At 46.4% G+C, this 143,720-nt stretch overlaps 3 protein-coding genes across 4 annotated transcripts; 2 read left to right on the forward strand and 1 right to left on the reverse strand.

Moving 5' to 3' along the window:
* Window positions 1-21,913: 21,913 nt before the first annotated feature.
* LOC309522547 (lysozyme C-like) lies at window positions 21,914-68,007 on the forward strand. The gene is made up of 4 exons (XM_082205919.1): window positions 21,914-22,968; window positions 23,914-24,069; window positions 66,586-66,661; window positions 67,791-68,007. The coding sequence occupies exons 1-4, from the start codon at window positions 22,833-22,835 to the stop codon at window positions 67,930-67,932; spliced, it is 510 nt and encodes a 169-aa protein (XP_082062045.1). The 5' UTR covers window positions 21,914-22,832; the 3' UTR covers window positions 67,933-68,007.
* A 9,833-nt stretch (window positions 68,008-77,840) lies between these two features.
* Window positions 77,841-91,206, forward strand: LOC309522546 (lysozyme C, milk isozyme-like). Of its 2 annotated transcripts, XM_082205918.1 has the most exons (5): window positions 77,841-78,737; window positions 81,899-81,991; window positions 82,723-82,878; window positions 87,835-87,928; window positions 90,770-91,206. In XM_082205918.1, exons 2-5 carry the CDS (start codon window positions 81,958-81,960, stop codon window positions 90,912-90,914), a joined length of 429 nt encoding a protein of 142 aa, XP_082062044.1. In that variant the 5' UTR covers window positions 77,841-78,737; window positions 81,899-81,957; the 3' UTR covers window positions 90,915-91,206. The 2 variants fall into 2 exon arrangements, with proteins under 2 accessions (XP_082062044.1, XP_082062043.1); XM_082205917.1 differs by lacking the exon at window positions 77,841-78,737 and having other exon boundaries at window positions 78,784-81,991.
* Window positions 91,207-125,200: 33,994 nt separating this feature from the next.
* LOC309522474 (lysozyme C, milk isozyme-like) lies at window positions 125,201-138,473 on the reverse strand. The gene is made up of 4 exons (XM_082205758.1): window positions 138,217-138,473; window positions 136,377-136,532; window positions 134,929-135,007; window positions 125,201-125,676 (listed from the first exon to the last, which is right to left on the reverse strand). The coding sequence occupies exons 1-4, from the start codon at window positions 138,350-138,352 to the stop codon at window positions 125,607-125,609; spliced, it is 441 nt and encodes a 146-aa protein (XP_082061884.1). The 5' UTR covers window positions 138,353-138,473; the 3' UTR covers window positions 125,201-125,606.
* Between the last annotated feature and the right edge of the window lie 5,247 nt (window positions 138,474-143,720).

Here is a 143,720-nt window from a genome sequence, read left to right on the forward strand (position 1 = left end):
TAGTATTCTACTAGAATGGGAAACAAAAGATGAGGAGGTAAAATCGGTCATGATCAAACAGGCACAGGATATAGGACATAACATACAATTTGAGGATTGGGAAAAATTGTGGAAAACAGATTTAAAAGTTACAGACTGTTCTCTTTTGAAAGAAAATTATATGAAAATGATGTATAGATGGTACATAACACACAGATAGCAAAATTGTATAAAACCAAAATACATGTTGGAAATGTAAAGAAAAAGAACGGACTTTTTATCATATGCCGTGGGAATGTAGAGAAGTTTTAAAAAAATTGGGAAATGATATATAATGAATTGAAAATGTTTAAAATGACATTTGTAAAAAAACCCAGAAGCATTTTTGTTAGGGATTGTAGGAAGAAGAGGAGGAGTTTGGATTTGATATCCCACCTTATCACTACCCGAAAGAGTCTCAAAGCGGCAAACATTCTCCTTTTCCTTTCCACAACAAAGACTCTGTGAGGTGAGTGAGGCTGAGAGACTTCAAAGAAGTTTGACTAGCCCAAGGTCAGCCAGCAGCTGCATGTGGAGGAACGGAGACGCGGATCCCCAGATTACACGTCTACCGCTCTTAACCACTACACCACACTGGCTCTCAAGACCTGCCAAGGAAAACAAGGAATTTATGTATGCTACAACAGCAGCAAGAGTCTTGATAGCACAAGGATGGAAGAATGAGGAAACCCAGACAAAAGAACAGTGGCAAGAGAAATTGATGAACTATGTGGAACTGGCTAAACTGACACACAAATGGCAAGAGAAGGACAACTGCGATTTCAAAGAAGAATGGGAACTTTTTACAAATTACTTAAAAAGACAACAAAAAGAACTGAACTCCTTGGCAGGTTTTGAATAAACATACACAAATTTATTGATTGTTAACATAGTAGACAGATAATATAAAGATTTATACAATTTTACAATATGCTGAAAATAATATGTGTGGAGAAATCAGAGAGAGTTGCTGAGGGAAGTCTCTGGGGGGGGTTTGATGGGGAGGTGGGAGGAAAGGGGGCGAAAGAAAGGGGAAATGAATAGGATATGTTCTGATACTTTGATATGTTGAAATTGCTACTAAATTTTTTTTTTAGAAAAAGAAAAACTTGGAAAAGCGATATATTATTTGGAAAGCAACAGTTAAGGTATTACAGGGCAGGTGGTGATTTGTTAGAAATGCATGGGGTGATTTGATTGATACATAATGTACTGTAAAAGGTATTTCAGCCCTGTGTTCTGGGCTCAGACTTTGGAAATAATTCCTTTGAGACATTCTGCTAGCTAGCACAAAATAAACACCTTTCCTTTTCCATTGCTGTGTGGAGTTTTCCCTTCAGCCTATAGGTTTGCAACAGCAGGGGGAGGGGGATCCTATCCATGCAAGAGAGACTGGCAGGGGGGTGGCGGAGGAAGGGGGATCCTACCTTCATGCAAGGGGCTGGGGACAGAGGGGCTGCTCCTCCCAGCACCACACGCGGGCAAGGGGATTTGATGAAAATAGATCAAAGTTTGAATTAGAGATATTAAGCAACGACTGTAAAATTTTGTCTAAAATGTATAAATTGCTGCTTGAATGGCATTTGAAGGATGAGGAGGTAAAGTCGGTTATGATTCATTGGGCTAAAGATTTTGGGTATAACATAAAGCTGAGTGATTGGGTAAAATTATGGAAAGAAGGTTTAAAATTTACTGCATGCAATGCCTTAAAAGAAAATGTAATGAAAATGATGTATAAATGGTATATTACACCCGTTAAATTAGCCAAATGTATAGTTAGCAACAAATGTTGGAAATGTAAAGAAAAAGAAGGAACATTTTATCACATGTGGTGGGAATGTAAAAAGGTGAAAAACTTCTGGGAGATGATATATAATGAGATGAAAAAAATGTTGAAATATACATTTATAAAGAAACCAGAAGCATTTTTACCTGGCATTGTAAGAAGTGATATAAATAGAAAGGAATGTAAGTTGTTTTTATATGCAACAACAGCAGCAATAATTTTTTTTTATAATTTTTTTTATTGGTTTTTCACAATTTATATAAACACAGACAATACACAATACAAACATACAAACACATAAACAAACATGTATAATTTCAAATCCTTTTTTCTTAAACCTTACTTCGCCGACTTCGCCGTACCTTCCCTTTCTGCATCCCAATTCCCAAATTCATTTCAGCAAATGCTCCCCCTTAATTTTATCTAATTTTCCCTTGTTCTTTTCTTTTACTTAATCTTTCACAGCTGTAATCCCCTGTTTTCTATAACTTCGACATTTTAGCACTCATTAATTTTACAGTATTTCTTAAGATAAATTTTAAATTTCTTCCAATCTTCTTCCGCCGTCTCTTTCCCCTGGTCTCGGATTCTGCCAGTCATTTCAGCCAGTCCCATATAATCTATCACCTTCATCTGCCATTCTTCCAGAGTGGGTAGATCCTGTGTCTTCCAATACTTTGCAATGAGAATTCTTGCTGCTGTGGTAGCATACATAAAAAAAGTCTTGTCTTTCTTTGGCACCAATTGGCCGACAATGCCCAAGAGAAAGGCTTCTGGTTTCTTAGGAAAAGTACTTTTAAGTACCTTTTTCATTTCGTTATATATTATTTCCCAGAAAGCCTTGATCTTCGGGCACATCCACCAAAGGTGAAAAAAGGTACCTTCAGTTTCTTGTAAACCTCCATTATTTGATAATAATGGAGCCAATCTCGTACTTTAACCTTCAATTTCTCATAACTCTGTAGCTTCAGTTTATCTCCCTCTTGTTCCAAAATTTCCCAATATTTTGGCCATTTGGCCTCCATGTTCAGCTTTTTCACGGCTTTTGCCTCCATTGGCGATTAACCACCTTGGGGTTTTGTTTTCCAACAAATCTGTATATCTAATCCAAACATTGTATAGTGCTTTCCTTACAATGTGATTTTTAAAAGCTTTATGAGCTTTCACCTTGTCATACCATATGCCACCCGAAAACATTGTTAAACCCTTCCAAATCTAAAATGTCTGTATTCTCCAGAAGTAGCCAATCTTTCAACCAGCAGAAAGCTGCTGATTCATAGTACAGTTTTAAGTCCGGCAGGGCAAATCCCCCTCTTTCCTTTGCATCAGTTAAAATCTTAAATTTTATTCTGGGTTTTTTGCCCTGCCAGACAAACTTCGAAATATCTTTCTGCCACCTCTTGAAGCAATCCATCTTATCCACAATTTGCAATGTTTGGAATAAAAACAACATTCTAGGCAAAACATTCATCTTAATAACAGCAATTCTGCCTAACAAGGAAAGCTTCAAATTTGACCATATTTCAAGATCTTTTTTTTACTTCTGTCCAACATTTCTCATAATTATCTTTAAATAGATTCACATTCTTAGATGTCATATTAATCCCCAAGTATTTCACCTTCTTAACCACAGTTAATCATGTTTCATTCTGGAACCTCTCCCTTTCAGTAACTGTTAAGTTTTTCTCCAATACCTTGGTTTTTTGTTTGTTCAACTTAAATCCTGCAACTTGACCAAATTCTTGAATTAATTCTAAAACCCTTTTCGTACTTGTCAGGGGTTCAGGAGCAGAGGCGAGGGCGAGGGAGGAAACAGAGAGTGAAGGGGAGGAGTCCGAAGGAAAGATGAGCGATGACGACGACCCGAGATCTCAGAGTCTTTCCAGTGAATCGGAAGATTCACAGAAAGGAGCGCCAGTGACCAGAGCAAGGGGGGAGCTTAGGGGGACACCCCAGGAAGAAAGGACAAAAGGGGGTTCAGAGAGCAGCAGGTGGAAATCGGGGCCAACATCCCCAACAGAGCGCAGTGGGGAGGAAGGGCGCCAGGCATCGGGATCAGGCGGCTCGCCGCAGGGGGGAGGACATGAGTCAGGAGTGGCCACACCTCCATCGGCGAGAGAAGAAACGGTCAAACGGAAAGTGGGAGGTTGGGCGCGCGCGCCAAGTGCACAGGAAGGCGGCACAGTAAGCAGCCCGGAAAGGGAGCCAGGTCCTAAAGCCCGCCGCAAGGAGACAGAAGGGTCCGGGGGGTCAGCGTCAGAAGAGTCCCGGAAGGAAGAGACCACGGGGGGCAGAGGGACCCAGAGAAGAACGGTCAGGAGGAAAAGGTGGAGTAAGGCTAGGGTATTAAGTTGGTGTACAGGAGGCGGAGACTCAGACGGAGCTTCGCCGGTCTAGCTTATAAGACGTAGAGTTGCGCGCTACAGCTTGAGAGTGGAAACTGTAAATCAATAAAGACTTTTATACAGTGAATGCTGGCTAGCGTGATCCTCTGTGAGCTCGGATCTGGAAGCAGCTCTGACAGTAAGCTCCGTCTCCAAAAGAAAATCTGGGCACCTAAAACCTAGCAGAACGGGGTGAAGACTGGTGCCTACTCACGAGCTCACGAACGGCAGACAAGATGACTGCCGAACAGCAGATAGCGGATCTGCAAGAAGCAGTGAGGCAACTGAATGCCGAGGTACTCGCATCCAGGAAGAGAGAGGGGGAAGCAGCCGCCGCCTACAAGGATCTCCAGGTCAGGTTGGAAATGCTTATGAAGCAAGGGCAACTGACACCCAAACCGGAGGGAATTGGGTTGGGGAGAAGAGCAGGCGGTCTAGTATCTCACTTCGAGGGGAATTTACAACAGTACCCCAACTTCCGAGCAGATGTACAGTGTGCGCTGCAACTGCTGGACAAGGACTTTAGAGATGAGCAAGAGAAGGTGGGGTTTATCATGTCCCATTTGCATGGAGATGCTAAAGCATGGCTGCGCAATTTGTGGAGAGATAAGGATCCGGCGCTCCAAAGTGCGGATGCCTTCCTTAAAGCGATGGATGCGTGCTTTTTATCAAGCATAGACGTGGATCTGGCCCGGAAAGAGGTGCACGGACTGAAGCAGGGGAGGGCCAGTGTAAGGCAGTATCATGCCCGCTTTTTTGCACTGGTCAGTGCCCTGGAATGGGACAGAGATTCGGCTCCAGTCAGAGACCTGTTTTGGGAAGGCTTGAGCGGAGCGGTTAAAGACGAAATTGCGAGGGGGGAGAGACCCCGGACCACGCAGGAGGTCGTTCAGAGGGCGCTGACGGTTGGGGTGCGGCTGGAGGAACGTCCATGGAGCAGGGACGAAGGGCGTGGAGGGCGCGAACCAGCGAGAGGGTTCTCCTTCGTTCCCAGAGAAGCAGCGTGTGCACAATCCACGCCTCCACCAGGAGGGGGAGCGGAACCAATGGAGGTTGGCGGTGCTAGGGCTCAGTCAGCAACCAGAGCCCTAGCGCCGGGAGCAGTCAAAGCGAAGCCTCCTAGAGGGAACCGGAAATGTTACATCTGCGAAAGTCCTCAACACATGGCGAAAGAGTGTCCCCAGAGGATCCACAAGCTCAATGCAGCCTCTGCAACGGTGACTGCAGCTACTCAGCATGGAGACTCACAGCAGGGAAACGACGGAGTCTGGCTGGAGACAGAGGCACTGGGGCCCAGCCAGACGAGTCAGTGAAGCAGTCCCCAGAGATTTTGCAGCCCATGGACCCCCTCCCGCCCAAACCAGTAGTGCAGCTCACTGCATCGCTTCAGCTACCCAATGGCCTCACTCTGGACGTGCCAATCACCGTTGACTCAGGAAGCAATGCGGACTTTATAGGGCAGGACTTTGTCGATAAACACGCTATACAGCTGCTGCCTGCCACGCTGCCCCTGCAGGTCGTCACAGTGGATGGCAGGGAGCTGCTAGGGGGGCAGGTGGTGAAGCAAACACCACCAATGGTGATGCCACTTGGAAATCACAGGGAAGTCATCAGTTTTAATGTCACCAGACTGTCGGACACGCCTATTGTCTTGGGCATGAGTTGGCTGGACAGACACAGTCCGACGTTGGCTTGGTACCAGCGGCAGCTGGTCTTCAGCTCATCATGTTGCGCTGAACACTGCATTCTGCCCCGGCAGGATGGAGAGGAGGAGGAGGCACAGCTGCAGCTGGGGACGCTGCAAGCAATCCCCCACAAATACGCAGGATTTTTAGAGGTTTTCTGCGAGAAGGAGGCGGACAGGCTACCCCCCCACAGACCATTTGACTGCAAAATTGACCTACTGCCAGGGGCAGCGCTACCAAAAGGGAAGCTGTATTCCATGTCTGAGGACGAACTACAGGAACTCAAAGAGTTCATAGATCATAATTTGGAGCGCGGTTTCATCCGGGAGTCCAAGGCAGCGGGGGGCAGTCCTGTATTCTTTGTTAAGAAGAAGGACACGCCCCAAAAAAGACTCGTAGTGGACTATCGGACCTTGAACAAGATGACCAAGCCATCGGACTTCCCCATGCCCAGGATCGACGACCTCCTCGCGACGGTGCGCAAAGGCCGCGTGTTCACCAAGTTGGACCTGCGAGGGGCGTACAACCTCATTCGCATGCGGGAAGGAGATGAGTGGAAGACAGCCATGTTCACGCCCCTAGGCACCTACAAATACAGAGTTATGCCTTTTGGACTACAAAATGGCTCCCACTGTTTTCAAGCTTTCATGCATCACGTGCTAGCGGGGCTCCTCTACAAGACGTGTGTCTGCTTCTTGGATGACACCCTGATATTTTCTGAATCACAACAGGATCACGACAGAGACGTCAAGGAAGTGCTGAGCAGGTTACAGCAGCATAGGCTGTACGCCAAGCTGGAAAAGTGCCAGTTCGACGTGACGGAGGTGGATTTCCTGGGCTACAAGTTGTCAGACAAGGGGCTCGCCATGGACAGCGCCAAGGTTTGCGCGGTGTTGGATTGGAAAAGCCCGCGCAACCGGAAGGAGGTCCAGCGGTTTGTCGGCTTTGCGAACTTCTATCGCAAGTTTATCAGGGGGTTTGCGATGCAAGCGGCGGCCATCACAGACACGCTCAGCTCCAAGAAGAAGAAGTTCATCTGGATGGAACAGGCGGAGCAGTCCTTTCAGGCACTCAAGCGTCTCTTCGCGTCGGAAGAGCAGCTGCTGCATGTCAACCCCAGCAGGCCGATGAGGGTGGAGACGGACGCTTCAGACAGAGCCGTGGGAGCAGTCCTGTTGCAGCGAGACCCGCAGGGGGCTTGGAGGCCGGGAGCGTTTTACTCCAGGAAGCTCAGCAAATCTGAACAGAACTACACCATCTGGGACAGGGAGTTGCTTGCCATTCATGCAGCATTCAAGGCGTGGAGGCACTTCCTGATCGGCGCCAAGCACAGGGTGCAGGTCTGCACGGACCACAAGAATCTGGAGCACTGGCGCACGGCGCAGTTCCTGAACCAGAGGCAGATACGTTGGGCTGAGTTCTTTGCGAACTTCGACTTCCGCATAGAGTATGTCCCGGGAGACACCAACGTCATGGCGGATGCCCTATCCCGTAAACCGCAGTATCTGGAGGAGGCGACGCCAGCGGCGGCCATGCACATCTTTGCACCGACAGTGTGGGCGTGCGCTTCGGCAACAGTTGACCTGGATGCGGTACGGCGAGCGTTGCAGGATGACTCCTTTGCGCAAGCAAAGATGGCAGAGGTGCACAGGGGCACGGCGGCGACCGAGTTCCAGGTGCGCGATGGATTGCTCATCCGTAAAGGGGCCATCTACGTACCGGGAGACGAACTTTGCGCCAAGGTACTGCAGCAGCTGCACGACGCGCCCACTCCCGGGCACTTTGGCAAGAAGACGATGGAATTAGTCGCTAGAGACTTCTGGTGGCCCAGAATGCGAGGGGAAGTCGCGGACTACGTGGCGAGGTGCGACACCTGCCAGAGGGCCAAACCAGTGCACAGACCGCCGGCCGGACTGCTGGAACCGCTGCAAACCCCGTTCGAACCGTGGGAAAGAGTGGCCCTGGACTTTGTCACGGATCTACCCAGCTCGAGGGGCAAGACAGCGGTGCTCGTGGTGGTGGACTTGTTCACCAAGATGGCGCATTTCATTCCGTGTGCGAAGGTGGCCACGGCGGAACAAACCGCTAAACTGTTCATAGATCACGTGTTCAAGGTTCACGGTCTGCCGCGGTCTATACTGTCCGACCGGGGGCGACAGTTCATCTCGAACTTCTGGCAGAAGCTGATGGGCTTCCTGAACGTCAAGATCAACCTGGCATCGGCGAGACACCCGCAGACCAACGGCCAAGCGGAGCGAGTCAATGCCATCATGCAGCAGTACCTGAGATGTTATGCAAACCAACAACCTGCAACGTGGGTGGATTACCTGCCACTCGCCGAGTTCGCCTACAACAACACGAAGCACGTGTCCACAGGGGTGACGCCGTTCTTCGCCAACAATGGAAGGCACCCCAGAACCTTCCCGGGACTGGAAAGAATGGAGGAGGGGGAGCCGCAGGCAGCAGACGCGTTCGCGTCGGAGTTGCAGGAGGTCCACGATCAGCTCAGGCGGCAGCTGGAGCTAGCTAAGCATGCATACAAGGTGCAAGCGGACAAACACAGGTGAGTCGGCGAAGAGATCCAAGTGGGAGACTGGGTCTGGTTGGCAGCCCACGCAGTGCCGGCCAGATCGTTGGCAAAGAAGAAGCTGGGGCATAAGCAACTGGGGCCCTACCAAGTCGCGGCACAGGTCAACCCGGTGGCCTTCCGGCTGACACTTCCGGAGGGATCCAGGATGCATCCGGTGTTTCACAGATCGGTGCTCACTCCCTACAAGGCTCCTCACAGATTTCAGGAGCCAGGAACGGCACCGAGTCCGCTCCGGAGGGGGACCGAGCAGAGGGGAGTACCACAGGAGCCCCTCAACGAGGTCACAGAGATTTTGGACTCTAGATGGGGGGAAGAGGGGGTAGAATACCTTATCGCCAGAGAGGGCACCCCAGCCAGTGCCAACAGCTGAGTGCCAGGCTACGCTTTGGAGGAACCTCTGCTCAAAGAAGAGTTTCATGCCCTTTTCCCGCACAGGCCCATGCCAGCCGAGTTTTTCGACGACTGGCTTTTCACACCCACGCTTTCAGCCAGCACGTTCCGGGGGTTCGACTTGGACGAGGAACCGACACTGGAGACGCGTTCCCCGGAGGGGTCACCCTCGGGATCTGCCTCAGAACCCTCGTATTGGTGGGATGATCGACCAGAGGAGCAGTGGCGCAGGAAGTGGCTGGAGGGTCCAGTTCGAGCGACGGACCCAGGAGCGACCGACGCAGAGACGGATGTGGATGTGTTCGGGGAGGATCTTGGGTTCGAGCACGGCGGCACAGAGATGGAAGAGGTGACCGTCGTCGACGAACGCAGGAAGGAAGAACCGGAAGTCTTCAGCTGGATGCCCGCCACAGGAAGCGAACTGTATCTGGCATTCGTCCCCATGACGATGGAGCGCCCAGCACCCACACCTGCAGGAGGGGAGGGGGAAAGGGGGGGCTTCGAGGGGGGATGGATGTCAGGGGTTCAGGAGCAGAGGCGAGGGCAAGGGAGAAAACAGAGAGTGAAGGGGAGGAGTCCAAAGGAAAGATGAGCGATGACGACGACCCGAGATCTCCGAGTCTTTCCAGTGAATCGGAAGATTCACAGAAAGGAGCGCCAGTGACCAGAGCAAGGGGGGAGCTTAGGGGGACACCCCAGGAAGAAGGGACAAAAGGGGGTTCAGAGAGCAGCAGGTGGAAATCGGGGCCAACATCCCCAACAGAGCGCAGTGGGGAGGAAGGGCGCCAGGCATCGGGATCAGGCGGCTCGCCGCAGGGGGGAGGACATGAGTCAGGAGTGGCCACACCTCCATCGGAGAGAGAAGAAACGGTCAAACGGAAAGTGGGAGGTTGGGCGCGCGCGCCAAGTTCAAATGCACAGGAAGGCGGCACAGTAAGCAGCCCGGAAAGGGAGCCAGGTCCTAAAGCCCGCCGCAAGGAGACAGAAGGGTGGAGTAAGGCTAGAGTATTAAGTTGGTGTACAGGAGGCGGAGACTCAGACGGAGCTTCGCTGGTCTAGCTTATAAGACGTAGAGTTGCGCGCTACAGCTTGAAAGTGGAAAATGTAAATCAATAAAGACTTTTATACAGTGAATGCTGGCTAGCGTGATCCTCTGTGAGCTCGGATCTGGAAGCAGCTCTGACAGTACTAGTGTCTGGCTCTTGTAAAGTAAGTACCAAGTCATCTGCAAAGGCCCTCAATTTGTACTGTTTAGCTCCAACCTGTACCCCTTTAACCAGCTGGTCCCTTCTAATCATATTTAGCAAAACCTCCAGGACTGATATAAAAAGTAATGGGGAAATTGGGCACCCCTGTCGTGTCCCTTTTTCTATCTTAAGTTCTTCCGTAACCACATTATTTACAATTAACTTTGCCTTTTGTTCAGAGTATATTGCACCCATACCATTCTCAAATCCTTGGCCTACCCCCATCCCATGTAGATTCTTCTTCATAAAACTCCAAGAAATGTTGTCAAAAGCTTTCTCTGCATCCACAAATATCAATACTGCTTTAGTGTTTATGTTCACTTCTAATAATTCCATGTTGTTGTTGTTGTTTAGTCGTTTAGTCGTGTCCGACTCTTCGTGACCCCATGGACCAGAGCACGCCAGGCACTTCTGTCCTCCACTGCCTCCCGCAGTTTGATCAAACTCATGCTAGTAGCTTCAAGGACACCATCCAACCATCTCATTCTCTGTCGTCCCCTTCTCCTTGTGCCCTCCATCTTTCCCAACATCAGGGTCTTTTCCAGGGAGTCTTCTCTTCTCATGAGGTGGCCAAAGTATTGGAGTCTCAGCTTCACGATCTGTCCTTCCAGTGAGCGCTCAGGGCTGATTTCCTTCAGAATGGAGAGGTTTGATCTTCTTGCAGTCCATGGGACTCTCAAGATAATTCCATAATGTCTATTATATTCCTCACATTATCTGACAAGTGTCTTCCTGGGAGAAAGCCTGCTTGGTCCTCTTCCATCAGTACTTTTTTCAGTCTTTTTGCCAAAATGTCTGCAAAAATTTTGTAATCCACATTGAGTAATGATATAGGGCGGTAGTTCTTGAGCTGAGTCTTTTCGGTCTCTGTTTTCGGTATGAGTGTAATATAAGCTTCTTTCCACGATCCTGGTGCCTTTCCCCCCTCTAAAATTTCATTACAGACTTCCTTCAGAGGTTGTAACAGCCACTCCTTCAAAGCTTTATAATATCTGGAAGTCAACCCATCTGGTCCTGGAGATTTGCCCAGTTGCATGTTTTGAATGGCACCTTCTATCTCTTGTTCAGTTATTTTCTGATTCAGATCTATTTTACTTTGATGAGAGATTTTTTGTAATCCATATTTCTTAAGAAACTCATCTATGTCCCCTTCATTCTGCGGCCCTTGTGAGTATAATTTTTTGAAATAACTCTGAAAGCAGTTTCTAATCTCATTTGGCTTATAAATGTTCTTTCCTTCAACCTCTAGGCTTGTAACCGTATTTAGTTTTTGTCTTTTCTTCAATTGCCAAGCCAGAAGTTTACCACATTTATCTGCAGATTCAAATGTCCTTTGTCTCATTTGTTTAATCTTCCATTCTATTTCTTGATTCATCAATTCCATGTATTGCGTCTGATATAACTTAATTTCTCTCAAGATCTCTTGGGACTTTGGTTTAGATCTTAATTTCTTTTCTCCTTCTTTTATCTTTTCCAAAATCTTATCCTTTTTCTCATTTTGACTTCTCTTCTTTATTGTATTTTGTTGTATCAAAAATCCTCGCATAACAGCTTTACTTGCGTCCCAAATTACTCTTTTTTCAACATCTGTTTTTAGATTTATTTCAAAATAGTCTCTTAATGTTTTTTGGGCCTTTTTGTAAACCTCTTCATCTCTAAATAAGGTGTCATTCATCCTCCATCTGAAAGAGCCAGCTGTTGTTAACTTCATCTCCATCTTTACAGCATTATGGTCGGAGCAGGTTTTAGGGCAGATTTCCACTTTCTTTATCTTTGGTGCCATCCCACTAGTAACCCATATTTGGTCAATTCTAGTCCATGTCATCATAGCTTCCGAAAAGAAAGTTCCCTCCCTCTCGAGAGGGTTCTTTGTTCTCCAAATGTCAATCAGGTCCATATTCTCAGTCATTTCAAAAAAGGTCTTTGGTAGTCTTCCATCTTTAGAGACAACCTGTCTTTGTGCCTTGTCCATATTCGTAGATACTACTCCATTCATGTCTCCCATCAAAATTAAATTGTAATCCAAATAGTCCAGTAAGATCTCATGCAACTTCTTAAAAAATTCCGACTTCCCTTCATTTGGTGCGTAGATTCCTAATATCAAAAAAAAAAAATTCTCCTTGAACTTGAATTTCAATTGTCAAAAATCTTCCTTGTTCATCTTTAAACATCAATTTCGGAGATAATTTTTCCTTTGCATAGATTACCACTCCTCTTTTCTTAACTTTGTCAGATGAAATAAATTCTTGTCCTAATCTTTTATTGATGAGTACTTTCCTATGCAACCTTGTCACATGTTGTCAGGGCTGCCTCAGGTCCCAGCTCACAAAGGACCAACGCCGGCTACTCTTTATATACAGAAACGTTTATTGAAGTTCATTGTCCGTTTCACATCGGCGGCGCGCAGCTCTACGTCTGTAACACTAGACCATTGAAGTCCCCTCTGAGTCAGACCCTCCCCTGCACCAGTTTAAGAGCCTTGCTCTGCTCCACCTCCTTCTTTCCTCCCTTTTCCGCAGGGTCTTCCTGCCCGCTGGGGTTTCGCCCCTCCTGGATTCCTCTGACGCCGAATCCCCAGATTGCTCCCCCTCCCTCCTGTGGGCTTTAGGACCTGGCTCCCCATCCGGGCTCTCTGCTTTCCCGCGCGCCTGTATATTTGAAGCTGGTGCGCGCGCCCAACTCCCAACCTTCCTTCTGATCGTCACATTACTCCCTTCACTGCTCCCCTCCCCTTCCGGGAGGATGGCTTGTTCTGACCTTCCCTCCGCTCCTGCTGACGGAACTGCCTCCCCTGCTTCACTGGAACTTCCCCCCCTCGCCCCGCTCTGGTGGGGAAGCTGGTCCTGATTTCCAGCTGCCGCTTTGGGATTTCCTGCCGGCCCCTTGTCCCTGATGCGTCCCCCCTGGGACCCCCCTTGTCCTGACCACAGGTGCCCCCTTCTGTGAATCCTCTGATTCACTGGAGAGGCTCATGGAGTCCCTCGGACCCCTCTCATCTTCCTCCTCGCTGTCCTGGGATTCTTCCCAATCGCTCTCCATCTCCTGCCTCCCCTGTGCCTTTGTCCCTGAACCCCTGACACATGTGTTTCTTGTAAACAAGTCCAATTGCTCCTTTTTCAATATATGAAAAACATTTCTCCTTTTTCAGGGAAGGTTCAAACCATTACAAATCCAGCTTAGAAGTTGCAGAGCCATCCTGCTGTTATTTACTTTCCCCTCCAACTGCTCCAAGTAGTTGTTCGTCTTCCATTGGTGATTTCAGTCCAAATGTTAAATTTAGAATGTCTGTTATTTCCTTTGCTGCTGGGGTTGGTTCCACTTCGACCACCTCTTTCAGGAGATCTTCCTCGTTATCTCGTAAGAATTGCTCTTTATCTTGCACAGATCTTATTTTTATTTTCCTTCCCTTATATTTGAAAGATAAGCCTTGAGGAAATTCCCACCTGAAGAATATTCTGTTCTTTCTCAGTAGATCGACCAGGTCTTTGTAGTGAGTTCTTGCATCCAAGATATGCTTAGGTATGTCCTTAAAAATCTCCACAAAGGAATTTTCAATTTCCAAAGTTCTTTGAAAGTGCAAATTCAATATTTTGTCTCTTCTTTAGATCTTAAAGTTATCAAACAGTCCCTTGGCTTTTTTCTATTTTGTCTTCTGCCCAGTCTAAAAGCAGCCACTATCTTAAATTCTTCCTTCTCTAACCCCTGCTGCCAAAAATCCAGAAATTCTTTTGTAAGGAAGTCCACCAAGTTATCTTTCTCACTTTCAGGCACTGCTCTTATTCTCAAATTTCTCTCCTTTCTTTGCAATTCGAGCATAGACAAAGCCAACTCATGATCTTCTAACTTTTTGCAGACTGGTATTATCTTTTCCTGAGTAGCATCTGCAGTAACCTTAGCTTCTTCTGCAATCTTTCGAGTTGTGGCAGAGTCCTCTAAAAGTTTTTTAATAGTCTCTGTGTTTGAGGTCACCCTCTTCCCCAGTTCATTAACACTTTGCGTGTTCAAATCAAGCTTTGCTGAGACCTCTGCCAGTTGTTTACTATTTTCCGCACCTTGTTTTGTCAGGAATTCCAAAGACTCATTTATCTTACATAGAGCTTGTGCCACAGGGTCAGATGACATTATTTTTGCTTTTGTCTGTCCAGCTGCAACTGTTACTGTACCTGAAACCGAAGCCCTTCGCTGGTGTGAAGTGCTGGTCGTGTATTGTTTACCAGATCTAGTAGTTCTGTCATAAGCCATAACACTCTCACATCCAGCCAAGGTCGTTCCCACACTTGTAGATTGTTTTCAAGTGGAAATTTCCAGTACTTAGTTATTGTAGTCCAAGTTGCAACTGTTTCAATAGCCTCCTCTAGAGGGAGAAGTCTCCAAGGCTCTTGCAACAAACTGTCCCTTTAATAAAGTCCCAACATCCTCAAAAGAAGGAATTTAGTATAACAGTTTCCAAATTTGTTTCACTTAACAGTCCAGGGATTTATAACTTTCCCAAAGTCAGATTAAGTATCCGACCAAAGGAGTTTCTTTTAACAAAGTGACAGCTCTGTTTCCACTATCCAGGCAGTCCGTTCCCAGGGTTTTAAGACAGCTGATAAAATTTCTCAAATAGTTCCTTTCATACAGGTACTCAAAAGTCCACCTTCTTCCCCCTCTGCCCCTGCCTGCAAGAGGGGGATTTCAATTTCAATGTCAAGTTTGCTCGTTTCCAAATAATCTTCTCAAACTGCAGCTTTACACTTCCTTTGCTTTAAGCTTTCTACAGAAAAGGCAGACTTCCTTATTTTATGCCTTTCCCGTTTCTGGCTAAATTGTCTTTAAATTATTTGTAAATCCCAATAGATCTTTAAGTCCTACTCATGGGTAGTTATTTTCAATCCGAATTTCAGGAAGGAATCAGCGCTCTCTGACCATGGTGACGCGGCTTCGCTCCACGGGCTGGGTGACGACTCTCAGCACCGTGCCACACACCCGCTGTCGCTCTGGAGCCTTTAAGAAGGTTCCCTCGCGGTTTCGGGGGGCGCAAAGGTGCCCACCGAGTCTCCTTGTTCACAGGCTTCCGCGGCTGTGATTTTTGGGGGTCCCCGCTTCGCCGTAGCGGTCAGACCCGAACTCGTAGAGCAGACTCCCTCCGGAGCTCGGAGGGAAATCCGCCACTGATCGCTGGCGCCGACCGGAAGTCCAGCAAGAATTTTAGGCACAAAAATGGAAGCAAGAAGAATTACCGATGAAAGAAGAATGGAAGATGAAATTAATGGACTATGCAGAGCTAGATAAACTAACAGGAAGGATTCAAAATCTGCGGGACCAGAAATTCACAGAAGACTGGCGTAAATTTACAGACGATTTGAAAAGTATTTGTGATGATCAGACTACGTTTGTAGGTTTGCAAGAAGTTTTGTGAGGAGAATTATTGGAGCTATTGCAAAAATGGATAAAGGGGAGGATGGTTAGAGTAAAGCTGTTATGAGGGGGTTTCTGATACAACAGAATACGATAAAAAAAAGAGCACAGAATGAGAAAAAAGACAAGATTTTGGAAAAAATAAAGGAAGGTGAGAAAAAGCTAAGATTGAAACCAAAGTCACAGGAGATTCTGAGAGAAATTAAACTTTATCAAGCACAATACTCTAAACTGATAAATCAGGAAGTTGAGTGGAAAATTAAATTAATGAAACAAAGGACTTTTGAATCAGCAAATAATTGTGGGAAACTGCTAGCATGGCAGTTGAGAAAGAGACAAAAATTGAATACGGTCACAAACCTAGAGATTGAAGGGAGAAATATCCAGAACCCTGAGGAAATTAGAAAGTGCTTCCAGAGATACTTCAAACAACTATACACACAAGGGCCGCAGAAAGAGACTGAGATAGACCAATTTTTAAGAAGAAATGGACTACCAAAATTGTCTCAAGAAAATAGGGTAACTTTGAACTATAAAATAACACAACAAGAAATTGAAGGTGCCATTCAGAATATGCAACTGGGCAAGTCTCCAGGGCCAGACGGGCTTACCTCCAAGTACTATAAGATACTGAAAGAATATCTGACACAACCATTAATGGAGGTTTGCAACGAGATCATGGAGGGGAAGAAGGCACCGGAATCGTGGAAAGAAGCTTTCATCACATTGATACCTAAATCAGAAACTGAAAAGACACAACTTAAGAACTACCGTCCCATCTCTCTCCTGAATGTGAATTACAAAATTTTTGCAGACATTCTGGCAAGTAGATTCAAAAAATTTAAATGAAGTAATTCATAAAGACCAGGCAGGTTTTCTCCCAGGTAGACATTTGTTTAACAATACTAGGAACATTATTGATATTTTGGAACTTTTGCAAACAAACATTAATACAAAAGCTGTGTTGATTTTTATAGATGCGGAGAAGGCCTTTGATAATATTTCATGGAAGTTTATGAAGAAAAATCTTGAAGGGATGGGAGTGGGACGGGGGTTTGAGAATGGTATAGAGGCAATTTATTCAGAACAAAAAGCTAAATTGATAGTTAACAATGTGGTGACAGAAGAGTTTAAGATTGAGAAAGGAACACGACAAGGCTGTCCTATCTCCCCTCTGTTATGTATTTCTGTCCTGGAGGTGCTCTTGAATATGATTAGAGGGGACCGGTTGGTTGAAGGGATTCAGGTCGGAGCCAAACAGTATAAACTTAAAGCTTTTGCAGATGACTTGGTTTTGACACTACAGGAGCCAGAATCTAGTACGAAAAGGGTTTTAGAACTGATTCATGAGTTTGGTCGGGTGGCAGGATTCAAATTAAACAAGCAAAAAACAAAGGTTTTAGAAAAAAAATTGACACCTTTGGAGTCAGAAAGATTTCAGAAAGAAACAGACTTAAATGTGGTTAAAAAGGTGAAATACCTAGGGGTTAATATGACTGCCAAAAATCTGAATTTATTTAAGGATAATTATGAAAAGTGTTGGACAGAAATCAAAAAGGATTTAGAAAGTTGGTCAAGATTGAAACTTTCCTTGTTGGGTCGAATTGCTGCTATAAAAATGAATGTATTGCCAAGAATGCTTTTTTTGTTTCAGACCCTACAGATTGTGGACAAGGTGGAATGTTTTAGAAAATGGCAGAGAGATATCTCAAAATTTGTCTGGCAGGGCAAAAAGCCCAGAATAAAGTTTAAAATATTAACCGACGTTAAAGAGAGAGGGGGGGTTGCCCTGCCAGACTTAAGGCTGTATTATGAATCTGCAGCTCTCTGCTGGCTGAAAGAGTGGTTGCTTTTGGAGAACACTGATGTCCTGGATCTGGAAGGGTTTAACAATGCTTTTGGATGGCATGCTTATTTGTGGTACGACAAGGTAAAAGTCCATAAGGCTTTTAAGAACCATATTGTCAGGAAAGCAATATTCAATGTCTGGACAAAATACAAAGACTTATTAGAAAACAAGACCCCAAGGTGGCTGTCACCTATGGAAGCTAAGGCTCAGAAAAGACTCAATATGGAGGCCAAATGGCCAAAATATTGGGAAATCTAGAAAAAGTTGGAGAGACTTGGAGATTGCAGAGTTTTGAGAAATTAAAGGACAAAGTGCGAGATTGGTTACACTATGCTCAGATCAGGGAGATCTTTAATTTGGACAAAAAAATAGGTTTCCAGGTGGAAAAATCGAAATTAGAAACAGAACTGTTAGAACCTAAGACTAAGGTACTTTCGAAAATGTACAACTTGCTGTTAAAATGGAATACTCAAGATGAAACAGTTAAATCAGCCATGATAAAATGGGCACAGGATATTGGGTATAACATTATGTTTGCTGACTGGGAAAGGTTATGGACCACCGGTGTGAGATTCACGGCATGTAGTGCCTTGAAAGAAAATATTATGAAAATGATATATAGGTGGTACATGACCCCAGTCAAGCTTGCAAAAATATATCATTTGCATGACAATAAATGTTGGAAATGTAAGGAGACTGAAGGAACATTCTTTCACCTTTGGTGGACTTGCCAGAGGGTTAAGGCCTTTTGGGAAATGATTTATAACGAGTTAAAAAAGGTATTTAAGTATACCTTCCCTAAGAAACCGGAGGCCTTCCTTTTAGGCATTGTTGGCCAGAGGGTGTTAAAGGATCGAACCTTTTTTATGTATGCAACAACAGCAGCAAGAATACTCATCGCAAAACACTGGAAGACCCAAGATTTGCCCACGCTGGAAGAATGGCAGACGCAATTGATAGACTACATGGAGCTGGCTGAAATGACCGGCAGAATTCGAGATTTGGGAGAAGAGACAGTGGAAGAGGACTGGAAAAAGTTTAAGGACTATTTACAAAAACATTATAAGCTGTATGAATGTTAAGAAAATGCACGATTGAAAACAACATGGCATCAGCAATTTAGTTGAAAGATATTATGAGAATAAGTGACGTTTAAGAAAAAGATGAAATTTGAAGTAATATTATGTTTAAACTAAGCAGTTAAAGTCTGAGACATAATATTTGAGAATTACAAAATAAGAATTGAAACAAGGTAATAAATTGCTGTTTTTAACTTTATTATTGAGAACGCAGGAAAGAGAGATGTGAGGAAGTCCAAAAGTTTTGGAAATATGAATTATGGATAATGGTTTTCGTTATATCTTTTCTATTCTATGCTTATTTCTTTGTTTCTTTTTTTTTCATTCTGTTTTACTTTGATTGTTATTTCTTGGTGACGGTATTTTATATGTTTGGTGATATTTTGTTTAAAATTTGCAATAAATATCTTTTTTTTTAAAAAAAGGGGGAGGATGGTTAGTTAAGATAATTAAAGGCAATATGAATTTAAGAAATGCTTAAGAAGTGGTTAAAACGGTGGATCATCAGAGGTGCTGATGGAAGTCCAAAAAAGATTGTATAAGTGGTGAAGTTTTGTGGTATGTATTATAATTTACATATTATAATTAATAAAAATTCCTATTTTAAAAAAAATATAATACAGTGGTACCTCAGGTTACATACGCTTCAGGTTACATACGCTTCAGGTTACAGGCTCCGGTAACCCAGAAATATTACCTCGGGTTAAGAACTATGCTTCAGGATGAGAACAGAAATCGTGCTCCAGCGGCACGGCGGCAGTGGGAGGCCCCATTTGCTAAAGTGGTGCTTCAGGTTAAGAACAGTTTCAGGTTAAGAACGGACCTCCAGAACAAAATAGATACTTAACCCAAGGTACCACTGTAGTTCAGCTGGAATACCATCACTTCCACTGGCCTTGTTATTTGCAATACTTTCTAAGGCCCATTTGACTTCACTCTCCAGGATGTCTGGCTCAAGGTCAGCAACCGCACTACCTGGGGTGTACGAGACATTCATCTCTTTCTGGTATAATTCCTCTGTGTATTCTTGCCACCTCTTCTTGATGTCTTCTGCTTCTGTTAGGTCCTTACCACTTTTGTCCTTTATTATGGAAATCTTTGTACGAAAAGTTCCTTTCGCATCTCCAATTTTCTTGAACAGATCTCTGGTTTTCCCCATTCTATTGTTTTCCTCTATTTCTTTGCATAGCTCGTTTAAGACAACCCTCTTGTCTCTCCTTGCTATTCTTTGGAAATCTGCATTCAATTTCCTGTATCTTTCACTATCTCCCTTGCATTTTGCTTGCCTTCTCTCTCCCGCTATTTGTAAGGCCTCGTTAGACAGTCACTTTGCTTTCTTGCATTCCCTTTTCATTGGGATGTTTTTCGTTGTTTTTGTTTTGTTTTGTGTTTCAGTAGGATTGTTAATTTTTCTTGATTTTACTGCTTTGGTGTTTTTTGTTTTGGTAAACCAATCTGCAGGTTTTTAAAAATAAATTTTATTAAATAAATATAAATAAAATAACACAAGCCAAAACACAATCCATCCTGTAGATTTAAGTATCTGTCCACAGTCACCTACTTGTTATCAGAGGCCCAGAATCCACATTCCTTTGTAAAAAAATATGAAATAAAGTCAAACCATTTTTGCAGGCAAAAAAATATTTATTTATTTCTTAAATCAATGTGGGGGGGGGGTAGACAAGAAATTTTCCGCACTGGGTACCACCTGACCTTCCTATGCTACTGGGTCTGGGAAGGGAGCATGGATAAGGCAAATAACAGGCAGGTAATATGCCTGGTCTGTTACTTGCATACAATAATAGTCCTGTGTCATGGTATTGCCAGAGAATGCAGGGGAGGAGCAGAGGCAGGCAGGGAGGGGGGCAGGAAGTGGCGACTGAGGAAAGAGGGGAAAGCCAGGAGGTGGGACAGCTCACAGATGTTGAACCAGAGCCTCAACACCGCACAGGAAGTTCTGGCACAGACAGTGAAACAATGCCTATTCCGTCTGCCAAGGAAAGGAGAGTGTTAAAGAGGAGGGGGCAGAGGCGTCACATGAAACTTTCCCACCTTTTCTGTTGGAGAAGGAGCTGGCATAAGCCACTCCCAGAATCTGAGCTGGAGGATTCGGATGCAGTAATGGGCTGCTTGTACATATGTAAAATAAAGACTGTATATATGTATCTCTGAGTGAGCAGAAGCATTTCTTGCGAAGAGCATTCACAAGCCATCACATCCTGTATATTAGCTAATTTACTATCTTGAGTCGGTAGACCATTTTTCAACGTTAACATATCTCAGTCATAGTGGTTCATATTAACATAATTGGGTTTTTTTACTTTAAACATTAGAGTTTTTCTCGCCAAAGCTCCTGTAGAAAAGCAGTCATGCCAAAAGTCCACGATGTGACTTTTAAGTGATCATTTCAAACCCAGGAACCACAACAGTATTCCATCTGATTGGCAGCACATCCTGTCTATCTCTTTGAGTCTCTGCACAAATTATGCTGCTCTTAACACTAGTCAGACAGAACATAAAGTGGCATCTCCTCCCAAATAATGCAGACGGCTCTAGATTAAATACTTCATCTTAACTGATCTTGATTTGAAGATTCTGAAAAAAGATGAAAGGCCTCCTCTTATGAGAACAACCTGTGGGTCATCCCACGGAATACTCAGATAAATGGTGAAAGTATGCTGATAAGAGAATATGACAGCACCAGCTTGTTATTTTTAAATAGATGAAGTCAGATGACATGGAGTGGGGAGAGCGGGAGCGAGCCCCAAATTATTACCTGAAATAGCACAATGACGAAACCCCTTCGGAAAGTCTACTGAAGAAACCTCTCAAAAAACTACAGTCTTCCAAATTACAAAACTTGACAGCTTACCATAGACTCCTAACCTATGTTCTGTTTCTTTTTAAAACAAAACAAAACCAATTTTGCTCCTGATAATTTCAAAGGCTGGTGGAAACTACCTGTTCTTGAGGTCTCTCTTGCTCTCTCTCTCTGTGTGTGTGTGTGTTCTAAGGATGGGTGGATCTGTCTGTTTTGGTTTCTTTCTTTTTGTCATTTTTCCAAGCTTGGGTTCAGTTCTCCACATTTCCATATTAGTTTGCCATTAAAAACAGCCCTCATGATAATATACACATTTTTGCAAACCAATTTCCCCTAGAGAAGAAGAAGAAGAGGAGTTTGGATTTGATATCCCACTTTATCACTACCCTAAGGAGTCTCATAGCGGCTAACATTCTCCTTTCCCTTCCTCCCCCACAACAAACACTCTGTGAGGTGAGTGGGGCTGAGAGACTTCAGAGAAGTGTGACTGGCCCAGCAGCTGCATGTGGAGGAGCGGAGACACGAAACCGGTTCCCCAGATTACGAGACTACCGCTCTGAACCACTACACCACACTGGCCCTAACATGATGCTTTGAAAAACACACTAAGTTATGCATTTCTAGACACACCTTACCTTGGTATATGAATTTTGGTGCCCATTCTTTGGCTGGGAAGCTGCAATTCAGAGAAGGACGAATTTTGAAGGATGGATGTTTCAGTTTCTGTATTGTTTCAGCAACTGCAGATTTTGTAGGTTTGCCTTTAAATGTGAACTGAACTGAATTTCTCCCCTAATCCCTAGTGTATTCCTAATCTCAATTAATAACAACTTAATGACATAGTCACTCTCTCCCTATAGAGTTGGCAAAGTGGGCTATAACTTGAATAAGTGAATGAATGAATCATTGATTCCAATAGGGGCTGTTTTGGCAAAGAGGATTTGCTTCTTTTATTTCTCTAACTACTGATTTCTCTAACTGATGTCCAGTAGCACCTTAGAGACCAACTAAGTTTGTTCTGGGTATACCTAAAGAAGGGTCTGGTGACTTCTGTTTCAGTGTATCTGAAGAAGTGTGCATGCACACGAAAACTACTCAGTTGGTCTCTAAGGTGCTACATTATAATTTTTAAATTCTTTTGGAAGGATTCTTTTAAACTTTCTTAGATCATATAACTTTTTTGAAGACTTTATTCTTTTAAGGGAATTTTTAGGTTTTTAAAAAGAGTCTTTTTAACTATCTTTTTAAATAATTGTTTTAATTTATTTTGACTGTAAATGAGAAACATGCTTTGTCTCTAGTTCCAGGGATGTGACCGCAAGGTATCAGATGCCAGAGAAGGGTTGGCTCATTTGGACATACTTTGAGAATTTTTTTTAATTTGCTCATATTAAAAAGAAAAAAAGAAAAGAATCACAAACATCTGTGAGGGAGCCACTGAAAGTAATGATTTCAAAAGAGCTACTTGAAGTAGGACTAACAGGAACCAACTCATGATGCAATTTAACATGGATTGGGCAGCCTACAGTCCAAAGGCAGGGGCCATAAAAAGCTGAGGCTCTGGACTTGAGAGACGTGCGGCAATGAAGACACTTCACCTTCTGTCATTCTGCCTGCTCGTGGGAGCAAATGAGACAAGGAAGTTTGAGGATTGTGAATTGTTTTACAAGCTGAGAGATCTGGGGCTGGATGGCTTTCGCGGTATTGACGTAAAACAATGTAAGTCTTGTTTGTGGAACGTACAATGTCCAGCTGCTCTGTTAGAATAAATGTACACCCAATTTGTTGTGGATCCCAACCTCCCTTTGGTTTCTCATTTCTAGATGACATGTGTAGCAATTTATATGGATTTGTTTGGGTTTTTTGTTTACAGTATTATTGTTATTATCTTTGACCATTTTAAAATAATGTGGCATATCTGAAAAATGAGAACTGACAGAGCAGGCAAGATTGAAAATAAAGAGTCTTGTGGCACCTTAAAGGCTGACACATTTATGATATACTGTAATAAATTTTTATGAACTTCATCAGTTGCAAGATTAAAGGTAAAGGTAAAGGGACCCCTGACCGTTAGGTCCAATCGTGACCGACTCTGGGGTTACGGTGCTCATCTTGCTTTATTGGCCAAGGCAGCCGGTGTACAGCTTCCAGGTCATGTGGCCAGCATGACTAAGCCGCTTCTGGCAAACCAGAGCAGCGCACGGAAACGCCTTTTACCTTCCTGCCGGAGCGATACCTATTTATCTACTTGCACTTTGACAAGGAGCAGGGACCGAGCAACAGGAGCTCACCCCGTCTCAAGGATTCGAACTGCCGACCTTATGATCGGCAAGTCGTAGGCTCTGTGGTTTAACCCACAGCGCCACCCGCGTCCCCAAGATTAAAGGTAGCACTGGATGTAAAGGTAGCACATAATGTTTTAGGAAAATGTTAAAAGCTGTTAGAAACATTGCTATTTTAAGAATACTGAAATAGAAACAACAGCATTTCAAAACTCAGAATGTCAAAACCAAGAAAGTTTATGTCAATGTTTTGAAAGTGTTTAAACAGCAGGATTTTTGGAGAAGTTTTAAAAATGCTTTTCTGTTTCTGTGTTTGGGAACTGATTTTAGGAAAGAAAGGACACTCTGAGTCCCTGGTTTTTATACTTTGCTTCCCTACCAGATGTCTGTATGGCTGGATTCCCAGCTAATTACAACACTGAATACTACGAGACAGAAGAGGGTGTCCCACACTACGGGCTATTCCATCTGAGCGGCCAAGAATGGTGCTTTAATGAGAGGCGGCCCTCACAGAACAAATGCAACATTTCCTGTGATTGTGAGTGACCCTTTTTTTCCTGTTTGTGCCATGTACTGTATGTCTCAAGATGGGTGGCTTATTTCTAAAAAGAGACAGGCCATGGATATTTCCCCAAATTTCACAATGCAATACTCCAGCCAGTAAACTTATGCAAAAGTGCATCTATTAGGGAGAAAGCATGCACAGGCATTAATGATGAGCTATGCTAAAGAGGTGTGTGTGTGTGTGTGTGTGTGTGTGTGTGCTTGGCCTGAGGAAAGTCTTGAAAGCAGGATAAAGAGAACTGGATTTGGCCTCTGGGCCCCTGGTTCCACACTTCCTACTCTAAAGCCTATACTCCAAGACAGCTTGGACGTCCTGAGCACATTAACCAACAGGTGCATGATTAACCAGACTGATGCAATCCCCACTTGATAATCTGAGCAGGTTTGAAGTTGCCTGGTGCAATTTGGGGAGGGGGGGGAGAACCTAAGCAGACTTCCAGAAGGGCAGGATGCAGGTTAGAGCATGAACTGTGAAACAAATGGTAATTATGTAATGAGACTTTATAGCCTATTATTTCATACATACATATATGGAGACCTAGGCCAGGTTCTGAGAGGGACCTTCTGCTTCAGTGCCCTGTTCCAAAAATAAAAGCACCCCACCATGCATCCCTAAAGGAATTTTTTTTAAATGTTATGCAGTCTGCATAAAATTTGCATATGGCAGTTTATTTGTATATATGCAAATTTAGATATAATTGTTATGAAATTACTTGTATAACTACAAGAAAACAAATTTAATTTATGTACATTTAATTTAAATTACTATTATTTAAATAGAAAAACATATTGCCACAGTGTGGAATACATCAAGTGACTCGTGCTGAGCAGACGCCAGGTCCTGATGGGCAACTTCAAGACCTCTTCAGTTCTTGCTTCTTAGGGTTGCTTATCTCTAAACTGAACTTAGACCAGGCAACACTTGAAGTAGAGAGGGAGGATATACATGGCCACCCGAACTGTGATCATGATGCAAGTTTCCTACCTGGTTTACCTGCACAGCAGAATAAGGGAGCCTGAAGTGGTAGAAGTGATTAGAGACCTTCAAGGCCCCTGGGGCTCTCCCTCTTTTTATGGCCCCTGAAGTTTCAATCTGAACTGCCCTCAAACGGGGGGGGGGGCGGGCCGGCCCGGGGGAAATGATCAAGAACCATTACTGCCCCACCTCCCCTCCAAGGGCTTCCCGGCCTAGGCGAAGGAAATGAGACGAGGCCTTGCCTTGCCTTTACCCCGCCCCCAACCCAGCTGGCCAATCGCTTGTGGGCAGGGGGCGGGGCTAGGGCCAGGCAAGGCCGGATCCACTTGGCTTAAACTCAATTTCTTCCCCTAGGCCGACTTTCTGGGCTGTTGGCGAAGCCTGCCAAGGCCTGTCCCGCTTTGGGCCCCCGCCCCCTCCGAAACAGGGGCGGCGCTGCTGCCCCGTTTTGCCCGCGTGTGGCGCCGGGGGAGCAGCGCCCTGGGCCCTGGGCCGCTTGGCCTCCTCTTTGCCCCCAGCCTCCCCGGCAGGAAGGCAGGATCCTCCTCCGCCCGCCAGTCTCCCTTGCAGGCGAGCAAACCAGGGAGGAGGATGGGAAGTTATTTTGAGTGATGCATCTGATCAATGCAATATGCTTAGTTCATAGCTAGCCCACGTGGCTTGCTTCTACACACGTGGCCCTCAGGGATTTTTTCAGACCTTCCTTCTCAGCTCTAGGGTTTGAAAGCTTTGCTAATATTACTGCATTTATTGCTTTTGCTGACATACACTCAAAGGAGCTTGATTAATAGTTCCAGAACACTATGTGCTTGACCACACTTCCAACCCCCAAAGCAGTTGTGTGCCAGTAATTAAAAGAAGACGAGAAAAATCAGCAAAGCAATTCTGTGGCTAACTGACCAATTCCTTTAAATAGGGTCTATTAATGAAGTTTTGACAACCAGTCTGATGCTTTTGCAGAAAAATATTCCTAGACACAAGACTTTTATTTTTTAAGCCCTTTCAGTCTCCCATCTCAAGGCTATGACAGCAAACTACATTCCCACCCCTCTCCCCAAGGCTGGTGACAAAGCTTATAAAACCATGCTTTTGTGCAGAGTTTTCATTGTGTGTTGGCATTTGTTTTATGTTATTGAAATATACTCAGAGTCGCAAAGTGATTTCATGCTCTTTATTCAGCTCATAGTGGTGAGGAGGAATGAATGAAAGTCCCCTCACAGTATCTGCTTTATATACACTATTTACACAATGGGCTACACATGATTGGCTAATTCCGGAATTCTACTGTAAGCCAATCAGGTTGTGGATTCACTTCTATCTGGAGCAGGATTGGGTGGTTCCTGCCAACCAATCATACTGCTGCATTGTTCTAGGACTAATCAGACTGCTGCAATTTGGATCCTATTGTTCTAGGACCAATCAGACTGCTTCAGTTTGGATCCTATTCAACTCAGTACATAACAGTTATTTTTAATGACCAAGTATTTACAGTGGTACCTCGGGTTACAGACGCTTCAGGTTACATATGCATCAGGTTACAGACTCCGCTAACCCAGAAATAGTACCTCAGGTTAAGAACTTTGCTTCAGGTTGAGAACAGAAATCGTGGTCCGGGGGCTCAGCGGCAGCGGGAGGCCCCATTAGCTAAAGTGGTGCTTCAGGTTAAGAACAGTTTCAGGTTAAGAACGGACCTCCAGAACGAATTAAGTACTTAACCCGAGGTACCACTGTATACAGATTCTCAGAGTGGCCTCCAAGTAATTCAAATTGTGCAGAAGAAATGTGTGTGTGTGTCTGCAGCGCTTTCAGTGATACAGAGAAAATGTCTTCTGGAGAAAACATTGCAGTAATTTTGAGGATGAAATTTATCACCAACCTTCGCAGAAATTGCTCACGTGCTAGCCTCCATTCTCAGGATGGGGTTACCGTACTAAAATAATCTTATCCGTGTAACATAAAATGAATGTGCCACATTTCCTCTGTCATGGGTCAGTGGGGATTTAGCTTCACTTAACAGCATAACACTTAACAGCTCGATGACATAACATCAAGCTACACTTGGATTATTTACTTCTGTGTGCTTGTGTATCTGTGTCGCCCTTGTATCAATTTGGAACTATTCTCTCACCTTTCCTTTCATATGTATGCTACTGATTACTTCTGCCATTTTAATTTTAGAGAAAGTGTTTAATTTAAAAAGGATCAGTACTATAGAATGGTGGTAGCAATACATTGAAGACAAGTAAATATTTTAGGGAGGGTGGTCCCAGAGCTCTGGCTGCATCCCAGAGCCCTAGTGCCACCATCGCAAAGAGGAAAAAATGGACAGACTTTGGTACTCTTTTGTCCTCCCCCCCCCCATGTCTTTCTCTCTATCTGAGCTGGCTCCCTGCCTGTTACGTTACATGCGGGTGGGGTTCCTCTCTGTGTAAAGTCTTCAAGCTGGCCCTGCATGCACCTGACAAATCTGCCCCATTGTCAAAATTTATCTTTCCCTCAACCTCCAGTCTCCGTTGTTGTGTGTCCTGCCTGAGGGGGGAAAACAGGAGGCGGGTGGCCATCGGTCAGGGATGGTCTAGTTGAGATTCCTGCATTGCCCCTCGATGACACTCAGGGATCCCTTCCAACCCTACAATTCTCTGGTGCAGGTTTGTGCAGAGTTTTAGGTACAAGTTGGACTCCTCCTCCTTCTGGTCACGGACTCTTCCAGTCAGGTTGGCTAGCTCCGAAAAACCCATCATCTTCATCTGCCATTCCTCCACTGTTGGGACTTCTTGTGTTTTCCAATTCTTAGCTAACAAAATTCTTGCTGCAGATGTAGCATACAAAAACAATTTAACATCTTTCTTGGGCAATTCCAGACCTGTTATTCCAAGAAGAAAGGTCTCTGGTTTTTTAAAAAATGTATATTTCAACATTTTTTCAGTTCATTATAAATCTTCTCTCAGAAGTCTTTCACCTTGGGGCAGGTCCACCACATATTATAAAAGGTACCCTCCTTTTCTTTACATTTCCAACATAAATTATCACTGTTGTGGTAAATTTTTGCTAATTTTACAGGGGTTAAGTACCATCTATACATCATTTTCATAATATTTTCCTTTAACACTGTACATGCAGTGAACCTGACCCCTTTCTTCCACAATCTTTCCCAGTCTTCAAACATTATGTTGTGTCCCACATCTCTTGCCCAGTCTATCATCACAGATTTAACTTGTTCATCCTTTGTATGCCATTCCAACAATAAATTACACATTTTGGACAAATTTTTAACTTTAGAGTGCAACAATTCCTGTTTCCAATTTAGTTTTTTCTGAAGCAAAACCATTTTTCTTATCTAATTTATACAATTCATTTATCTGGTGATAATGTAACCAATTTATCTTATATTTAATTTGATCAAATTGTTTTAATTTATAACCCTCTTTGTCTTCCAGTAGCAGGTCTTAATATCTCAACCATTTGGTTTCCATATTTAACTTTTTCTGGGCTTTTGCCTCCATTGGTGAGAGCCATCTGGGTGTCTTCCTTTCTAAGAGATCTTTATATTTTATCCAAACATTATATAGAGTTTCCTAATTACATGGTTTTTAAAAGCATTATGGGCCTTTACTTTATATACCATAAATATGCATGCCATCCAAACACATTATCAAATCCCTCCAAGTCGAAGACATCAGTTTCTTCTAGTTGTATCCATTCCTTAATCCAGCAAAGTGCTGCTTCTTCAAAATAGATCTTCAAATCTGGCAGGGAAAATCCCCCTCTTTCTTTGGAATCTGTTAGTAATTTATATTTAATTCTGGGGTTTTTCCGCTGCCAGATAAATCTAGATAAAGCTTTCTGCCATTCTTTAAAACATTTCACATTGTCAATAATTGGGAGGGCTGGGGGGGGGGGAAATATTTGGCAATACATTCATCTTGACCACCGAAATCTGGCCCATTAATGACAATTTTTTAAAAAAGATATTTATTAAAGTTTAAACATTACAAAGAAAAGAAAAGAGGAACAAAAGAAAAATACAAGCAATAAACAATTACAAAACCTCAAACACAAAAATAAATACAGTAATACAAAACATCAACAATACAAAAAAAAGAGGGGGGGAACAAAAAAGAAAAGAAAAGAAAAGCATTTAAAAAACCCAAAAAAGAACAAACGAAAATAAAAAGGACCCCGTATTTTCATATCCTTATCTTTCATTTGCTTATTTCCTCGACTTCCTCACACCTTCTTTTTTGTATTCTAGTTCAATTAATTATTCCAGCAAGTCCTTCCCCTCTTTCTCAAATTTAGTTCCATAATTTATCTTTACGCAATTTAGCCTTAAATTTACACCTTTACCCAATATCAATCTATTCATACTTAATTCTTTATAATATTTCTACTAAAGTCATGTAGCTTCTTTCCAGCATCCTTCTAACATTCATTAATTTTAGAATATTTCTGTAAATATACTTTAAATTTTTTCCAATCTTCTTCCACTGACTCTTCTCCCTGGTCTTGGATTCTGCCAGTCATTTCCGCCAATTCCATATAATCCATCAGCTTCATCTGCCATTCTTCCCTGGTAGGTAGATCTTGTGTCTTCCAATGCTTTGCGATAAGTATTCTTGCTGCTGTTGTTTCTCCGTCCTCCACCAGTCACGGACTGTGGGCCGGGGGGGAGGGGTGGCATTATTAATCCGGGAAGACTGTTCTTTCAGGGCTCTACCACCGCCATCGATCCCCGGCATTGAATGTGTTGGCCTAGTGTGGGGCTCCGAGGTGAGCTTGGCTGTCTGGCTGGTGTACCGGCCACCTAGCGCACCAGCAGCCACCCTGTCAGGCCTGCTGGAGGTGGTGGCCGGCTGGGCCTTGGAGTTCCCTAACCTATTGGTATTGGGGGACTTCAACATCCATGCCGATGCCACTCCCTCCTCACAGGCTCTGGACCTGGTGTCTTCCATGGCGACACTAGGGCTCTCCCAGTTTGTTTCGGGCCCCACACATCAAGCAGGCCACACGCTGGATCTGATCTTTGGCGTCGGTATAGATGTGATCCTGTCTCCTTCGATGAAGGTGCCATGGTCGGATCACTATGCTCTGAAAGCCAGGATTGATGTGCCACCCCCACCCTGCTTAGGTGGTGAGCCGATTTGGGCTCGCCCGCGGAGGCTGATGGACCCTGATAGATTCCGTCAAGCCTTGCGGGACCTTTCTCCCCCTGGCGACTCATTGACTGAGCTTGTTGAGGGCTGGAATACCCAGCTCCTGGCAGCCATCAATGAGATCGCACCTAAGCGCCCTCTGCGACCCCGCAGAAACCGGGCTCCCTGGTTTACTGAGGAGCTCCGGAAAATGAAGCGGGACCTCAGACGGCTAGAGCGAGTATGGCGGGGTGCCCGTGACGGAGCCTCAAGAACATCTTATAGGGTTTTTATGAAAACCTACGAGATGGCAGTGAAGGCCGCCAAGAAGTCCTACTTCTCGGCCTCCATTGCATCCGCTAGCTCTCGCCCGGCACAATTATTTAGTATAATTCGGTCTTTAACGTCCCTCGAAGGACAGCCAAATTTAAATAACAATTCGACACATAGCTGTGAGGCATTTGCGAGCTTTTTTGCGGAGAAGGTCCTGTCGCTCCGCCATGACCTCCCTGCCAATTTGGATACAATAAAAGAACTGGAGGCCCCTCGACTGTCCTCGGGTCCAGTATTGGACCACTTTGACCGGATATCCCCAGCCGATGTGGACAGACTCCTCCGAGCTGGAAAGCCCACCACTTGTCCTCTCGATCCGTGCCCGTCTTGGCTGATTAGAGCATGTCCAGACGAGGTGCGGGCCCCCCTGGGGGATATCATCAATTTGTCCCTTGGCACCGGGACATTCCCAGGGGAACTGAAGGAGGCAGTGGTGCGTCCGCTCTTAAAGAAAACATCATTAGATCCCTTAGATCTATCCAATTACCGCCCAGTTTCGAATCTTCCATTCCTGGGCAAGGTGATTGAGAGAGCGGTTGCTGAACAGCTTGGTAGGTTTCTGGATGAAACATCGGCTCTGGATCCATTCCAGTCCGGCTTCCGCGCTGGTCATGGGACCGAGACGGCTCTGGTCGCCCTAACAGATGATCTCCGTAGACAGCTGGATCGAGGCGGGTCGGGGCTGCTGATTCTTCTAGATCTGTCAGCAGCTTTCGACATGGTCGATCATGAACTTTTGGACCACCGCCTCGCCGACGTGGGGATCCAGGGCGCAGTCCTTCAATGGCTGCGCTCGTTTCTCTCTGGTCGGGGACAGAGGGTGGCGCTTGGGGGGGAACTGTCATCCCGCCACTCCTTGGTGTGTGGAGTGCCTCAGGGTGCGATTCTCTCCCCAATGCATCTTTATGCGCCCCCTCGCCCAGCTTGTCCGGAGTTTTGGGCTGGGCTGCCATCAGTATGCCGATGACACCCAACTCTATCTGTTGATGGATGGCCATCCTGACTCGGCCCCAGACACACTGATCAGATGCTTGGAAGCTGTGGCTGGATGGTTACGTGGGAGCCGGTTGAAGTTAAATCCTTCGAAGACAGAGGTCCTCTGGCTGGGACGGGACGATATGGGATTGAGGGGGCAACTCCCATCTCTTGCGGGGGTGCAATTAGTGCCAGCACCGTCCGTTAAGAGTTTGGGTGTAATCTTCGATACCTCCCTCTCTATGGAGGCGCAGATTGCAGCTATAACAAAGGCGGCATTTTTTCATCTCCGCCAAGCTAAGCAGTTGGCCCCTTACCTCTCTCGCCCTGACCTAGCCACTGTGATCCACGCGACGGTCACCTCCAGACTGGATTATTGTAACTCGCTCTACGTGGGGCTGCCCTTGAGACTGACCCAGAAACTCCAGCGGGTGCAGAATGCCGCAGCGAGACTCCTTACGGGGTCTTCGCTGCGGGATCACATTCATCCGGTGCTATACCAGCTGCACTGGCTCCCAGTGGAGTACAGGATCAGGTTTAAGGTGCTGGTTTTAACCTTTAAAGCCCTATACGGCCTAGGACCCTCGTATCTACGGGACCGCCTCTCCTGGTATGCCCCACAGAGGAACTTACGGTCCTCTAATAAAAACATCTTGAAGGTCCCAGGCCACAGAGAGGTTAGGCTGGCCTCAACTAGAGCCAGGGCTTTTTCGGCTGCGGCTCCAACCTGGTGGAACGCTCTGTCACAAGAGACAAGGGCCCTGCAGGACTTGACATCTTTCCGCAGGGCCTGCAAGACAGAGCTGTTCCACCAGGCCTTTGGTTAGGGCACAGCCTGACTCCCTCCTTCAGCAATCTTTACAATATTTTAGTTTATGGTTGCCATTAATTTTGATTTTAATTAATTCTTATGATGTTTTTATATTGTTGCACTTTTTTAGTGTTGTTAGCCGCCCTGAGCCCGGCTTCGGCTGGGGAGGGCGGGATATAAATAAAAATTTATTATTATTATTATTATTATTATTATTATTATTGTGGCGTACATAAAAAAACCTCTGTCCTTCTTTGGCACCAATTGGCCCACCATGCCCAGGAGAAAGGCCTCTGGTTTCTTTAAAAAGGTATATTTAAATACCTTTTTCATTTCATTATAGATCACCTCCCAGAATGCCTTAATCTTTGGGCATGTCCACCAAAGGTGAAAGAATGTACCTTCAGTTTCATTGCATTTCCAACATTTATTATCGGGCAAATGATAAATTTTTGCAAGCTTGACTGGTGTTATGTACCACCTGTAAATAATTTTCATTAAATTCTCTTTTAAGGCATTACATGCCGTAAACTTCATGCCAGTGGTCCATAACTGTTCCCAGTCAGCCATCATAATATTATGTCCAACATCCTGTGCCCATTTAATCATAGCAGATTTCACCATTTCATCCTGAGTATTCCATTTCAACAGCAAGTTATACATTCTTGACAAATTCTTAACTTTAGGGTCTAACAATTCTGTTTCCAGCTTTGATTTCCACCTGAAAGCCTAGTTTTTTATCCTGATTATATGCCTCCATTATTTGATAATAATGGAGCCAATCTCGCACTCTGTTTTTTAATTTTTCAAAGCTCTGTAATTTTAATCTGTCACCCTCTTGTTCCAAAATTTCCCAATACTTTGGCCATTTGGCCTCCATACTGAGTTTTTTCTGGGCCTTTGCCTCCATAGGTGACAGCCATCTTGGGGTTTTATTTTCTAACAAATCCTTATATCTTATCCAGACATTAAACAGTGCTTTTCTTACAATATGGTTTTTAAACGCTTTGTGTGCTTTGACCTTATCATACCACAAATATGCATGCCAACCAAATACATTATTGAAACCTTCCAAATCCAAGACATCCGTATTTTCAAGAAGCATCCATTCTCTCAGCCAGCAAAAAGCGGCTGATTCATAGTAAAGTTTTAAGTCTGGCAGGGCAAATCCACCTCTTTCTTTAGCATCAGTTAAAATCTTAAATTTTATACGAGGCTTCTTGCCCTGCCAGACAAATCTGGAAATATCTCTCTGCCACTTCTTGAAACAGTCCATTTTGTCCAAAATTTGCAGTGAATGAAACAGAAATAACATTCTTGGCAATACATTCATTTTTATCACAGCAATTCGGCCTAGCAAATTTGACCATATTTCTAAGTCTTTTTTCACTTCAGTCCAACATTTTTCATAGTTATCTGTCAGGGAACTGCCATCGGAAAGACAGGAGGTGGAAGGGCTCACAGAGGTTGGGAGAGACTCAGCAGCTGAGGAGGGAACCAGCAGGGGGAGAGGAAGGTCTCCGAGGGAAAGTGAGCAGGAGGAATGGCTCAGAGACACTTCCAGCGAGAACAGTGGGGAGGTTTCTGGAACTGTCTCTGAGCCATTCCTCCTGCTCACTTTCCCTCGGAGACCTTCCTCTCCCCCTGCTGGTTCCCTCCTCAGCTGCTGAGTCTCTCCCAACCTCTGTGAGCCCTTCCACCTCCTGTCTTTCCGATGGCAGTTCCCTGACATCCACCTCCCCTCCAGGGCCCCCTTCACCCCTTCCCGTTCCCTCCCCTATGGGCGGTGAGGAGGTAAAACCCCAGAAAGAATCTCCTTCATCTTCAGACGTCTCAAACATTTCCCTCCACTGGTTGCTGTTCCTTGACTCCAAGTACTCCTCCTCATCAGAGTCTATTCCCCCTTCCGACTCTGAATCCACGAATCCTTCCAACTCCTCCTCCTCGTCGGTGGTGCCAAAGTATTCCCTCCGGAACCTCGCTACAGACTGAGGTTTCCTTGGGAACCTTTGATGGAACGTTTCAATTAAGACCTCATCATTGACATCCTCTGCCCTTACCCAGGTGTTTTCTGACTCCGGTTCCCCTTCCCACGTTACCAAATACTCCACCTGATCACCCTTTCACCTGGAGTCGATAATTTCCGCCACATGACTGCTATGTTCCCTTTCTTCTATTGCTGGTCCCCGGGTGAACATCCCTTCCCGTTCCCCCTTATACGGTGACAGTAACGACCTGTGGAATACTGGGTGCAGTTTCATGTGGTTCGGTAACCGGAGCCTGAAAGCCACTGGGTTAACCTGTTGCGTGACCTCAAAGGGACCCAATCGTTTGGGTCTTAATTTCTTACAACCCCCTTTGAACGGCAACCCTTGGGTTGACAACCACACCTGGTCCCCCACCCTAATGGTTTCACCTTCCCTTCTGTTTTTGTCTGCCTGCCTCTTATACTCTTCCTTGGCCCTTTCTAAGTTGTGTTGGAGCAGACGATGGATCGCTTCCATTTCTTCTACAAACTGTTCGGCTGCCGGGACGCTCCATCTCTCCCCTCCTCCCCCGGGAAAAGCCAAAAAGGGGCTCATCCCTGTGGACACATTCTCCGCATTGTTGTAGGCAAATTCCGCCAACGCCAACTTGTCTACCCAATCATTCTCTCGGTCATTGACATAACACCTCAGGTATTGCTGGAGGATACCGTTTGCCCTTTCAGCCTGCCCGTTCGTTTCCGGGTGCCGGGCCGTCGAAAAATTGACCTCTACGTGCAGTAAGCTCATGAGTTTCCTCCAGAACCTGGACGTAAATTGTTTCCCTCTGTCTGAGACCACCCTCAAGGGGGCGCCATGCAACCTAAAAATGTAATCTACAAACAATTTAGCCGTCTCTTCCGCCGTGACTGCATGCGAACAGGCTATAAAGTGGCACATTTTTGTTAATAGGTCCACCACGACCATGATAGCTGTTTTCCCTTTGGATTTCGGCAGATCAGTCATAAAATCTATCGACACTGCCTCCCATGGTCGTTTGGCGTGGGTAACGGTTCTAATAACCCCGCCGGCGCCCGCCTCTCCCCTTTGGCTCGCTGACATTGGTCACACCCTCTTACATACTCCCGTACATCTTCCCTGACCTTGGGCCACCAAAATTCCCTGGTGACCAACCACATGGTCTTGTGTTGCCCAAAATGCCCCGCTGTGGGGCTGTCGTGCAACTGCTTGAGTACTCTCCCCCTCAATTCTCCTTTGGGTATATACAGTGCTCCCTTGTAATACAATGCCCCGTTTCTTTCCTCAAAACCTCCTGTGTTCTCTCCCTCCCTCCTGAGACCTCTGAGCTTATTCTGGGCGTAGTCATCATTCTCCGTTTCCTCTACCAGTTCTCTTTGCCCCACCAATGCCGCCCCACACACCCAGCGGTCCTCTGGGATGACATGTCTCTCTTCGGGTGCTCCCTCCCCCTCCAAATATTCAGGTTTGCGTGAGAGAGCGTCCGCCCTAACGTTCTCTGGGCCTGGCACGTAACAAATTTCAAAGTGGAATTTGGAGAACTCCTGGGCCCATCTCACTTGCCGTTGGTTGAGTACTCGTGCCGTCCTCCAATACTCTAGGTTCTTGTGGTCAGTGCACACTTGCACCTTATGTTGTGCATCAATTAATAAGTGTCTCCATCTTCGGAACGCTTCGTGAATGGCAAGTAGTTCTCGGTCATACACCGTGTAGTTCCTCTCGGACTTGTTCAGCTTTCGCGAGAAAAAGGCGCACGGTCTCCATTCCGACTCCCCCTCCCCAGGCTGCAGAAGCACCACCCCCACAGCCCGGTCCGATGCGTCTGTCTCTACCCTCATTGGTTTTTGTAAATCCACATGTAGGAGTTGTTCTTCAGAAGCGAACGCCCTTTTCAGTTCCTCAAACGCTCGCTCCGCCTCTGCCGTCCAAACGAATTTCTTCTTACTGCTGAGACAGTCCGTAATGGGAGCTGTCAGGTGGGCAAAATTTCTGATGAACCTCCGGTTAGAAGTTTCCAAACCCCAGGAATCTTTGCACATCCTTTTTCGTTCTCGGTGTCTTCCATTCCAGCACCGCTTGGACCTTGCCTGGATCCATGGCAAGTCCCTTGTCTGACAGGCGGTACCCCAGGAATTCCACCTCCTTGGTATGAAACTGACATTTCTCCAGTTTCACCCACAGCTGGTTTGCTTGCAGTCTGCCCAACACTTCCCTGACGTCTCTCACATGCTGCTCCTCATTCTCTGAATACACCAACACGTCATCTAAGAAGGCCACGCAATTCTTGTAAAGCAAAGGTCCCAAGACGTGGTTCATAAACGATTGAAAACACGCTGAGCCGGCCTGCAGACCGAAGGGCATAACAAGATATTCAAATGCCCCCAATGGGGTGAACATGGTGGTTTTCCATTCATCTCCCTTCCTTATCCGTATCAGGTTGTACGCCCCCCTCAGGTCCAGTTTAGTAAAAATCTTTCCCTTCCTGACCCTTGTCAAAATGTCATCAATTCTGGGCATAGGGAAAGTTACTGGTTCTGACACTGCATTTAAGGCCCGGACGTCCACGACCAGCCTCGGTTTGTCCGTGTTTTTTTTATCCACAAAAAACACTGGGCTACCACCCACCGCTCTGGACTCTCTGATGAAACCCCTCTTCAGGTTCTTGTCAATGAACTCCCTTAACTCCTGCATCTCCCTGTCTGACATGGCGTACAGCTTGCCTACAGGGAGCTGCGCCCCAGGGAGTAAATTGATTTGACAATCAAAGGGTCTATGCGGGGGTAGTTTGTCTGCTTCCCTCTCGCTGAAGACGTTGCTCAGGTCGGCGTATTGTCTGGGCACCTTCCCTTTCTCCGTTACTTCCGTCCCTGCTAGAGTGGCTTTGCCCCCTCCTTGAGCCTCCCCCTCTTTGCAGTGTTCTAGACAATGTGCTGACCCAAAGGAGACCACTCTCTGATGCCAGCCCACTAGCGGATCATGTAATGCTAGCCAGCTCATTCCCAAAATAATGGGAGCTCCTCCCAAGGTAGCCACATTAAATGCTATGAGCTCAGTGTGTCTTGCTACTCTCATTATCATTGGGGCGGTCTGTTGGCTGACTTCTCCTCCCAACAGCTCCCTCCCATCAATCGTGGTCACCTGCAAAGGGTTCCTTAAAGAGACAGTCTGTATCTGGTGTTCAGCCGCAAACTCCTTGCTCATGAAATTACAGGAGCTGCCTGAGTCCAAGAGCGCCTTTGTCTTTAGTGGGTGTCCGTTGGGCAGCTCTAGTACCACCTCTATCACTAGGGCGGGTTTAGGCGGTTCCGGCGTGGGCACTTTTACTGCACTTTGGCCTGGCTGCTGTGCCCCGACGGTGGCAGCCAGGCGTTGGCTTTTATTTGCTGCGGAACTTCTTCCTCCTTCTCCCCAACAGCTCCCGCCATCCCTTGCCATTCCCTTCTTTGGGGGCAGACTCTGGCAAAGTGACCTGGCTGTTGGCAGAGATAGCATTTCTTGGCGCCTTTCCCCTCCTTCTTCCGCCCTTCACTGGGCTTTGAAACTGCGCGCACGCGCGCTGTTCCAATTTCCATCGGCTCTCCTGGCGGGAAAGGTGGCTCTGGAATCTCTGGAATGTGAAACTCCCTCCAACGTTCCCCCTTCCCTTCCCGCCGCTCCAAGGCTCTCGCCTCGTGGCGTGCTCCTATGGTCAGCGCGGATTTGGTCAGCTGGTCCATAGACTCCGCCCTGGGGCCCCGGGAAAGTTCGTCTTTTACAGCCGAAGAGAGCCCTTCTTCCAAAAGCATTTGTATGGGTTCCGCCGATAGATCCCACCCTAATTTATGGATCAGCATGGTGAACTCAGTCCAGTACTCACGGACAGATCGGCTCCCCTGTTTACACGCCATTAACTGTCTGCGTACCACTCCCTGTTCAATATCGCTGGAAAACATCAGGTCCATGGCACGAAAAAACTTCATCGTGTCCTTTAGGACGTCATTATTTGCTGCCATCAGGGGCCTAACCCAGTCTTTCGCCCCCTTTTCGAGATGCCCAATCACAAATGCCACCCGCGATTCCTCGTCGGGAAAGTCATCAAACTGCAGATTGAGAGCATATTGCATCTCTGTCCGGAAGGCATGATAGGCCTTGGGCTCCCCCCCAAATTTCTGCACCAATCCTGGCACCTTTCTAGCTAGCGGGGTGGTTTTCCCCTTCTCTGCATCTTGAGCCCTCCTCTCCTAGAGCCTCGCCGTCTGCAGCGCTAGCTGGACCTCCAACACCCGGTACCTTTCTTCCAGGCTTGGACCCGCTCCAGCTCCTGCTTCTCCGGTTCCGGCTGGGTTGCTCATGATGCCTTCTCCTGCATAAGCTGGCTTTCAGGGACTGTCGGAATGCTGTGATGGGATGATGAGCTGCTTGTGCGTAAAATCCAAGTCCCTCAGAGTTTGTTCAAGTCCGCAAACCTCTGTCTGTAACGGAGCCCCTTAAGCATGGCTCCGTCAGTCGCTGGCAGATTCCGACAGTGGTTGCTTTCGGAATCGTTTCCAACATAAAAGCTCCTTAACGGAAACACGTCTGGACTCACGGCGTGACAGTTTCCGGCAAGGAGTGGGTGTCCCTATGGGAGGTCCAGAAACCTCCCCACTGTTCTCGCTGGAAGTGTCTCTGAGCCATTCCTCCTGCTCACTTTCCCTCGGAGACCTTCCTCTCCCCCTGCTGGTTCCCTCCTCAGCTGCTGAGTCTCTCCCAACCTCTGTGAGCCCTTCCACCTCCAGTCTTTCCGATGGCAGTTCCCTGACAATTTTATTTCCTCATGTCAGGGAACTGCCATCGGAGGAACAGGTGGGGAAAGGGCTCACGGAGGCTGGGAGGGACTCAGCAGCTGAAGCAGGGACCAGCAGGGGGAGAGGTGGGTCTCTGGTGGAAAGTCTCACGGAGGCTGAGAGAGACTCAGCAGCCAAAGCAGGAACCAGCAGGGAAAGAGGTGGATCTCTGAGGGAAAGCGAGCAAGAGGGAGGGCTCAGGGACACGTCCAGCGAGAACAGTGGGGAGGTGTCTGAAGCTCCCATAGGGAGACCCATTCCTCGCCGGAAGCTGTCACGCCACGAGTCCAGAAGACGTGTGTCAGGGATTCAGGAGCAGAGGCGGGGGCAAGGGAGGAAACAGAGAGCGAGGGGGAGGAGGCAGAAGAAAAGATGAGTGATGACGACGACCCGAGATCTCCGAGTCTTTCCAGTGAATCAGAAGATTCACAGGAAGGAGCGCCAGTGGCCAGGGCAAGGGGGGAGCTTAGAGGGGCACCCCAGGAAGAAGGGTCCAGAGGGGGCTCAGAGAGCAGCAGTTGGAAATCGGGGCCAGCATCACCAGCAGAACGCAGTGGAGAGGAAGGGCGCCAGGTACCGAGTTCTGGCAGCTCGCAGCAGGAGGGAGGACATGAGTCAGGAGTGGCCACACCTCCATCGGGGAGCGAGGAAATGGTCAGGCGGAAAGTGGAAGGTTGGGCGCGCGCGCCAAGTTCAAATACACAGGAAGGTGGCGCAGTAAGCAGCCCGGAAAGGGAGCCAGGTCCTAAAGCCCGACGCAAGGAGACAGAAGGGTCCGGGGGGTCAGCGTCAGAAGCGTCCCGAAAGGAAGAGACCACGGGGGGCAGAGGGACCCAGAGAAGAACGGTCAGGCGGAAAAGGTGGAGTAAGGCTAGGGTACTTAGCTGGTGTACAGGGGGCGGAGACTCAGACGGAGCTTCGCCGGTCTAACCCTTAAGATGTAGAGCTGCACGCAGCAGCTTGAGAATGGAAACTGTAACTCAATAAAGACTTTTACAAAGTGACCGCTGGCTAGCGTGATCCTCTGTGAGCTAGGATCTTGAAGCAGCTCTGACAACGTGTTTCCGTTAAGGAGCTTTTATGCTGGAAACGATTCCGAAAGCAACCACTGTCGGAATCTGCAAGTGACTAGAGCAGACATGTCTGAGGAGCTCCGTCACAGACAGAGGTTTGTGGATTTGCACAAACTCTGAGGGACTACGATTTTACGCACAAGCAGCTCATCATCCCATCACAGCATTCCGACAGTCTTTGTAAGCTGTCTGTGCAGGAGAAGGCATCATGAGCGACCCAGCCGGAACCGGAGAAGCAGGAGTTGGAGCGGGTCCAAGCTTGGAAGAAAGGTACCGAGCGTTGGAAATTCAACTGGCGCTGCAGACGGCGAGGCTTGAGGAGAGAAGGGCTCAGGATGCAGACAAGAAGGGGAAAGCCAACCAGTTCACCAGAAAGGTACCAGGATTGGTGCAGAAGTTTGGGGGGGACCCCAAGGACTACCATGCCTTTAGGACAGAGATGCAATATGCCCTCAATGTGCAGTTTGATGAATTCCCTGATGAGGAATCACGAGTGGCTTTCGTGATTGGGCATCTTGAAAGGGGGGCGAGGGACTGGGTTAGACCCCTGATGGCAACGAATAATGACGTCCTAAAGGACACAATGAAGTTCTTTCGTGCGATGGATTTGATGTTTTCCAGCGATATTGAGCAGGGAGTGGTCCGCAGACAGCTAATGGCTTGCAAACAGGGGAGCCGATCTGTCTGTGAGTATTGGACTGAGTTCACCATGCTGGTTCATAGATTGGGGTGGGATTTATCGGCGGAACCCATTCAAATGCTATTTGAAGAAGGTCTTGCTTCGGCTGTGAAAGACGAACTTTCCCGGAGTCCCAGGGCGGTTTCTATGGATCAGCTGACCAAATCTGCGCTGACCATAGGGGCGCGCCAGGAGGCGAGAGCCTTGGAGAGGCGGGAAGGGAAAGGGGAACGGTGGAAGGAGTTCCGCATTCCAGACATTCCAGAGCCAACTTTCCCGCCGGCGGAGCCGATGGAAATCGGAACAGCGCGCGCGCGCGCAGTTTCAAAACCCAGTGAGGGGGGAAAGAAGGATGGAAAAGGTGCCCGGAAATGCTATCTCTGCCAACAGCCAGGTCACTTTGCCAGAGTCTGCCCCCAGAGGAAGGAATGGCAAGGGATGGTGGGAGCTGTGGAGGGAGGAGTGGAGGAAATACCGGAGCCAGTAAAAGCCAACGCCTGGCTGCCACCATCGGGGCACAGCAGCCAGGCCAAAGAGCAGTGAAAGTGCCCAAGCCAGAACCTCCTAAACCTGCCTTAGTGATAGAAGTGTCCCTAGAGCTGCAAAACGGCTACCCTCTAAAGATAAAGGCGCTGTTGGACTCAGGCAGCTCCTGCAATTTTATGAGCAAAGAGTTTGCAGCTGAACACCAGATACAGACAATCCCTTTAAGCAACCCCCTGCAGGTGACCACGATCGATGGCAGGGAGCTGTTGGGAGAAGTCAGCTTGCAGACCGTCCCAATGATCATGAAGGTGGCAAGGCACACCGAACTGATAGCGTTTAATGTGGCCACCTTGGGAGGGGCTCCTATTATCTTGGGGATGAGCTGGCTGGCGTTACATGATCCGCTGGTGGGCTGGCATCAGAGAGTGGTTTCCTTTGGTTCCGCACATTGCTTAGAACACTGCAGGGAAGGAAAGGGTTCAGCAGGGGCCCAAGCTACCCTAGCAGGGACGGAAGTAACGGAGCAGGTGAAGGTACCACAACAATACGCAGATCTCAGCGACGTGTTCAGCGAAAGGGAAGCTGACCAACTACCCCCGCATAGACCCTTTGACTGTCAAATCAATTTACTCCCTGGGGCACAGCTCCCTGTAGGCAAGCTGTACGCCATGTCAGACAAAGAGATGCAGGAGTTAAGAGAGTTTATTGACAAGAACCTGAAGCGAGGTTTCATCAGAGAGTCCAGAGCGGTGGGAGGCAGCCCAGTGTTTTTTGTGGATAAGAAAAACACGGACAAGCCGAGACTTGTGTGTGACTTCAGGGCTTTAAACGCAGTGTCAGAACCAGCGGCCTTCCCTATGCCCAGGATCGACGACATTTTGGACAGGCTGCGGAAGGGAAAGATTTTTACAAAGCTGGACCTCAGGGGGGCGTACAACCTAATACGCATAAGGAAAGGGGATGAATGGAAAACCACCATGTTCACCTCTTTGGGGGCATTTGAATATTTAGTAATGCCTTTCGGCCTACAAGCAGGCTCGGCGTGCTTCCAATCGTTTATGAACCATGTACTGGGGTCTTTGCTTTACAAGAATTGCGTGGCCTTCCTAGATGACGTGTTGGTGTATTCTGAGAATGAGGAGCAGCATGTGAGAGACGTCAGAGAAGTGTTGAGCAGGCTGCAAGCCAACCGGCTGTGGGTGAAACTGGAGAAGTGTCAGTTTCATACCAAGGAGGTGGAATTCCTGGGGTACCGCCTGTCAGACAAGGGACTTGCCATGGATCCAGGCAAGGTCCAAGCGGTGCTGGAATGGAAGACACCGAGAACGAAAAAGGATGTGCAAAGATTCCTGGGGTTTGGAAACTTCTAACCGGAGGTTCATCAGAAATTTTGCCCACCTGACAGCTCCCATTACGGACTGTCTCAGCAGTAAGAAGAAATTCGTTTGGACGGCAGAGGCGGAGCGAGCGTTTGAGGAACTGAAAAGGGCGTTCGCTTCTGAAGAACAACTCCTACATGTGGATTTACAAAAACCAATGAGGGTAGAGACAGACGCATCGGACCGGGCTGTGGGGGCGGTGCTTCTGCAGCCTGGGGAGGGGGAGTCGGAATGGAGACCGTGCGCCTTTTTCTCGCGAAAGCTGAACAAGTCCGAGAGGAACTACACGGTGTATGACCGAGAACTACTTGCCATTCACGAAGCGTTCCGAAGATGGAGACACTTATTAATTGATGCACAACATAAGGTGCAAGTGTGCACTGACCACAAGAACCTAGAGTATTGGAGGACGGCACGAGTGCTCAACCAACGGCAAGTGAGATGGGCCCAGGAGTTCTCCAAATTCCACTTTGAAATTTGTTACGTGCCAGGCCCAGAGAACGTTAGGGCGGACGCTCTCTCACGCAAACCTGAATATTTGGAGGGGGAGGGAGCACCCGAAGAAAGACATGTCATTCCAGAGGACCGCTGGGTGTGTGGGGCGGCATTGGTGGGGCAAAGAGAACTGTTAGAGGGAACGGAGAATGATGAATACACCCAGGACAAACTCAGGGGTCTCAGGAGGGAGGGAGATAAACCCGGAGGTTTTGAGGAGAGAAACGGGGCATTGTATTACAAGGGAGCGTTATATATACCTGAAGGAGATTTGAGGGGAAAGGTACTCAAGCAGCTGCACGATAGCCCCACAACAGGGCATTTTGGGCAACACAAAACCATGTGGCTGGTTACCAGGGAATTTTGGTGGCCCAAGGTCAGGGAAGATGTGCAGGAGTATGTGAGAGGGTGTGACCAATGCCAGCAAGCCAAAGGGGAGAGGCGGGCACCGGCAGGGTTATTAGAACCGCTACCCACACCTGAAAGACCATGGGAAGCAGTGGCAATAGATTTCATGACTGATTTGCCAAAATCCAGAGGGAAAACAGCCATCATGGTTGTGGTAGACCTGTTAACCAAAATGGCCCACTTTATAGCCTGCTCACATGCTGTCACGGCAGAAGAAACAGCTAAATTGTTTGTAGAAAATGTGTTTAGGTTGCATGGCGCCCCCTTGAGGGTGGTTTCAGACCGAGGGAAACAATTTACTTCCAGGTTCTGGAGGAAGCTCATGAGCTTACTGCATGTAGAGGTCAATTTTTCGACTGCCCGGCATCCTGAAACCAACGGGCAGGCGGAAAGAGCCAATGGCATCCTCCAGCAATATTTGAGGTGTTATGTGAATGACAGAGAGAATGATTGGGTGGAGAAGCTGGCGTTGGCGGAATTTGCCTACAACAATGCAGAGAACGTGTCCACAGGGATGAGCCCCTTTTTGGCTAATTACGGGTGCCATCCCCGGGCTTTCCCAGGGGGGGAAGGGGGGAACTGGAGCGTTCCAGCTGCCGAACAGTTCGTAGAAGAAATGGAAGCGATCCATCGCCAGCTCCAACTTAACTTAGACAGGGCCAAGGAGGAATATAAGAGGCAGGCAGACAAAAACAGAAGAGAAGGTGAAACCATTAGGGTGGGGGACCAGGTGTGGCTGTCAACCCAAGGGTTACCATTCAAAGGGGGTTGTAAGAAGTTAAGACCCAAAAGATTGGGTCCCTTTGAAGTCACGCAACAGGTCAACCCAGTGGCTTTCAGACTCCGGTTACCGAACCACATGAAGCTGCACCCAGTTTTCCACAGGTTGTTGCTGTCACCGTATAAAGGGGACAGAGAAGGGAGGATCACTCGGGGACCAGCAATGGAGGAAAGGGAACACAGCTACCATGTAGCGGAGATCCTCGATTCCAGGTGGAAGGGAGATCAAGTAGAGTATTTGGTAATGTGGGAAGGGGAACCGGAGTCGGAAAACACCTGGGTCATGGCAGAGGATGTCAATGACGAGGTTTTAATAGAAACTTTTCATCAGAGGTTCCCACGTAAACCTCAGCCTGTGGCGAGGTTCCGGAGGGAATACTTTGCCACCACCGACGAAGAAGAGGAGTTGGAGGGGTTCACAGATTCCGAGGAGGAGGAGGATTCAGCGAGCCGGAACGGCGACCGATGGAGGGAAATGTTCGAGACGTCTGAAGATGAAGAGGATTCTTTTCGGGGTTTTACCTCTTCACCGCCCAGAGGAGAGGGAACGGGAGGGGGTGAAGGGGGCCCTGGAGGGGAGGTGGATGTCAGGGAACTGCCATCGGAGGCACAGGTGGGGAAAGGGCTCACGGAGGCTGGGGGGGACTCAGCAGCTGAAGCAGGGACCAGCAGGGGGAGAGGTGGGTCTCTGGTGGAAAGTCTCACGGAGGCTGAGAGAGACTCAGCAGCCAAAGCAGGAACCAGCAGGGAAAGAGGTGGATCTCTGAGGGAAAGCGAGCAAGAGGGAGGGCTCAGGGACACGTCCAGCGAGAACAGTGGGGAGGTGTCTGAAGCTCCCATAGGGAGACCCATTCCTCGCCGGAAGCTGTCACGCCGCGAGTCCAGAAGACGTGTTTCCGTTAAGGAGCTTTTATGCTGGAAACGATTCCGAAAGCAACCACTGTCGGAATCTGCAAGTGACTAGAGCAGACATGTCTGAGGAGCTCCGTCACAGACAGAGGTTTGTGGATTTGCACAAACTCTGAGGGACTACGATTTTACGCACAAGCAGCTCATCATCCCATCACACCTCATTATCCAGATTTTTCTCTAGTACTTTGGTTTTGCTCTTATTTAACTTAAATCTCACTACCTGTCCGAACTCCTGTATCATCTCCAGTGCTTTTACTGCACTGGAGTCTGGATCCTATAATGTCAATACTAAATCATCAGCGAAGGTTTTTAAGTCATACTGTTTGGATCCTACAATATTTTTACTTTGTTCATATTTTCTTATCATACTTAACAAGATCTCAAGGACCGAAATAAACAGCAGAGGGGAAAGTGGGCACCCTTGCCTGGTTCCCTTCTCAATTCTAATTTCTTCCGATACCACATTTTTTACTATAAGTTTAGCTTTTTGTTCATGTTACCATTTAAAAACTCTTGACCAACCCCCATACTTTCTAAATTATGTGACATAAAACTCCAAGATACATTGTCAAAGGCTTTCTCTGCATCAATAAACATTAACATTGCTTTACAGTTCTTTCTTGCTTCCAACTTTTCCAAAATATCTACAATATTCCTAATATTATCTTTCACGTGTCTTCCAGGTAGGAAACCTACCTGGTCCTTATGGATATATTCAGACATAACCTTCTTTAGCCTGTTGGCCAATATATTTGCAAAAATTTTATAATCCACATTAAGTAGGGAGATTGGTCTGTAATTTTTGACATTGGATCTATCTTGATCTTGTTTTGGGATCAGAGTTTGCAGGGCATCAGTTGAAGAAGGAGCAAAAAGGGTTTTCTTGTGTCTGTGTGTTTCTTTCTGGCTGATTAGCTGTTTTCCCTGTGTAAAGGTCAGAGGGGGCAGGGTTTCTGTTGAGGCAGGGGATTAGCTGTGGGAGGAGCTTATCAGAGTTTGCAGGGCATCAGTTGAAGAAGGAGCAAAAAGGGTTTTCTTGTGTCTGTGTGTTTCTTTCTGGCTGATTAGCTGTTTTCCCTGTGTAAAGGTCAGAGGGGGCAGGGTTTCTGTTGAGGCAGGGGATTAGCTGTGGGAGGAGCTTATCAGAGTTTGCAGGGCATCAGTTGAAGAAGGAGCAAAAAGGGTTTTCTTGTGTGTGTGTGTGTGTGTTTCTTTGTGGCTCATTAGCTGTTTTCCCTGTGTAAAGGTCAGAGGGGGCAGGGTTTCTGTTGAGGCAGGGGATTAGCTGTGGGAGGAGCTTATCAGAGTTTGCAGGGCATCAGTTGAAGAAGGAGCAAAAAGGGTTTTCTTGTGTGTGTGTGTGTTTCTTTGTGGCTCATTAGTTAGATCCATCTTTCTTTGTGGCTCATCAGTTAGATCCATCTTTTAGATTTAGGGGAGCTAGTCTCAAACGTTTGTTGGGGGAGATCTAGGTTTTTTTTTGTGTGGAGAAGTTATTTGTCCTGTCTTCAAGCTTTTTATGATGGAGGACCTCTGTAGCCAACCCTAACGACACGATCTCAAGATGGAAGGGGAGGGAACAGCTGCAGTCGCCTGCGATTCCTGCGCAATGTTTGCCATCTTGCCAAAGGTTGCAGGCAGCTTTACCTGCAGCAATTGCATGTTGATTACCCTCTTAAAAGACAAAGTCCAGCAACTGGAGGAACATGTAGCTACGCTCCAAAGAATTAGAGAGCTGGAGCTCTTCTTGGAAGCAACAGAGCACACCGTCTCCACCAAGGAGGAGACAGGGGACTCCCCTGAGAAGGAGTCTAGTTCACCAACACAGGAGCCAGATATATGGAGAAACGTGACTCAAAGAAGTAGGAGGCCCAGGGTTCACTCTGATTGCTTAGAAATACACAATCGCTTTGAGGTCCTCTCCCCTAGCATGGAAGACGAAGAGCAGACTCCATTTGAGGATCTCTCCCTCATTACAGTCGATCAGGTATATGAAGACGAGCAGCAAAGTCAGTCCTCAGGGAATGTGCAGGCGACCTTGGAACGGACAGCTCACGGAAGAACCCCGACCAAACCCAAGAGGAGGCGTGTAGTGGTGATAGGGGATTAAAAGATCAAAGCAAAGATTTTGACAAGCTGGAAGCACTTTAAAAAGGGCTGTAAAAAGTGTGGATTTTTGTGCAACAATTGAACTTGCCTTTAAGAATTTAAAAGAGACAATTTTGCTTTACTCTTGTAGGCTTTTGATTGGACTTTTCCTCTCCTTTGTGGATTTACAAATGACAGAGAAGCCCAAAGTCACGGACTGCCAGGGCAAAAAAGAACTATCAAATTGCTGAAACTGTTTTCAATTCTGAAAGTGCTACATGCGAGCGTTACAGTTTGGATACAAATAGGGAAACTGTTTCTTGCACCTTTCTTGAGACTTTGTTTTAACCTAGGGAAAAGCTCTACATGCCAAAAGGAATTTGAAGGTTCCCTTTAAATCTGTTTTTAACTGCTGGGACTTTAATGGCGGAATAACTCTTTCTTTCCTTTGAAATACAGTTGCACTCCCCCTAGAGGACTTTGGATTTACAACTGTCTGGGAACTGTATTTTGTTTCGATTCTTTGCTGCCTTGTTGTTTACTCTCTGGAATTGTCTTTCCCATGGGACTGCATATAGTCTGACCTTGGCACGTAGTCAGGATTGGAATGAGTGGTACAGGGAAAGCAAGATTGGCTAAAACGAAAGCTAAACAACTGGTACAAACAACTTTGACCTCTCAGCCACGCAGATCATCTGTCCCAGCTGTTTTAGGGACAGAAGAAGGGAAAGTTGAGCAGACACCATCAGAGGATATGGCTGCAGGAGGATCTGATAGTTTTAAATCAAATTTTGGAACAACTGGCAATTTTAAACAAAAAGGTGGATGAGCATTCGTCCAAAATTGATCAAGCTACAGCCAACTATTAGCAAACTGACAGATCAAGTTGCTCAACATACACAAGCAATTGGGAATCTCCAGGAAGCAACTGCAGAAAATCGTAAACTGGCTGAGGAGGCCAATCAAAAAGCAGTAGAAGCCAATCAGAAGGCTGAGGCAATAAAAGTGGAGGTAAAGCCTTTGCACAAACAGATTAGTGAACAGCAGGCCTACCTGTCTATGGTTGAACTGAGAAATAGGGAAAATAATCTCAGATTGAGAGCTATCCCAGAACTTGAACAGGGAGATTTGATTGGTTATTTGACATCAGAATTTACAAAGTTCTGGGATATAGAAGAAGACAAGGACTTTAAAATTGCAACTGCTTTTAGATTGGGAAGAGTGGTGAGGAAGGACAGATCCAGAGACTGTTTGATCATTTTGAGATCAAAGCAAGAGAGAGATAAAATACTAGGCCTGCATTTTGGAAAATCACTCTGCATCAGAGCAGAAATCTACAAAGACATCCCGAAACAACTTTTGGATCTCAGAGCTACTTATACAGAATACAAGACTACTGAAAGGCAACTCAATTCCTTTTAGGTGGGAGTTCCCTCAAGGATTATCTTTCAACTTCAAAGGAAAGAAAGTTAAAATCAAAACAGCAGAAGATCAACAAAAGTTCTTGAACGACCACGAAGAGGACCTTCAGAAAGGAACAATAGGATCTTGGCCACCACCTCCGCCTGCACCTGTACCTACACCTGTACCCTCGGGATCAGAGGATTCAAAGGACACCACCATCAGAGGAATAACAGATTGATCCAGGATGACTCTGCAGCTTCTCAGCTGGAACATTAATGGCGGAAATTCCCCGGAAAAAAGAAGAAGAATTTTTCATATATTGAAAAAAGAACAATTGGACATTATTTGCTTGCAGGAAACTCATGTGACTAGGCTCCATAGGAAAGTGTTAATCAACAAAAGATTAGGCCAAGAATTTATCTCATCGGACAGAGTCAAGACAAGAGGAGTGGTGATTTATGCAAAAGAGAGCCTGTCACCAAAATTTTTATTTAAAGATGAGCAAGGAAGAATTCTGGCAATTGAGATACAGACTCAAGGAGAAAAGTTTTTAATATTAGGAATTTATGCACCGAATGAGGGGAAATCAGAATTTTATAAGAAGCTGCATGAGACAATGCTGGACTATTTGGACTATACCAACATCATTATGATGGGAGATATGAATGGGGTGGTCTCTACAAATATGGATAAGTCACAAAATCAAAATTTAACAAAAGACGGCAGACTACCTAAAACCTTTTTTGAACTAACTGACAATATGGATTTGATTGATATTTGGAGGACAAAGAATCCCCTAGGTAAAGAAGGAACATTCTTTTCTGAAGCCCATCTGTCATGGACAAGAATCGACCAAATATGGATAATTAGAGGGCTGGCACCTAAGACTAGAAAAGTGGAAATCTGCCCAAAAACCTGCTCCGACCATAACGCTATGAAAGTGGAAATGAGACTCACTCCAATCGGTTCCTTCAGATGGAAAATGAATGACACCATATTAAGAGATCAAGAGATTGTCAAGAAGGCCCAAAAAACATTAAAAGATTATTTTGAAATAAATTTGAACACTACGGTGGGAAAAAGAACAATATGGGACGCAAGTAAAGCCGTTATGAGAGGGTTTTTGATACAACAGAACACGATAAAGAAAAGACTTTGGAATGAAAAAAAGGATAAGATCCTAGAGAAGATAAGAGATGGTGAGAAAAAATTGAGATCAAAACCAAAATCACAGGAGGTTCTGAGAGAAATTAAGTTTTACCAAGCACAATATGCTAAATTGATAAATCAAGAAGTTGAGTGGAAAATTAAACAAATGAAACAAATATCATTTGAATCAGCAAATAAGTGTGGGAAACTGCTAGCTTGGCAGTTGAAAAAGAGACAAAAACTGAATACGGTCACAAACCTAGAGATTGAAGGGAGAAATATCCAGAAACCTGAGGAAATTAGAAAGTGTTTCCAGAGATACTTCAAACAACTTTATATGGAAGAGAAGGAGATAGAACAATTCTTGAAAGCTAATGGGCTATCGAAATTATCTCAAGAAAAAAGAACAATTCTGAATTATAAGATAACTCAACAAGAAATTGAGGGTGCCATTCAGAATATGCAACTAGGCAAATCCCCAGGGCCAGACGGACTTACCTCCAAGTACTACAAGACATTGAAAGACTTTTTGATACAACCACTAATGGAGGTATGCAATCAGATTATGGAGGGGAGGAAGGCACCGGAATCGTGGAAAGAAGCTTTCATCACATTGATACCTAAAGTGGAAACTGAAAAGACTCAACTTAAGAACTACTGTCCCATCTCACTCCTAAATGTGGATTACAAAATTTTTGCAGATATCTTGGCAAGTAGACTTAAAAAAGTACTAAATGAAGTAATTCATAAAGATCAGGCAGGCTTTCTTCCAGGTAGACATTTGTTTGATAACACTAGGAATATCATTGATATTTTGGAACTTTTGCAAACTAACATCAATACAAAAGCAGTATTAATTTTTATAGATGCGGAGAAGGCCTTTGACAACATTTCTTGGAAGTTTATGAAGAAAAACTTGGAAGGGATGGGAGTGGGACGGGGGTTTGAAAATGGAATAGAGGCAATTTATTCAGAGCAAAAAGCTAAATTGATAGTTAACAATGTGGTGACATAAGAGTTCAAAATTGAAAAAGGAACACGACAAGGTTGCCCCTTATCCCCTCTGTTATTTATTTCTGTCCTGGAGGTGCTTTTGAACATGATTAGGGAGGACCGGTTGGTGCAAGGAATACAGGTCGAAGTGAAACAATATAAATTGAAAGCTTTTGCAGATGATTTGGTTTTAACATTACAGGAGCCAGAATCTAGTACGAAGAGAGTTCTAGAATTAATTCATGAGTTTGGTCGGGTGGCGGGGTTCAAACTGAACAAGCAAAAAACTAAGGTTTTGGAAAAAAAATTGACAACTGAGGAATCAGAAAGGTTTCAGAAAGAGACAGACTTAAAAGTGGTAAAGAAGGTGAAATACCTAGGGGTAAACTTGACTGCTAAAAATCTGAATTTATTTAAGGACAACTATGAAAAATGTTGGTTAGAAATTAAAAAGGATTTAGAAACTTGGTCAAGATTGAAACTTTCCTTGTTAGGTCGAATCGCAGCTATAAAGATTGTTGCCAAAGATGTTGTTCTTGTTTCAAACCCTACAAATTGTGGACAGAGTGGAATGTTTTGGAAAGTGGCAGAAAGATATCTCTAAGTTTGTCTGGCAGGGCAAAAAGCCCAGAATAAAATTTAAGATTCTAACTGATGCAAAAGAAAGGGGGGGATTTGCCCTGCCGGACTTAAGGTTATATTATGAAGCTGCAGCTTTCTGCTGGATGAAGGATTGGTTACTGTTAGAGAACACTGATGTCCTAGATCTGGAAGGGTTTAATAATGCGTTTGGATGGCATGCATATTTGTGGTATGACAAGGTTAAGTTTCATAAAGCGTTCAAAAACCATATTGTCAGAAAAGCAATTTTTATTGTCTGGACTAAATACAAGGACTTATTAGAAAACAAGACCCCGAGATGGCTATCACCAATGGAGGCTAAGGCCCGAAAAAGACTCAATATGGAGGCCGGTTGGCCGAAATATTGGGAAATAATAGAAAAAATTGGAAACAATTGGAGATTGCAGAGCTTGGAGAAATTAAAGAATAAGGTGCAAGATTGGTTACATTACGCTCAAATTCAAGAGGTTTTTAAGTTGGACAAAAAGATAGGATTCCAGGTGGAAAAATCGAAGTTAGAGACAGAATTGTTGGAACCAAAGACTAAGGTACTTTCAAGAATGTATAACTTGCTGCTTAAATGGAACACTCAGGATGAGACAGTTAAATCAGCCATGATAAAATGGGCTCAGGATATTGGGTATAACATTATGTTTGAGGACTGGGAAAGGTTATGGACCACCGGAATGAAATTCACGGCATGTAATGCCCTGAAGGAAAATATTATGAAAATGATATATAGGTGGTACATGACCCCAGTCAAGCTTGCAAAAATATATCACCTGTCTGATAATAAATGTTGGAGATGTAAGGAGGCTGAAGGGACATTCTTTCACCTCTGGTGGACTTGTGCAAAAGTGAGGGCCTTCTGGGAAATGATCTACAACGAGTTAAAAAAGGTATTTAAATATACCTTTGTTTAGAAACCAGAGGCCTTCCTCTTGGGCATTGTCGGCCGGAAAGTGTTAAAGAAGGATAGAACTTTTTTTATGTATGCGACTACAGCAGCAAGAATACTTATTGCAAAATACTGGAAGACACAAGATTTGCCCACACTGGAAGAGTGGCAGACGCAATTGATGGACTATATGGAACTGGCCGAAATGACTGGCAGAATCCGAGATTTGGGAGTAGAAACAATGGAAGAGGACTGGAAAAAATTTAAGGACTATTTACAAAAACAGTATAAGTTGTACGAATGTTAAGAAATTGCACGATCCAGAAAAATATGGATCCAGTAATTTGATTGTGAGATATAGAAAATTAAGTTATAAATAAGTGGATAAAAATTACTTTAAATTTAGAAATATGATATTTGAAAAGTACAAAATAAGGTATGAAACAAGGTAATAATTTGCTGGTATTTTTATTGAAAAGAACGCAGGGTTAGGGAGACGTGAGGAAGTCCAGTTAGTTGTTGTTGTTGTTGTTGTTTAGTCGTTTAGTCGTGTCCGACTCTTCGTGACCCCATGGACCAGAGCACGCCAGGCACTTCTGTCCTCCACTGCCTCCCGCAGTTTGATCAAACTCATGCTAGTAGCTTCAAGAACACCATCCAACCATCTCATTCTCTGTCGTCCCCTTCTCCTTGTGCCCTCCATCTTTCCCAACATCAGGGTCTTTTCCAGGGAGTCCTCTCTTCTCATGAGGTGGCCAAAGTATTGGAGCCTCAGCTTCACGATCTGTCCTTCCAGTGAGCACTCAGGGCTGATTTCCTTCAGAATGGAGAGGTTTGATCTTCTTGCAGTCCATGGGACTCTCAAGAGTCTCCTCCAGCACCATAATTCAAAAGCATCAATTCTTCGGCGATCAGCCTTCTTTATGGTCCAGCTCTCACTTCCATACATCACTACTGGGAAAACCATGGCTTTTACTATACGGACCTTTGTTGGCAAGGTGATGTCTCTGCTTTTTAAGATGTTGTCTAGGTTTGCCATCGCCTTTCTCCCAAGGAGCAGGCGTCTTTTAATTTCGTGACTGCTGTCACCATCTGCACTGATCATGGAGCCCAAGAAAGTAAAATCTCTCACTGCCTCCATTTCTTCCCCATCTATTTGCCAGGAGGTGATGGGCCCAGTGGCCATGATCTTCGTTTTTTTGATGTTGAGCTTCAGACCATATTTTGCGCTCTCCTCTTTCACCCTCATTAAAAGGTTCTTTAATTCCTCTTCACTTTCTGCCATCAAGGTTGTGTCATCTGCATATCTGAGGTTGTTGATATTTCTTCCGGCAATCTTAATTCCGGCTTGGGATTCATCCAGCCCAGCCTTTCGCATGATGAATTCTGCATATAAGTTAAATAAGCAAGGAGACAATATACAGCCTTGCCGTACTCCTTTCCCAATTTTGAACCAATCAGTTGTTCCATATCCAGTTCTAACTGTAGCTTCTTGTCCCACATAGAGATTTCGCAGGAGACAGATGAGGTGATCAGGCACTCCCATTTCTTTAAGAACTTGCCATAGTTTGCTGTGGTCAACACAGTCAAAGGCTTTTGCATAGTCAATGAAGCAGAAGTAGATGTCTTTCTGGAACTCTCTGGCTTTCTCCATAATCCAGCGCATGTTTGCAATTTGGTCTCTGGTTCCTCTGCCTCTTCTAAATCCAGCTTGCACTTCTGGGAGTTCTCGGTCCACATACTGCTTGAGCCTTCCTTGTAGAATTTTAAGCATAACCTTGCTAGCATGTGAAATGAGTGAAATTGTGCGGTAGTTGGAGCATTCTTTGGCACTGCCTTTCTTTGGGATTGGAATGTAGACTGATCTTCTCCAATCCTCTGGCCACTGCTGAGTTTTCCAAACTTGCTGGCATATTGAGTGTAGCACCTTAACAGCATCATCTTTTAAAATTTTAAACAGTTCAGCTGGAATACCATCACTTCCACTGGCCTTGTTATTTGCAGTGCTTTCTAAGGCCCATTTGACTTCACTCTCCAGGATGTCTGGCTCAAGGTCAGCAACCACACTACCTGGGGTGTATGAGACATCCATATCTTTCTGGTATAATTCCTCTGTGTATTCTTGCCACCTCTTCTTGATGTCTTCTGCTTCAGTTAGATCTTTACCACTTTTGTCCTTTATTATGGTAATCTTTGTACGAAATGTTCCTTTCATATTTCCAATTTTCTTGAACAGATCTCTGGTTCTTCCCATTCTGTTGCTTTCCTCTATTTCTTTGCATTGCTCGTTTAAGAAGGCCTTCTTGTCTCTCCTTGCTGTTCTTTGGAAATCTGCATTCAATTTCCTGTATCTTTCACTATCTCCCTCGCATTTTGCTTGCCTTCTCTCCTCCGCTATTTGTAAGGCCTCGTTGGACAGCCACTTTGCTTTCTTGCATTTCTTTTTCATTGGGATGGTTTTAGTTGCTGCCTCCTGTATAATGTTGCGAGCCTCCATCCATAGTTCTTCAGGCACTCTGTCCAGCAAATCTAAATCCTTAAACCTGTTCCTCACTTCCACTGTGTATTCATAAGGGATTTGGTTTAGATTGTATCTTACCTGTCCAGTGGTTTTTCCTACTTTCTTCAGTTTAAGCTTGAATTTTGCTATAAGGAGCTGATGATCTGAGCCACAGTCAGCTCCAGGTCTTGTTTTTGCTGACTGTATAGAGCTTCTCCATCTTTGGCTGCAGAGAATATAATCAATCTGATTTCGATGTTGCCCATCTGGGGATGTCCATGTGTAGAGTCGTCTCTTGTGTTGTTGGAAAAGCGTGTTTGTGATGACCAGCTTGTTCTCTTGACAGAACTCTATTAGCCTTTGCCCTGCTTCGTTTTGATCTCCAAGGCCAAACTTGCCAGTTGTTCCTTTTATCTCTTGATTCCCTACTTTAGCATTCCAATCCCCTATAATGAGCAGAACATCCTTCTTTGGTGTCACTTCGATAAGGTTTTGTAAGTCTTCATAGAACTGGTCAATTTCAGTTTCTTCAGCACCAGTAGTTGGTGCATAAACTTGGATTACTGTGATGTTAAAAGGTCTGCCTTGGATTCGTATCGAGATCATTCTATCATTTTTGAGACTGCATCCCAGTACAGCTTTCGCCACTCTTTTGTTGACTATGAGGGCCACTCCATTTCTCTTACGGGTTTCTTGCCCACAGTAGTAGATATGGTAGTCATCCGAACTGAATTCGCCCATTCCCGTCCATTTTAGCTCACTGATGCCCAGGATGTCAATATTTATTCTTGCCATCTCATTTTTGACCACATCCAACTTACCCAGGTTCATGGTTCTTACATTCCAGGTTCCTATGCAATATTTTTCTTTACAGCATTGGACTTTCCTTTCGCTTCCATGCATATCCACAACTGAGCGTCCTTTCGGCTTTGGCCCAGCCGCTTCATCAGCTCTGGATCTACTTGTACTTGTCCTCCGCTCTTCCCCAGTAGCATGTTGGACACCTTCCGACCTGAGGGGCTCATCTTCCAGTGTCATAACTTTTATATGCCTGTTGTCTTTGTCCATGGAGTTTTCTTGGCAGGGATACTGGAGTGGCTTGCCGATTCCTACTCCAGGTGGATCACGTTTGGTCCAGTTAGTTATATATATATATATAAAATGTTTTGTCTTATTTCTTTTTTTTTTATACTGATTGTTGGCGTATTTGTATTTGCTTTTCAAGTTTGTTGTTTTCATGGTGAAGGGATTTTGTGTGTTCACTTTTTGATTTGTGTTTGAAACTTAATAAAATATCTATAATAAAAAAGAAAAAAAGAAAAGAGAGGACCCAAATAATTACCGCCCAGTCAGTCTGACATCAATACCAGGGAAGATTCTGGAGCAGATCATTAAGCAAACAGTCTGTGAGCACCTAGAAAGGAATGCTGTGATCACCAATAGTCAGCATGGATTTCTGAAAAATAAGTCATGTCAGACTAACCTGATCTCGTTTTTTGACAGAATTACAAGCCTGGTAGATGAAGGGAACGCAGTGGATGTAGCCTACCTTGATTTCAGCAAGGCATTTGACAAGGTGCCCCATGATATTCTTGTAAAGAAACTGGTAAAATGCGGTCTTGACTATGCTACCACTCAGTGGATTTGTAACTGGCTGACTGACCGAACCCAAAGAGTGCTCATCAATGGTTCCTCTTCATCCTGGAGAAGAGTGACTAGTGAGGTGCCACTAGTCCGGGCCCGGTCTTATTCAACATCTTTATCAACGACTTGGATGATGGACTCAAGGGCATCCTGATCAAATTTGCAGATGACACCAAACTGGGAGGGGTGGCTAACACCCCAGAGGACAGGATCACACTTCAAAACGACCTTGACAGATTAGAGAACTGGGCAAAAACAAACAAGATGAATTTAACAGGGAGAAATGTAAAGTATTGCACTTGGGCAAAAAAAATGAGAGGCACAAATACAAGATGGGTGACACCTGGCTTGAGAGCAGTACATGTGAAAAGGATCTAGGAGTCTTGGTTGACCACAAACTTGACATGAGCCAACAGTGTGACACGGCAGCTAAAAAAGCCAATGCAATTCTGGGCTGCATCAATAGGAGTATAGCATCTAGATCAAGGGAAGTAATAGTGCCACTGTATTCTGCTCTGGTCAGACCTCACCTGGAGTACTGTGTCCAGTTCTGGGCACCACAGTTCAAGAAGGACACTGACAAACTGGAACGTGTCCAGAGGAGGGCAACCAAAATGGTCAAAGGCCTGGAAACGATGCCTTATGAGGAACGACTAAGGGAGCTGGGCATGTTTAGCCTGGAGAAGAAGAGGTTAAGGGGTGATATGATAGCCATGTTCAAATACATAAAAGGATGTCACATAGTGGAGGGAGAAAGGTTGTTTTCTGCTGCTCCAGAGAAGCGGACACGGAGCAATGGATCCAAACTACAAGAAAGAAGATTCCACCTAAACATTAGGAAGAACTTCCTGACAGTAAGAGCTGTTCGACAGTGGAATTTGCTGCCAAGGAGTGTGGTGGAGTCTCCTACTTTGGAGGTCTTTAAGCAGAGGCTTGACAACCATATGTCAAGAGTGCTCTGATGGTGTTTCCTGCTTGGCAGGGGGTTGGACTCGATGGCCCTTGTGGTCTCTTCCAACTCTATGATTCTATGATTCTATGATTCTAAGCTTCCTTCCAGGTTTCAGGTGCTCATCCCCCTCCTATAATCTTATTGCAAACTTCTAACAATGGTTGAATAAGCCATTCTTTCAGTATTTTATAGTATTTTGCTGATAAACCATCTGGTCCTGGGGTCTTGCCAAGTTGCATTGAGTTTATTGCGTATTCCTGTCTTGTAATTAGTCCATTTAGTGGGATCTTTTTACCCTCGGGAATCTTCTGCAGACCATTAGTTTTGATAAATTGCTCAATTTTAGCATGATCTTCTTTCTCCTTTTTATACAGTTGTTTATAATACTTATGAAAACATCTTCTTATACCACAGGGTTCTCCACAGACTTTCCTTCTGAACAATAATTGTGATAGTACTTTGTTTTTGCCTCTTTTTTAATTGCCAAGGTAAAAGTTTCCCAAATTTATTTGCAGATTCAAAGTTCCTTTGTCTCATCCTCTTTAGTTTCCATTCTATTTCTTGATTAATAATTTGTGAGTATTGAGTCTGTAAGGCTTTGATTTCCTTTTGTGTCTGCAAATTCTTTGGATTGCCTCTAAAGATCTTTTAGTTGTTCCAGAATTTTATCTTTTTTCTCATTCTGTATCTTTCTCCTAATTGAATTTTGTTGAATGAGAAATCCTCTCATTACTGCTTTGCTGGTGTCCCAAATAACCCTTGCTTCCATTCCCTGGTTCATAGAATCATAGAATCATAGAGTTGGAAGAGACCACAAGGGCCATCGAGTCCAACCCCCTGCCAAGCAGGAAACAATTTCAAAATAGTCCTTTAGGGCTTTTTGGGCTTTATTTACAATTTGGGTACTCCTCAACAAATAATCATTCATTCTCCATCTGAAAGAACCCTGTAAGGACATTTTCAATTCCATAAAAACTGCATTATGATCTGAGCAAGTTTTAGGGCAAATTTCTGTTTTTGATACTTTAGGAACCAGGTCTCTGGATATCCATAAATAATTGATTCTCGAAAATGACAGATTTGTGTCTGAATAGAATGTGAAGTCTTTTTTCAGTTGGATTTCTAACTCTCCATATGTCTGACAGGTCGAATTTGTCAGTTATTTCAAAGAAAGTTTTAGGTAGTCTGCCAGCATTTAATATTTTCTGCCTCTGAGTTCTGTCCATTAAGGTAGATGCCACTCCATTTAAATCTCTCATTAAATTTAATTTGTAATCCAAGTGTTCCAAAAGACTTGTTTCCAAGTTTTTTAAGAATTTTGATTTGCTGCATAGATTCCCAGTAACAAATATTTTTCACCTGGTGCTGTAATTTCCACTGGAATGTATCTTCCCCCCTCCTCTTTAAAGATCAATTTTGGGTTCCATTTTTCTTTGATATAGAAAACCACTCCTCTTTTTTTCCACTTTATCTGAAGAAATAAATTCTTGATCGAGTTGATCAAGAGGCACAAATAAAAGATGGGGGACACCTGGCTTGAGAGCAGTACATGTGAAAGGATCTAGGAGTCTTGGTTGACCACAAACTTGACATGAGCCAACAGTGTGACGCGGCAGCTAAAAAAGCCAATGCAATTCTGGGATGCATCAATAGGAGTATAGCATCTAGATCAAGGGAAGTAATAGTGCCACTGTATTCTGCTCTGGTCAGACCTCACCTGGAGTACTGTGTCCAGTTCTGGGCACCACAATTCAAGAAGGACACTGACAAACTGGAACGTGTCCAGAGGAGGGCAACCAAAATGGTCAAAGGCCTGGAAACGATGCCTTATGAGGAACGGCTAAGGTAGCTGGGCATGTTTAGCCTGGAGAAGAGGAGGTTAAGGGGTGATATGATAGTCATGTTCAAATATATAAAAGGATGTCACATAGAGGAGGGAGAAAGGCTGTTTTCTGCTGCTCCAGAGAAGCGGACAGGGAGCAATGGATCCAAACTACAAGAAAGAAGATTCCACCTAAACATTAGGAAGAACTTCCTGACAGTAAGAGCTCTTCGACAGTGGAATTTGCTGCCAAGGAGTGTGGTGGGGTCTCCACATGACCATATGTCAGGAGTGCTCTGATGGTGTTTCCTGCTTGACAACCATATGTCAGGAGTGCTCTGATGGTGTTTCCTGCTTGGCAGGGGGTTGGACTCGATGGCCCTTGTGGTCTCTTCCAACTCTATGATTCTATGATTCTATGAGTTTTTTATTTGATAAAATTTTTCTATGTAGCCTTGTAATGTGTGTTTCCTGTAAACAAATTACAACCAAATTCTGCTTTTCCAAAACATAGTAAACCTGTCTCCTTTTCTGAGGAGATTAAGCCATTAACATTCCAAGAATAAATTCTCAAAGCCATGATGTTAGACTAAGGGGTCACCGCTCCTACCCCGGCAGCTGCAGGCTTTCCAGTCCAAGTTCCACCAAGTACTTTTGCAGAAATCTGTCCTTCTCTCCAACAGTCTTAATTATTTGCTTTCTTCCTCCAAATTGAAGGAAAGACCCTCTGGGAATTCCTACCTGAAGAAGATATTTTTCCTCCTCAAGATGTTTGCCAATTCTGTGAAACTGGATCTCAGGTTCAAGAAGTGTCTAGGAATCTCTTTGAAAAGGACAATGGGTTTATCTTGAATTTTTAAAACTTTTTTGCAGTCCCAAAATGATATCTCTTTGTTCCTTGGTCTTGAAGACCACTATGCAGTCATAAGTTATTTTTGAATCCTTTTTGGGGCCAAACCTATAAGCTTTTTATATCCACAGTTCAACTTCTTCCTTTTTCAAGTCCCACCACGTCACAAAATGGTCTGTCAAACACTCCTTGAGTGGCTCTTCTTCCAATTGAGGGACCCCTCTCAATCTTAGATGAGATTCCCATTCCTTCATCTGACGAAATGCAATAGAATTTGAATTTTCATATTGTATTCATTCCAAATCTGAAACTGACCTGGCTAAAGGAATGGATCAAATTAGATGACTCGGATGTATTGGATTTAGAGGGAGTAGAGACGAGATTTGGATAGCATGCCTATTTAATAGATGAAAAAGTGAGAGTACATAAAGGCTTCCTAGGGCATATAATCAGAAAATCTATATATAAAATATGGGAGAAATATAAAAGACTCTTAGAACCGAAAACTCCCTGGTGGGCATCACCAGCAGAAATTGTCGCAGTGAAAAAATTAAATATGAAAGAAAATTGGGCTACCTATAAAACTGTATTAAAGGAAGAAAATGGGGAATTGGAATTAAAGGACTACACAGAAATTAAAGCTCATATTAGTGATTGGTTCCAATATATTCAAATTAAGTATAGATTAGCAAAAGACAAAAAGTTAGGATTTGAAAAAGAAATATCAAAATTCGATAAATATTTAATACAAGAAAAATCAAAAAATATATCTAAATTGTATAATCTGATTTTAGAGTGGGAAACAAAGGATGAATTGGTTAAAGCATCAATGATTAAATGGGCGCAAGACATTGGGAAAAATATTATGTTTGAACAATGGGAAAAATTGTGGAAAGAAGATATGAAATTCACCATGTGTTATATACTGAAAGAAAATTACCTTAAAATGCAACATAGATGGTATTTAACACCTGAAAGAATAGCAAAAATGAATAAAAACTGTAGCGATATCTGCTGGTGATGCAACACGGGAAAAGGTACTATGATACATATATGGTGGAATTGTTTAAACATCAAACAATTTTGGGAAATAATATATAATGAAATGAAAAAAAATGTTTAGATACTCATTTAGGAAAACACCAGAAGGTTTTCTATTGGGAATAGTACCAGGAAGCCTAAAGGAAGAAGATAAGACCTTATATTTATACGCAACAGTAGCAGCAAGGCTATTGATCGCAAAAAACTGGAAAAGTGGTATAATACTGACAAAAACAGAGTGGCTTGCCAAATTATTGGAGTATTACAATATATCCAAAACAATGGAAGAAATTGGAAGGATTTCAAAAGAAAAGATAGATAGGGACTGGAAGGTGTTTAAAAGATACTTCAAAATCATATCGAAAAATCAGAACTCCTATTAGAATAAACAAGTTCCGTTTCAAATACTGAAATATCAAATAAGACGGAAAACAATGTGTAATAGAAAAAGAAGTATGAAATTAGGGTAAAGGTGTGTGAAAGAAAGTAATAGAAGTGGAAAGAAATTGTAATTGAGTAGATTGGAAGTCAAACACAAAGGTGGGGTGAAGGGTTGGTGGACGGTGATGGGGAAAGGAACTATTTGTGGGATTGAGTGTAAGTATGTTTGAACATTTTTAAGGATTGTATGAAATGTATGTTTGTATGCTTGTATATGTGTATTAATGATGAATGTAAATTACCGTATTTTTCGCACCATAGGACGCACTTTTTCCCTCCTAAAAAGCAAGGGAAAATGTGTGTGCGTCCTATGGAGCGAATGCAGGGGGGAGGCAGGCGGGAAAAGCCCTCAAGAGCCGCACACAAGCTCCATGCGCTCTTGCGGGCTTTTCTCTAGGAGGGAGAAGGGACTGACTGGCTGCAGCAGTCCCTTCTCCCTCCTGGGGGAAAAGCCCCCAAGAGCGGCACCCTCTTTAAAGGCTGTGCGGCTCCTGCGGGCTTTTCTACGAGGTGGGGGAATTCCCCCACCTCCCAGAAAAGCCAGGAGAAGCCGCACAGCCCCTTTAAAGAGTGTGCAGCTTCTGCGGGAGGTGGGGGAAGCTGCAGCAGATTCCCTCCTCCCGGGCTCCCTTTGAAGCGGCAATGTGGGAGGGGAGCAGCTTACACTCGTGTAAGCAGCTCCTCTCCCACTTTCCTCCTTCAAAGCGACCACGGAGGAGGGAAAGAGGGGACCCATGGATCCTCTTCGCTGCTCGAGGCTGCAGCAGATTCCCTCCTCCCGGGCTCCCTTTTAAGCAGCAAAGTGGGAGGGGAGCAGCTTACACTCGTGTAAGCAGCTCCTCTCCCACTTTCCTGCTTGAAAGCAACTACGGAGGAGGGAAGGAAGGGGACCATGGATCCTCCGCTGCTCGAGGCTTCAGCGGATTCCTCCTCCGTAATTGCTTTGAAGCAGGAAAGTGGGAGGGGGGCAGCTTACACTCGTGTAAGCAGCTCCTCTCCCACTTTCCTGCTTCAAAGCAACTACGGAGGAGAGAAGGAAGGGGACCATGAATCCTCCCTGCTCACGGCTGCAGCGGATTCCTCCTCCTTGATTGCTGGGAGTTTCTCTGGGCAGGAATTCCCTCAGCTTAAGTGGGGTGGGGGAAGTGTGGCAGGTAGGGGGGTACTGAGAGACACATGTCTCTCAGATGAAAATTGGGAGTGGGCATTGTGTGAAGTGGCTGTGGATCTCCTGCCACAGAACTGTAGGACTGTATAGAGTTGGGAGGGCCACCCGAGGGTCATCTAGCCCAGCCCCCTCACAATGTAGGAATCACAGCTAAAGAACGCCAGGCAGATGGTCCCCCAACCGCTCCTTAAAAGCCTCCAGTGGTGGAGACCCCAAACACCTTCCGAGGTCATAGAATTGCAGGGTTGGAAGGGAACCCCAGGAGTCATCTAGTCCAGCCCCGGTGGACAGCGGGCGCAATCCATCCCGTTGTGCAAGACTAAAGATGCTGTGCAAGGCTAAAGAAGAAGCCAAGGCAGTGAGCGGGATGGATCGCGCTTGCTGCCTTGTCTTCTTTAGCTACACTGGAGTGCTCTGATGGTGTTTCCTGCTTGGCAGGGGGTTGGACTCGATGGCCCTTGTGGTCTCTTCCAACTCTATGATTCTATGATTCTAGGTTTAGCTCCTGGCTGGAGAGGTTGTGCGGCTATGGATCCCGCACGCTGTCTTGGCTTCTTTGCTCTTTGGGGCTGGGGGGGGAACCCGGGCTTCCCCCGCAGCCCCGAGAAGCTCTGGGAGAAGTGGACAGGCTGCATGCAGCCTGTCCATTGCTCTTTGGGGCTGGGGGGAAGGATAATATTTTTTTCCCTTGATTTCCCCCTCTAAAAACTAGGTGCATCCTGTGGTCCGGTGCGTCCAATAGAGCGAAAAATACGGTAAATAAAATTAAGGGGGGAAAATGAAACTCTAACTGTCTCAAGCTGTGCCAACCTTGTCTCATGTGTTGTAATCTCATTCTTCGCCTCTTTCATTTCAACACTTAAATCTTCAAACTTTTTATTCAATTTTTCTATACCCTCTGTATTACGATTTGTATTGTCTCTGATTTTCATTACCGATTCCTCAAAGGCTGCACTTTTAGAGCCATGTCTTCCAGTTCCCTTATCTGGTTAGTCAGCATTCAAGAATTTCAAGTTCAGTCCCACAGTTTAGTGGAGTGAGAGAGAAAAACAGATTCCCACCACCAGTCCCACAGGTGCCAGCTGAGGCAGCCCGCAGCCCCCCTGTTCCTAGTTGTTAAAAGCCAGGCTGTAAAAGAAATTTTCCAAGTCCCTTTTGGAATTTAACAGACAATCCTGGAGGTAACAGATACTTTTAGCTACTTTAAGATGTGTCCAGACAGCAGCAGGATACAAAATAACAGTCAATAGAAACAAAAATCAAATGTTTCACCTTCCATTGTGATGTCACAATGGAGCCTTTCCGTCCCGGGGGTCCGCAGCAGAATGAAGGAGCTTCTTTACTTTAATCACAGTCTCTCAGGGTTTTTAAAACTTAAAGTAATTCCCCCCTTCCCCCTGCAGAAGGGGGGCATTAGATTTGACTTGCAAACTTTCAAACAGTCTTTTTACTATTGAGGCTTCGGTCCTCGTTTACCGACTCTACTTTAGTTCAACGAAAGGGATCGACCTCCATTTTTAAATCCCCTTTTCCCTGCTAATCTTGATCAAATTTAAACTTTATCCTTTACTTACAGTTCCAATTTTTAAGTCCTTTTTTTTTAAAAGGAATTGGCCGCTCACGAACCCCAGACTCGGAGCTTCGCGCTGTGAAGGAAGCAGTCGTTTCCGCTGTGCCGCGTCTCCGACCCCACTTGCTCTTGGGGCTCCTACGATTCTATGATTCTATGAATGGAATATTTGAGACTGGGCGATAGTTGGCCATACTGGCTAGGTCTAAAGATGTTTTTTTAAGAAGCGGTTTAATGACCGCCTCTTTCAGCGGGTCTGGGAAAGCTCCCTCACAGAGGGAAGCATTCACCACCCTGCAGAGCCCATTGCCCAGCCCTTCCCGGCTTGCTTTTATTAGCCAGGATGGGCAAGGATCAAGGAGACAGGTGGTTGGTTTCACACGTCCAAGCAGCCTGTCCACATCCTCGGGGGTAACGGATTGAAATTGATTCCATGCAACTTGACCAGACAGGGCTCTAGCACTCTCCCGCCCCAGCCCTGCTCCCACGGTGGTATCTAGCTCCTTCCGAATATGAGTGATTTTATCTGCAAAAAACTTTGCAAAATCGTTGCAGGAGATCTTGGGGTCTTTACAAGGCCCCGGTGGTAAAGGTGGTTCTGTTAAGTTGTGGACCACCTGAAAGAGTCTCCTGCTACTATTTTCTGCAGATGCAATACAGGCAGTGAAGAAAGTCTTCGCCGTGGCTATCGCCGCTTGGTACGCTCGACGTTGAGCTGTAACCCGTGTCTGGTCCGGTTCAGAATGAGTTCTCTGCCACCAGTGCTCTAGTCGTCTCAGCAATTGTTTCCTTGCCCTCATCTCTGGGGGAAACCACAGGGCTGTCCAGGCTCCATGCAATTGGAGAGGGTGCTTGGGAGACAGACAGTCGATAGCCCTAGTTAACTCCACATTCCAGCGGGCCACCAGGGAATCAGATGAAAATTAATCCCCAACCAGATATCCATCCCACCCACCCCAACAGAGCAAAAGGGGGGGGGAGAAGAAACAACTTAAAGTGCCACTGACTGCTTAAGGACATTTTAAAACACATTAGACACTTGGAACAGGAAAGCAATAGCAAAACAACTCTGCACTTTTGTAGCTGGGAGTGTGAGGGCCTGGGCCCCACCCCCTGGGCCAGTTGGAAAAGGCCTTGGAAGGGAGCAACATTCCTTTGTAAGAAAATATGAAATAAAGTCAAACCATTTTTACAGGCAAAATTAAAATAAAATAAATCAATGTGGGGTGGGGGGGGACAAGAAATTTTCCACACTGGGTACCACATGACCTTCCTACGCCACTGCCCTCAAATAGAAAACATCTTCAAGTAAGAGAATTGTCCTCTAGAATAGGGGTAGGCAACCTAAGCCCGCGGACAGTCCAGCAATTAGCGTGTTTTTACATGAGTAGAATGTGTGCTTTTATTTAAAATGCATCTCTAGGGTATTTGTGGGGCATAGGAATTCGTTCATCCCCCCCCAAAAAAAATAAATAGTCTGGCCCACCAGATGGTCTGAGGGATGGTGGACCAGCCCATGGCTGAAAAAGGTTGTTGACCACCCTATGCTTGTTGACATGCAGGGTGGTTTCTTACTGCATATTAATCTGTCATTCTTATGATATTTGTTCATACCTTGCAAGTGTCCCAGGACATCCCGTTCTTTCGCATGAGCATGGCGGCCATTTTGAGTGCTGCAATATCATCCTGAAAAAAGCACTTTTTGGGGGCCACAATCTCTTGCAGCACCCTGACACACATGTTTTTACATGCCAGGAGAGCACAGCACTGGAAAAAATGAGTCTTTTGGGTTCTGTGATCTCATGCAGGTGATGTAACTCACGTGGGAGCACGGCCAGGAAGAAACACATCCTGGTTTGGGTGCTCAACATGTTGGAGGTTATGTTCATTGTTATTATGAAGCATCATGCCTTATCATGTCAACCAGGAGGAAACAAACTGGGAGGAGATAAGCCTACCAAGAGCTTTCTCTGAATCACTGAATGTCTATGACCCCCTATCACCAGAGATACATTTCTTGTGCCTTTAAGGCCTCAGTTGGGATCTATATCTGGGCTCAGGTTTGGTCTTGGTTAACTTGTCTTCGTCATTCTCCTCTACAGATCTCCTCGATGATGATATTGCAGATGATGTAAGGTGCCTTAAGAAGGTTATCACCGAGAAAGGGCTGGAGTATTGGTGAGTGACATCAGCTTTCCTGCTTTATCAGAATGAGCAGCTGGGGAAAATGATGTAATCAAGTCAAAGCAGAAAACAAAAAAACTGTTTTTAAAGGCCCTTTATTAAGGGATGAAAGTAAGAGACACAAATCATTGCTTTTGTAGTAAGTAAATATAGTTTTAAGAGATATATGCAAGATCTTTCATGATAAAGTAAATCTGCAATCTTTTCACTTCAAAATCCTCATATGCTTAAGGAAGGTACACCAACACATAGAAGTTCCTTTGGGTCATTCTGTTATGAAAAGGATTGCCGAAATACGATACACGATGAATATTAAGGGCATTTCCATATAGGGTAATCTGTTTTGGAATAGGTGCTGCTCATGCAAGATGAGGGTGTTTATTGCCCGGCCTCATGTCCAAAATACACAGGCAAAGGCTTCTCCATGTAAGTGAGGAAAAGTCAGCTGAAGTCAGGGTGTTCCTCCAGCCCAGGTTTCCTTTCCCCCTGTGTTTCCTCCCTCCTCGGTGTCAGATCCTGCCAACCCAAGCCTGATACCACTGTGAGGCTTGTGACAATTATTTTGCTAAGTATAAAATAAATATGGATACTCATTTCTTTGCTATTAAATCTCTTGCACCTGCATTCTTTCCTATTACCTTTGCAGAGTTTTAGTTCTGAGTTCAAAATATAAATTTCCCTCAGTGAGTTTTGGCATACTATCCAGTCAGTAGGTTCAAGCTTTGGGGAGATAATAATAATTTGAGGTTATTATTCTGCTAAATTCACCTTTCACATCACCAGGCACTCACAAATCACCCCCAATTTGTTTTGTTCTGCTAGGACAAGCCTGGACCTGCCCTGATTTATGGTTTTACATCAGGGCTGGCCCACAGAAGATAAGAGGACTGTCAATGGCTACTAGTCATGACAACTACAGTATCAGAGCACGTGGGGAGCATGTCCCAATTTATTGTTCTACCTCTAGTTTTGTGCTGCAGCACTGAAAAGTTCACAGCCCAGTTTTTTACTGCGTCATCAATATTCTTTTCTTGTTTGTAATGTTCCCGTGTGTACATTGGCCACATCCTGCTCATAAAGAATGCTGATGTGCAACCCCTCCCCTCTTTTTCTGTGCCTTTAGGACACATTATCAAGTAAACTGCAGCAGAGGAGCCCTCAGCATTCTGCATCTCTCATGCTCTTATTTTTTGGAATATCAGTCCTGGTTCAAAAACTTAGTATTGTACGGGAAGAAAAAGGAAGTCCACATACATTTTAATTAAAAAACTAACTGGGAATTCTTTCATTGTGTTTTAAGTCTTCCAAAAAGAAATAAAAGCCAATCAATGATAAAAGTGCTTGATGACTTCTTTCGTCTTTGTAAACTCGGGCTTTTATGCTAAGGATGTCTAGCACAGCTTGACCTCACATCTTCGCTATTCTTTTAAAAATGGAAGCCTCACCTAAAAGCAATTACATTAAACGTGAGGGGGCTGGGAAACCCCATCAAAAGAAAACGCATCACCTCATACATAAACACCATGAAACCACACATCACCTTCCTACAAGAAATACACAACCCAGCAAACTCCTGAGCGACCCCCGCTTCAGTCAACAGTGGGTCGCACAAGGCTCAGGGAAAGCTCGTGGTGTAGCCATAATACTCAGTAGAGACCTGAACTTCACTGCCACGACAGTCCTCAAGGACAAAAAAGGCAGATTCATTTTCGCTAAAGGGACACTAGATGGCAAAATCAAACTGACAATCGGCTCCATATATGCCCCAAACACGAAACAATTAGAATTCTTCCAGAAGAAGAAGACACTAAACAAATTCCTCTCCTTCTCTGAAGGGGAAGCAATCCTAGGAGGGGACCTCAATCTAAATATGAAAGGTATATCCCTGAAAGATATCCACCCCACAACCCCATGGGCAACCTTCCTCCGAAGGAAATCCCCAACAACCAGGAACTCTTACAGGTTACTAAAAATGCTAAAAAACAGGGGTCTCTATGACATTTGGGGTGAGCAAAACCCGGGAGACATCAGCCATACATTCCAATCGGGACGCCATGATACAGTGTCCAGACTGGACAGCATTCTACTCACACAGGGTCTGATCCCCTCAGTAGAATCAACAAACATAGGTAACATTAAAATCACAGACCACGCCCCAGTAGAAGTCATTGTTAAAATAGGAGAAGGAAAACAAACCACCCCATCATGGTCCTTCAGTCCCATCCTAACTACAAACAAACAAATTAGAGAGAGTCTCACAAAAACCCTCCAAACCTACTTCAAAGAAAACGATGTAAACGATATAACAACCCCCTCCTATGGGACGCAATGAAAGTGGTCACCAGAGGAGCTTGCATAAAAGAGAAAACATTCCTTAAAAAACAAATCTCCTCAAAAATTAGCAAAATAGAAGAAAACATCACAGCCCTCTCATCACGCTACAAACAAACAGGATCTAAAAAACTCCTCAAACTTATAGAACAAAAAAGGAGAGAACTAGACTCCCTAGAAATTAACAAAACAATGATCAACATTCTATACTCTAAACAACGTGTCTACGAATATGGAGGGGAAAACTCCAGATTACTATCAAATAGATGTAGGAAAAAAGCACTCAAAACAAGAATACACTGCATCACCAAAAAAGACGGCAACATAACATTCTCCCCCGAAGAAATAACCTCAGAATTTGCAGAATTCTACTCCAACCTATACACCTCCCATAACCCACCAGAGAAGGAAATCAGAACATTTCTAGCAGGACTGAACATGCCTACCCTAACTGATGAGGAACAGGAATTCATGGACAGCCCTATCACCCCAGAGGAAATAGATGCGGTCCTCAAAAACCTGAAACCACACAAAGCCCCAGGCCCAGACGGCTTCACAGCAGAATTCTATAAGAAATTCAAAGAACCCTTGATGCCCTACTTGACCCGCCTATTCAACCACATCATAAAAGGGGGCCCCATCCCCAAAACCTGGACCCACTCCAAAATAGTCTCCATCCCAAAACCACTAAAAGACAGCCTCAAAGTAGAATCATACCGCCCAATCTCATTAATAAACCAAGACTACGAGATATTCACATCAATCTTGGCCAACCGCCTAAAAATCTTCCTACACAAGTTAATAGCCCCAGACCAGACTGGCTTTGTCCCTGGCTGCAATATAACAGACCCCATCAGGAAACTACTGAACCTGATCGAACACAGCAAGGCAACCAAACTCCCATTGACAATTATGTCCCTAGACATCCTCAAAGCCTCTGATTGCTTGGAGTGGAAATACATACTAGCAGTACTAACTAACATGAAATTTGGCCCCAACTTCCTACAAATCCTGAAACAAATATACTCCCAAACCTCAGCAAAATGCAGAACTAACAATATGGATTCTAACACTATAGCTATCCAAAGAGGCACGAAACAAGGATGCCCACTGTCTCCCTTCTTATTTATCCTGGCTCTGGAACCCCTAGCTATCCGCATCTGAGCAGCCACAGACATCAAGGGAATGGAAATAAAAGGCAGAACCTATAAATTAGGGCTCTTTGCAGATGACCTAATGGTCACAACACCAGACCCCATAAGCACAGCAATCAGAGAACTCAACACATTTGCAATGGTGTCGGGCCTACAGGTAAACTTTACAAAGTCAGAAGCTATGTGCTTCAACACCCCTCCTCACACCCAAAAAGAACTCACGAAGGTCACCAAAATAATAATAATAATAATAATAAATTTTATTTATATCCCGCCCTCCCCAGCCAAAGCCGGGCTCAGGGCGGCTAACAACAATCAAATAATCAGTCAAATAATCACACAATCTAAAATATTTCATTATAAAATTAATTAAATCAAATTGATGGCAACCAATTATGCAGAATTATGTGCAGGTTGCCAGAGGAGGGAGTCAGGCTGCGCCCTGACCAAAGGCCTGGCGGAACAACTCTGTCTTGCAGGCCCTGCGGAAAGATGTCAGGTCCCGCAGGGCCCTAGTCTCTTTTGACAGAGCATTCCACCAGTTTGGAGCTGCAGCCGAGAAGGCCCTGGCTCTAGTTGAGGCCAGCCTAACCTCTCTGAGGCCTGGGACCTTGAGGATGTTATTATTTGCAGACCGTAGGTTTCTCTGTGGGGTATACCAGGAGAGGCGGTCCCGTAGGTACGAGGGTCCTAGGCCGTATAGGGCTTTAAAGGTTAAAACCAGCACCTTAAACCTGATCCTGTACTCCACCGGGAGCCAGTGCAGCTGGTATAATACCGGATGAATGTGCTCTCGCAGCGAAGACCCCATAAGGAGTCTCGCCGCGGCATTCTGCACCCGCTGGAGTTTCTGGGTCAGTCTCAAGGGCAGCCCCACGTAGAGCGAGTTACAATAATCCAGTCTGGAGGTGACCGTCGCATGGATCACAGTGGCTAGGTCAGGACGAGAGAGATAAGGGGCCAACTGCTTAGCTTGGCGGAGATGAAAAAATGCCGCCTTTGTTATAGCTGTAATCTGCGACTCCATAGAGAGGGAGGTATCGAAGATTACACCCAAACTCTTAACGGACGGTGCTGGCACTAATTGCACCCCCGCAAGAGATGGGAGTTGCCCCCCTGATCCCATATCTTCCTGCCCCAGCCAGAGGACCTCTGTCTTCGAAGGATTTAGCTTCAACCAGCTCCCACGTAACCATCCAGCCACAGCTTCCAGACATCTGGTCAGTGTGTCTGGGGCCGAGTCAGGATGGCCATCCATCAACAGATAGAGTTGGGTGTCATCAGCATACTGATGGCAACCCAGCCCAAAACTCCGGACAAGCTGGGCGAGGGGGCGCATAAAGATGTTAAAAAGCATCGGGGAGAGAATTGCACCCTGAGGCACTCCATACACCAAGGAGTGGCGTGATGACAATTCCCCCCCAAGCGCCACCCTCTGTCCCCGACCAGAGAGAAACGAGCGCAGCCATTGAAGGACTGTGCCCTGGATCCCCACGTCGGCAAGGCGGTGGTCCAGGAGTTCGTGATCGACCATGTCAAAGGCTGCTGACAGATCTAGAAGAATCAGCAGCCCTGACCCGCCTCGATCCAGCTGCCTGCGGAGATCATCTGTTAGGGCGACCAGAGCCGTCTCGGTCCCATGACCAGCGCGGAAGCCGGACTGGAATGGGTCCAGAGCAGATGTTTCATCCAGAAACCTACCAAGCTGTTCAGCAACCGCTCTCTCAATCACCTTACCCAGGAATGGAAGATTCGAGACCGGGCGGTAATTGGATAGATCTGAGGGATCTAATGATGTTTTCTTTAAGAGCGGACGCACCACCGCCTCCTTCAGTTCCCCTGGGAATATCCCGGTGCCAAGGGACAAATTGATGATATCCCCCAGGGGGCCCCGCACCTCGTCTGGACACGCTCTAATCAGCCATGACGGGCACGGGTCAAGAGGACAGGTGGTGGGCTTTCCAGCTTGGAGGAATCTGTCCACATCAGCTGGAGATATCCGGTCAAAGTGGTCCAATACTGGACCCGAGGACAGTCGAGGGGCCTCCAGTTCCTTTATTGTATCCAAATTGGCAGAGAGGTCATGGCGGAGCAACAGGACCTTCTCCGCAAAAAAGCTCGCAAATGCCTCACAGCTGTGTGTCAGATTGTTATTTAAATTTGGCTGTCCTTCAAGGGACGTTAAAGACCGAATTATACTAAATAATTGCGCCGGGCAAGAGCTAGCGGATGCAATGGAGGCTGAGAAGTAAGACCTCTTAGCAGCCTTCACTGCCATCTCATAGGTTTTCATAAAAACCCTATAAGATGTTCTTGAGGCTCCGTCACGGGCACCCCGCCATACTCGCTCTAGCCGTCTGAGGTCCCGCTTCATTTTCCGAAGCTCCTCGGTAAACCAGGGAGCCCGGTTTCTGCGGGGTCGCAGAGGGCGCTTAGGTGCGATCTCATCGATGGCTGCCAGGAGCTGGGTATTCCAGCCCTCAACAAGCTCAGTCAATGAGTCGCCAGGGGGAGCAAGGTCCCGCAAGGCTTGACGGAATCTATCCGGGTCCATCAGCCTCCGCGGGCGAGCCCAAATCGGCTCGCCACCTAAGCAGGGTGGGGGTGGAAAGTCAATCCTGGCTTTCAGAGCGTAGTGATCAGACCATGGCACCTTCATCGAAGGAGACATGATCACATCTATACCGGCGCCAAAGATCAAATCCAGCGTGTGGCCTGCTTGATGTGTGGGGCCCGAAACAAACTGGGAGAGCCCTAGTGTCGCCATGGAAGACACCAGGTCCAGAGCCTGTGAGGAGGGAGTGGCATCAGCGTGGAAGTTGAAGTCTCCCAATACCAATAGGTTAGGGAACTCCAAGGCCCAGCCGGCCACCGCCTCCAGCAGGCCTGACAGGGTGGCTGCTGGTGCGCTAGGTGGCCGGTACACCAGCCAGACAGCCAAGCTCTCCTCGGAGCCCCACACTAGGCCAACACATTCAATGCCGGGGATCGATGGCGATGGTAGAGCCCTGAAAGAACAATCTTCCCGGATTAATACTGCCACCCCTCCCCCCCGGCCCACAGTCCGTGACTGGTGGAGGACGGAGAAACCCGGGGGCGCCATCTCTCGTAAGGTAACAGTTACCCCTTCGCGCACCCAGGTCTCCGTCACACAAGCCAGGTCAACTCCCTGCGAGATAAAGAAATCTCGCAGGGTAGCAGTTTTGTTGCCTATAGACCTGGCATTGCACAACACCAGTGAAGGAGGTGAGTAATCCTTGCTCACCCTACCCTCGTCTCTCGGGATGGGGCGCAGATTGGAAGGGGTACGAGCATATCCATATCTCGATCCCCTTCGCCTATAACATCTGCCCCCACCGCCATACCTCCCTCGCCCCTCCACGGTCGCAATCCCAAGCCTCATACTAACCTCCATTTACAAATAGAAAACAAAACAACCAAAACAATTATGCCCAAACAAGACCAATCACCGCCCCACTCAGTGTCCAACCCCAAAAACAAAACAAAATGGAACAACAAAAATACATAAATAAAAACCACCATTCACGGTGGTACAACAAAGTAAACAATAAAAGCACCTTTAAAACACCTTAAAATATATATAAACATCTTTAACATTTGCAGCAGATAATGAAATAATATAATATTATAAAAAACAACAACCCCCATTTAAGGTGCTGCAAATTAAAAGCAATTAAAACATTTAAAACTATTTTGTCCATTGCTGCCGGTAGCTGCTCTGTCCTCTAAACTGTGATGGTAGTGCAGGCCCCGCCCCCTAGGCCGGATGGAGTTGGCAGGAGAGGGAGCGGTCTTCCCAGCACTCACGAAGCAGCAACAGCAGTCGTGTCCCGGAGGCCTCTCCCAGGCCTCTTATGCTGTGGCGATGAATGCAGGCCCCGCCCCCTAGGCCAGATGGAGTTGGCAGAAAGGGAGCGGTCCTCCCAGCACTCACGCAAGCAGCAGCACCAGCAGTCGTGTCCCGGAGGCCTCTCCCAGGCCTCTTATGCTGTGGCGATGAATGCAGGCCCCGTCCCCTAGGCCAGATGGAGTTGGCAGAAAGGGAGCGGTCCTCCCAGCACTCACGCAAGCAGCAGCACCAGCAGTCGTGTCCCGGAGGCCTCTCCCAGGCCTCTTATGCTGTGGCGATGAATGCAGGCCCTGCCCCCTAGGCCAGATGGAGTTGGCAGAAAGGGAGCGGTCCTCCCAGCGCTCACGCAAGCAGCAGCACCAGCAGTCGTGTCCCGGAGGCCTCTCCCAGGCCTCTTATGCTGTGGCGATGAATGCAGGCCCCGCCCCCTAGGCCAGATGGAGTTGGCAGAAAGGGAGCGGTCCTCCCAGCACTCACGCAAGCAGCAGCACCAGCAGTCGTGTCCCGGAGGCCTCTCCCAGGCCTCTTATGCTGTGGCGATGAATGCAGGCCCTGCCCCCTAGGCCAGATGGAGTTGGCAGAAAGGGAGCGGTCCTCCCAGCGCTCACGCAAGCAGCAGCACCAGCAGTCGTGTCCCGGAGGCCTCTCCCAGGCCTCTTATGCTGTGGCGATGAATGCAGGCCCCGCCCCCTAGGCCAGATGGAGTTGGCAGAAAGGGAGCGGTCCTCCCAGCGCTCACGCAAGCAGCAGCACCAGCAGTCGTGTCCCGGAGGCCTCTCCCAGGCCTCTTATGCTGTGGCGATGAATGCAGGCCCCGCCCCCTAGGCCAGATGGAGTTGGCAGAAAGGGAGCGGTCCTCCCAGCACTCATGCAAGCAGCAGCACCAGCAGTCGTGTCCCGGAGGCCTCTCCCAGACCTCTTATGCTGTGGCGATGAATGCAGGCCCTGCCCCCTAGGCCGGATGGAGTTGGCAGGAGAGGGAGCGGTCTTCCCAGCACTCACGAAGCAGCAACAGCAGTCGTGTCCCAGAGGCCTCTCCCAGGCCTCTTATGCTGTGGCGATGAATGCAGGCCCCGCCCCCTAGGCCAGATGGAGTTGGCAGAAAGGGAGCGGTCCTCCCAGCACTCACGCAAGCAGCAGCACCAGCACTTTGCCACACCAAGTTCAGATACCTAGGGGTACAAATAACCAGAAACCTCAATAAATTGTACCTCCACAACTACAAGCCCCTGTGGCGACAAATTAACAAAGACCTAAAGAGATGGAATAACATGAACTTCACTCTCTCAGACAAAATAGCCATGATCAAAATGATCACACTCCCAAAACTAACCTACCTATACCAAACCCTCCCAATCTGGATCCCCTCAACCCAACTTCTCAGTTGGCAGAGAAAACGACACTCTTTCATCTTCTCACATAAAAAACCAAGAATAATCCCCAAATACCTGCACCTCCCCACCTCAGAAGGAGGATGGGGAATTCCCAACATAGAAGCATATTACAATGCCAACCAAATACGCCATATAATCCCATATATACTAGAAGATGAGACAAAACAATGGGTACACCTAGAGAGGGACACAATTGAAAACACCTGCACCACAACATAACCACTCCTCCCAAACAAACTAAAGAAAATTCCCACAACACTTAACAGGTACACACAGACCATGCTCAAAGCATGGAAAACACAAATAGGCAAACTATCCCCAACCCCATCCCCACTAATCCCCCTGGCGTACCACCCATTATTCCACCATGCAGCACAAAACCTCATGATAAAAACCTGGCGAACCAAAGGCTTATAATAGACTTTTATAAAAATAACAAACTCTTGTCAACACAAGAAATACAAGACAAACTAGAAGACACCCAAATGCCCTGGTTAACACAACACCAACTACATGCCCTCTTAAACAACCCAACAGTAAAATCAGCAGCAACTAGGCCCCTGACAACCTTCGAAAACCTCCTCCTAACAACAAAGGGAAACGGTAAAGGGACAGTATCCGCAATATACAAAATACTACTCCAAAATCCCGCAAATCCCCTAGACGCAATCAAAAAACAATGGGAGAATGACATAGGCTATGAGATTAACCCCACTCAATGGACCAGAATGTGGTCTAAACCCCCCTTTAAATCCATATCAACGAAAAGAAAAGAAAAGGTGGTACCTAACACCAAGGAAACTAGCGCTAATACACCCAGGAACCTCACCAAAATGCTGGAGAGGGTGCACCTCCACAGGCACATATCTCCACATGTGGTGGGAGTATCCCAAAATCCAACTATTCTGGACAACAGCCATACAAGAAATATGTAAAATAACTAAGCAAGTAATAGACATCACCCCAGAATTGGCCCTACTAAACATCTTCCAAGACAACAATGCCCATTTACACCACAAAGAACTCATAACTCACCTGCTCTCAGCAGCCAGAAACACCATAACCAGACACTGGAGAGACCTGTCAGGAGCAAGCATGGACCAATGGTACCAAATAGTATGGGAAACAGCCCTACTAGAAAAATTAACTAATAAACTGAAACTGACACGGGGACAAACAGAAGAAGACGCCTTCACCCCGGTATGGCTCCCCTTTATCACATACACAGCCCAACAGGACAGTGACAATAATCCACCAACAGCATACAAATCAATATGGCTAACCTGATCCAAAACACCCACCCACCTCACCCACACACGAAAACAAAGATCACCACAGCCAATCACAAGCAAACAATCACACCCTAGGCCAACCCCAACCTCTCTCACCACCAAAATTTTATTCAGGATTTTCTTGTTTTACAGAAGTGTAGTGCCTCGTATTTTTTTTTTCATGTAACATTTTTACAAATCCATTTCATTTGTTGAGGCATTAGGGGGAGAAGAAAAGAAAAAAGAAAGGGGGGTGGAGAGAGGGAAAATGGATAGGGGTGGGGTCGGGTGGCGGTGTTTCTATTATGTTTAATGTATGTAGAGTTTGGTGTCAGCGTTGCTTGTGTTGTTCACTTGTGTTCCTTTGGTGGTGAGAGAGGTTGGGGTTGGCCTAGGGTGTGATTGTTTGCTTGTGATTGGCTGTGGTGATCTTTGTTTTCGTGTGTGAGTGAGGTGGGTGGGTGTTTTGGATCAGGTTAGATTTGTATGCTGTTGGTGGATTATTGTCATTGTCCTGTTGGGCTGAAGAAGAATCAGACTGGGAGGCCCACCCTGCGGGAAGGGATCAGAGCGGGTGGGAAGCGGGTTTTGAATCTTCAGAGGATGGTGACAGCTCCTTCCGGGGGTTCCCCGCATCGTCGGCCGAAGAAAGGGACGAAGTTGGGTCAACAGGTTCGGCCGGGGGTGGAGGGGGTCCTGGGGGGGAGGTGGATGTCAGGGAACTGACATTGGAGCTAGAGGCGGAGGGAAGGCTCTCAAATGATGCTGGAGAAGGGCCCAGCAGGGAGAGAAGCAGCTCAGCAGATGGGGAAGCAAATCAGCGCAACACCAGGGATAAAGGGGGGCAGATGGGGGAATCGGAGAGAGGGCTCCAGGACTCTTCACCGGACACCAGTGGGGAGAGCACGGGTCCTCCGCTACCCACGCCCTCCCTGCGCAGAAGACTTCCGCGCAGGGAGAGTATGAGGAGACTTGGCGTCAAACAACTTTTATGTTGGAAAAGGTTTAAGAAACGCCCACTGCAAGCGATTCTGCAAGCGACTGAGGCAGCCACAAAGTGAAGGGCTGTCCAGACAGAAAGGTTTAACAAGGCAACACAGCCAGGAGTGGCGGTAACTTACGCACGAGCAACCCATACGCATTACACTATCCAACCATCTCGTCCTCTGACGTCCCCTTCTCCTTGTGCCCTCCATCTTTCCCAACATCAAGGTTTTTTCCAGGGAGTCTTCTCTTCTCATGAGGTGGCCAAAGTATTGGAGTCTCAGCTTCAGGATTTGTCCTTCCATTGAGCACTCAGGGCTGGTTTCCTTAAGAATGGATAAGTTTGATCTTCTTGCAGTCCATGGGACTCTCAAGAGTCTCCTCCAGCACCATAATTCAAAAACACCAATTCTTCGGCGATCAGCCTTCTTTATGGTCCAGCTCTCCCTTCCACATATCACTACTGGGAAAACCATAGCTTTAACTATACGGACCTTTGTTGGCAAGGTGATGTCTCTGCTTTTTAAGATGCTGTCTAGGTTTGTCATTGCTTTTCTCCCAAGGTACATGCATATAATATTCATGTAATAATGATGTGTACAATATGCAAGAACTGTAAAGGACAAGGTCAACATTTTCAGAAAATTCTATCCGTACTGTGAGCAGCTTCCTAGTAGCTTGAAGCATCAGGTAGTACATAAGTCAGAGACGGGGACCTTATGACCGCCCTTCAGATGTTGCTGGATGTTCCGTGTCAGATGTTCTTAGCTCAGAGACAGAAGGGGAGAGGCCAGGAATAGCTAGCCCAAAAACTCGAAGACGCGAAAAGGTCAGTGAGAGGACGGGGAAAGAGCGGAAGTGGAAGGGTTTTTTCCCATGTTGGAAGAAGAGTAAGGGGCGGAGTTTAGACTCGGCAACTGCAAACTTGGAGTCAGACACGGAACATCTGACACGGAACATCTAGCAACTCCCATAAACTGTTACCATTATCCACAATGGCTTGAGGTTAATGGGAGTTAACATCCAAGAATCCCTGTGTTCCCCACCCACGAGTTTGGTAATAATGTAAGTTGCAATCTAAGTGCAGTTTTATTTTTAGGGTTTTTTTAAAACCTCAGAATAGAAATGGATCTGGAATGCAATGAGATGTGTAAAAAAAAAAGGAGATGGACCAGAAATGGAGTGAAATAGTGTGATCTTTCCATTCCTAGTGTCCAGCAGGTGGTAAACTTGCTTTTCTTTTCTGAATTTCTGTACCAGAAGTCCCTAGTGCCCAAAGGGGCAGCCATTTCATTTTCTGTACATTCCTCCTTGAAAAAGAAACTGTGCTGCTGTATCATGAACTACAATTTCCCAAGGGCGTTGGAGGATTGCATTCATGGTACACTGCAGCTGTGAGCTGCTGGCCTGCCAAAAGTACCACCCCAACATGTCATACAAAATGACTGCACCAAACTGGACCTCTTAAGGCAGTTAATTCCGATCAGCTGTTTGCATGTATTGTTCACTTCTTTTCACCAGGTTTCTGTTGTATTCACTCTGTCCTCCTCTAAGACCAGATGCTCCAGCTATCCCATCTTAGTGTGAAGGCTTCTAGTATTAGTGTATAAACACTTCTATACAATGCCTCTCTCCAAAGAACTTGTTCTTTGCTGGAGGCAGCAACCTTGAATAGATTGATTGATCTATTCAATCATTCCCTTTTGTACTGTGAATTTGAAAATGAACCAATCAGTCATCCAATATATTTTTTTCACATGGCAGAAATAAAGGTAAAGGACCCCCTGACAGTTAAGTCCAGTTGCAGACGTCTCTGGGGTTGTGGCGCTCATCTCACTTTACAGGCCGAGGGATCCGGCATTTGTCCGCAGACAGTTTATCTGGGTCATGTGGCCAGGATGACTTAGCCACTTCTAGTGAAACCAGAGCAGCAGATGGAAACGCTGTTTACCTTCCCACTGGAGCAGCACCTATTTATCTACTTGCACTTTTTTTACTTTTTTTCTTTTTTGGCGTGCTTTCGAACTGTTAGGTTGGCAGGAGCTGGGACTGAGCAACGGGAGCTCACCTCGTCGCTCGCAGGGATTCGAACCGCCAACCTTCTGATCGGGAATCCCTGGGCTCAGTGGTTTAGACCACAGTGCCACCCACATCCCTTATGGCAGAAATACATTGGCACAAAAAAGGGGGGATTTCAAGCTGTCAAACACAAATTCATGTTTACTGCAAATACATTTAAAAATAAATTAGCTTGAGAGTTATTTCAGCAGATGCACACACGACCATTTTCTTTGTAAAATACACAGTTAAAACATTCCAATAAAAGGGGGGCTTAATCACACATGTGGCATCACACTGAGTGGAGGAACATGCCTGTCAAATGTATAATATGCCCAGAAGAATTTCTACAATCCAAGATAGTAGGTGAAAAATGTCCACAGAGTGCTAAACTGTCCTTCCCTGATGCCTATGTGAAGGAAGTGAGAGAACATGACATGCTTCTACTGGACTGAAAAATCAAGATAGTGAAATAGATGGTTTTGTCTTTAAGGTACCACAAGACTCATTATTTTTGCTACAACCGAAAAGCAGCATTCAGGGAAGGTAACAGCATGTAAATATTTTTTGATGGCTCAGCTATGTGTACGCTATATGTAAAAAAAGAAGATGCATATATTTCTGTGGACAATGAAATGGAAGAAATACTTGCACAAGTAAATCAATTGCACCAGAATTTAAAATAAAGGATGAGTATGCAAAGGAATGTTGGCATGTTCGCATATCCCTGACTGTAGTCCAGCAGCATCAGAAGTGCTCAGAAGTTTCAACTAGAAAAAGGGAAAACAGCCCGGAGGAAGAGGAGGAAGGCAGTAGGGAGGTTGGAACTGTGCAGATATGCAGGCAGGAGCACCAGGTGGCATCTACTGCACACCTGCACAGCCCCAACCTCTCTGCCAACTTGCCCCTTTCCTTTCCCGTAAATGGTATCAGTGCTACTCACGAGGAGACCAGGTGTGCAGGAACTGAAAAAAGTGGCAGCAAGGAAGTTAGGTGGAGCCAGAGAAGGTGCAAACAGTATCCCATTTCTGAAGGAATTTGGGAAGAGGGCTAGCTCTATTTTGTTGTGACATTCTCCTTGTTGGTTACTGCTATGTAATTTTTATATATATTGGCTGTGAATTTTTTGATTTTTAAAAATTATGTTCATCATTTTTAATTGCTGTTGTTGCCAACTGCTTTCAAAGCCTGCTAAGCAGAAAGCAGAATACAAATATTTTCAAAACATTGAAGTAAATATGTAAAATTACTATATTTGAGTGACACCAGGGGTACCATCTTAAATAAAATAATGATTCACATGGTGTGGTGCATGCACACCATTTGAATGGCAATGTCTATTAGCTTGGGGGGTGGCTGGCCCACTCAGATTTTTTTATGCCCCCCGCAAATAACCCTCAGCTCCTAGGAGGTGGCTCCTGTGAGTGACATCAAGCAGAGGGTTGAAGATTAAATGCTTCCAGTTAAGAAATAGATTCTTTCTTGATGCCAAAAGGCATCAAGAAAGGCATCATACTACCATTGCTGAAATGAACACCAGGTTTGCCTTGTGGTGTCCCTCAGAAAATATATCATGTCTGCTTCCCACTCACTGTCACACACAATAGTACATATGCATTGAATGCCCATGTACAGCTGTTTTGGAACGAGGCTCAGCTAAGTTTCCCAGACCTGTAGGACCAGTTGCATGAGTATTTTGAAGGTGGGTGTAGGCACGGGTCTGGTGGCAGCTGTAAACCCAGTGCTTCCTTTAACAGTTTTTAGAAGTGGAATTGGCTCTAGGTAATGTGGGAAAGGCTAGGCTGTTGCTACAGCCATTAGCTGCCCTATAAGAGCGGGCCATATAGCTCAGCATCAAGGCATCTGCCTTGCATGCCAAAGGGCCCAGATTCAATCCCCAGCATCTCCAGGAAGGACTGGGAGAGACCCCTGTCTGCAACCCTGGAGAGCCTCTGCCAGTCACTGTAAGCAGTACTGAGCTGGATGGGCCCATGCACCTGACAGATTTTGATGTTCCAATGAGATGGCACAAGAAGAACACTTGCAGATGGAATGGACAGCCTACAGCCAGGGACTATAAAACCTGGGCTCTGGGGGACACACTGTTCTGCAAAGATCAGCAGCAATGAAGGCCTTTCTCCTTTCCGTATTCTACCTGCTCATTGTAGGCCATGAGACCAAAGTGTTTGATGCCTGTGAACTGTTTTATCTACTGAGAAGTTATGGAATGGACTCCTCTACATGGACTGGTTTACATCAATGTGAGTTCATGGAGTATACAACTTCCATCCTACTGGTATGATTAACTTAGATGCATTTTGCAGTATGTGATTTCAGTTTCCTCCCGATTCACTGTTCTGAAGAAAGTGTGTGTCATGCATTGTCATGCATATATATATATTGTTTAAAAGTAATTATCCTTATTAACACTTAGGATCCTTTTTCAAATAGTGTGGTGAAATTGGAAACTGGAAACTAATAACCTATAGAACTTGCAAGAACCATGAGAAAGAAATTTGTAATATCATAGCAAAGTCTTAAAAGCCGTTAGAAATGTTGTGGTGTGTACTCCCTATTATTTTACAAGGTTACAACAGGAAATGCAGAATTTTGAATTGCTAGCTCTCAAAACTGTGAATTGTCAACTAGCAAGATTCAAAGGAGGCATCACGACATTTGAAAAGTTTTAGAAGTTGTTAGAAATGTTTATAGTCACCCTGTGAGCCCTTTGAAAGGCAGAATATAAACCAAATAGAATAAAATGATATATACTACTTGCTATTTTATAATGTTACAACAAGAAAGATTGAATGAGCCACATATGTTAAGGCAGAATTGTTAATATCAATTATTTTAAAGCTTTTAAACTGAATCTGGAGCTGAAATTGGAGTTATTTTTAAAATCCCATCCTATATCAATGTTTTGGAGCTCCTTTTATTATTTAAAATATATTCCACATTTCTGATTTTTATACCGTGCTTCTATAACCAGTTGTCTGTTTGGCTACATTTGCAAGTAACTTGACTACCAACTACTTTACAAGTGAAGGCGACCATCCATACTATGGATTATTCCGACTGAATGGTGCCAAATGGTGCAGTAATGGGAAGCAAGCCTCGAAGAACAAATGCAACATTGCCTGCGATAGTAAGTGACTCCTTATAAACCTTTGCCATGTGTGACTCAAGATCACCAGGTTATTCCTTATTATTAAGAAGTGTTAAAGGCTTAAGCTAGTTGGAATGTAATCAGAATGGACCCTATGGGAGGAATTTAACATAGTGCAATTGTTCCATCAGTGCATGCATTTCAGCTTGCCAGGAGGAATGATTCCCCTTCTCCTAACCTCATGCATTGTCCTGGGGTTTCTCTTGATCTCTTCAAGCCAATTCGGGAGCACACAGGGGGGAGCTGGTTGTGCTGGTGGGACTCATTAGCTTTTGTTGTTGTTGTTGTTTAGTTGTTTAGTCTTGTCCGACTCTTCATGACCCCATGGACCAGAGCACGCCAGGCACTCCTGTCTTCCACTGCCTCCCGCAATTTGGTCAGACTCATGTTTGTAGCTTCAAGAACACTGTCCGACCATCTCGTCCTCTGTCGTCCCCTTCTTTCCCAGCATCAGGGTCTTTTCCAGGGAGTCTTCTCTTCCCATGAGGTGGCCAAAGTATTGGAGTCTCAGCTTCAGGATCTGTCCTTCCAGTGAGCACTCAGGGTTGATTTCCTTCAGAATGGAGAGATTTGATCTTCTTGCAGTCCATTGGACTCTCAAGAGTCTCCTCCAGCACCATAATTCAAAAGCATCAATTTTTCGGTGATCAGCCTTCTTTATGATCCAGCTCTCACTTCCATACATCACTACTGGGAAAACCATGGCTTTAACTATACGGACCTTTGTTGGCAAGGTGATGTCTCTGCTTTTTAAGATGCTGTCTAGGTTTGCCATCGCCTTTCTCCCAAGGAGCAGGCATCTATTAATTTTTTGACTGCTGTCACCCTCTGCAGTGATCATGGAGCCCAAGAAAGTAAAATCTTTCACTGCTTCCATTTCTTCCCCTTCTATTTGCCAGGAGGTGATGGGCCCAGTGGCCATGATCTTCGTTTTTTTGATGTTGAGCTTCAGACCATATTTTGCGCTCTCCTCTTTCACCCTCATTAAAAGGTTCTTTAATTCCTCCTCACTTTCTGCCATCAAGGCTGTGTCATCTGCATATCTGAGGTTGTTGATATTTCTTCCAGTGATCTTAATTCCGGCTTGGGATTCATCCAGCCTATCTTTTCGCATGATGAATTCTGCATATAAGTTAAATAAGCAGGGAGACAATATACAGCCTTGCCGTACTCTTTTCCCAATTTTGAACCAATCAGTTGTTCCATACCCAGTTCTAACTGTAGCTTCTTGTCCCACATAGAGATTTCTCAGGAGACAGATTAGCTTTACTAACTAGCTTTACTAATACTATTTTAATAATATTTATACCCCACCCACTCTGGGCGGCTTCCAATGCATATAAAAACACAATCAAACATCAAACAAAAAAAACTTCCCAATACAGGGCTGCCTTCAGATGTCTTCTAAAAGTTGTATAATTATTTATCTCTTTGACATCTGGCAGGTGCCACTACCAAGAAGGCCCTCTGCCTGGTTCCCTTTAACATCACTTCCCATAGTTAGGGAACCGCCAAAAGACTTCCGTGTCTGGGCTGAACGTGGGGGTTGGAGACGCTCCTTCGGGTATACAGGGCAACACTGTTGAGGGCTTTAAAGTTCAGTACCAGCACTTTGAATTGTGCTCTGAAACGTGAGCCAGTGAAGACCCTTTAGCTGCCAAATTTTGGATTGGTTTTAGTTTCCAAGTCACCTTCAGATGTAGCCTTACAGAAGTCCAAGTGGGAGCATGGACCACTCTGGCAAGACAGTCTGCGGGCGGGTAGGGTCTTAGCCCCCATTCACCCCCTATCCCCTCAAAATAGTACTTGCCAGGATTCAGCCTCAATCTGTTAACCTCCAACCACCTCCAGACACTCACAGCCAGTTGAAATTAATTAATATGACTAAGTTAGGTCCATTAATTCCAGTTCCCCATGATCCTTCCTTCCTTCCCCTCTCTTTGTGTGGAAGGCTTTCAGACTCCTTTATCATCTGGGTGGCTCTTCCTTTTTCTTTCATATGTTATTTTATTAGTTTCCCTATATTAATCCAATTATACAAATTATACAAATACCAATTGATTCCAAATTAATTCCAATTAATTCCAAATTATGTAATGCGATTTAATCAATCAATCAATCAATCTTTATTACGGTCCAGAGACCCAACAAATTGTTACAAAGCAATGCACAATTCAGACAGGCGATCTGGTTGCGACATCTGTCACCCCATTGATCGCCAGGGTTGATTCAGCTGATCTGGCTGGCTAGGCAGGTGTCCCCTTCCTCCCTCACCGCTCCATGTGTGTCCCTTCCGAAGCTGCGCACTCGGTGGAAGAGGACGACCATCCCAGATAGAAGGAGTGTACCGATCTTCGGTCAAGGGTATATGATAGCTGTGCTCCTCTGCTAGAACCTCCAAACTAGCTCAATTTAATTAAAGTGGTTTGCCGCGCTCCATAGTGCATTATATTACTGCGATTCATATTCTTATTAGCTTCTAATTACATTCCAATTGATATTATAATCACTTAGATAGCAGCTGCATTCTTAAAGATTTCTGTTCAGGTTATTATGTTATTTAACTTTTCAAAGAATTTCAAGTGAGGAGCTCTGACTTTTTTCTTTTCAGTCAGCATGTGCCAGTCTAATATGTCCAACTGTTCGTACCCTTGGCTTTGTTTGCTGCCCCGTCTTTGAGGTTCATCTGCTGCTCTTGGGTGGAGCTATAATCCCAGAGTTTCTCAAGGTTTCTCAGTTTAGCTCCATCCCACAATGCTCCAATACTGCTTGGCTTCTCCAGACAAACAACAGTCTACAGCAGTCTACTCCTTCCCGCTGATCAGTCTTGAAGCTTTGCCATTTCCTCCTCAGCCTGTTTCAAGCATAGCCGCAGGTAGTCTGGCAGCTCTTTCCTTTTGATTCACCACCATCCTTAAAGCCTCTGTTTGTCCACAGCCACCAAATTCCTTTCATCTTTATGACTGCATTTTCTGGCCAATGTCCTTCCTCTAAGGCTGTATCTCAACTCCTCTTGGTCTCTTGGTCTCTTTTTTCCCCATTGTTTTTGAGGGGTGGGTGGGGATCAGCTCTGATTTCACAAGATGATCCATTCAAACAATAGAACTCCCCCTACTTCCATCACTTTAAACCACACACAGCTTCAGCTGTTCTTTTAATCTCAATATTACTCCATACAATAATCCATCCTCACTTGTATATCTTTAAAACTTGCATTTGATGGCGTCTCCTCTGGTGTATGCCTTACTTTATGCCAATTAAAATCCAATTAATAGGAGAACCTCTGCTTCCAAATAGCAGCATGGGGGTTTGCGTCAGGCGAAAAGCTTTTGCATCCAGTGCCTCAGTCTGCCCCCATATTGCATGCAGGAGTAGCAGGCATCAAGGTGATCTGTGGGTGAAGTCTGTTCCTCCCATGCCCTGGGCTTTCCATGCCCTGGGAATTTTTTCAAAGAGGGCCAGATTTGATGACGTGAAGGGCCCCAACCTTTGAAGTTGTTGAGCTTTTTTTAGGGTTGGAGTTTTTGAGGTTTTTTACAATTTTACCCCAGGAAATAAACTGCCACAGGGGCCAGATTAAACCAACCAGCAGGCTGGATTAGGCCCCCGAAACGGACTTTGGACATGCCTGATTTTAACCCCTTTCATTCCCTTCTTCTTCATCTGCAGTGTTGAGAGAGCCTCCTCCATTTGGGCAGACAGGAACTTTCCCTAAAGGGGACTTGATTAAGAGTTTCCCACAGGCCTCTGGTTGGCCACTGTGAAGATGGGCCATTGGCCTGATCCAGCAGGCTTGTCTTATGTTCTTATGGACTGGCCATATCCATGCACGCACCAGGAAATGAATTAGAGGGAGAACATGCTGTCTCACTGCCAGTTTAAACTGGAGAATTGTTAATCAGATTCACACTTGGCATTTGTGACTGTTGTGCCCACATACTAGGCTTGAAACATAATACTATGAAGAGATATTTGGAAAGAACAAATAAGCTTATTCATATCTTTTATAGATGCTCAAAGTAGTTTCTTACTTCAAATATTTATCATCCTTTGCAAAATTGCAGTTGCTTTGGCAGCAGAGGAACAATCCTATAAGATACACCAGGATGAGCACAGTTAGGAGCCAATGGATATGGATCTCTGGCAGAGCTGGGAAATTCCCAGTGCAGCTGGGCTCCCTGTCCTTGGCCCAGCTGGAGATACTACAGCATATTTTCCACAGCCACGATGCAGCCAGCTTAGCCAAATTTGGCAGATCTTAAGACAGAGTAAGCCCTGAAAAAGGGGCATTCTGGGGATGTGGTGGGGGCAGGACCAGAGGGGACTTTAGCTGAATCCTAAGCCTGTTCAGCACTACCATGGGACCTGGCAACTTGGTGTTAGTTAAGGTGGCGGGAAGGGTGATGTAGTGTAACTCTAAAGTCTGTTTTGAAGGCTTGTTTCTCCTCTGCCAGGCTTAGGCTGGCTCAGCAAGCGGTAGCCCTGCTCCTGATTCAGATGGTTCAGCATGACTCTTAATCTCAGGGTTTTGGGTTCTAGCCCCACTTTGGGCAAAAGATTTTGCAGGTGGTTGGACTAGATGACCCTCGTGGTCTCTTCCAACCCTACAATTCTATAATTACCTAGAGTTTAGATCTGATACTTTACACCAGCTTGCTTAACATCAGCTTCTTACATGTAGAATTGCTCCCTTAAACATATATATTGCAACACGAAAGAGTTATATTCATATTTGCTATGTAGCATTACCACCTATCACATCCAACAGTTCCTCAAACATGGAAAGCTAACTGGAAAGAGTAAAGGTGGTTGCTTTAAGTTAAGGTAAAAGCTCACATTCCACATATACACAGCCTCCAGAATCAAATATCCAGGAAGTCTACCTGGACCAGGATTTGTTTTTCCTTGACTTGCTTTTATTAACATCCTCCACAGAGTTCCTAGATGAGGATATTAAAGATGACACCGAGTGTGTGAAGAAAGTTATTGGAGACAAGGAGATAGTCAGTTCAAAACAGTTCTCTGAATGGTGAGTAATTGCATCAGCTTCCCTGCATGTAATAATGTTTTAATAAGAAAAAACCAAGGAGCTAAAAAGTACCTGAAGTCCTGCTGTCTGAAGTCCCACACCCCAGCTCAGCTGGAGATACATTGCTGTAAGTCATCCACCCTGATTCAGACACCTCAGCCAAGGTTTCACCCCCTGAGCTGAAACAGGCTGAGTACCAAAACAGGGTGAGTACCAAAAAAGAGTGAGGTAGGTTGTCATGCCCACGTTATATAACTCGTCTTCCAAGGAGGATGTGGCCAAAGATGCTCTCAAGCTCTCAGAAACTGGCAGCACTCAGAAACAGCCCAAAGCAACAGTTGAGGAGGTGTCAGGACTCTTGGAAGAGATTGGCGATGGTTCCTAGTTGCAGAGAGGTTGCTCTGTCAGGGCCAGTCCAATATATATTGGCACCTGAGGTGAACCACAAATTGACGCTCCCCTCCCTGGCTCTGAAGAAGGGGTAAGTGAAGATCTACATCAAGAACAAGGGGAAAATAAAGATTTACCTTGGGATCTGCTGCCCTTGTGGACCCTGCTGCCTGAGGTGATCTCCTCACTTTGCCTCATGCCTCTCTGGAGTGGAAACAGAACAACCCCTGAGTCCCTGGGAGCAATGGTGGTTCAAGAGGCAGGCTGAGACTATCTTACTCAAGAGAAGTGCTCAGATGCAGTGGTGGACTCCTCATGAGTAAAGGGCTACTCTGAGTAGGGCCTCCTCACAATGAGGGTTTTCTGCATCAACCTGGGCTTTAGCTGAGCTCTGCAATGAGGTTCCGGCCTGGGGGTCCCTTCCAATTCTACAGTGCTACGATTCTATGTCTCAGTATGAGGCTGCAAGAGCAGCTGAAGCAACATCTTCTGACTGTCTCTGTGTGCCCAGATTGTGGACTGCATCCTGTGTTCTTGCCCAACCCGCTAGCTATGTGCCTAATCCCACAAGCTGTGGATTGCAGCTTGTGGGTCTTGCTGTGGATCCTGGTGAGCCTGATACTTACCACTATTTCAAATTTCATTCAGCACAGGCATGTGACCTAGCAACCCAGCAGGACTTAGCCTTTGGCCATCTCAGCTGGCAGAAGCCCCACTCCTGAATGGAAATGTAGCAATTAGTGTTACCTGGTAATCAGGGGCACCAACTATAGGGGGCTTTGGGTGCCCGAGCACTCACAAAAAGTTTGTTGTGGGTGCTTGGCACCCACACCACAGGGCTCCAACCACAACTTCCGGTGCCTCGCAAATCACCAGAAGTCATGTCTTGCGAGACCTGTGGGATGTTTTCAGAGGTCTTTCGAACTCTTGGAACCTGACTTCCGGTGGCACTGGAGGTCAGGTTCCGAGGCCGGGACACACGCGTTACATCACATCTATAACCTGAGGCCCTGCTGTTAATGGTTTGTTGACTGTTATAAACATTTGATTGACTGACGTGACATGAAGATTGCAGGTAAATACTACTACTACTACTACTACTAATAATAATAATAATAATAATACACTGCCCATCTGGCTGGGTTTCCCCAGCCACTCTGTGTGGCTTCCAGAAAAATACAAAAAAGGTAAAAAATTTAAAAACTTCCTGATACAGAGCTGCCTTCAGATGTCTTCTAAAAGTTGTGTAGTTCTTTACCTCCTTGACATCTGATGGGAGGGCGTTCCACGGGGTGGGTGCAACTACCCTCTGCCTGGTTCCCTGTAACTTTGCTTCTCGCAATGAGGGAACCGCCAAAAGACCCTCGGAGGAGGACCTAGGCTAAGTGATGGGGGTGGAGATGCTCCTTCAGGTATACAGGGCCAAGGCCATTTAGAGCTTTAAAGGTCAGCACCAACACTTCAAATTGTGCTTGGAAACGTAATGGGAGCCAGTGAAGATCCTTTAGGACTGGTGCAATATGGTCGCAGTGGTCACTCCCAGTCACCAGTTGCCCCATTCTGGATTAGTTGTAGTTTCCAAGTCCCCTTCCAAGGTAACCCCACATAGAGCACATTGGAGTAGTCCAAGCGGGAGATAACCAGAACATGCACTACTCTGTCAAGACAGGGTGTAGGCAGGGAGGGTCTCAGCCAGGGTACCAGATGGAGTTGGTAGACAGCTGCCCTGGACACAGAATTGACCTGTGCCTCCATGGACAGCTGCGAGTCCAAAATGACTGGTCGCACCTGGTCCTTTAGGGGCACAGTTACTCCATTCAGGACTAGAGTGAAGGTCACTCACACAGGACCTTCACTGCCTTCACTGGTTCCGATTTAAAGGAGAGGTAGAGCTAGGTTTCATCTGTGTGACACCCAGATGAACACCCAGCCCAACCCCCCTGTTGATCTCTCCCAGTTTCTCTGAGATAGGGATGAACATAACTTTCTTGAACCAAATAAAAAAATTTAAAAATTGTCCAGTGGCACCTTAAAGACCAACTATGTTTGTTCTGGGTATCTTTCGTGTGCATGCACACTTCTTCAGATATTAATAATAATAATAATAATAATAATAATAATAATAATAATAATTAATTTTGACTGTGTCAGTCCAACACGGCTACCTACCTGTTTCTTGAACCAGTTATCTAGGGTGGACCATGACGTGTCTTTCCAGCCCTGAGTGATTACTGGCTGACAAGGAGAAATACAATAAACTGTTTACATATAAGCACTGTGTTACTTTTATCAAAAGTTTAGGATTCAGAGAAGCAAACTTGATATGATTGTACAAATGGTTTTATCAAGAGTCTGTGTTTTTTTGAGAATGTACATGTGTACATGTTCACAAAAAGAATCTTAATGTGTTGCTCACCAGCTCTTTCTCTTCACCACCCCTTGCGCTTTTAGGCCACTCTATGAGAAGCACTGTGGTGTGGAAGCAATCACCATAATTGCTTTACGGTGTGTAATGTTTTTCCCAATGAGTGAATGGTTCCAACAACTGCTGAAGAAAAAGAAAGAGAACACATTACACATAAAGGTTCATAAATGATGGTCAATACATCTTGTTTTCATATTTTTTTTTAAATCAGTTACAGTTGATGATTACAGTAGACCAATTGTAAAATGTTAGGTCTTTAACAGACACTGAAACATTCATAGAATTGAGGATCATCTGCAGTGCAGGTATATGCAGATGTCCCATATAGAGATCAAACCTGTAACTTTGGCATTATCAGCACCATACCAGCTGAGGTATCCAGACTGATAACTTTTGATTCTTGGTCACTTCTTGTATTTTTATGTTACAATTCTTTATTCATAAACTTGTCATAGAACAATAATTTTGTTTCCAATATTTTGTTGCTAAGATCACAGCCATTATTCCCCTCACAGTTTTGCTCAGAATCCACCTGCTATATTGTGTGCTTATAATTTTCCCGGCATCACTTAGAACAGGGATGAGGGATCTATGGTTCTCCAGATGTTTGGGGGGCTATAGCTCCCATCATCCCTGATGACTGGCCATGATTGCTGGGGCTGATTGCAGTCCCACAACATCTGGAGGGCCATAGGTTCCCCACCCTTGCATGAAAACAGATGAAAAATCCGTGAAGATACTGTCAATCAACTGGGGATTCTGGACAAGTTTCAAAGACCCTGTAATTAATATATAGATCATGATGTAATAAAATTTGTTATTTGTTATTTATACCCCGTCCATCTTAGAATCATAGAATCATAGAATCATAGAATCATAGAGTAGGAAGAGACCACAAGGGCCATCGAGTCCAACCCCCTGCCAAGCAGGAAACACCATCAGAGCACAACATATGGTTGTCAAGCCTCTGCTTAAAGACCTCCAAAGAAGGAGACTCCACCACACTCCTTGGCAGCAAATCCCACTGTCGAACAGCTCTTACTGTCAGGAAGTTCTTCCTAATGTTTAGGTGGAATCTTCTTTCTTGTAGTTTGGATCCATTGCTCCGTGTCCGCTTCTCTGGAGCAGCAGAAAACAACCTTTCTCCCTCCTCTATGTGACATCCTTTTATATATTTGAACATGGCTATCATATCACCCCTTAACCTCCTCTTCTCCAGGCTAAACATGCCCAGCTCCCTTAGCCGTTCCTCATAAGACATCGTTTCCAGGCCTTTCCCCAGCCACTCTGGGTGGCTTACAGCATTAAAAACCTCCTGGTACTAAAGTGTTTATCACCATGGCTAGATCTACTTAGAAGAGGCTTAGCTGGGACATCCAAGGCACTTTTGGACCTGGCCATTATCTAGATATCAGTGTTCAAAGCCAGGTCGAGGAGAATCCCCAGATGCCAGCCTTCACAAGGCAAAGAACATTTGTTTCCCCACTTGCCGCCCACAGAATGGCTTCTAGGTACAACTATGTTTAGATTATATCAGATCTCTTCAGCCAAAATTACTATTTGGGGGAACATGGTGTCCCAAAATTCTTCCCACCTCAAAAGGCTGAAATGCATCTCCACAGGAACCTATGTCTTGTGTCATTCTTGAAAAATCCAAATTTGACCTTGAGAATTGATGCTTTTGAATTATGGTGCTGGAGGAGACTCTTGAGAGTCCCATGGACTGCAAGAAGATCAAACGCATCCATTCTGAAGGAAATCAGCCCTGAGTGCTCACTGGAAGGACAGATCCTGAAGCTGAGGCTCCAAGACTTTGGCCACCTCACAAGAAGAGAAGACTCCCTAGAAAAAACTCAGATGTTGGGAAAGATGGAGGGCACAAGGAGAAGGGGACAACAGAGGACGAGATGGTTGGACAGTGTTCAAGCTACCAGCATGAGTTTGACCAAACTGTGGGAGGCAGTGGAAGACAGGAGTGCCTGGCGTGCTCTGGTCCAGGGGGTCACGAAGAGTCGGAAACGACTAAACGATTAAACAACAACAACATCATCCTCTTTTGCCTCTTTTGAATTGGTTATCATGACAACAAAATAGAATTGGCTAGCATAACAACAAAAACTAGAGACCAGGGTGTCAGAGGCTGCCTCAGGTCTCAGCTCACAAAAGACCAACGCCAAGCTCTTCTTATATACAAGGATGTTTATTGCAGTTCATTATTGGTTCCACAACCGAGGCGCGCAGCCCCGAGTCTCTAACGTCAGACATTTGAAGTCCCCTCTGAATCGGTCCCGCCTCTACACCAACTTAAGAGGCTTGTGCTAGACCACCTCTTCCTGTCTTTCCTTTTCCGCAGGGTCTTTCTGCCCCCCTGGGTTCCTGCCCTCCTGCTCTCTCCTGAAGCGGATTCCTCAGATGCCTGTTCCCCCCTCCTTCGTGCTTTGGGGCTGGGCTCCTCCTCCGGGCTTTCTCCATTTCCGCGCGCCTCCACATTTGAACTTGGCGCGCGCTCGCTACCCCTGACCTTCCTTTTGACACTTACACTACTCCCTGTACTACTCTCCGCCTCTTCCGGCAGGACGTTCCCCCCGATCTCCTTCCCCTGTCTCTTTCCTGCTCCGCTCCGTGTGTCACACTGGGAACCCCCCTCTCTTCCCTTCGTTCCTGCTGGGAAGCCGGCCCCGATCTCCCACTCCCGCTCGGGGTTTCCCTGCTGCTTCCCTGCTCCTGGCAGGTCCCCCCTGTGACCCCCCTTGTCCTGACTAGGGGCGCCCCCTCCTGAGAATCCTCCGATTCACTTGAGAGACTCATGGAAGATCTCAAGTCATTGTCATCCTCTTCCTCACTGTCCTGGGATTCTTCCTCGTCGCTCTCCGTCTCCTCCCTCACCTGTGCCTCTGTCTCTGAACCCCTGACACAGGGAGAAACAGCTGAGGGAGGAATCAGAACCATTTACAGATTATCTAAAAAGGTATTGTTATCCAGGGCCAGATGAACTGCATCCAAGAGTATTAAAAGAACTGGCAGATGTGATCTCAGAACCACTGGCAGTCATCTTTGAGAATTCCTGGAGAACAGGCGAAGTCCCGGCAGACTGGAGGAGGGCAAATGTTGTCCCTATTTTCAAAAAGGGGAAAAGAGAGGACCCAAATAATTACCGCCCAGTCAGTCTGACATCAATAGCAGGGAAGATTCTGGAGCAGATCATTAAGCAAACAGTCTGTGAGCACCTAGAAAGGAATGCTGTGATCACCAATAGTCAGCATGGATTTCTGAAAAATAAGTCATGTCAGACTAACCTGATCTCGTTTTTTGACAGAATTACAAGCCTGGTAGATGAAGGGAACGCAGTGGATGTAGCCTACCTTGATTTCAGCAAGGCATTTGACAAGGTGCCCCATGATATTCTTGTAAAGAAGCTGGTAAAATGCGGTCTTGACTATGCTACCACTCAGTGGATTTGTAACTGGCTGACTGACCGAACCCAAAGGGTGCTCATCAATGGTTCCTCTTCATCCTGGAGAAGAGTGACTAGTGGGGTGCCACAGGGTTCTGTCTTGGGCCCGGTCTTATTCAACATCTTTATCAACGACTTGGATGATGGACTCAAGGGCATCCTGATCAAATTTGCAGATGACACCTGTCAGGGGTTCAGGAGCAGAGACGCAGAGAAGGGAGGAAGCAGAGAGCGAGGGGGAGGAATCCGAAGGGAAAATGAGTGATGATGACGACCCGAGATCTCCAAGCCTAAGCAGTGAGTCAGAGGACTCCCAAAAGGGAGCCCCAGTGAGCAGAGCAAGGGGGGGATCCGGGGGGACACCCCAGGAGGAAGGGAACAGAGGAGATTCAGAGAGCAGCAGCTGGAAGTCGGGACCCACGCTCATAACTGAGGGCGGCAGCAGCTGGAAGTCGGGACCCACGCTCAAGACTGAGAGCAGCAGGGAGGAAGGTAGCCAGGCATCGGGTTCCGGAGGCTGTCAGCAGGAGGGAGGGCACGAGTCAGGGGTGGTCACGCCCTCCTCAGAGAGCGAGGCAACGGTTAAGAGGAAAGTAGAGAGTTGGGCGCGCGCGCCAAGTTCAAATGCAGCGGAAGCTGGAGCAGTAAGCAGCCCGGAGAGTGAGCCAGGTCCTAAAGCCCGCCGCAAGGAGGCAGAAGGATCAGGGGGGTCAGCGTCAGAGGAGAGTAGAAGGGAGGAGGCCCAGGGGGGCAGAAGGACCCAGAGACGTAGGGAGAGGCGAAGGAGGTGGAGCAAGGCTAGGGTATTAAGCTGGTGTGCAAGAGGCGGGGACTCAGACGGGTCTTCGCCGACCTAGGGCAGAAGGTGTAGAGCTGCACGCTGCAGTTCGGAAATGAAACCTGTAACTTAATAAAGACTCTTATAAAGTGAACGCTGGCGGACTTGGTCCTATGTGAGCTGGGACTGGGTGGCAGCTCTGACAGTAAGACCCGTCTCATAAAAGCTTCGGACACCTGATATCTCGCAGCGGAGAGAGAGGCAGCTGGAGGAGGGGATCGGTGTTTGGGAGCAAGCTCACGACGGTTAGCAGAGATGACGGAAGCAGAGAAAGTTGCAGCGCTGCAACAGGCAGTTACCCAATTGAACGCGGAGGTACTGGCATCCAAGAAGAGGGAGGAGGATGCGGCAGCCGCCTACAGAGATCTCCATGCCAGGTTTGAAGCATGGGTTAAACACGGGCAGCCAGGACCCAGACCGGAGGGGGTTGGGTTGGCACGGAGAGCAGGAGGGCTTGTGGCTCACTTCGATGGGAATTTACAACAGTACCCCAATTTTCGAGCAGACGTAATGTGCGCACTGCAACTGCTGGCAAAAGACTTTAGAGATGAGGAAGAGAAAGTGGGGTTCATACTATCCCATTTGCATGGGGATGCTAAAGCGTGGCTACGCAATTTGTGGAGGGATAAAGATCCGGCGCTTCAGAATGCAGATGCCTTTATCAAAGCGATGGATGCGTGTTTTTTGTCTACTATTGATGTGGATCTTGCCCGACGGGAGATTCATGGACTGAAACAAGGGAGGGCAAGCGTCCGGCAGTACCACGCCCGCTTTTTTGCGCTGGTCAGTGCCTTAGAGTGGGACCGGGATTCGCCCCCTGTCAGAGACCTGTTCTGGGAGGGTCTAAGCTCAGCGGTCAAGGATGAAATTGCAAGGGGGGAGAGGCCCCGAAGCACGCAGGAGGTGGTCCAAAGGGCGCTGACTGTGGGGGTGAGGCTGGAAGAACGTCCCTGGTGCAGAGATGAAGGACGTGGAGGGCGCGAAGCAGCGAGAAGTTTCTCTTTCGTTCCAAGAGAAGCAGCGCGAGCGCAATCCACACCTCCGCCAGGAGGGGGAGGGGAACCGATGGAGGTTGGAGGTGCAAGGGCTCAGTCAGCAGCCAGAGCCCAAGCACCGACAGCAGTGAAAGCGAAGCCTCCTAGAGGGAACAGGAAGTGTTACATCTGCGAGGATCCAGGCCATTTGGCGAAAGAGTGTCCCCGGAGGCTCCACAAGCACACTGCAGCCTCGGCAATGGTGACTGCAGCAACGCAGCAAGGAGAACCACAGCAGGGAAACGACGATGTCTGGCTGGAGACAGAGGCACTGGGGCCCAGCCAGACGCATCAGTGAAGCAGTCCCCAGCGATCTTGCAACCCACGGACCCCCTCCCACCCAAACCAGTAGTGCAGCTCACAGCATCTCTCCAGCTACCCGATGGCGTCACTATCGAAGTGCCGCTTTCTGTGGATTCTGGAAGCAACGCAGACTTTATAGCGCAGGATTTTGTGGAGCAGCACGCTATACAGCTACTGCCTGCCACTCTGCCCCTGCAAGTCGTCACAGTGGATGGCAGAGAGTTGCTAGGGGGGCAGGTGGTGAAGCAAACGCCACCGATGGTGATGCGCCTTGGCAACCACAGGGAAGTCATCAGTTTTAATGTCACCCAACTGTCGGACACGCCCATTGTGTTGGGCATGAGTTGGCTGGACAGGCACAGTCCGACACTGGCTTGGTACCAGAGACAGCTGATCTTCGGCTCCTCTTATTGCGCAGAACACTGCATCCTGCCCAGACAGGAGGGAGAGGAGGAGGAATCACAACTGCAGTTGGGAACGTTGCAAGCAGTCCCCCACAAATACGCGGACTTTTTGGAGGTCTTCTGCGAGAAAGAGGCTGACAAGCTACCACCGCACAGGCAATATGACTGCAAGATTGACCTCCTACCAGGGGCGACGCTGCCGAAAGGGAAGCTGTATTCCATGTCTGAGGACGAATTACAGGAACTCAAACAGTTCATAGATCACAATTTGCAGCGCGGTTTCATCCGGGAGTCCAGGGCAGTAGGGGGCAGTCCTGTTTTCTTCGTGAAGAAGAAGGACACGCCCCAGAAAAGACTGGTGGTGGATTTTCGCCTCTTAAACAAGATGACCAAGCCTTCTGATTTCCCCATGCCCAGGATTGACGACCTGCTAGCGACGGTGCGCAAGGGACGCGTGTTCACCAAGTTGGACCTGCGAGGTGCGTACAATCTCATCCGCATGAGGGAGGGCGATGAGTGGAAGACAGCCATGTTCACGCCTCTGGGCACCTACGAATACAGAGTGATGCCGTTTGGATTGCAAAACGGTTCTCACTGTTTCCAAGCTTTCATGCATCATGTGTTGGCGGGACTCCTTTACAAGAAGTGCGTCTGCTTTCTGGATGACATCCTGATATTCTCCGACTCGCAGCAAGCCCATGACCAAGATGTTCGGGAGGTGCTGAAGAGGCTGCAGCAGCATAGACTGTACGCCAAACTGGAGAAGTGCCAGTTCGACACGACGGAGGTGGATTTCTTGGGTTACAAGTTGTCGGACAAGGGGCTAGCCATGGACAGCGCCAAGGTTCGTGCGGTGTTGGATTGGAAGAGCCCGCGCAATCGGAAGGAGGTCCAGCGGTTTGTCGGCTTCGCCAACTTCTATCGCAAGTTTATCAAGGGGTTCGCGATGCAGACGGCGGCCATTACGGACACGCTAAGCTCCAAGAAAAAGAAATTCATCTGGACGGAGCAGGCGGAGCAGTCCTTTCAGGCACTCAAGCGTCTCTTCGCGTCGGAAGAGCAACTGCTGCATATCGACCCCAGCAAACCGATGCGGGTAGAGACAGACGCGTCCGATAGAGCAGTGGGAGCTGTCCTGCTGCAAAGGGACCCACAGGGGGTCTGGAGGCCGGGAGCGTTCTACTCCAGAAAGCTCAGCAAGTCGGAGCAGAACTACACCATCTGGGACAGGGAGTTGCTGGCCATTCATGCAGCTTTCAAGGCGTGGAGGCACTTCCTGATCGGCGCCAAGCACACGGTGCAGGTCTGCACGGATCACAAGAATCTGGAGCACTGGCGCACGGCTCAGTTCCTGAACCAGAGGCAGATACGTTGGGCGGAGTTCTTTGCTGACTTCAATTTCCGAATAGAGTACGTCCCAGGCGACACCAACGTCATGGCGGATGCACTGTCCCGCAAACCGCAATACCTCGAAGAGGCGAAGCCAGCGGCAGCCATGCACATCTTCGCGCCAACAGCGTGGGCGTGCGCTTCAGCCACAGTAGACCTGGATGCGGTGCGGCGGGCGTTGCAGGACGACTCCTTCGCGCGGGCGAAGATGGCAGAGGTGCACAAGGGCACGGCGAAGGGCGACGAGTTCCAGATACGAGACGGCTTGCTCTTACGTAAAGGGGCCATCTACGTGCCGGGAGACGAACTTCGCGCCAGGGTACTGCAGCAGCTGCACGACGCACCCACGGCCGGGCACTTTGGCACGGAAAAAACGGTGGAATTAGTCGCAAGGGACTTTTGGTGGCCCAGACTGAGAGGGGAAGTCGCGGACTACGTTGCGAGGTGCGACACCTGCCAGAGGGCCAAACCGGTGCACAAACCACCGGCGGGACTGCTGGAACCGCTGCAAACGCCGTTTGAACCGTGGGAGAGAGTGGCCCTGGACTTTGTTACGGATCTACCCAGCTCGAGAGGCAAGACAGCTGTACTAGTGGTGGTGGACTTGTTCACCAAGATGGCACATTTCATTCCGTGTGCGAAGGTGGCCACGGCGGAACAAACCGCCAAACTGTTCATAGATCACGTGTTCAAAGTGCATGGTCTGCCGCGGTCTATCCTGTCCGACCGCGGGCGCCAGTTCGTCTCGAATTTCTGGCAGAAGCTGATGAGTTTTCTAAATGTCAAGGTCGATCTGGCATCAGCAAGACACCCGCAGACCAACGGGCAAGCAGAGAGGGTCAATGCCATCATGCAGCAGTACCTGAGATGCTATGCCAATCAACAACCTGCGACCTGGGTGGATTACCTGCCGCTCGCCGAGTTCGCTTACAACAACACGAAGCACGTGTCCACAGGGGTGACGCCGTTCTTCGCCAACAATGGGAGGAATCCCAGAACCTTCCCGGGACGGGAGAGAGTGGGGGACGGAGAACCACAGACGGCGGACGCGTTCGCGTCAGAGTTGCAGGCGGTACACGATCAACTCAGACGGCAGCTGGAGCTAGCTAAGCACGCCTACAAGGTGCAAGCTGACAAGCACAGGCGGGTTGGCGAAGAGATCCAAGTGGGAGACTGGGTCTGGTTGGCAGCCCACGCAGTGCCGACCAGGTCACTAGCCAAGAAGAAGTTGGGGCACAAGCAAATTGGTCCGTACCAAGTCGAAGCACAGATCAACCCGGTAGCCTTCCGACTGGCGCTGCCGGAGGGTTCCAGAATGCATCCGGTGTTCCACAGGTCGGTGCTCACTCCCTACAAGGCACCTCACAGATTCCAGGAGCCAGGGACGGCACCGAGTCCGTTCCGGGAGCGGACGGAGACGCGAGGGGTGACGCAGCAAGACCCCATCAACGAGGTCACGGAGATTTTGGACTCCAGATGGGGAGAAGAGGGAGTCGAATACCTCCTAGCCAGAGAGGGCACCCGGGCCAGCGCCAATAGCTGGGTGCCAGACTACGCTTTGGAGGAACCCCTGCTCAAGGACGAGTTTCATGCCCTTTTCCCACACAGACCCATGCCAGCGAGCTTCTTCGACGACTGGCTGTTCACGCCCACACTTTCTTCCAGCACGTTCCATGGATTCGACTCGGACGGGGAACCCGCACTGAGCACCCGTTCCCCAGAAGGATCGCCGGCGGGTTCGGCGTCAGACACCTCGTATTGGTGGGACGATCGACCGGAGGAGCAATGGCGACGGAAGTGGCTGGAGATGCCAGGTCGAGCGACCGACGCAGAGACTGACATGGACGTGTTCGGGGAGGACCTTGGGTTCGAGCACGGCGGTACAGAGATGGAAGCGGAACAGGTCAACGTCGGCGACCGCGAGGAGGAAGACTCGGAGGTCTTCAGTTGGCGGCCAACCACGGGGAGCGAACTGTATCCGGCATTCCCTCCCGTGATGATGGAGCACCCAGCACCCACACCTGAAAGCGGGGAGGGGGGAAGGGGGGGCTTCGAGGGGGGGATGGATGTCAGGGGTTCAGGAGCAGAGACGCAGAGAAGGGAGGAAGCAGAGAGCGAGGGGGAGGAATCCGAAGGGAAAATGAGTGATGATGACGACCCGAGATCTCCAAGCCTAAGCAGTGAGTCAGAGGACTCCCAAAAGGGAGCCCCAGTGAGCAGAGCAAGGGGGGGATCCGGGGGGACACCCCAGGAGGAAGGGAACAGAGGAGATTCAGAGAGCAGCAGCTGGAAGTCGGGACCCACGCTCATAACTGAGGGCGGCAGCAGCTGGAAGTCGGGACCCACGCTCAAGACTGAGAGCAGCAGGGAGGAAGGTAGCCAGGCATCGGGTTCCGGAGGCTGTCAGCAGGAGGGAGGGCACGAGTCAGGGGTGGTCACGCCCTCCTCAGAGAGCGAGGCAACGGTTAAGAGGAAAGTAGAGAGTTGGGCGCGCGCGCCAAGTTCAAATGCAGCGGAAGCTGGAGCAGTAAGCAGCCCGGAGAGTGAGCCAGGTCCTAAAGCCCGCCGCAAGGAGGCAGAAGGATCAGGGGGGTCAGCGTCAGAGGAGAGTAGAAGGGAGGAGGCCCAGGGGGGCAGAAGGACCCAGAGACGTAGGGAGAGGCGAAGGAGGTGGAGCAAGGCTAGGGTATTAAGCTGGTGTGCAAGAGGCGGGGACTCAGACGGGTCTTCGCCGACCTAGGGCAGAAGGTGTAGAGCTGCACGCTGCAGTTCGGAAATGAAACCTGTAACTTAATAAAGACTCTTATAAAGTGAACGCTGGCGGACTTGGTCCTATGTGAGCTGGGACTGGGTGGCAGCTCTGACAACACCAAACTGGGAGGGGTGGCTAACACCCCAGAGGACAGGATCACACTTCAAAATGACCTTGACAGATTAGAGAACTGGGCAAAAATAAACAAGATGAATTTTAACAGGGAGAAATGTAAAGTATTGCACTTGGGCAAAAAAAATGAGAGGCACAAATACAAGATGGGTGACACCTGGCTTGAGAGCAGTACATGTGAAAAGGATCTAGGAGTCTTGGTTGACCACAAACTTGACATGAGCCAACAGTGTGACGCGGCAGCTAAAAAAGCCAATGCAATTCTGGGCTGCATCAATAGGAGTATAGCATCTAGATCAAGGGAAGTAATAGTGCCACTGTATTCTGCTCTGGTCAGACCACACCTGGAGTACTGTGTCCAGTTCTGGGCACCACAATTCAAGAAGGACACTGACAAACTGGAACGTGTCCAGAGGAGGGCAACCAAAATGGTCAAAGGCCTGGAAACGGCTAAGGGAGCTGGGCATGTTTAGCCTGGAGAAGAGGAGGTTAAGGGGTGATATGATAGCCATGTTCAAATATATAAAAGGATGTCACATAGAGGAGGGAGAAAGGTTGTTTTCTGCTGCTCCAGAGAAGCGGACACGGAGCAATGGATCCAAACTACAAGAAAGAAGATTCCAGCTAAACATTAGGAAGAACTTCCTGACAGTAAGAGCTGTTCGACAGTGGAATTTGCTGCCAAGGAGCGTGGTGGAGTCTCCTACTTTGGAGGTCTTTAAGCAGAGGCTTGACAACCATATGTCAGGAGTGCTCTGAGGGTGTTTCCTGCTTGGCAGGGGGTTGGACTCGATGGCCCTTGTGGTCTCTTCCAACTCTATGATTCTATGATTCTATGTACTAAACTTGGCAAGTAGGATCCTAGAATGCAACAACTGATTAGCCTGCTCCAGGAGGGAAGCAGAATCAGCCAATCAGCCGGGACTCATTGTGTAAAGAATGTACCGTATTTTTCACACCATAGGACGCACCGGACAATAGGACGCACTTTGTTTTAGAGGGGGGAGAACAAGAAAAAAAAATTCTCCCCCTCTCTGCCCAGCGCCCCTTCAGTGAAGCGGCAGGAGGCGCTTCACAGAGAGGGGGAGAACTTTCCCCCTCTTGTTTTCCCGCTCTAAAACAAGGTGCCGTTTAAGGCGGCTACCTTGGAAGCCTGGAGAGCGAGAGGGGTTGGTGTGCACTGACCCCTCTCGCTCTCCAGGCTTCAGGTTCCTTTCGACCTGCTCTTTGGGGCTGGCGGGGGGAAGCCCACCACCAGCCCCAAAGAGCAGGTCAGGGAGCAGAGGAAAGGGGCAGCGGAGAGGCTCCTGCCATAGCCGCGGGTCACCTCCCCAGCCAGGAGAGCGCGCGCGGGGCTAAAGCAGCCCCCCGCGACCCTCTCCCGGCTGGGGAGGTGATGCGGGGCTATGGCAGGAGCCTCTACAGCCCCGCGTCACCTCTCCAGTTGGGAGAGCGCGCGCGAGGCTAAAGCAGCCCCCCGCGACCCTCTCCCGGCTGGGGAGGTGATGGCAGGAGCCTCTACAGCCCCGCGTCACCTCCCCAGCCGGGAGAGGGTCGCGGGGGGCTGCTTTAGCCTCGCGCGCGCTCTCCCAGCTGGGGAGGTGACGCAGGGCTGTAGAGGCTCCTGCCATAGCCCCGCGTCACCTCCCCAGCCGGGAGAGCGCGCACGGGGCTATGGCGTCTTCGCTCCATAGGACGCACACACATTTCCCCTTCATTTTTGAAGGGGAAAAAGTGTGTCCTATAGAGCGAAAAATACGGTATATAAAAGCCTGAGATTTTGGGGCGGGGAATCAATCACTGTTTTACAAGCTGCAATAAGGAGCATGAAATCACTGCAGGGCTCCAAGTATATTTCAGGTACAATAACCAAATAAACCTACAAGTAGGAATTGACATGAGCAGCAGTAAATAACAATTAGGATAAAGAACAATGAAATGGGTGGCAAAAGAGGACAGGCAGTAGAAATGGAATATTCTCTTAATCAGGAGTGAAACATTACAAATATGAAACCTTTAAACATTTGAAACACAGAAAACATAAATCAAAGCAAGAAGTATATACATATACAGGCAGGCAGGCAGCTAGACCTCACTTTATTAATTTTATTCATTATATAGTATTTATTTTATTTTATTTATTTATTTACGGCTATTAGCCCATAAAATATGTACAAACATAAAAGCACAGAGGCATAAGGGCCGATATATTCCACCCCAGAGGGTGAACACCACGATGCAAGGGTGGGTCGATGAGCAGAGCCAAATAACAGCTTGGGGCCCGAAGAGCTCCAAGGGACGGATCACAGAAAAAGGGAAACTGAAGACGAGGACCGACACGCACTCTCATCGTAACTGTCCGGTTAGTTTTGCTGTTGTTGTTGTTTTTTTGGTTGTTTTTGTGTGTGAGATAACCGCAGTCAGGAATCTCGCTAACTGCAGAGTTACCGAAGGATCTGTATCCTGCAAAAGTAGTGCAGCGTGTGACTCAACAGGCATGCCCACCAAGCGCAGTAAAGCAGGACCTAGGAATTTAGTCCTGGCTATGCTATGTAGGGGGCAGTTGAACATTATATGTGGAAGAGATTCAACAGTTTTCCCGTCGCACACGCATAGTGGAGACACCAAACCCTTGGAAAATCTGTGGCTCAGCAGGTTCGATCATTATATAGTAAGAGCAGTGGGGTCCTAACAGCAAAGGGAAGGCTTCCAGGCACCCCACTTTTGTGTTTGATTAAACTTCCTCTGATGGGGAAGGGTTGGGTTTGGCAACCATTTTTCCACATTGGGAGTCTTTAAAGCAGGGTCAGCAAACTTTTTCAGCAGGGGGCCGGTCCACTGTCCCTCAGACCTTGTGGGGGGGGGGCAGACTATATTTTTGGGGGGAGGGAATGAACGAATTCCTATTCCCCACAAATAACCCAGAGATGCATTTTAAATAAAAGGACACATTCTACTGTATGTGTAGAATGTAAAAACACGCTGATTCCCAGACCGCCTGCAGGCCGGATTTAGAAGGCAATTGTGCCGCATCCGGCCCCCAGGCCTTAGTTTGCCTACCCATGCTTTAGAGGGTCTGAGTAAATGGCCAGCTCTGACCACTGAGAAAAAAGCAATGAGCAAATGGTCTAAGGTTAAGGCTGATGTTCATTCTAAACATCGAGCAGCAGAGCTGTTCTGAATATGACAATGATAGATCTGGCATATCTACCATCACAGCCATAGTGTCTATGGATCCTAGTTCAGGTGATGATGCATATAGAGACCTTCAGACAAGCAGAGCAGCTTTGTTTCTATTGTTTCTTTTTTTTATATATAATTTTTTTATTGGTTTTACAAGAGTTTTTATAACAAACAAACATAAAAGAAAAACAGACAAACAAACAAATATAATTTCAAAATGTCCTTTCATAAACTTCTTTCCTCGGACTTCCCCATACCTCCCCTTTCTGCATCCTCATGTCCAAATTTTATAGCAACTTATAAATGTTTTTTCCGATCCTAATTCATCATAGTCCTTTCTTAATCTAATCTTATATTACTGCAACCCTTTCTCTCTGTAGAATCTCGACATTCTAAACTTCATCAAGTTTATAATAGTTCTTAAGATAAATCTTAAATTTCTTCCAGTCTTCTTCCGCAGTCTCCTTTCCCTGGTCTCGAATTCTGCTCGTCATTTCCGCCAATGTCATATAGTCAATCACTTTCATCTGCCATTCTTCCAAGGTGGGTAAATCTTGTGTCTTCCAATACTTTGCGATCAGTATTCTTGCTGCTGTTGTTGCATACATGAAAAAAGTTCTATCCTTTTTTGGCACCAGTTGGCCGACAATGCCCAAGAGAAAGGCCTCTGGTTTCTTAAGAAAGGTATATTTAAATACCTTTTTCATTTCATTATATATCATCTCCCAGAAAACCTTAATCTTCGGGCATGTCCACCAAAGATGATAAAAAGTACCTTCAGTTTCCTTACATTTCCAACATTTGTTATCAGGCAAATGGTAAATTTTTGCTAGCTTAACTGGAGTCATGTACCACCTATAGACCATTTTCATCACATTTTCCTTTAAAGCACTACATGCCGTAAATTTAATACCAGTGTTCCACAACCTTTCCCAGTCAGCAGACATAATATTATGACCAATGTCCTGTGCCCACTTAATCATAACTGATTTAACTGTTTCGTCTTGTGTATTCCATTTCAACAGCAAGTTATACATTCTTGACAAATTCTTAGTATTGGGTTCTAACAATTCTGTCTCAAGTTTTGATTTTTCCACCTGGAAGCCAATTTTCCTGTCTTGTTTAAAAACCTCCATTATTTGATAATAGTGGAGCCAATCTTGTACTTTGGGTTTTAATTTTTCATGGCTCTTTAATTTCAGTTTCTCTCCATCCTGTTCTAAGATCTCACAATACTTTGGCCATCCGACCTCCATATTAACTTTCTTGTGGGCCTTAGCCTCTAAGGGTGACAACCATCTAGGGGTTTTGTTTTCCAACAGATCTTTATATCTCATCCAAACATTAAACAACGCTTTCCTTACAATATGATTTTTAAAGGCACTATGCACTTTGATTTTGTCATACCATAGATATGCATGCCAGCCAAATGCATTATTGAAACCTTCTAAGTCCAAGATATCTGTATTCTCGAGGAGCATCCACTCTTTCAGCCAGCAGAATGCTGCTGCTTCATAGTACAATTTTAAGTCCGGCAGGGCAAATCCCCCTCTTTCTTTTGCATCTGTTAAAATTTTATATTTTATTCTGGGCTTTTTGCCCTGCCAGACAAATTTCGCAATGTCTTTCTGCCACCTCTTGAAACAGTCCATCTTGTCAATAATCTGCAAAGTTTGAAATAAAAATAACATTCTAGGCAGTACATTCATCTTAATCACTGCAATTCGGCCTAACATTGACAATCTCAAATTTGACCATATTTCTAAATCTTTTTTAATTTCTGACCAACATTTTTCATAATTGTCCTTATACAGATTCAAGTTTTTAGATGTTAAATTAACCCCTAGATATTTCACCTTCTTAACCACCGTCAGACCTGTCTCTTCTTGAAACTTATTCTTTTCCATATCTGTTAGGTTTTTCCCTAAGACTTTAGTTTTTTGTTTATTCAATTTAAATCCAGCTACCTGTCCAAATTGTTGGATTATTTCCAACACTCTTTTTGTACTAGTGTTTGGCTCCTGCAAGGTCAAAACAAGGTCATCTGCGAACGCTCTTAACTTATAGTGTTTGGTTCCGACCTTTACACCTTTAACCTGCTGGTCGTCTCTAATCATGTTCAGCAACACCTCCAGGACCGAAATAAAAAGCAATGGGGAAATTGGGCACCCCTGTCGTGTTCCTTTTTCTATCTTAAGTTCCTCAGTTATTACATTATTTACAATCAACTTAGCTTTTTGTTCGGAATATATTGCACCCATACCATTCTCAAATCCTTGTCCTACCCCCATCCCATGAAGATTCTTTTTCATAAAACTCCACGAAATATTGTCAAAGGCTTTCTCCGCATCCACAAATATCAAAACTGCTTTAGTATTTATGTTCACCTCTAACTTTTCCAAAATGTCTATTATATTCCTAACATTGTCTGAGAGGTGTCTTTTTGGGAGAAAGCCTGCTTGGTCTCTGTGAATCTTCTCCATCAGTACTCTTTTAAATCTTTTTGCTAAAATGTCTGCAAAAATTTTGTAATCCACATTCAGTAACGAAATTGGGCGGTAGTTCTTCAGTTGAGTCTTTTCAGTCTCTGTCTTTGGTATGAGTGAGATATATGCTTCTTTCCACGATTCGGGTGCCTTTTTTCCCTCTAAGATCTCGTTACAAACTTCCTTTAACGGTTGTATCAGCCATTCCTTTAAAGATTTGTAATATCTGGAAGTCAGTCCGTCTGGCCCTGGAGATTTGCCCAATTGCATGTCCTGAATGGCACCCTCTATCTCTTGTTCTGTTATTCTCTGGTTTAGATCCACCTTGCTATGATGAGAGATTTTTTGTAATCCATATTTATTAAGGAATTTATCTATGTCCTCTTCATTTTGTAATCCTTGGGAATAAAGTTTTTTAAAATAACTCACAAAGCAATTTCTTATCTCGTTGGGTTTAGATATATTTTTTCCATCCACTTCTAGACTTGTGACTGTATTTAATTTCTGTCTTTTCTTAAGTTGCCATGCCAGAAGTTTACCACATTTGTCTGCCGACTCAAATGTCTTTTGTTTCATTTGCTTTATTTTCCATTCTATCTCTTGGTTCATCAATTCCATATATTGTGTTTGATACAACTTAATCTCCCTCAAAATCTCCTGGGACTTTGGTTTTGATCTTAATTTTTTCTCTCCTTCTTTTATCTTTTCCAAAAAATTTTCCTTTTTCTCATTCTGTTTTCTCTTCTTTATTGAATTTTGTTGAATCAAAAATCCTCGCATCACAGCTTTACTTGCGTCCCAGATCACTCTTTTTTCCACATCGCCCTTTAGATTGATTTCAAAATAGTCCTTTAGAGTTTTTTGGGCCTTCATGTGGATCTCTCTATCTCGGAATAGGGTGTCATTCATTCTCCATCTAAACTGACCAGTTGTTGTAAATTTCATTTCCATCTTCACGGCGTTATGGTCGGAACAGGTTTTTGGGCAGATTTCTACCTTCTTAATCTTCGGAGCCATTCCACTAGTAACCCATATTTGGTCGATTCTGGTCCAGGTCATCTTTGCATGGGAGAAAAAGGTTCCCTCTCTTTCAAGAGGGTTCCTTGTTCTCCAAATGTCTATTAAGTCCATATTTTCAGTCATTTCGAAGAAAGTCTTCGGGAGTCTCCCTTCTTTAGTAAGTGTCAGTCTTTGTGTCTTGTCCATGTTTGTAGAGACTACACCATTCATATCTCCCATGATTATCATATTGTATTCCAAATAATCCGTCAAAGTTTCATGGAGTTTTTTGAAGAATTCTGCTTTACCTTCATTTGGTGCATAGATCCCAATTATCAGAAATTTTTCTCCTTGTACCTGAATCTCCACCGCTAAATATCTTCCTTGTTCATCTTTGAACATCATTTTTGGAGCCCACTTCTCTTTTACATAAATCACAACTCCTCTTTTTTTCACTTTGTCCGACGAAATAAATTCTTGTCCCAATTTTTTATTCATAAGCAGTCTCCTGTGTGCTCTAGTTATATGGGTTTCCTGTAAGCAAATCAAGTCCAGTTGTTCTCTGTACAAAATATGGAATACTTGTCGTCTCTTCAAAGGACTGTTCATCCCATTACAATTCCAGCTAAGGAATTGCAGGGCCATCTTGTTATTTTTCTGGTATTCCTCCAACAGCTCCCAATTGTTGTTCCTCCTCTGTTGGTGGTGGAAGATTCTGTCCAAACGAAAGGTTCAGGATGTCTATTACACTCTTTTGCTCAGCAATTGGGTCTACAGTTCCTTTCTGTAAATCTTCTTGATTTCTTTGCAGGAACCTGTCTTTATCCTGTATCGTCTTTATTTTCACCTTCTTCCCCCTATAGTCAAAAGACAGTCCCTGTGGAAATTCCCACCTGAAGAGAATGGTGTTCTTCTTCAACAGGTAAACCAAATCCTTATAAGAAGCTCTCAAGTCCAAAATATGTTTAGGAATGTCTTTAAAGATCTGTATCGGTGAGTTCCCAATTTGTAAGGCCTTTTCAAAGTGCAGTCTTAGAATTTTGTCTCTTTCCTCCTTCGATCTCAAGGTAATCAGACAGTCTCTCGGCGCCTTTCTGTTCTGTCTTCTGCCCAGTCTAAATGCTGTTGTAATTTTAAATTCGTCTTCCTCTAGATCTTCCCAGGAATCAGCAAACTCTTTCGTTAAAAAGTCCGTAAGATTGTCTCCTTCGTCCTCTGGAATTGATCGTAGTTTCAAATTCCTTTCTTTTCTTTGTAGTTCCCACAATGCCAGAGTTGTGTCGTGGTCATAGACCTTCCTGGCAATCGGTTCTAATTTTTCCTGGGTCTCTCCAGCAATAGTTCTAGCTTCCTCCGCAATTTGACGTGTGGCAGAATTTTCTTGCGTAAGCCTGTTTATAGATTCTGTATTCAGGTCAAGTCTTGTTGTTAAATCTGTCAATTTCTGTGAATTCTCTGTCAATTTCTTGGTATTTTCAGCCGTCTGCTTTGTTAGATTCTCCAGAGACTGGTTTATCTTAAGAAGGGCTTGCGACACTGCATCCATGGAGACTGCTGTACCTTTTTCTTGTCCTGTTGTCACTGTAGGGGTTATGCCTGAGATCGAGCCTCTTTTCTTGTGTTGCTGTAGCTGTTGTTGATATTGCCTTGTCTTGGCTCTCGTGCTTATCTCGTCTGCTGGGCCACTCATATCCCAAGGTCGTTTCCCACGAGAGCCTTCTCCTAAAGGAAAATTCCACTGTCCCAAAGCGTAGCAACTTTTAATTTACCCTCTAGAGGGAGCAAATCAAAATGTCCGCAAACAAAGGCAAAGAGTATTTAAAAAGCAAATTTATCGGGAGGCTTCTATATGTATATTGCAACACTTTCCCAATAGATAGAGTCCCAGCCTTCCCTGATATATTGTGTCCACAGAGTCCCAAAACTTTGTAACAAATAAGCAATGAGACTTCCACTTTGTTACTGTCAGAGCTGCTACCAGGTCCCAGCTCACATAGGACCACGCCACACAGCGTCCACTTTAAAAGAGTCTTTATTGAGTTACAGGTTTCATTTCCGAACTGCAGCGTGCAGCTCTACACCTTCTGCTCTAGGTCGGCGAAGACCCGTCTGAGTCCCCGCCTCTTGCACACCAGCTTAATACCCTAGCCTTGCTCCACCTCCTTCGCCTCTCCCTACGTCTCTGGGTCCTTCTGCCCCCCTGGGCCTCCTCCCTTCTACTCTCCTCTGACGCTGACCCCCCTGATCCTTCTGCCTCCTTGCGGCGGGCTTTAGGACCTGGCTCACTCTCCGGGCTGCTTACTGCTCCAGCTTCCGCTGCATTTGAACTTGGCGCGCGCGCCCAACTCTCTACTTTCCTCTTAACCGTTGCCTCGCTCTCTGAGGAGGGCGTGACCACCCCTGACTCGTGCCCTCCCTCCTGCTGACAGCCTCCGGAACCCGATGCCTGGCTACCTTCCTCCCTGCTGCTCTCAGTCTTGAGCGTGGGTCCCGACTTCCAGCTGCTGCCGCCCTCAGTTATGAGCGTGGGTCCCGACTTCCAGCTGCTGCTCTCTGAATCTCCTCTGTTCCCTTCCTCCTGGGGTGTCCCCCCGGATCCCCCCCTTGCTCTGCTCACTGGGGCTCCCTTTTGGGAGTCCTCTGACTCACTGCTTAGGCTTGGAGATCTCGGGTCGTCATCATCACTCATTCTCCCTTCGGCTTCCTCCCCCTCGCTCTCTGTTTCCACCCTTCTCTGCGTCTCTGCTTCTGAACCCCTGACATCCATCCCCCCCTCGAAGCCCCCCCTTCCCCCCTCCCCGCTGTCAGGTGTGGGTGCTGGGCGCTCCATCATCATGGGAGGGAATGCTGGATACAGGTCGCTCCCCGTGGGTGGCCGCCAACTGAAGACCTCCGAGTCTTCCCCCTCGCGGTCGTCGACGTGGACTTGTTGCTCTTCCATCTCTGTACCGCCGTGCTCGAACCCGAGGTCCTCCCCGAACACGTCCATGTCAGTCTCTGCGTCGGTCGCTCGACCTGGCATCTCCAGCCACTTCCTGCGCCATCGCTCCTCTGGTCGATCGTCCCACCAATACGAGTTGCCTGATGCCGAACCTGCCGGTGAACCTTCTGGGGAACGGGTGCTCCGTGCGGGTTCCCCTTCTGAGTCGAATCCATGGAACGTGCTGGAAGAAAGTGTGGGTGTGAACAACCAGTCGTCGAAGAAGCTCGCTGGCATGGGTTTGTGTGGGAAGAGGGCATGAAACTCGTCCTTGAGCAGGGGTTCCTCCAAAGCGTAGTCTGGTACCCAGCTATTGGCTCTGGCCCGGGTGCCCTCTCTGGCTAAGAGGTATTCGACTCCCTCTTCCCCCCATCTGGAGTCCAAAATCTCCGTGACCTCGTTGATGTGGTCCTGGTGCTTCACCTCCCGCGTCTCCGTCCGTTCCCGGAGCGGACTTGGCGCCGTCCCTGGCTCCTGGAACCTGTGAGGTGCCTTGTAGGGAGTGAGCACCGACCTGTGGAACACCGGATGCATTCTGGAACCCTCCGGCAGCGCCAGTCGGAAGGCTACCGGGTTGATCTGCGCTTCGACTTGGTACGGACCGATCTGCTTGTGCCCCAACTTCTTCTTGGCAAGCGACCTGGTCGGCACTGCGTGGGCTGCCAACCAGACCCAGTCTCCCACTTGGATCACTTCGCCAACCCGCCTGTGCTTGTCAGCTTGCACCTTGTAGGCGTGCTTAGCTAGCTCCAGCTGCCGTCTGAGTTGATCGTGGACCGCCTGCAGCTCTGACGCGAACGCGTCCGCCGTCTGTGGTTCTCCTTCCCCCACTCTCTCCAGTCCCGGGAAGGTTCTAGGATTCCTCCCATTGTTGGCAAAGAACGGCGTCACTCCTGTGGACACGTGCTTCGTGTTGTTGTAAGCGAACTCGGCTAGCGGCAGGTAATCCACCCACGTCGCAGGCTGTTGATTGGCATAGCATCTCAGGTACTGCTGCATGATGGCATTGACCCTCTCTGCTTGCCCGTTGGTCTGCGGGTGTCTTGCTGATGCCAGATTGACCTTGACATTTAGAAAACCCATCAGCTTCTGCCAGAAAGACGAGATGAACTGGCGTCCGCGGTCGGACAGGATAGACCGTGGCAGGCCATGCACTTTGAACACGTGATCTATGAACAGTTTGGCGGTTTGTTCCGCCGTGGCCACCTTCGCACACGGAATGAAATGTGCCATCTTGGTGAACAAGTCCACCACCACTAGCACAGCTGTCTTGCCTCTCGAGCTGGGTAAATCCGTCACAAAGTCCAGGGCCACCCTCTCCCACGGTTCAAACGGTGTTTGCAGCGGTTCTAACAGTCCCGCCGGTGGTCTGTGTACCGGCTTGGCCCTCTGGCAGGTGTCGCACCTCGCGACGTAGTCCGCGACCTCTCCTCTCAGCCTGGGCCACCAGAAGTCTCTCGCGACTAATTCCATCGTTTTCTCTGTGCCAAAGTGACCGGCCGTGGGTGCGTCGTGCAACTGTTGCAGTACCTTGGCGCGAAGGTCGTCTCCTGGTACATAGACAGCCCCTTTGCGTAGGAGCAAGCCGTCCCGCACCTGGAACTCGTCCGTGGTAGCCGTGCCTCTGAGCAGTTCCGCCATCTTGTCTTGCGCGAATGAGTCGTCCCGCAATGCACGTCGCACCGCATCCAGGTCTACTGTAGCTGAGGCACACGCCCACGCCGTCGGTGCGAAGATGTGCATGGCCGCCGCTGGCGTCACCTCTTCTAGGTATTGCGGTTTTCGGGACAGTGCATCCGCCATGATGTTGGTGTCGCCTGGGACGTACTCTATTCGGAAATTGAAGTCAGCAAAGAACTCCGCCCAACGTATCTGCCTCTGGTTCAGGAACTGAGCCGTGCGCCAGTGCTCCAGATTCTTGTGGTCCGTGCAGACCTGCACCGTGTGCTTGGCGCCGATTAGGAAGTGCCTCCACGCCTTGAAAGCTGCATGAATGGCCAGCAACTCCCTGTCCCAGATGGTGTAGTTCTGCTCCGACTTGCTGAGCTTTCTGGAGTAGAACGCTCCCGGCCGCCACACCCCCTGCGGGTCTCGCTGCAGCAGGACAGCTCCCACGGCTCTGTCTGACGCGTCTGTCTCTACCCTCAACGGTTTACTGGGGTCGATATGCAGCAGTTGCTTCTCCGACGCGAAGAGACGCTTGAGCGCTTGAAAGGACTGTTCCGCCTGCTCCGTCCAGATGAATTTCTTTTTTTTGGAGCTGAGCGTGTCCGTAATTGCTGCCGTCTGCATCGCGAACCCCTTGATAAACTTGCGATAGAAGTTGGCGAAGCCGACAAACCGCTGGACCTCCTTCCGGTTGCGCGGGCTTTTCCAATCCAATACCGCACGAACCTTGGTGCTGTCCATGGCTATCCCCTTGTCCGACAACTTGTATCCCAGGAAATCCACCTCCGTCGTGTCGAACTGGCACTTCTCCAGCTTGGCGTACAGTCTATGTTGTTGCAACCTGCTGAGCACCTCCCTCACGTCTCGGTCGTGAGCTTGCTGCGAGTCAGAGAAAATCAGGATGTCATCCAGGAAGCAGACGCATGTCTTGTAGAGGAGTCCCTCCAACACGTGATGCATAAAAGCTTGAAAACAGTGAGAGCCATTTTGTAATCCAAAGGGCATAACTCTGTATTCGTAGGTGCCCAGCGGTGTGAACATGGCCGTCTTCCACTCATCGCCCTCCCGCATGCGGATGAGATTGTACGCCCCTCGCAGGTCCAACTTGGTGAACACGCGTCCCTTGCGCACCGTCGCGAGGAGGTCGTCAATCCTGGGCATGGGGTAATCAGACGGTTTGGTCATCTGGTTCAAAAGGCGGTAGTCCACAACTAGTCTTTTTTGGGGCGTGTCTTTCTTTTTCACGAAGAAAACGGGACTGCCCCCCACTGCCTTGGACTCTCTGATGAAGCCACGCTCCAGATTATGCTCGATGAACTGTTTGAGTTCCTGCATTTCATCTTCAGACATGGAGTATAGCCGCCCCTTCGGCAGCGTCGCCCCCGGTAGGAGGTCAATCTTGCAGTCATATGGCCGGTGAGGGGGTAGCTTGTCCGCCTCCTTCTCGCAGAAGACCTCCAAAAAGCTCGCGTATTTGTGGGGGACCGCTTGCAACGTTCCCAACTGCAGTTGTGATTCCTCCTCCTCTCCCTCCCGTCGGGGCAGGATGCAGTGTTCTGCGCAATAAGAGGAGCCGAAGATCAGTTGTCTCTGGTACCAAGCCAGTGTCGGACTGTGCCTGTCCAGCCAACTCATGCCCAACACAATGGGCGTGTCCGACAGTTGGGTGACATTAAAACTGATGACTTCCCTGTGGTTGCCAAGGCGCATCACCATCGGTGGCGTCTGCTTCACCACCTGCCCCCCTAGCAACTCTCTGCCATCCACTGTGACGACTTGCAGGGGCAGAGTGGCAGGCAATAGCTGTATAGCGTGCTGCTCCACAAAGCTCTGCGCTATAAAGTCTGCGTTGCTTCCAGAATCCACAGAAAGCGGCACTTCGATAGTGACGCCGTCGGGTAGCTGGAGAGATGCTGTGAGCTGCACTACTGGTTTGGGTGGGAGGGGATCCGTGGGTTGCAAGATTGCTGGGGACTGCTTCACAGATGCGTCTGGCTGGGCCCCAGTGCCTCCGTCTCCAGCCAGACATCGTCGTTTCCCTGCTGTGGTTCTCCTTGCTGCGTTGCTGCAGTCACCATTGCTGAGGCTGCAGTGTGCTTGTGGAGCCTCCGGGGACACTCCTTCGCCAAATGGCCTGGATCCTCGCAGATGTAACACTTCCTGTTCCCTCTAGGAGGCTTCGCTTTCCCTGCTGCCGGTGCTAGGGCTCTGGCTGCTGACTGAGCCCTTGCACCTCCAACCTCCATCGGTTCCCCTCCCCCTCCTGGCGGAGGTGTGGATTGCGCACGCGCTGCTTCCCTCGGAACGAAAGAGAAACTTCTCGCTGCTTCGCGCCCTCCACGTCCTTCATCTCTGCACCATGGACGTTCTTCCAGCCTCACCCCCACAGTCAGCGCCCTTTGGACCACCTCCTGCGTGCTTCGGGGCCTCTCCCCCCTTGCAATTTCATCCTTAACCGCTGAACTTAGACCCTCCCAGAAGAGGTCTCTGACAGGGGGCGAATCCCGATCCCATTCTAAAGCACTGACCAGCGCAAAAAATCGGGCGTGATACTGCCGGACGCTCGCCCTCCCTTGTTTTAGTCCATGAATCTCCCGTCTGGCAAGATCCACATCAATAGTAGACAAAAAACACGCATCCATCGCTTTGATAAAGGCATCTGCATTCTGAAGCGCCGGATCTTTATCCCTCCACAAATTGCGCAGCCAGGCTTTGGCATCCCCATGCAAATGGGACAATATGAACCCCACCTTCTCTTCCTCATCTCTAAAGTCTTTTGCCAGCAGTTGCAGTGCGCACATTACGTCTGCTCTAAAATTAGGGTACTGTTGCAAAGTCCCATCGAAGTGAGCCACAAGCCCTCCTGCTCTCCGTGCCAATCCCACGCCCTCCGGTCTGGGTCCCGGTTGCCCTTGCTTAACAAGCATTTCAAACCTGGCGTGTAGGTCTCTGTAGGCGGCTGTAGTCTCCTCCTCCCGTTTTTTGGAAGCCAATACCTCTGAGGACAACTGGGTCACTGCCTCTTGCAGCGCGGAGATCCTCTGTTCTTCCGTCATCTTGCTAACCTTTGTGAGCTCGCTTACAGACACCCCTCTTCCTCCCCTAGCGGCTTCTGCTCCCGCTGCGAGGTTTCAGGTTTCTGAAGCTTTGATGAGACGGGTCTTACTGTCAGAGCTGCTACCAGGTCCCAGCTCACATAGGACCACGCCACACAGCGTCCACTTTAAAAGAGTCTTTATTGAGTTACAGGTTTCATTTCCGAACTGCAGCGTGCAGCTCTACACCTTCTGCTCTAGGTCGGCGAAGACCCGTCTGAGTCCCCGCCTCTTGCACACCAGCTTAATACCCTAGCCTTGCTCCACCTCCTTCGCCTCTCCCTACGTCTCTGGGTCCTTCTGCCCCCCTGGGCCTCCTCCCTTCTACTCTCCTCTGACGCTGACCCCCCTGATCCTTCTGCCTCCTTGCGGCGGGCTTTAGGACCTGGCTCACTCTCCGGGCTGCTTACTGCTCCAGCTTCCGCTGCATTTGAACTTGGCGCGCGCGCCCAACTCTCTACTTTCCTCTTAACCGTTGCCTCGCTCTCTGAGGAGGGCGTGACCACCCCTGACTCGTGCCCTCCCTCCTGCTGACAGCCTCCGGAACCCGATGCCTGGCTACCTTCCTCCCTGCTGCTCTCAGTCTTGAGCGTGGGTCCCGACTTCCAGCTGCTGCCGCCCTCAGTTATGAGCGTGGGTCCCGACTTCCAGCTGCTGCTCTCTGAATCTCCTCTGTTCCCTTCCTCCTGGGGTGTCCCCCCGGATCCCCCCCTTGCTCTGCTCACTGGGGCTCCCTTTTGGGAGTCCTCTGACTCACTGCTTAGGCTTGGAGATCTCGGGTCGTCATCATCACTCATTCTCCCTTCGGCTTCCTCCCCCTCGCTCTCTGTTTCCACCCTTCTCTGCGTCTCTGCTTCTGAACCCCTGACAGTTACTTTCACAGGAGTCAAGTCAGTTCAGTGTTCCTTTGTTTTAATAGCAGTTTGTGCCAGGTTGAAGGCTGCAGAGAATTCCCTTTCCTTTAAGTTGGTCATGCAGCTTATAAAATCACTTATTCCTCCCCTCTGCCCTGCAAGCTAGAGGGGATAGTCAAAGTCCAAATGTTGGATTCAAGCAGTTAAAGACAATATCCCATATGGATGCAGCTCAGTAACTTTCGTTGCTTTAATTGTCATGCAGTCGGGGGAAGGCAGACTTCCTTAATTTTCGCCTTTCCCGTTTTCAGCCTAATTTCAAGTAGTTTTGACACGAATAAAGGTTCAATCTTACTCAATCTTACTCACGGGTCTTTTTTTGTCCAGATTATTCAGGAAGGGAATCGGCGCTCTCCACTAATGGCGACGCGGCTTCACCCTGCGGGCTGGGTAGCGATTCTCAGCACCGCGCTCCCCGTTGTCGTTCCGGAGCCTTTAAAAAGGCTCTTTCTGCGGTAAAGGGGGGCGCTTCAGGTGCCCACCGAATCTCCTTGTTCACAGGCTCCGTTCCTGTGATTTTAGGGGTCCCCCGCTTGCCGTAGCGGGTCAGACCCGAACTCGCAGAGCCGTCCTCTCTCCGGAGCTCGGAGAGGGAGCAGCCATTAGCGCTGGCGCCGAACCGGAAGTCCTGTTTCTATTGTTTCTATGAAGTGCCTAATACACATTCCAAAGTGCCTGCACAAGAGAGGGAGACGTGCTGTACTACATGTGTCCTAACTCCAATATAAGGAAAGGAATGCAAAGGGATCACGTGCAGCGAGGTGCTGCTTAGAGAGAGTTCTTTGTGTGCTTGCTTTATGTATGTGAGTCTTAAAAAGGTGTGAGTCCTGCATCATTCACCAGTCTGTGAATGATGCCATTCCTGAGTAGCTTTGTATCATGTGCTACACATCTTTTGACATGGCTGGCAAAATGGTACTGATGCTGGCAGGCTGGACTCAGATCCAGCTTGCTGCTCAGAATCTCATGTCCTCTGATGTTTTATTGGGCCTTAGAGAACTTTTTCCAGTGTTGAGGCTCATTTATATCATGCCATAGCTCTGAGAACATTTGGAGTGTGGGGTGCCAACTTGAATAAAATAATGGGAGGCCCAAGTAAGCCTTTCCTTGCATCACATGACATGGTGCAAGCATGCCATTTGAATGACAATGCTCATCAACTTGGGGGGCGGCCCCCTCAAATATTTTATTGGGGCGGCCCCAGGAGTTGGCTCTTGTGTTAGTGTGGGCCTTCCATATTCCATACTCTGTCTTCAGCATACTCTCTACATTGCTCTGATTGCCCTAACTGCCTTATATGTATAGAAATATAGAGTATATTTCATTATAGCTGTCAGGGGCTCAGGAACAGAGGCACAGGGGAGAGAGGAGATGGAGAGCGAAGGGGAAGGATCTGAGGGCAGCATAGGGGAGTATGGCAGTGACCTGAGAGATTCCTTGAGCTTCTCCAGCGAATCAGAAGATTCCCAGAAGGAGGCCTATGGTCAGGGCAAGGGGGGCCAGCAAGGACTCCCAAAGCAGCATCTGGAGATCGGGGCCAGCTTCCCCACCAGAGGGTAGTGGGGGGGGAGGAGTCCCAGGTGTAAGGACCAGCGTCTCCAGCTGGGAGAGAGGATGAGTCGAGACTGACCACACCCCCAGCGGAGAGTGGGGGAACGGAGGGGAGGTCGAGTACAGCTAGCCTCCCCGAAGGGGGAAGCAGTGACAGGAGCAGTGTAGTGGTCAGGAGGAGGGTTGTCGGCTGGGCACGCGCGCCAAGTTCAAATGTACAGGCGCGCGGGACAGCAGGAAGCCTGGATTAGGAACCAGGTCCTAAAGCCCGCCGGAGGCAGGGGGAAGACTCAGGGGACTCAGCGTCAGAAGAGTCTAGGAAGGGTGAGACCCCAGCTGACAGGTGGACCCAGAGGAGGAAAGAGCAGAGGAAGAGGTGGAGCAAGGCTAGGGTCTTAAACTGGTGTCTGGGGGGAGGAGACTCAGACGGAGCTTCGGCGGTCTAGAGTATCAGACGTAGAGCTGCACGCTGCTGATGTGAAAGACAAACTGAACTTCAATAAAGACTTTTGTATATAACCACGAACTGGCGTTGGTCCTTTGTGAGCTGGGACCTCGGGCGGCTCTGACAGTAAGCTCCGTCTCCAAAAAAAAAAACTTTTTGCGAGCTCACGAAGATAGGTAAAGATGACTACGGAGGAGAAGGTAGCAGCACTGCAAGAAGCAGTCACGAGGCTTTATGCAGAAGTAACAGCATCCAGACAGCGCTCTGCCGGGATCTGCAAACCAGGTGGGAACGTTTGGGCAAAGAGGGGCTGCCAGAACCCAAGCCGGAGGGAGTTGGCCTCGGGAAGAGGGGGAGCAGCATCGTAGCCCACTTCGACGGGACCCTGCAGCAGTATCCCAACTTCAGAGCAGACATAGTTTTCGCACTTAATTTGCTTCGGAAGGACTTTAGAGATGAGGAGGAGAAAGTAGGCTTCATAATAACCCATCTGCATGGGGAAGCTAAATCGTGGCTGTGCACTTTATGGCGCGAAAATGATCCCGCCCTCCAGGATTCAAACGCATTTATCAAGGCTATGGGCGCTTGTTTTCAATCAACGGTAGATGTGGATGTGGCCAGGAGGGAAATGCACGGGCTGAAGCAGGGCAAAGCCACGGTGAGACAATATCACTCCCGCTTTTTTGCGTTAGTAAATGTGCTGGGCTGGGAGAAGGACTCCGCTGCAGTGAGGGATCTGTTCTGGGAGAGGCTAAATGGAGCCGTGAAAGATGAGCTGGCGAGGGGGGAGAGACCCACCAGTACCACAGAAGTCGTCCAGAGAGCGCTGGCGATAGGAGTGCGCCTGGAAGAACGCCCTTGGAGCAGGGATGAGGGACGTATGGCACACACACCAGCCAGGACAACTCCCTTCCTTCCCAGAGAGACAGGGCGCGCGCAGTCCACGCCTCCACTGGGGGGGGGGAGAAGAGCTGATGGAGATAGGTGGTGCTAGGGCTCAAACAGCGACCAGAGCCCAAACACCGGGAGCAGTCAAGACGAAGGCTCCTAGAGGGAGCAGGAAGTGTTACATCTGCGACAGTGCACAGCACATGGCCAAAGAGTGTCCCCAGAGGATACTGAAGCACACTGCAGCCTCAGCAACAGTAAGAGGAGCAGTTCAGCAGGGGGAACAGCTGCAGGGAAACGACGAAGCCTGGTTGGAGGCAGAGGCACTGGGGCCCAGCCAGGCGAGTCTGTGAAGCAGTCCCCAGAGATTTTGTAGCCCACGGACCCCCTCCCACCCAAACCAGTGGTGCAACTCACAGCATCACTCCAGCTGCCAAATGGATTCACCCTGGAAGTCCCTATTACCATTGACTCTGGTAGTAATGCAGACTTTGTAGGGGTGGACTTCATCAAGCGACATCGCATAGCGCTCCTACCAGCCACGATGCCCCTAAACGTTGTCACGGTCGATGGCAGGAAGCTGCTGGGTGGGCAGGTGGTACAGCAAACACCGCCTATGATGATGCAAATTGGAAACCACCGCGAAGTCATCAGCTTCAACGTCACCCACCTGTCGGACACGCCCATAGTGTTGGGAATGAGTTGGCTGGATAGGCAGGCACAGCCCGGCATTAGCGTGGTACCAGCGGCAATTGACCTTCTGCTCTTCCTACTGCGCAGAACACTGCATCCAGACCGGCCAAGAGGAGGAGGACCAGGAGGAAGGGCAGCAGTTGCATCTGGGCATGGTGCAGACGGTGCCCAACAAGTACAAGGCGTTTTTGGAGGTCTTCTGCGAGAAGGAAGCGGACAAGCTGCCTCCCCACCGGCCCTACGACTGCACGATTGACCTCCTACCGGGGGCAACGCTGCCGACTGGAAAACTATATTCCATGTCCGAGGACAAACTGCAGGAACTCAGGGAGTTCATAGATCACAACTTGAAGCGGGGATTCATCCAAGAATCCAAAGCAGTGGGGGGCAGTCCCGTGTTTTTCGTGAAGAAGAAAGACACGCCCCAAAGGAGACTCGTAGTTGATTACAGGATCATAAATTCCAGGACAAAGCCCACAGCATTCCCCATGCCCAAGATTGACGACCTGCTCGCGATGGTGAGGAAGGGACGGATCTTCACCAAGTTGGATCTACGTGGGGCGTACAACCTTATACGCATGCGGGAGGGCGATGAGAGGAAGACGGCCATGTTTACGCCTTTAGGCACCTATGAATATAGAGTTATGCCGTTTGGTCTGCAAAATGGCTCCCATTGTTTCCAAGCCTTCATGCACCACGTGTTAGCGGGCCTCCTCTACAAGAAGTGCGTATGCTTCCTAGACGACATCCTGATCTTCTCGGAATCGCAGGAGGTTCACGAGGGGGACGTCAAGGAGGTCCTGCAGAGACTACGGGAGCACAGACTTTACGCCAAACTGGAGAAGTGCCAGTTCGACGTGACGGAAGTGGATTTCCAGGGCTACAAGCTGTCCGACAAGGGACTCGCCATGGACAGCACCAAGGTCCGCTCGGTGTTGGACTGGAAGAGCCCGCGCAATCGGAAGGAGGTCCAGAAGTTTGTCGGCTTCGCCAACTTTTACCGCAAGTTCATCAAGGGGCTCGCGAAGGAGACGGCGGCTATCACGGACACCCTCAGCTCCAAGAAGAAGAAGTTCACCTGGACGGACCAGGCGGAACAGTCTTTTCGGAGACTCAAGCGTCTCTTTGCGTCCGAAGAACAGCTGCTACATGTAAACCCCGGCAAACCAATGAGGGTTGAGACTGACACATCAGACAGAGTGGTGGGGGCGGTCCTGTTGCAGCAAGATCCGCAAGGGAACTGGAGGCCCTGCGCATTCTACTCCAGGAAACTCAGCAAGTCGGGACAGAACTACACCATCTGGGACAGGGAGTTGCTGGCCATTCATGCAGCCTTCAAGGCGTGGCGGCACTTCCTCATCGGAGCCAGACACACTGTGCAGGTCCGCACGGACCATAAGAACCTGGAGTACTGGCGCACGGTTCCTGAACCAGAGACACATCCGCTGGGAGGAGTTCTTTGAGGATTTCGACTTCCGGATAGAATACATACCGGGAGACAACAACGTCATGGCAGATGCACTATCCAGGAAACCGCAGTATCTCGAGGAAGCGGCACCGGTGGCGGCCAAACACATTTTTGCACCGAATGCGTGGGCATGCGCTTCAGCCACCGTGGATCTGGACGCAGTGTGCCGCGCGCTGCAGACGGATGCCTTCGCACAATCCAAGATGGAGGAGGTGCAAAGAGGCACAGCGAAGGACGACGAGTTCCAAATACGCGACAGACTGCTCACCCGCAAAGGGGCTCTCTACGTGCCTGGAGACGACCTCTGAGCGAAAGTCCTGCAGCAGTTACACGACGCGCCCAGTGCTGGGCACTTCGGCAAGGACAAGACGGCGGACTTGGTGGCCAGAGACTTTTGGTGGCCCCAGATGAGGGGAGAAGTCGCGGATTACGTCTCTAGGTGTGACACATGCCAAAGGGCCAAACCAGTACACAGGAAGCCGGCGGGACTGCTGGAACCGCTACAGACGCCACTCGAACCGTGGGAGAGGGTGGCCCTGGACTTTGTCACAGATCTGCCCAGTTCGCGAGGCAAAACAGCGGTACTCGTGGTTGTAGACCTGTTCACCAAGATGGCGCACTTCATTCCTTGCGCGAAGGTGGCCACAGCGGAACAGACCGCCAAGCTGTTCATAGACCACGTGTTCAAAGTTCATGGCTTACCACGGTCCATCCTGTCCGACCGGGGGCGCCAATTCGTCTCGAGCTTCTGGCAGAAGCTGCTGGGCATCCTGAACGTCAAGATCAACTTAGCGTCGGCACGACACCCGCAGACCAACGGACAAGCGGAGAGGGTAAACGCCATCATGCAGCAGTACCTGCGATGCTACGCAAATCAACAGCCCTCGACCTGGGTTGACTACCTACCGTTGGCCGAGTTTGCCTACAACAACACGAAGCACGGGTCTAACAGGGGTGACACCGTTCTTCGCCAACAATGGGCGGCATCCCAGAACCTTCCCGGGGTTAGAGACGAAGGGGGAGGGGGAGCCACAGGGAGCAGAGCACTTGGCAGCAGAGTTACAGGAGGTCCACAAGCAACTCCGAAGGACCTTGGAACTGGCAAAACATGCCTACAAAGTGCAGGCAGACAGGCACAGGAGAGTCGGGGAGGACATCCAGGTGGGGGACTGGGTCTGGTTAGCGGCTCAGGCAGTGCCGGCCAGAACGTTAGCTAAGAAGAAGCTCAAACACAAGCAGCTAGGGCCTTACCAAGTCGAGGCACAAATCAACCCAGTGGCCTTCCGGTTGACACTCCTGGAGGGCTCCAGAATGCACCCGGTATTTCATAGATCAGTCCTCACACCCTACAAGGAACCCCACAGGTTTCAGGCACCAGGGAACGCACCTCACCCACTCAGAAAGTCGCCAACGGGGGAGGGGTCACCGAGGGCGGCGCCACTCAACGAGGTCACAGAGATTTTAGACTCGAGATGGGGGGAAGAGGGAGTTGAATATCTCCTCGCCAGGGAAGGTACCCCGGCCAGCGCCAACAGGTGGGTGCCGGACTATGCCTTGGAGGAGCACTACCTCAAAGACGAGTTCCATGCACTCTTCCCGCCGGCAGATTATTTTGACGACTGGCTTTTCACACTCACACTTTCAGCCAGCACGTTCCAGGGGTTCTCATTGGCTGAGGAAACGGCGCCAGACACAAGCTCCCCGGAGGGATCACTCTCGGGGTCTGCCACAGACCGCTCTTATTGGTGTGACACTCAACTGGAGGTGGGGTGGAGCAGGGAACTGCTAAGGGGACCCTGGCACGCAGCATCACCCGAGGTAACGAGGGGAGAGACGGACATGGACGTGTTGGGGGAGGACCTTGGGTTCGAACACGAATGCAGAGAGATGGAAGCAGAGGAGATCGACGTCGACGAGCCATTGCGGACCGGCCGGATTCAGCTGCCCGGCTGCACAACAGGGGGAACGAACTGTGTCCCGCACTCACCCCCACAGCACTGGAGCACCAGGAACCCGCACCCGAAGAGGGGGAGGGGGGAGGGGGGGCTTCAAGGGGGGGATGGATGTCAGGGGCTCAGGAACAGAGCCACAGGGGAGAGAGGAGATGGAGAGCGAAGGGGAAGGATCTGAGGGCAGCGTAGGGGAGTATGGCAGTGACCCGAGAGATTCCTTGAGCTTCTCCAGCGAATCAGAAGATTCCCAGAAGGAGGCGCCTATGGTCAGGGCAAGGGGGGCCAGCGGGGACTCCCAAAGCAGCAGCTGGAGATCGGGGCCAGCTTCCCCACCAGAGCGTAGTGGGGGGGGGAGGAGTCCCAGGTGTCAGGACCAGCGTCTCCTCCAGCCGGGAGAGAGGATGAGTCGAGACTGACCACACCCCCAGCGGAGAGTGGGGGAATGGAGGGGAGGTCGAGTACAGCTAGCCTCCCCGAAGGGGGAAGCAGTGACAGGAGCAGTGTAGCGGTCAGGAGGAGGGTTGCCGGTTCAAATGTACAGGCGCGCGGGACAGCAGGAAGCCTGGATCGGGAACCAGGTCCTAAAGCCCGCCGGAGGCAGGGGGAAGACTCAGGGGACTCAGCGTCAGAAGAGTCTAGGAAGGGCGAGACCCCAGCTGACAGGCGGACCCAGAGGAGGAAAGAGCAGAGGAAGAGGTGGAGCAAGGCTAGGGTCTTAAACTGGTGTCTGGGGGGAGGAGACTCAGACGGAGCTTCGGCGGTCTAGAGTATCAGACGTAGAGCTGCACGCTGCTGATGTGAAAGACAAACTGAACTTCAATAAAGACTTTTGTATATAACCACGAACTGGCGTTGGTCCTTTGTGAGCTGGGACCTCGGGCAGCTCTGACAATAGCCATACTTGGAAATACTTGTGGATGACTGTAAGATGATTGCTGATGATGTTGCTAACTAATATTTACTTCTATGCTGTTCTGGAGGGGCCCCCAAACTTCAGAAACACATTTTCAGGGTGCTATCAGATACGTCTATTCAACCAAAAGCCATTTTGCAAGCAGAATGGGAGCACTGGATTTGACTGTTAGTCACATTTAGCATCTTGCAGACTGTAAATAAGAGAATCTGAAGGTACTACACTAGAATGGGGCTGGGACAGGGGCAGAGGACAGGGCTATCCAACGGAGGAGGGGTAAGAGGGGATTGAGGTGCAGATGAGAGGTGAAGATTATAAATATAGAATTTAGTCAGGGAAAGATGATGCTGTAAAGGCTAAGGAGGAGGCAGAAAGAAAAAGGAATTGGCGCCTGGCTGCAGTGTGTGGAGGCTGCTGCAGGTTGGCTGTGGACCAAGCAAGAGGTAAAGATAGTTGAGGCAGAAACCTGTTTTTCCTGGCTGGAAGCCATGGCAGAAACTAGATGGCATGGAATCATAGAAGATGTGAGTTCATCTTACTCAGAGGTTGACTACCCAGCACAATTCAGAACCTAGGGCAGGCTTCCTCAAACACGGCCCTCCAGATGTTTTTGGCCTACAACTACCATGATCCCTAGCTAGCAGGACAGGGGTCAGGTCAGGGATGATGGGAATTGTAGTCTCAAAACATCTGGAGAGCTGAGTTTGAGGAAGCCTGTCCTAGGGAATCACATGGGATGGGCAGCAGAGAGAAAGGAACCTTGCACCATTGAATGTCCTGGGTAAAACAAACAGGTAAAGGCCCTGCTCTGTGGTCCTGGCCTGTGTCTGCAGAAGGGGAGGCTGGAGTGGAACCCAGAGCTGCCCCCAGCTAACCTAGCTGAAACAGTCACATTGAAATCAGTGCAAGACGTTAGTCATGGCTAACTGAAGTCACATTTATTTCAGTGGGAAGTATGTGTAACTAACCTAACCTGGATCCATCCCAATGGTTTTTTTCCCAAGTTCAGAAGAATACTCGATGCTATCCATATTGACTTGATTCTGATGTATTTTCATATAAGCTTTGTCTGAATGGAATCAATTGAGACACATTTATAGGATTCATCCAAGTTGTGGGTTTCAGGAAGATTCTCTTTTTTTAAAAAAAAAAAGTGTTTGTTAATTTTGAAGATTATCCTGTCATTTGATCAAATGGTCCTCCAGTTTTAGGCCTGCCGCCTTCATCAGTTAGCTGATGCAGGATGTAGTACCACTAACTACCCTATCCAATCAGAACAGCTTGTGGTGAAAATACGGTAATAATAAATGGATCCCTGTATTTCAAGGCTTATTGCATTCCCAATAGAGTATGGAAGGCATAGGATGTAGGCAGTATTCTTCAAAGGGCTTCCTAAAAGAGAAGAGAGAAAGAAACAACATTTATGAGAGACAGGTTGGGGCAGTTGGCATTTGCCTTAATAATCTATGTTACCAGCTGGAGGACCAGATCCAGAAATGGTCACCCCTACAAGAGTGACTTTGGACAGAACCACACCTGTCAATCACCTGATGTCACATAATTGTTAGGATTTCACCCCTCCCTATGCTGCAGATAGGGATCACTTGTTGGAGCACATGTCTGTATGTAATGCATTTCAGCCGCTGATTGTTAGAGCTATATAAGCAGAAAGGGAGATAGACTGTTTGTTCTCTCACAGTGATGTTTTGTTTCAGTGTTCTCTCCGAGGAAGAGAGAGAAAGAGGAGCCATGCTTACTTTGAACTGTTATGTTTGATTTCGTTGCAATAAATTAGGATTAGATGTTACACCGCAAGGCTAACGCTTCTATTTTGGATTCTGCTGGTTGTGTGCTCATGTCCCATCAGTGTGACGGGAGACCGGAGTGAAGAATCCCAGGCGATGCTGCACTGGGGGAAGGCACAAGGCCTCAGCATTATCTCACAACAATTATATCAGGTGATATTAAATTTCAGCCACAGTTTCAAAAAAAGATTCTTTCTTTGCAGATGCATTTTGAATTCAAAAATTATTCCAGCACTGCAAGGTGCTTGGGATTTGGCACCAAGTTCAGCAGAGGCTGAAAAGGAAGAATTGAGAGCTCCAGGTTCTTCCTTTGAAAAATAAGGCAGTGGTTTTACATGTCCCACAACTGATGTCATATTTCTATTTATGGTATCAAGAGATGAACAGGTGGGCATGACTTGGGACAAATGGCCTCTTAAGACAAATGGAGAGGCCGGGGTGTGTGTGTCTAATTAGGCCTGTCAACTGGAGGCTCCCAACTGGAGTTTTTTTGTTTTCTAAAAAAGCACCAAAGTGTAGAACGAGCTGTCAAGCCTCTGCTTAAAGACCTCCAAAGTAGGAGACTCCACCACACTCCTTGGCAGCAAATTCCACTGTCGAACAGCTCTTACTGTCAGGAAGTTCTTCCGAATGTTTAGGTGGAATCTTCTTTCTTGTAGAATCCACGGATCCATTGCTCCGTGTCCGCTTCTCTGGAGCAGCAGAAAACAACCTTTCTCCCTCCTCTATGTGACATCCTTTTATATATTTGAACATGGCTATCATATCACCCCTTAACCTCCTCTTCTCCAGGCTAAACATGCCCAGCTCCCTTAGCCGTTCCTCATAAGGCATCATTTCCAGGCCTTTGACCATTTTGGTTGCCCTCCTCTGGACACGTTCCAGTTTGTCAGTGTCCTTCTTGAACTGTGGTGCCCAGAACTGGACACAGTACTCCAGGTGAGGTCTGACCAGAGCAGAATACAGTGGCACTATTACTTCCCTTGATTTAGATGCTATACTCCTATTGATGCAGCCCAGAATTGCATTGGCTTTTTTAGCTGCCGCGTCTCACTGTTGGCTCATGTCAAGTTTGTGGTCAACCAAGACTCTCAAGCTCTCAAGCCAGGTGTCCCCCATCTTGTATTTGTGCCTCTCATTTTTTTCCCCCAAGTGCAATACTTTACATTTCTCCCTGTTAAATTCATCTTGTTTGTTTTTGCCCAGTTCTCTAATCTGTCAAGGTCGTTTTGAAGGGTGATCCTGTCCTCTGGGGTGTTAGCCACCCCTCCCAGTTTGGTGTCATCTGCAAATTTGATCAGGATGCCCTTGAGTCCATCATCCAAGTCGTTGATAAAGATGTTGAATAAGACCGGGCCCGGACTAGTGGCACCTCACTAGTCACTCTTCTCCAGGATGAAGAGGAACCATTGATGAGCACTCTTTGGGTTCGGTCAGTCAGCCAGTTACAAATCCACTGAGTGGTAGCATAGTCAAGACCGCATTTTACCAGTTTCTTTACAAGAATATCATGGGGCACCTTGTCAAATGCCTTGCTGAAATCAAGGTAGGCTACATCCACTGCATTCCCTTCATCTACCAGGCTTGTAATTCTGTCAAAAAACGAGATCAGGTTAGTCTGACATGACTTATTTTTCAGAAATCCATGCTGACTATTGGTGATCACAGCATTCCTTTCTAGGTGCTCACAGACTGTTTGCTTAATGATCTGCTCCAGAATCTTCCCTGGTATTGATGTCAGACTGACTGGGCGGTAATTATTTGGGTCCTCTCTTTTCTTTTTTTCTTTTTTATTATAGATATTTTATTAAGTTTCAAACACAAATCAAAAAGTGAACACACAAAATCCCTTCACCATGAAAACAACAAACTTGAAAAGCAAATACAAATACGCCAACAATCAGTATAAAAAGAAGAAAAAAGAAATAAGACAAAACATTTTATATATATATATATAACTAACTGGACTTCCTCACGTCTCCCTAACCCTGCGTTCTTTTCAATAAAAATACCAGCAAATTATTACCTTGTTTCATACCTTATTTTGTACTTTTCAAATATCATATTTCTAAATTTAAAGTAATTTTTATCCACTTATTTATAACTTAATTTTCTATATCTCACAATCAAATTACTGGATCCATATTTTTCTGGATCGTGCAATTTCTTAACATTCGTACAACTTATACTGTTTTTGTAAATAGTCCTTAAATTTTTTCCAGTCCTCTTCCATTGTTTCTACTCCCAAATCTCGGATTCTGCCAGTCATTTCGGCCAGTTCCATATAGTCCATCAATTGCGTCTGCCACTCTTCCAGTGTGGGCAAATCTTGTGTCTTCCAGTATTTTGCAATAAGTATTCTTGCTGCTGTAGTCGCATACATAAAAAAAGTTCTATCCTTCTTTAACACTTTCCGGCCGACAATGCCCAAGAGGAAGGCCTCTGGTTTCTAAACAAAGGTATATTTAAATACCTTTTTTAACTCGTTGTAGATCATTTCCCAGAAGGCCCTCACTTTTGCACAAGTCCACCAGAGGTGAAAGAATGTCCCTTCAGCCTCCTTACATCTCCAACATTTATTATCAGACAGGTGATATATTTTTGCAAGCTTGACTGGGGTCATGTACCACCTATATATCATTTTCATAATATTTTCCTTCAGGGCATTACATGCCGTGAATTTCATTCCGGTGGTCCATAACCTTTCCCAGTCCTCAAACATAATGTTATACCCAATATCCTGAGCCCATTTTATCATGGCTGATTTAACTGTCTCATCCTGAGTGTTCCATTTAAGCAGCAAGTTATACATTCTTGAAAGTACCTTAGTCTTTGGTTCCAACAATTCTGTCTCTAACTTCGATTTTTCCACCTGGAATCCTATCTTTTTGTCCAACTTAAAAACCTCTTGAATTTGAGCGTAATGTAACCAATCTTGCACCTTATTCTTTAATTTCTCCAAGCTCTGCAATCTCCAATTGTTTCCAATTTTTTCTATTATTTCCCAATATTTCGGCCAACCGGCCTCCATATTGAGTCTTTTTCGGGCCTTAGCCTCCATTGGTGATAGCCATCTCGGGGTCTTGTTTTCTAATAAGTCCTTGTATTTAGTCCAGACAATAAAAATTGCTTTTCTGACAATATGGTTTTTGAACGCTTTATGAAACTTAACCTTGTCATACCACAAATATGCATGCCATCCAAACGCATTATTAAACCCTTCCAGATCTAGGACATCAGTGTTCTCTAACAGTAACCAATCCTTCATCCAGCAGAAAGCTGCAGCTTCATAATATAACCTTAAGTCCGGCAGGGCAAATCCCCCCCTTTCTTTTGCATCAGTTAGAATCTTAAATTTTATTCTGGGCTTTTTGCCCTGCCAGACAAACTTAGAGATATCTTTCTGCCACTTTCCAAAACATTCCACTCTGTCCACAATTTGTAGGGTTTGAAACAAGAACAACATCTTTGGCAACAATCTTTATAGCTGCGATTCGACCTAACAAGGAAAGTTTCAATCTTGACCAAGTTTCTAAATCCTTTTTAATTTCTAACCAACATTTTTCATAGTTGTCCTTAAATAAATTCAGATTTTTAGCAGTCAAGTTTACCCCTAGGTATTTCACCTTCTTTACCACTTTTAAGTCTGTCTCTTTCTGAAACCTTTCTGATTCCTCAGTTGTCAATTTTTTTTCCAAAACCTTAGTTTTTTGCTTGTTCAGTTTGAACCCCGCCACCCGACCAAACTCATGAATTAATTCTAGAACTCTCTTCGTACTAGATTCTGGCTCCTGTAATGTTAAAACCAAATCATCTGCAAAAGCTTTCAATTTATATTGTTTCACTTCGACCTGTATTCCTTGCACCAACCGGTCCTCCCTAATCATGTTCAAAAGCACCTCCAGGACAGAAATAAATAACAGAGGGGATAAGGGGCAACCTTGTCGTGTTCCTTTTTCAATTTTGAACTCTTATGTCACCACATTGTTAACTATCAATTTAGCTTTTTGCTCTGAATAAATTGCCTCTATTCCATTTTCAAACCCCCGTCCCACTCCCATCCCTTCCAAGTTTTTCTTCATAAACTTCCAAGAAATGTTGTCAAAGGCCTTCTCCGCATCTATAAAAATTAATACTGCTTTTGTATTGATGTTAGTTTGCAAAAGTTCCAAAATATCAATGATATTCCTAGTGTTATCAAACAAATGTCTACCTGGAAGAAAGCCTGCCTGATCTTTATGAATTACTTCATTTAGTACTTTTTTAAGTCTACTTGCCAAGATATCTGCAAAAATTTTGTAATCCACATTTAGGAGTGAGATGGGACAGTAGTTCTTAAGTTGAGTCTTTTCAGTTTCCACTTTAGGTATCAATGTGATGAAAGCTTCTTTCCACGATTCCGGTGCCTTCCTCCCCTCCATAATCTGATTGCATACCTCCATTAGTGGTTGTATCAAAAAGTCTTTCAATGTCTTGTAGTACTTGGAGGTAAGTCCGTCTGGCCCTGGGGATTTGCCTAGTTGCATATTCTGAATGGCACCCTCAATTTCTTGTTGAGTTATCTTATAATTCAGAATTGTTCTTTTTTCTTGAGATAATTTCGATAGCCCATTAGCTTTCAAGAATTGTTCTATCTCCTTCTCTTCCATATAAAGTTGTTTGAAGTATCTCTGGAAACACTTTCTAATTTCCTCAGGTTTCTGGATATTTCTCCCTTCAATCTCTAGGTTTGTGACCGTATTCAGTTTTTGTCTCTTTTTCAACTGCCAAGCTAGCAGTTTCCCACACTTATTTGCTGATTCAAATGATATTTGTTTCATTTGTTTAATTTTCCACTCAACTTCTTGATTTATCAATTTAGCATATTGTGCTTGGTAAAACTTAATTTCTCTCAGAACCTCCTGTGATTTTGGTTTTGATCTCAATTTTTTCTCACCATCTCTTATCTTCTCTAGGATCTTATCCTTTTTTTCATTCCAAAGTCTTTTCTTTATCGTGTTCTGTTGTATCAAAAACCCTCTCATAACGGCTTTACTTGCGTCCCATATTGTTCTTTTTCCCACCGTAGTGTTCAAATTTATTTCAAAATAATCTTTTAAGGTTTTTTGGGCCTTCTTGACAATCTCTTGATCTCTTAATATGGTGTCATTCATTTTCCATCTGAAGGAACCGATTGGAGTGAGTCTCATTTCCACTTTCATAGCGTTATGGTCGGAGCAGGTTTTTGGGCAGATTTCCACTTTTCTAGTCTTAGGTGCCAGCCCTCTAGTTATCCATATTTGGTCGATTCTTGTCCATGACAGATGGGCTTCAGAAAAGAATGTTCCTTCTTTACCTAGGGGATTCTTTGTCCTCCAAATATCAATCAAATCCATATTGTCAGTTAGTTCAAAAAAGGTTTTAGGTAGTCTGCCGTCTTTTGTTAAATTTTGATTTTGTGACTTATCCATATTTGTAGAGACCACCCCATTCATATCTCCCATCATAATGATGTTGGTATAGTCCAAATAGTCCAGCATTGTCTCATGCAGCTTCTTATAAAATTCTGATTTCCCCTCATTCGGTGCATAAATTCCTAATATTAAAAACTTTTCTCCTTGAGTCTGTATCTCAATTGCCAGAATTCTTCCTTGCTCATCTTTAAATAAAAATTTTGGTGACAGGCTCTCTTTTGCATAAATCACCACTCCTCTTGTCTTGACTCTGTCCGATGAGATAAATTCTTGGCCTAATCTTTTGTTGATTAACACTTTCCTATGGAGCCTAGTCACATGAGTTTCCTGCAAGCAAATAATGTCCAATTGTTCTTTTTTCAATATATGAAAAATTCTTCTTCTTTTTTCCGGGGAATTTCCGCCATTAATGTTCCAGCTGAGAAGCTGCAGAGTCATCCTGGATCAATCTGTTATTCCTCTGATGGTGGTGTCCTTTGAATCCTCTGATCCCGAGGGTACAGGTGTAGGTACAGGTGCAGGCGGAGGTGGTGGCCAAGATCCTATTGTTCCTTTCTGAAGGTCCTCTTCGTGGTCGTTCAAGAACTTTTGTTGATCTTCTGCTGTTTTGATTTTAACTTTCTTTCCTTTGAAGTTGAAAGATAATCCTTGAGGGAACTCCCACCTAAAAGGAATTGAGTTGCCTTTCAGTAGTCTTGTATTCTGTATAAGTAGCTCTGAGATCCAAAAGTTGTTTCGGGATGTCTTTGTAGATTTCTGCTCTGATGCAGAGTGATTTTCCAAAATGCAGGCCTAGTATTTTATCTCTCTCTTGCTTTGATCTCAAAATGATCAAACAGTCTCTGGATCTGTCCTTCCTCACCACTCTTCCCAATCTAAAAGCAGTTGCAATTTTAAAGTCCTTGTCTTCTTCTATATCCCAGAACTTTGTAAATTCTGATGTCAAATAACCAATCAAATCTCCCTGTTCAAGTTCTGGGATAGCTCTCAATCTGAGATTATTTTCCCTATTTCTCAGTTCAACCATAGACAGGTAGGCCTGCTGTTCACTAATCTGTTTGTGCAAAGGCTTTACCTCCACTTTTATTGCCTCAGCCTTCTGATTGGCTTCTACTGCTTTTTGATTGGCCTCCTCAGCCAGTTTACGATTTTCTGCAGTTGCTTCCTGGAGATTCCCAATTGCTTGTGTATGTTGAGCAACTTGATCTGTCAGTTTGCTAATAGTTGGCTGTAGCTTGATCAATTTTGGACGAATGCTCATCCACCTTTTTGTTTAAAATTGCCAGTTGTTCCAAAATTTGATTTAAAACTATCAGATCCTCCTGCAGCCATATCCTCTGATGGTGTCTGCTCAACTTTCCCTTCTTCTGTCCCTAAAACAGCTGGGACAGATGATCTGCGTGGCTGAGAGGTCAAAGTTGTTTGTACCAGTTGTTTAGCTTTCGTTTTAGCCAATCTTGCTTTCCCTGTACCACTCATTCCAATCCTGACTACGTGCCAAGGTCAGACTATATGCAGTCCCATGGGAAAGACAATTCCAGAGAGTAAACAACAAGGCAGCAAAGAATCGAAACAAAATACAGTTCCCAGACAGTTGTAAATCCAAAGTCCTCTAGGGGGAGTGCAACTGTATTTCAAAGGAAAGAAAGAGTTATTCCGCCATTAAAGTCCCAGCAGTTAAAAACAGATTTAAAGGGAACCTTCAAATTCCTTTTGGCATGTAGAGCTTTTCCCTAGGTTAAAACAAAGTCTCAAGAAAGGTGCAAGAAACAGTTTCCCTATTTGTATCCAAACTGTAACGCTCGCATGTAGCACTTTCAGAATTGAAAACAGTTTCAGCAATTTGATAGTTCTTTTTTGCCCTGGCAGTCCGTGACTTTGGGCTTCTCTGTCATTTGTAAATCCACAAAGGAGAGGAAAAGTCCAATCAAAAGCCTACAAGAGTAAAGCAAAATTGTCTCTTTTAAATTCTTAAAGGCAAGTTCAATTGTTGCACAAAAATCCACACTTTTTACAGCCCTTTTTAAAGTGCTTCCAGCTTGTCAAAATCTTTGCTTTGATCTTTTAAGCACAATCGGGAGACAGACTTCCTGGTTGCGTCTCCCGTTTTCAGCCCAATTCAATGCTTTAGTCCCGAAATTTTTAAATTCCCCTACTCACGGGTTTGTAGTTTAGAGTCTGATGTTCCAGGAAAAAAGGTCAGCGCTCATCGGCAGCAGCCACGCGGCTTCACTTCCGCAGAAAGAGCGATGAACTCACAGCACCGCTCCCCCTTCCACGTTCCGGAGCCCCTTACGGGGTTCCTTCCTCGTTTCTGGGGGGGCTTCTGGCGCCCGCCGAGTCCCACGGCCACAGGCTCACTCTGCCTGTGGTTTTTCTTGATGGGTCACCGCTATGCCGTAGCGGGTGAGCCTTTTCTGCGGAGCCCCTCTTCACAACTCGAAGAGGACCACCATTGCCGTTTCGCGCCGCCTCCTCTCTTTCCCCCTTTTTGAAAATAGGGACAACATTTGCCCTCCTCCAGTCTGCCGGGACTTCGCCTGTTCTCCAGGAATTCTCAAAGATGACTGCCAGTGGTTCTGAGATCACACCTGCCAGTTCTTTTAATACTCTTGAATGCAGTTCATCTGGCCCTGGAGACTTGAATACATCTAAACTAGCCAAGTATTCTTGTACTATCTCCTTAGTTATTCTAGGCTGTGTTTCCTTTGCTGAATCATTTGCTCCAAATTCTTCAGGTCAGGCATTGTTTTCTTTATCGGAGAAGACTGAGGCAAAGAAGGCATTGAGGAGTTCAGCCCTTTCTGTGTCCCCTGTTTGCATTTCACCATCTTCTCCTCTGAGTGACCCCACTGTTTCTTTGTTCTTCCTTTTGCTACGAACATACCCATAAAAGCCTTTTTTGTTGCTTTTAACCTCTCTAGCAAGCCTGAGTTCATTCTGTGCTTTAGCTTTTCTGACTTTGTGTTTCTCTTTCATTATTACATCATGTTTCTAATTTTATTCTGAATTTGCACCATTGGATGATATCCATGCACCCATTTACAGATACTCTGCTGTTCCCCACAAGGAAAAACAACAACAGCCACCCCTAAACTCTTTAAGCAGAATCTCTGCCAGATATATACTAGCTGAGCAGACCATCATGGTGATCAACTAGTTCTTCATTTTGTCTTGCATTATTTCTTCCACCATTTTTCATAATAAACTGTTCTATTGTAAAGGACTCTTGAAATGTACTTAATAAACAAAGAGTATGGGGCTGAAAGCAGTTCTCTTTTCTCTGCCTTGTAATCATAAAACAGAAAAGTTTGTGCTCGATTTGATTATATGATATTGTCATTTATATTTTCATTCTTAGACACTGGTGAGCTGATGCCACTTACCAAGCTAACATCCCATTCTTGCTTGCAGAAACTTTCTTTGCACACTCAACATCATCTGCGATATTGTCATCCAGAAACTCTGCCAGGAAAGTTATTGAAGTTGGCATTGAAGGACAATTCAGGATAGAATAGGGGCTTCTGTTGGTGTATTCTCCACCTTGCTACCTACCATCTGCCTTCCTGAGGTAGCCAAGGTAGTCTCAGCAGCAGTGCTGAAATCCCTCAGGCTCATGGTTCTGAGAGACTTCAACATTTGTGTCATCTCTATCTCACTGGAAGCCACAACCACAGCAGGGCAATGTCCTGTTGGATTCCACTGCCCAAGGCAGTTGCTTCAGCCCACCTGATTGCCTCAATCATGAGTCTGCATCAAGTTACTCCTGCTCCTGCTCCATTAATGGGTCCTTCACCCCTGATGGGACTGAGACTTACTTGGCCTCAGAAAAATCTTCAGGAATGAAGGACCCATTAAATTGGTTTGCCCCCCCAAAAAAACAGATGGATCCAAATAGTTTCCTAGTGACTCCCATTCCTGTCTTCTGTCACTGCTGCAAGTGATTCTGTCAAAGCTCTGCTTGGTCTTTGAAAAATGCCTCTTTTTATCTTTTGAAGGCTTCATTGTGATCAATGGTTTTAATGACGTGAACGAGTCTAGGCACGAGTCTAAGCTCAACAACTTGGCCCCCCCAAAAAAAGAACCTCAGCAACTTTTGTGTCCGGATTTCACTTTCTGAAATATGGCAACCTTACATTAGTCACATTGCAAAGAACAAGAAACTGCAGTAATAATGGGGAGGGATTAAGTATTTGAGCCAAAGTTCCCTAAGTCTCCTCCACAAAAGCCCTTTTCGAATACCAAGACTCAGTCCTGAAAGATATAAATAACAAAAAAGGGGTGCCACTGAGCATGCAAAGAGTGCCTGACACTCATAATTGAGCAGGCATAATTAAGCCACAGCTTGCGAACCAAAGTATGTTGCTAGCATTCAGGCTTAAGCTCTGCCACATTGTGGAGAACCTTTATGGCTCCACAGGCCAGATCCTTATCAGGATCATGCCCATGAGCCAAATTTGATGGCTATGACATCCATATGACATCATATGATATTGCATGAGCATATCCACCCACCGGTCAAAATCCTTTGTGTGGGTTTACCACTTGGGAACCACACCTCAACAGACCAAAGTTGGTGCACTGGGAAGCTCTGAACATAGGGCTGACAAACTGCTTATTTCTAGGGTCCCCGCTGTTGATGGGGAGGGGAGACTGGAGTTTGCAAGTGACAGCAGTGTGGGGCTTCTGCAACCTTGTTTCAGAGGAAATTGCTTGGCATGCCAAGCTGGAGACCTTGGTGGGCCACGAAGGGCCCCAGGGAGCAGATTCCCACCCCTGAAATAAACAGTTCTCCTTGAGTTGCAAAAGGCAAAAGCAAAGAGTCACCACTTACTCTCACAGTCAATACTGCATAGGTTTTTTGTGGGATGCTTTCCATTGTCACACCACAACAGACCACTCAAATAAAATATTCCATAGTATGGATGGCCATCTGTGTACTCATAGTGTTGCGTGTCAAACTGACTTGCGAACAGGACCAAACACAACCCTAGGAGGAAAGCACAGATTAGAAAGGTAGAATGCTTTTTGTTTCCTACATATCAAGTGCAAAACTTCAGAACAGGAAATTTCATATTATATGACTCAATATTTCAGCTAATTACATTACAGAATGTTACCATTACAGAGTAATGAAGAGCCAAAACCCAGACAACCCACCACCACCATCGCACATCTTCATCAGGTGGCTGGCATGAGGATGGAAGGGAGAGGGAGAGAACATACCAGGAAGGGAAGCGGCTGGCGGGAGCCAGCCCTGTGCTGAGAAAGAAATGTTCCCCGGACATTTTGCCAAGTTCTGAAAATTTCCCCTGGACACCATTTTCAGGAGCGGAATCCTGTATATGTCCGGGAAATCCAGGATGTATGGCAGCCCTAACCATTAACCATTCTCAAATTTGGCATTAACCATTCAGTCTTTCACCTAGCGCAGGTGAAAGGTTTGTTTTTCATAATATTTTTCTTTAGCATAAAACACATATTAATAATAATAATAATAATAATAATAATAATAATAATAATAATAATTTATTTGTACCCCGCCCATCTGGCTGGGTTTTCCCAGCCACTCTGGGCAGCTTCCATAGAAACAAAAAATACAGTAAAATATCACAGATTAAAAGCTTCCCTGAACAGGGCTGCCTTAAGATGTCTTCTAAATGTCTTAAGATGTCTTCTAAATGTCAGGTAGTTATTCATCGCTTTGACATCTGATGGGAGGGCGTTCCACAGGGCGGGCACCACTACCGAGAAGGCCCTCTGCCTGATATGCTAATGATGCTATTTGTTTATTATTTTTATAAATGCTTTTATAAAACCAGAAAACTTGATTATTTACACCAATGGAGCTTCCTCACAAATTGATCACAATTTTAAAGGAATAAATAATCTACTCTTAACCCTTCCAAATTCCTTTTTTATGTAACCTGTTACCATGCTTTATGTAATTCCTCATGATAATTTTCTCTATTTTTTTAGAATGATTGTTAATTTAATGAGGGCAGATTTGACGGAGTAGTCCCACCAGCGAATGCCTGAACAAGGACTTTCCCTAGCACATCTGGGCTTCCCATGCCCCCCCAAAATTTTCTGGGGCAAAACAACAACAACAACCCTTGCAGGCAAGTAGAAAGAACTGATAGAGCAATATGCTTAGTGCTGCACTGAATTCCTCCCATCAGATTCAACTGTTTGCAGGTTTTTCTCAATAGAGACCTTTGCAAAACTGAATAAATTCACAATCTGAAACACATATTTGAGGATGTTCACCTTTAATAACACTTAATAAACAAACCACAATGGTAGAACCTGAAAACTCTCTTTTTTATCTCTTTTACCACATAGTACCAGAACTGTTTTGCTCTGTTACACTCCCACCCCAAGAAGTAAAAATCACAATTCTGAAAATAACAGGACATTTTTTGAATATATTTTTTTTGAAAATGTTCTCAATGCCCAATTTTGTTTCTATGGGCCCATTTTGAAAAAGTGGCACATCTGCAAATATTAAACAATGTCAGAGAAATAATAAACATTTTAAAGGACAGTTTAACATCAAGAAAATAATGAATTACAACAAACTCAATCCATAAAAAGCCTTTAACAAAACCATAGCAGGTGGACCTAAATTAATTCAAAGAAGCTAAAGGGAGTCAAGCACCTAAATAACTCACAGTGTCCTACTCCAATGTCGTGGTAACCATCCAGTCCTCGTCTTATTAATTCATCTTGCAGCTCGCATTTTAGATACTTTTTGGACTCGGATGCTAAAATGAGTAGGCAGAGGAAGGCAAGGTTCAGGGCGTTCATTACCACAGATCTCTAAGAAGTAATATGTCCAGAGTCTTGAGAGTTTTTATAGCTGATGGATGTAGACTTGGCCGGGGTGTCCAAGTCTACACCTCTTTCTACAGTGAGTGCTTAGACCAGGGGTCAGGGGTCAGCAAACTTTTTCAGCAGGGGACCGGTCCACTGTCCCTCAGACCTTTTGGGGGGGCGGACTATATTTGGGGGGGGGAATGAACAAATTCCTATTCCCCACAATGCCCCAGAGATGCATTTTAAATAAAAGGACACATTCTAACATTCTACTCATGTAAAAACACGCTGATTCCCGGACCATCCACGGCTGGATTAAGAAGGCGATTAGGCCAGATCTGGCCCCCGGGCCTTAGTTTGCCTTAGAGGTTGCTGAGTTGGTGCAACAACAGGCTAGAATGTCCCTAAGCTGCCCGTGTTTTTTTTTTTGTGTGTGTGTGTGTGTGTGAGAGAGAGAGAGAGAGAGAGAGAGAGAGAGAGAGAGAGAGATGTTATCTATGTTAAGTATAGGTTAACAATAGTGACTCAATACCAATTGAGCCAATCACCCATCTCCTACTACCCTTCTGAGAAAAACCCCACCCCACCAGATAAGGGTCTGGTGACTTCTGCTTCAGAGTATCTGAAGAAGTGTGCATGCACACAAAAGCTTATACCAGAACAAACTTAGTTGGTCTATAAGGTGCTACTACAATTTTTATTTTTATTTTTTATAACACTAGTGCTTTATTTATCTTTCCTGCAGAAATTGTTATCAGGGGAGAGCTTCTTTTGACAAGAATGGATTTTCATGCAGCAGATTGCTCCCCACTATTAGCTCCTATTTGCTGACCATTGTAATCCATTAAGCATAAATATGCTAAACAATACACTCCATAAATATACTGACTAGATTGCTCTGCTGCAAGCTAGCAGCATAGCAATCTAACTTGGGGCAGTAGTATGAGACTTCTGGCCCACGGACAAGGCAGCCAGATCTCCTCACCTGGCCTGCAAGGCACCTTCAGTCATGCCACACCCAGCAGCCTGACACCTGGTGTTGTCATGGGTGTCATCAGCAATTGGGCAGGTAAAGACTCAGCTGGGTCAAAGGGAATTTGCAGGCACAGGCTGATCATCAGGGCTTGTGAAGTGCCTACTGGAAACATTTGTCTTTCAACAAGCCTTTTTAGTTGAGATATATGCCAGTCTGAATCCATATTGTGTTTTAAAAGATTTTTTTTAATTGTTGTTTTCCTCCTTTGTAAGAGAAGGCAGGATATAAATTTATAAATAAAGAAATTATTCCTCACTCATTGGGGGTTGCCCCAGCCACTCTGGGCAGCTTCCAACATAATATGAACACAAAACTAAATATAAAACATTAAAAACATCCTGACACAGAGCTGCCTTCAGATGTCTACGGAAAGTCGTATAGTTGTTTATCTCCTTGACATCTGAAGGGAGGGCATTCCACAGCACAGGCGCAACCACTGAGAAGGCTCTGCATGCTTCCCTGTAGCTTCACCTCTCACAATAAGGGAGCTCCGAGAAGGCCCTCAGTGCTGGACCCCCATGTCCTGGATGGGGGTGGAGACGCTCCTTCAGGTATATGTAGTTGAGGCTGTTTAGAGCATAAGTCGGCAAGCTAAGGCCCGGGGGCCAGATCCAGCCCCCTTCTGGATCTGGCCCACGGACGGTCCGGGAATTGCCACGTGGATCAGCGTGGGGATTCTGATTGTTTGGGCTGTGCAATTTCCCTCCCCTCTCCCTCACACACACCGCGTCTGCACCTCCTCCCTCCCTCCTCCTGGCTTCTTCCTGCCCTGCCTAGAGGAGGAAGGGGACTGGGCGTTGTCGAGCTGCAGTTGGCTGAACGCCATTTTAAGCAGCCCCTCTCTGGAGCCAACCTTTTCACGCCGCTCGTCCTGCCGCCGCCACCAGCCCCTGCTGCTCGCAAGGCACAGGTAAGCAGCTACTGGGGTTTACCTGTGCCTTCTCTGCTGTGGAGAAGGGAGAGGAGAGTTGGGGGGATTCCCCCAAAAAAACAATATAGTTCCCACAAGGTCTGAGGGACAATGGACCGGCCCCCTGCGGAAAAAAGTTTGCTGACTTTAAAGGTCAGCACCAAAACCTTGAATTGCACTGGTTACTGTAGTTCACCCCTCACAGAGTTACAGTTCAAAGCAACCCTTAACAAACTACAGAAATCCTTGAGGGAAATAATATGCTTTTGATGCTTATGCACCTTGTGTCTAGTCTGCACCTGTAGAATGCACTTTGCACTTTTTAAAAACGGTTTGACCGGATATCAAATACCCAGTTCCTCATTTCTGGCAGCATGGTTTGAATTAAAGGAGGAATCAAGGCCACTGTGTTCATCCAAATAGTTTTCTTTCTCCAACGCAATAATCTTATTTCTTTCTTCTTTCTAAAGATAAAAGGCACATACAATGATATTCCCTTATACATTTTCCTTCATCATTTCCCACGGAGTTTCCTGTGGGATGAAGAATGGTTTGTTCTCATTTTAAAAATCAGCTTTGATCCTCATCTGGGAATTATGGTCAGCTAAAATGATGCATTTGATCTGAATCATTAAGAGTGGATGGAGATCAGAGAAGGTCAGGATGACAGAAACAATGTTCAAGATAACAAATTCACAGGTCTGCACCTGCCTGAGTATATATTGAGTACTTTTGTGCCTACAAGCCAAATGTATTTAGGGAAACAAAATACTCCTCCCCCACAAACACCTGCTCACAAACACATTTAAAAGGGTATAAGATGTTAATCTTTGACTACAGTGAGAGGGAAAGAGAAAGTGTAAGTGAGCAATTGTTAGGCTAATCTGCTTTTAGTTCTGGATGTCACTCGCTGCTCACAATAAACCACAATAAAAATTGCAAGAGGATTTTGAACACTTTAGGGATGGAAGTAACACGGAAAAAGCAGCTGGAAATTAATAGACATAAAGAAAATGAGTGACATGATAACAAAAAAATAAAGTAATGAATGTGATGCCAGTGAATCAATAACAACATTAACAAGTTTACAAATATCTATGTATATTACCGTATTTTTTGGCCCATAGGGCGCACCGGCCCATAGGACGCACCTAGTTTTTTTGGGGGGGGATAAAGAAAAACATTTTTATTCCCCCCCCCCAGGCACGGGGCTGGGGAAGCCTGAGCTTCCCCCGACCCCAGCTCCCAGAACAGGCAGCTCTCCGCAAGCCGTGAGAGAGCTGCGCGAAGTCGCCCCATAGGATGCACACACATTTCCCCTTCATTTTTGGGCGAAAAATATGATATGTAAAAAATATATATCTTAGAATAAAAAGCTATTAAGATTTTAAATATTATTTATAGCATTTATATACCACTTTGGTTGCAATTGCACCACTCAGGCCAACGTACAACAATTCAAAAACATCAGCAAATTAATAATGATGATAATGATGATGATAATAATAAATATTTTATTATACCCCACCCATCTGGCTATGGTATAAACACATATAAAAACATAGTAAAACATCAAACATTAAAAACTTCCCGATACATGGCTGCCTTCTAAAAGTTGTGTAGTTTTCACCCCCCCCAAAAAAAATCATTGCATTAAAGAAAGCAAAACAAAACATAAACCAAAACATTTAAAACAACTATATATAATCAATTTTAAATCCACATTCTGGGATTACTTGAATCCCCCAATTTCCCTCCACTACCTCCCTTGGTTCCTTTGTATTATCTTCATTTATGCATGTCAATAAAATCTTTATCTCTAATTACCTCCAAGTTTACACGTTATATATAACATTACAAGTGTTTTTAAAAATCCTGCTAATGTGTTAAATTGCATACACTGCTTTTGTAAATATGCAATAAACGTTTCCCATTATTTTTTATATATGTTGTCATCTTGATTTTTAAGTTTCCCAGTTAATTTAGCCATTTCCGCATTAACTTAATTTGCCAATCTTCCTTAGTGAAGACATCTTCTTTCCAGTGTTGGGCTAACAATGTGTGCGGCCATTGTTGCATACGTGAACAAATTCTTATATTCTTTACCCTAATAAAGGTAAAGCTTCTGGTTTTTTAACAAAGGTTATTTTTAACATTTTCTTCAATTTGTTATATATCATTTCACAAAATATTTTAATGACCTTACGTTGCTACCAAATATGATAAAACGTACCTTCTACTGCTTTACATTTCCAACACTTAATTTTTCTTGTTTTATACATTTTTGCCAATTTAACCATTGTTAAATACCACCTATACATCATTTTCATGTAATTCTCTTTAAGTAAGGTACAGGCTGTGAATTTTATATCATTCTTCCATAGTCTTTCCAGTCTGAAATCTGTATATTACGTCCCACATCTTTTGCCCTGGTTTCCCATTCTAATTAATATTATACATATTTGATAGTAATTTAGTATCACTTTCTATTATTTCTCTCTGGAAATTTGAAATTTCATCTTTTTATTATTTTTAATTGGAAATATTGTAGTCAGTTATCTTTCCTTTTACTTCTTGAAATTCCTTCAATTTTAATTGATTATCTATTTCCGTTAACAGCTCTCTATATGTTGCCCAATTATGTTTCATATTTACTTTTTTCATGGATATTGCTTCCAGCAGGGAAAGCCACCATAATGTTTTTTGTTCTAACAAATCTTTATATTTCCCCCAAACTTAAAAAAATCACATTTCTTATTATATGACTGGAAGCTTTTATGTACTTTTGCCTTCTGGTACCACAAGTACGCATGCCAACCAAGTCTATTACCATGTCCTACTAGATCTAGTAATTCTGTGTTTTTTAATGTTATCCAATCCTGGATCCAGCAAATGCAAAAAGCTTCATAATATAATTTTTTATCTGGCTGATGTCCTGCCACCATGAAAGAGGAGAAGCTACCTCTTCTTTAAGATCTGTTAATAATTTATATTTTATTCTTGGCTTATCACCTCTCCAGATAAATTCTGCCACTCTTTGAAGCAACTCACATTGCTTATCACTGGGATTGATTGAAACAAAAATAACATTCATTCATCCCCAAAGATTTATTCATCCCCAAATCCCTAAATTCCTTTTTTTATTTCCATATTTTTTCATAATTATCTTTGAATATATTTATATATAATATATTCAAAAGTTGTGTAGCTCTTTATCTCCTTGACATCTGATGGGAGGGTGTTCCACAGGATGGGCAGGCCCTCTGGCTGGTTCCCTGTAACTTGGCTTCTTGCAGTGAGGGAACCACCAGAGGAGGACCTGTGTGTCCCGGCTGAGCAATGGGGGTGGAGACAGGGCCTATACAGGGCCAACACTGTTCAGGGCTTTAAAGGTCAGCATCAACACTTTGTTT

This window comes from Podarcis vaucheri (assembly GCF_965113315.1).
Source record: "Podarcis vaucheri genome assembly, chromosome: 17".
In the NCBI taxonomy this organism is placed as follows: Eukaryota; Metazoa; Chordata; class Lepidosauria; order Squamata; family Lacertidae; genus Podarcis; species Podarcis vaucheri.

Coding starts and splice junctions, on each gene's coding strand:
- LOC309522546 (XM_082205917.1), top strand. CDS start 81,856: ATGAAGGCCTTTCTCCTTTCCGTATTCTACCTGCTCATTGTAGGCCAT. Junction 82,879..87,834: donor ATGCAACATTGCCTGCGATA/GTAAGTGACTCC, acceptor CATCCTCCACAG/AGTTCCTAGATGAGGATATT. Junction 87,929..90,769: donor TCAAAACAGTTCTCTGAATG/GTGAGTAATTGC, acceptor TTGCGCTTTTAG/GCCACTCTATGAGAAGCACT.
- LOC309522547 (XM_082205919.1), top strand. CDS start 22,833: ATGAAGACACTTCACCTTCTGTCATTCTGCCTGCTCGTGGGAGCAAAT. Junction 22,969..23,913: donor CGGTATTGACGTAAAACAAT/GTAAGTCTTGTT, acceptor CTTCCCTACCAG/ATGTCTGTATGGCTGGATTC. Junction 24,070..66,585: donor ATGCAACATTTCCTGTGATT/GTGAGTGACCCT, acceptor TCTCCTCTACAG/ATCTCCTCGATGATGATATT.
- LOC309522474 (XM_082205758.1), bottom strand. CDS start 138,352: ATGAACGCCCTGAACCTTGCCTTCCTCTGCCTACTCATTTTAGCATCC. Junction 136,533..138,216: donor CGACATTGGAGTAGGACACT/GTGAGTTATTTA, acceptor CTTTCCTCCTAG/GGTTGTGTTTGGTCCTGTTC. Junction 135,008..136,376: donor ATGCAGTATTGACTGTGAGA/GTAAGTGGTGAC, acceptor CTTTCCTGGCAG/AGTTTCTGGATGACAATATC.